The sequence below is a fragment of the Pseudopipra pipra genome, chromosome 10 (assembly GCF_036250125.1).
Source record: "Pseudopipra pipra isolate bDixPip1 chromosome 10, bDixPip1.hap1, whole genome shotgun sequence".
NCBI classification, from domain to species: domain Eukaryota; kingdom Metazoa; phylum Chordata; class Aves; order Passeriformes; family Pipridae; genus Pseudopipra; species Pseudopipra pipra.
The window spans coordinates 21,882,180-22,018,652 of NC_087558.1; the positions used below are offsets into that span (position 1 = coordinate 21,882,180).

The 136,473-nt window shown below is 52.6% G+C and overlaps 1 protein-coding gene and 5 long non-coding RNA genes across 9 annotated transcripts; 1 reads left to right on the forward strand and 5 right to left on the reverse strand.

Moving 5' to 3' along the window:
• Nucleotides 1–15,659: 15,659 nt before the first annotated feature.
• On the reverse strand, nt 15,660–28,576 carry LOC135419829 (uncharacterized). Of its 3 annotated transcripts, XR_010433183.1 has the most exons (6): nt 28,383–28,576; nt 20,862–21,040; nt 17,897–18,006; nt 16,539–16,705; nt 16,381–16,436; nt 15,660–15,820 (listed from the first exon to the last, which is right to left on the reverse strand). It is a non-coding gene; the product is annotated as an uncharacterized LOC135419829 (long non-coding RNA). The 3 variants fall into 3 exon arrangements; XR_010433181.1 differs by lacking the exon at nt 15,660–15,820 and having other exon boundaries at nt 16,222–16,436; XR_010433182.1 differs by lacking the exons at nt 15,660–15,820; nt 28,383–28,576 and adding an exon at nt 28,290–28,376 and having other exon boundaries at nt 16,222–16,436.
• A 5,325-nt stretch (nt 28,577–33,901) lies between these two features.
• On the forward strand, nt 33,902–35,589 carry LOC135419820 (uncharacterized). Its single transcript, XR_010433178.1, has 2 exons — nt 33,902–34,194; nt 34,944–35,589. It is a non-coding gene; the product is annotated as an uncharacterized LOC135419820 (long non-coding RNA).
• Nucleotides 34,329–44,009, reverse strand: LOC135419819 (uncharacterized). The gene is made up of 2 exons (XR_010433177.1): nt 43,657–44,009; nt 34,329–34,676 (listed from the first exon to the last, which is right to left on the reverse strand). It is a non-coding gene; the product is annotated as an uncharacterized LOC135419819 (long non-coding RNA).
• Nucleotides 44,010–44,115: 106 nt separating this feature from the next.
• Nucleotides 44,116–112,353, reverse strand: EPHB1 (EPH receptor B1). Its single transcript, XM_064666653.1, has 16 exons — nt 112,137–112,353; nt 87,971–88,035; nt 83,422–84,103; nt 64,728–64,883; nt 61,807–62,142; nt 58,653–58,834; nt 56,843–57,005; nt 54,608–54,716; nt 54,334–54,398; nt 50,459–50,581; nt 49,036–49,283; nt 48,530–48,745; nt 46,806–46,955; nt 46,071–46,264; nt 45,367–45,522; nt 44,116–45,066 (listed from the first exon to the last, which is right to left on the reverse strand). Exons 1-16 carry the CDS (start codon nt 112,192–112,194, stop codon nt 44,958–44,960), a joined length of 3,012 nt encoding a protein of 1,003 aa, XP_064522723.1. The 5' UTR covers nt 112,195–112,353; the 3' UTR covers nt 44,116–44,957.
• A 12,350-nt stretch (nt 112,354–124,703) lies between these two features.
• Nucleotides 124,704–127,712, reverse strand: LOC135419830 (uncharacterized). Its single transcript, XR_010433184.1, has 2 exons — nt 126,573–127,712; nt 124,704–125,708 (listed from the first exon to the last, which is right to left on the reverse strand). It is a non-coding gene; the product is annotated as an uncharacterized LOC135419830 (long non-coding RNA).
• A 1,089-nt stretch (nt 127,713–128,801) lies between these two features.
• LOC135419828 (uncharacterized) lies at nt 128,802–133,817 on the reverse strand. 2 transcript variants are annotated; one of them, XR_010433180.1, is made up of 5 exons: nt 133,720–133,817; nt 132,238–132,345; nt 130,331–130,454; nt 129,136–129,504; nt 128,802–129,043 (listed from the first exon to the last, which is right to left on the reverse strand). It is a non-coding gene; the product is annotated as an uncharacterized LOC135419828 (long non-coding RNA). The 2 variants fall into 2 exon arrangements; XR_010433179.1 differs by having other exon boundaries at nt 129,136–129,345; nt 133,720–133,815.
• Between the last annotated feature and the right edge of the window lie 2,656 nt (nt 133,818–136,473).

The window sequence follows — 136,473 nt, forward strand, 5'->3', positions numbered from 1 at the left end:
TGCAGCAGCTGAAGCAGAATCCAGCTCCCAGAAATCCCTGAGGGTTGTTCTCCCAGGCTCCAGCCCTGCATTTGTGTCAGTCACCTGTCAGCTCCACATCTCCAGCTGAAAACTGGGAAGCTCTGGTATGGTCGACCTTTTTTGAGCTGGGGAAGTCCTGTGACAGGCATGGGAATATAAAGGAGCCAGAAAAAAAGGGGTCCCAGGCATCTTTTGCCCCAAAAGGAGGCCAAGGGAGCTGGGCTTAGGGGCTCCTAACAGCAGCTTTCCAGTACCTGCGTGGGGGTTACAGAGGAGCTGGAGCCAGGGATTTACCAGGAAGAGGGAGATGGGAGACAAGAGGCATCAACTGAAACAACCAGATATAAACAACTGGATATAACAATAACCCCCACAAGGATGGTCACACGTGGTTGCCCAGAGAGGCTGTGCAGCCTCCCATCCTTGGAGGTTTTCCAATCCTGCTCTGACCCCAAAACTAACCCTGATACAAGGTGTTGGACAAAAGACTTCTTCTGAGTCCCTTTCCACCTGAGTTATTCCAGCCCACGACCCTGGGAAACCTGCTCAAGCACTGATCAAGCTGACAGGAACAATGGTTACACAGAGTGGCAACAGAGTTGGGGGGATATAACATCATACCGTGGCTGAAGTTTGTTTCTAGAATTGCCTGTTTATACCAAGATTTGGGGGAAAATAATAATATCCATTTTTGGTCCAAACTGGACCAGAACCAACACTTGAAGAAAAGCTGAGGAACAAACATCTGCATTTCAGCAAACTCAGCTACAAAGGCTCATCATTTCAGACCTAGGGAAAATCAATTTCTAGGTCTCATGATTACAAAGAAAACCTCAAGAGCTTGAAGAGTTCAACCAGAACCAGAAGGCAAATAAAAAGAAATCACAATTCATTATTCATCAAAATCTTCTCCAATCTGTTTTAAGACCATGTCAGGATATTTTAGCACTGCAGGTATCAATAGCGGCAGAAAAACCTGCAAATGTGACTCTGAAATTTGCTTTTTTTTTTTTTTTCCCCTGCCAGTAAAAATCTCGTTGCTTGAACGTTCCTGGAAAGGTACCAGGGAAAGGTTGGGAATATCGCCCAAGCAAATTCGCTTAAGAATTCAAACAAACACATCAGGACACAATTTTGCTTTTGTCACCCAGCTCGGAGGGAAAGCTGAGCAGTTTGGGAGAGGGCAGGAAAAGAACAAATGCTTCATTAAACCTGTTTTCAGGCAGAGGAACAACAGACAACCTATTACTGGAACCAGCCTCCGCTGCTCTTTAGTCAACCAAGAGCCTTTGAACGCAACACTGGGTTGGACAGCAGCTCTTCATATTCCCATTATTTATTCTGGGACTCAGAGGGATGCAGCCAGGACAACCCATCCTTCTGAGCTGTGTACCAGTGTGGGAGAGGGAGGGATTTCACATTCTCACTCCACAAACTCCCACTCACTGCCAAGAGCGGCAAATGACACACGAGCACAACAGGCAGGCAGACAAAGAGAATAAAGCAGGCGTTCTGAGACAGCACGAATGCCTTTGCTCATCTCCAGGACACTCTACTCATCCAACAAAAGAGAAAAAGGGGACCAGGGGGTGGCCCTGAAGGGGATTTTTTTGAGTTTGTGCTGTTTTTTAAGCTTCAGACCAGCTGTGTCAAACATTCACAGGACTGGGTAAGGGGAGACACGATGGTTGGGGTTTTCACTCATGATGGTTGGGGTTTTCAAGTTCCTTCCTTGCTTTGAGGGGAATAAAGCACCAGCAACTTTCCTCCAAGAAGCACAGAGTTTTTCTAGGCTGGGCTGTCCAGCAGCTTTCCTACAGAAAATTGGGTTGTCAGCCAGGCATGGAACAGCACCACGTCTCCAGCAAGCACCCAGACCTTCAGCTGAGGGCTCCTCCCCTCCTGGGAGATGTGAAAACAATTCCTACCAGCCCATCTCTAGGTCTCATAAAGTTAAAATAATTGGGCTCTACAGCTCTGGAATGAGATTTTTCCAGCTCTCCATCCCTGGGAATGCTATTCTTTGTGAGGTGCCTTGGAGAAGGTGTGCTCTGCTCAGAGGGGCTGCAATTGCTCCTGGATGTCCTCTAATCCCTGGCTCCAGCTCTGACTCAGCCTCTTTACAGAACAGTCCATAATGGACTGGCTCACTCTGGCTACATGCTTTATATCTCTTTAGCTCCATGAGCAGATGGAGTCGAGGGACAGCAGGATTTATATTTCTTGCTCGAGTTGCAGCTTGGCTGGGTGGAAATAAAAAACGGGAAATGATGAGGAAACGGCACCATAACAGCATTTACCTCACGGGCTTTGGAGCCTCTGCATTCTACCTGGGTAGGGTTTGCAGTGTCAGCATTAATCCCAGGCCTTCCTCCCCAGCTGAAGAGGAGGAGGCCCAAGGGATGGTTCTCCTCCCCAGCCCCTGTGATGGATGGAAGGGAGCGTCCAGAAGCGCGGTGAAATATTCCACTGGCCAGGTCTGTGCATCAGGGCTGATTTAGATAATCCAGCCCAGACCATTTCCTTCAGGCCACATAAAGGAAAACCAGGAAATGCTTCTGACCTCTGAGGGCTCTAAAGGGAGAGAAAAGGAGGTAGAGGTATGAAAGCAAGCAGGGGGATTGACAGGGGCTCAGGAAAGAGCAGCACAATAGGCTCTGAAACTCCTTCCCTTTCTCCGCGTTTCATACAGTTGAAGGGGAGAAGGGAAAACCAGGAGAGGGAGGGAATTACGACGAACGTGAAAGCTTCCAGATTAATTAATTACCCCTTTTTAGTTCGTGAAAAAGGAGGCTAGAAATATCCACGTCTGCTCCTCTTGGAAGGCAACCCTGGCGCTTGCTCCGAACGTCCCCCCCCCCCCCCGCCCCGCTCGCGCGCGGGGATAATTAATCCATCACGGGATGGATCAGCCCGCGCCGCCGCGAAACAGAGGGATCCATTTCTCCTGCACCGTTCCCCTCCTCCCCAAAGAGACATCTGAAACGTATCATGTAATAAATGTTTCTTGGATGGAAGGGGAGGTATTGTTCTCTTGCTGTGGAAACAATCCCGGCCGTGGGGCCAGCCAGGAGGGAGCGGGGCCGGATGCTTCACTCGGCGGCTCTTACGGTGTCCTGTATGACAGGGCGGCCTCCAAAGGACACATGATGTTCCCTCTGAACAGCAGCGCTCAGGAGGGCAGGGTGAGCCGGCTTTAGCCAAAGGAGGTGACATCAGGCTGCTCCCCAGGATGCCACAGGTGTCAGAGGTGGGCTTCCCTCTGTGAAGGATCCACGGCACTACCTGGCAGGCAACAGGACACCTCTGGGGCCAGGGAGGTGGCCCAGAGTCCATCACAGTGCACCCAATTAGATATTAGAAAAAGGTTCTTCCCCAGAGGGTGGTTGGGCACTGCCCAGGCTCCCCAGGGCAGTGGGCACAGCCCCAAGGCTGCCAGAGCTCCAGGAGGGTTTGAATGATCCTCTGAGGTACAGGGGGTGACTCTGGGGGATGGGCCTGTGCAGGGTCAGAAGTTGGACTCCATGATCCTTGTGAGTCCCTTTCAACTGAGAATATCCTGTGATTCTGTGTGATCTCTGACCGAACCCCCATCCATCCCTCTCTGTCACACCCTGCCAGGGCGTGGCTGAGGTTGGAGGCAGCCACTCTGCACAACTCCAGACAAAGATCAGCCCTTCTACAGGCACCTCTCCTTCCATTTGACACTTGTCCCTGGTCCAAAGCATCTAGAAACAAGCAGCCCTGGACTCTCAGCTTCCCATTACCATAGAATGGACCATCCTCCAGCCAGTATCCTGATTCTTTTCGTTCCTGCTCGCTCTCCAAGGTGCGATGTTTCACCCTCACACACCTTTTTCACCCCTCCACTGCCACACACTCCGAAGGGCAGGAGCTCTCTTTTGCTGTGTCCACAGCACAAAGCCTGCTTCATCAGGGTGTGGATTTTCCCACCCTGTCTAATTAAAAAAGCCCTCATGCCGTGCTCTCCACGCCCCTATGGAAGGTTTCCTGAGGAGAACAGGACAGGCCATCCTTTACCTACTCGAGCCCCTTTGCTCTGCGGTGGTTGGGCACCCTCAAAGCATGGAAACTGCATGAGATCAGAGCTCCCCAGCACTGAGCTCACCCCTGATCCCAGCATCCCATTTGCATCCGTTTATCAGGAACATTGCTGCTTTCTGCTGACATCCAAATATTCTTGGCGTGAAGGAGCTGCTGACATTTATTCCTGAATTGCCACATTGCAGGAGCTTTGGCTAAGACTCGAGTTACATAGGAAGAGAGAAGGGACTTGTTACTTGGTGAAGATAAGTCTTCTACAGTCTATCAGTCTAGATTAGATTTGGGTCACTTCCTCTATTCATTTCCCTAGATGATTATTTTTAAGGCTCTTTCAAAGAAACACTTGAGCTCAGTACAATGTTCTTGATTGCAACCAGAACTGGCTGAAAAATGCTGAACTAATTGAAAGAAATTTTCTTTTTCATTCTTTCCTCAAAACATTTCCAGGGTTTTTGGTCAGTACTTGGAACTGGGAAAAATCCCCCTGGGCTCCACTGTACAGCAGTTTTTTCCACAGCATCAGCAGCATTTCAAAATCCTGCTAGTTGATCTCACGGCTGCAAAGTGACTTCTCTGTCTATCAAAGACAGAGGGATGTCATGACACTTCTATGTTTTCATCACAACACCCCTCACAGTGACATCCAGGTCGTGGAGAAATGTTCCCCCTGTTTCTCCACCAGCACGTGCTCCGAGCACATCCCAAAGCTCTCTAAGAGCTGTTGCCATCATTAATCCTCTCCCCCACATGGGGAAGCTGAGGCACAGAGTGGCAGCAGCTCCCACAGCATAGAATCACAGAATCATTAAGGTCGGAAAAGACCTCCAAGATCATCAAGTCCAACTTTCAGGCAAATACCATCATGCCCACTAAAACATATCTCCCAGTGCCACATCCAAAAAAGTGACTTTTTGAACACCTTCAGGGATGGTGACTCCACCACTTCCCTGGGCCTGACCACTCTTTCAGTGAAGACCCTTTCCCTAATATCCAAGCTGAACCTCCCCTGGAGGCAGAAATCTGCCACCTCCAAAGTCTCTCCACACACTAAACCATGACAGGGTGTCCCACCACACACAAACCTCCACATGCCCCTTCGAGCAGGTGCCAGCAGCCAGCCCCCAGCCCAAACTGCAGAGCCTGCTGGGGCCATCTGTCCCTCCAGCCCATGGCCTCCCCTTGATGCTCCCACTGGCTGATTCCTCCTCGCCAGCATCCTTCTCCATGGCTCCCAGGAAGATGGCAAATTCCATCTCAAACAAGAAGGAAACCAAACAACACTCCCCCCCACGACGCCCGGGTTCTCTGGCAGAGGGGAGAGGTTTCTGCATTGCTCATTTTCCACCGAGTTAACACAAGCTAAACAGTCTCTTTTCTTCCCCGTGCATTTCTTTTCCAGGCAGCTCCCCCTCCCCTTCCTTTCTTTTTCCATTTCAGCTACCTCAAGCAGAAGGCCCTCCGAGGCACAAGTGACTTCAAAGACACCAGGTCCAATGTGCAGCAAGTGATAAAAACCTACACAGCATGTGTTGGGCAAATTAATATCCCCTCCAGAGCCACCAGCTCCTCGGCCCCAGCAGCACCATAATGAGATGTTGTACCGAAGGGGAGGGGGAGCTCAGTGCAAAAGGGGTGATGTATTTAATGTATGCAAATTGACTCGCATGCAAATTGCCACTAAGTTAAAAATAACGCATTGCACTAGGAGTCCGTCTCTTAAAGCATTTGTTTATTCATTAGGGTAATCTCTGCTATCAGTCGCCTCGTTTCCCTCCACATGAAGTGCTCAGTTTCAGGGAAGTTCGTGTTTTGCAAGTCTGGGGGACGAATGTGATTTCCTGCTGATCTCAGCCTGCACTGCAATCACTTATTTCTTCCTTCTCCTTCCTTTCTGCTCACGGGCTACAGGGATTAAAGTCACCTTTCCTCGAAGGGGAGATGCTCAAAGTGATGAACTTCAAGGACAAAAGCTGTCAGTGCCACCCAGAGCAGCTCCTGATAGCCACAGCCTTACCCAGGGCTGGACCAGAGCATCTGCCCAGGCTGGACTTGGCTCAGGTTGACCAAGCTGGATGGAAGGCACAACACCAGTCTCACAGCTTCTCTTCTCTCTGGTGACCAGTGACTCCAGGGAATGGCCTGAAGTTGTGTCAGAGGAGGTTTAGGCTTGAGATTAGAAAAAGGTTCTTCCCTCAGAGGGTGGTTGGCACTGAACAGGCTCCCCAGGGCAGTGGGCACAGCCCCAAGGCTGCCAGAGCTCAGGAAGTGTTTGGACACAACAAGTGTTGGGGTGTCTGTGCAGGGCCAGGAGATGGACTGGAAGATCCCTGTGAGTCCCTTCCAGCTCAGGATATTCTGTGATTCTATGAAAGAACAGTGTAAATGCCTCCTCCTGACACCTCAGCACAATGAATGAATATTAGAGTCCTACCAGTGACATTAAGCACTGGGATAGCTGCTGACAGAGCCAGGGCATCCAACTGATCCTGGCTGATGGATCTCATGGCAAATCCAGTGCTGAACCCACCCAGTATTACAAAGGAGCAGCAGGGGTTTGAACAGTGCAGGTGGTGAGAGCAGTAAGGATGGTGGGTTCCCGTTTCAAGGTGCACTGCACTGGTTGAGTCCTTCTGCCTGGAGAGGGGGACATTCAGAGACCAAATGCATTTGCTTCATCCCGAGTTTTAATACTGAGACTCGGTTTGCTGCAGGTTTGGGAAGGGTCTCAAGTGGAATTTACTCTCGCTGGAGTATTTTAACACTTTGCAGTCTTTAGACATGCAATGCCTTGGGAGATGGAGGTGGGGTTTATACCCTCTGGACTGAAGCACAGGGGGAGCCTTGATGTCCTGGTTTCAGCTGGGATGCAGTTAATTTTCTTCCTAGTAGTTGATACATTTCCCAAGCTGCAAAGTTCTTGATGGTGCAGAAGAGGACCAGTAACTAGGCAGAAGCTCCAGCCACCCTCAAGCAAAAGAATAATACAGACAAAACTCTGATTTAGCTGTATCAAATTGTCAGGGTCAGAGCTGCTGCAGTCAGACCATCTCCAGGTCCCCGAGGAGCATGTTCTGCACTTCTGTTTTTGATCATTTCTTATTACTCAGCCTAAGACTGACAAAGTCACAGTGTTGGCACAACCCTCCAGCACCTGCCAATAATCAGGAAGTTTCTTTGCGAGTTAACTCTGCCCCTCTTGGGGAATCTTGTTCTTCTGTCCTGTGCATGGTGAGAGCTGTAAAAATCATACTGAGACTAAAAGGAGTCTAAGGACAGCAATCAGCCTTACTTATTTTCTTTCACCTCGAATTCTAAATCAACATACAAGCACAGACTCACACCTCCAAGAACTGGGATTGCTGTTCTGGGCAGAGAGGGAGGCTGTACTGAGGTGCTGGAGCAGTAGGGCCGGGCTCCCCTCTCCAAGCACTGCCTGCTGAGAGCAGGCTGCTCCTCCTCTGCCTCACCAAGGCATAGACCTGAGCAGGGACAGTGATGGAAATCCCTCCTCGTAGCAGCAAGGGTGGATTTAAAGTGATTGGCTTAAACTGCATTAACCTCAGTGTGGACACAGTCACTCCAGATTCAAGTGGCCATTGCTCAGTTTAAAAGGAGCCACTTCAATGTGACCTAATTCGCCACCTGAGTAAATAAACCAAACCAAATAAAGGTTAATGACTGTGAAGAAGTGCCTCCCCAGAGCAGAGTGATCCACTTGGGGCTTACCTATCAACACAGATTAACAGCAGACACCATCCCTCATCCCTCTGCTTGGAGCTCCAGCTGGGAAAAGCCCACTGAGTCCTGGGTGGGAGCAAGACAGAGTCAGGGAGTGAGCCTTAATTCAGGCAGGAGCAAAGATCACAAGTCAGATCAGCAGGAACACGTACCCCCACTACATGTCTTACCTATGTTCTTGCCTCAGCCAAGAAGTTTAAGTGTGCCAAGAGATGGGAGTGGGGCAGGATGGAGAGAAGATGTTCTGAAGCCTCTCCCCACACTCAGTGACGTGACAGAGCACCACTGGTGGGAGGCTCTTCAACCCTCATACAGATGGGATGGTACAACAACAAACTCAGCTGGGATGTGGGTGATGGTAAATCAGCATCAAAGCACGGGGCCACCAGGCAGCAAAACTGGGTTAAACAGATTCATGGACTTGAGGTAAACTCAAACAGCAGATACTACAAGGAGAAAGAAAGAGAGATACCTTCTAATCCCCTCTTCCTAGATGCTGGACACAACTGCAATGGATGGCAAGAGGGGCCAGACCCACAGGGCACCTGCTGCTGCTGCTGATGGAGGCAGGGAGATGGGTTAGATGACCCACTGATCTGTCCCAGCCAGGCATTTCTACCCCAACATAGTCCAGCTTGCAGGCTGCTCCTCCCCACACCACTCCATCTCCAAGCCTCCTGGCCCCCAGGAGCACATCCCCACTGCTGTGGCAGGCAGGAGTCTCTCTCCTGCCTGTCCAGAAGAGGATGGAGCATGGTATTTATGCAGCAGCAGCTGCTCTTTCAGCTTTCCCTGAGCTCAGCCAAGTCAGATGTTTCTTCCAGGCACCCCTCGTGCAATCCCCCTCTCCTTCCCTCCCGGTTTGTCATTTCCAGTGACATGCCCCGCCGGTGACCGAGAGCTGGTGGCTGTCCCTTTCTGTCACCAGGGGTCGAGGTGAGTGATCCTGCCAGGTGGTGCCTTTTCCAGAGGATGAACAGCGACTGAGCCTGAATCCCAATGAGCTGCCACCCCACTGCAAGGCTTCAGTGATGTTTTCCCGGTGTCAATCACATGTAAATAGATCATCCTGCCCAGCCTGAAGTGCGTGGGCCACTTCTCTTTCTCGTTCCTGACACCCCAGCAGTTGCTGGCGAGAAAATAATTGCTCTCTACAGTTCCCTAAAAGGGGGGTGTAGCCAGGTGGGGGTTGGTTTCTTCTCTCATGCAACGAGCAACAGGACAAGAGGAAATGGCCTCGTGTTATGCCAGAGGAGGATTAGATTGGATATTAGGAAAAATTGCTTCTCAGAAAGGGTTGTCAAGCACTGGCACAGGCTGCCCAGGGCAGTGGTGGAGTCACCATCCCTGGGAGGATTTAAAAGAGGTGTGGACGTGGGTGGCACTTGGGGACATGGGTTAGTGGTGGCCTTGGCAGTGCTGAAGAAATGGTTGGACTCAATGACCTTAGATGGCTTTTCCAATCTAAATTATTCCATGATTCTATAACGAGCCCGTTTGGATGGTATGTGATGCTACACCTGCTCCCCTCACTGCATGCTCGGGTTGGAGGCCCATTCCTGAGTGTGGGAGCTTCTCCAGGAGCTCCAAAGCCCAGCCTAATCCCATCACAGAGCTCAGCTAATCCCAAATGACATGTAATGCAGTTTGCTCTCTGGTACAGCAGACTAATTTGTTTAGCCCACAACTCCCAGCAAGAGCTGCTTCTGACCTGCTGCGTGAAGACCACTTGGAGTTGCTAAGCAATTTGTTTCCCCATGAACTCAGCATCCTCCATCAGCCAAGTCCTGCTCCGATTCCTTGACCCAACACTCACCTAACCAGTGCTTCCAGCCCAAGGACAGGCCAACTCTTAGATGAATATTCTGTTTTTCCCATTCTCTAGTGCCAGTGATTGCAGGAGGGGCTGCAATCTTGAGACTTAAAGCTTAGAGTTTGTCTGCTGGTGACTTTGAGCTCATCTCAAATTAGGGAGCAGGATCAGCAATTCCTGCTTTCTCTGCGAGGTCTGTTCCCTGCTAGCATCACTGAGCAGCCTGGATACGCTCCCCACCACACGGCACGAACTGGAATGCTTCCTAATTAACTGCACGGGAGAAGATAAAAATTCCCCGCTCTCCCCAGCCCCGCAGAAGTCAAGAGAGGCGAGGAAAGCCGCTGCCACCTGGGCAGGGGAGATGGAGCAGCCACGGTGGAACAGGCACCCCCCAGCACGGCAATTCCAGCTTGATCACCCAGGGCTCGTTAGGTGGCCACTCCGCGAGGTGGAACACGCCCACAGGACCCCACAGCGGGGCCGGCAAACGAGAGGCGTCACAGCTCGAGGCGCAGGGACGAGCTCTGTGAAGCTCTAATTGCTCGATGCGGGGCGGCAGCAGGGCTGTCAAACAGCTGGCAGAGCAAACCCCGTCACCTCCAGGCCTGCTGTTACCTGACCCGGGCGCTTCAACCGCGGCATCCTTTTCCAGATCCATTAATTCCTGCCAAACACAGCAACTCTGAGGAAGCGAGGCAGCTTGTGAATGCTCATCACATCCCGCAGCCCAAAGCCTTGAGCTGAAGCTCTCCACCGGCCCCAAGCCCAATTCTCAGCTGCTGGATTCAGAGGGGGGCTTATTTTTGAAATGCTCTGCTGCTGCCCGTGACCTTTGGCTCGGGATCAGGAAGGTCACGGCTGCAGGAGGCGCCGGGCTGTCACTGCTCCTCGCCGGAGCCGTTTCATCACGGCTGCTCTGGCTGCAGGAGCCGTGGCTGGGTTCAGCTCCCAGCCTCCCCTCCTGCTGCCCGGGCAGGGCACGTCCCGCCAGGACGGGGAAATCAAGGTACCGCAGCAGCAGTGAATTATTGCTCACAAAAAGCGAGCGGCGCCCCGAAGATGTGGGGTGAGGTGACCTCCACGAGTACCTGCGCACGCGCTTCCTCTGAGGGTTTGGTGTCTGAGCACCAAGGCTGCACAGTAAACCAGAGATTAATGCAGAGCTGAACAGAGTAGGCCAGAATACAAAGCAGAACAAAAGCCTTGCCTTGCCTTCAGTTCCTTGCCCATATTTTTGTTTTATTTATTTCATTTACTTCAGGAAAAACTTCCCGTGCCCAACTCCCAGCTTACAACCCTGACTTTGCAAAACTCAGGCGTGCAATAGTAGCCTCCTTCCTTTGCAGGAAGCAAAGCTCCTGGAGAGCCAAGTCCCCAGCAGATTTTCCAGGCAGCCAACACACCCTGGAAGCCTCATGCCACTTCCAGAGGGTCTGGCCAGGCAGAGCCACCCAGGAAATCTACCCCTCAATGCCAGTCATCAGCATCCAGGGAGCCACACCAAGGTTTAGAGAGCCCCTGATCATTCAGCAAAAGCCATTAACTACTCCCAGGGAAGGTGTCCTGGGATCGCTGTTCCAGCCGCCTTCGAAAGACAGCCTGCAAAGCAGAGCCAGGAGCCAGTGGGAGAGCAGAGCCAAGAGGTGGGGCTTCCCATCACGTGTTAGCAGGTCATTCAGAGAATCACAGAGTCATTAAGGTTGGAAAAGCTCTCTAAGATCATTAACTCCAACCATTATCCCAACACTGCCAAGCCCACCACTGAACCATGTCCCCATGTGCCACATCTCCAAGTTCTCTGCCCTTGGCACCACACGCTCCGTGCCTTGCTCTGCTTCTAAAACACACCAAAGGCCAGTCAAAAGGAGTTGTCGTAGAATTTTTCCTTTAGGAAAAACATTTTCAAGGTCTCCTCCTTGCATCCACACAGCACAGAACCACAGAATTGTTTAGGTTGGAAAAGCCCTCTAAGGTCGAGTTCAGCCATTCCCCCAGCACTGCCAAGGCCACTCATGTCCCCGGGTGCCACATCCACGTGGCTGTTAAATCCCTCCAGGGATGAGGACTCCACCACTGCTCTAGTTAACCTGTGCTAGTGCTTGACAACCCTTTCAGTGAAGAAATATTCCCTAATATCCAACATAAACATGACTCTAAGGCAGGCTTTGGGATGACAGTGGTCTGCCACACAGGTTGAGTGCTAATAATCCACTGAGAGGAGCACAGAAACACAAACACACTTGTATCTGTTTTCCAAACTACAACGAAGGGCAGGAGGTGCTCTCATGGATTGGGAAGGCAGAGGAGCTTGCATGCCAATACCATGGCTGGGCCTGACCTATTGACATTTCTGCAGGCTCCCCATTCCTGTGTGGGGCTGTCGCTTTAAATTTGAATTGCCTGGTTTTTTCTCTCACAACAGCCTGATATTTTTTGCTCGTGAAGAATAAATATTTACAAACCTTAACTCTCGCCAACAAAGGCATTCTGTTCCAGAATTTTCTTGGGCTTTTGTTCTGTTTTTAAACAGTTTTAGAAATCGTTGCCCAACACTTTAATTTCTGTTATTAAAACAAGCAAGTCAGTAAAAAGATACATGAAGGAGGGGAAGGACCACAGCGGCTCACAGTTCACATCCAAAGGTTTTCAGCAACGCGTTGAAAAACGGCTGAGAGCATCTGCAGGGGATAATAGCACAGGAACTCCACACAAGGACAGGTCACCAAGCTGTAGGAAATGTGTTTTCTTGGTAAACTAATAAGGGCTCAACAACTTCATGCAATGTGAGCTTGTAAACAGATTAAAAAAACCTAAAGGATTCAAGACAAAGCCTCGATGCGGCAGCACTTCTCCTCCAGCCAGAGGAGCCGACTCCACGTTCCTCCAACATCTCAAGAGCCGTAAACAAAAGCAGAGCCCAGGAAAGCAGTGACCAGCTCACCATTTATCAATCCCCAGGCCTGCCATCTTTGAGTACTTGACAGCCCACACACGTCCAGCAGCGTGGCCAAGCACAGCACACTTCACGGGGACGCAGAGGAGGGTTCATGCCCTGTGTGGGGGCAGCGAGCAAAGGTCAGGGGAGACATCTGGCTAAACAAGAGCTTCCAGCACCAACCCAAAGCCAGCCACACTTCCCGTGCCCAGTGGAGTATAAAGGGAGTTGTATTTCACATTTCTACCCTGTGCTGGCAAGAACAGTGTGTCCAGCTTTTGTACTCACACCTACAAAAAAAATATTGTCAGAAACAGCGAGTTCAGACAATGGCTACGATAATAATTTTGGGTGTGAAAAAACAGCTCTGAGGTGAGAACCTTAAGGAGTTCACTCAGCTTAGTTTCCCAAGAAGAAAGTTAAAAAAGCAACTTGACTCTGGTCCATGCATTCCTGCCCAAAACAATGGTTAATATTAGTGGCTCTTTAATCTTGCTCACTGCAATCCAACCGCCGGAGGCTGGAGCTGCAACGTCCAAATCCAGACCTTAGGTGAAAATTGTTGCCATATGGGTGTGTGAGACTCAGATGTCTTTCCAGAAGAGATGTTCCCACTCAGTTGTCCACACAACCGAAATTCAGGGGGTCTGTCCTCCTGCCCACATTATGCTGAAGCCAAAGCAGCTCTTCCTGATTTCCCTCACCCATCCCAGCTCCAGAGGTGATGGTGGAGACCAGCTCAGACCCTACGTGGGTTGCAGGGCGAGGAGGTCTCCCAGACCACACAGCTGTAGAAATCTCTGCTTTCTGGATGTTTGTCGTAGGAAAACCAGCAGACAAGTAAGGACAAGGCCATGGGTGAGCTGCTGTGGGACAGCAAAGGGACCCCCAGAACATAAGGAGAACTCCAGCACATTCCCATTACAGTCACTGCCAGAAGGGAGCAGCCAGAATGGGCAGCCAGGCAGCTCCTGTGGACAGAGAGATGGAGAGAGCAGGCTGGGAGCGATGAGATAAATACTGGAGAGAGATGATGCATTGCATACCCCTCACACAATATAGAGCTGCTTCACTCTATTAGGTGGATGGATGGCAGGGAATTTAAGAAGAGAAATAGATTTTTTACTAAGCTAATTAGCTAAAAAGGCTTGTCTGGAAACACGGGCCCCATTGTGTCTGAAGTCTGCTGACACACAGCTCAGAGCAGCATTTTTCTTCCCTGCTATTACTCTGCCTCTCAGAGCATCTCTCACCAGCAGAGAAGAGGGATTGGGATCCCTGCACCAAACCACAGCACCCAAGACACCCACCAAGATGCCCAAGGGACACAGAAAATACAAGTGTGTATGTGTTTATACATGTAGAGATGCACACACTTGCAGGCACCTCCATATGTACACAAACATACATCACTCATTAATACATTCTATACATGAAAATATCGGTATACTAAAAAAACAATAAAATCCACGGAAGAGCAAAGTTTGCCGTTAAAACCAGCCCCACATTAGCCTGCCCTGTAATTTAAAAGCAAACTGGGGGCACTTGACAAAACAAAAGGGCTGTAGATTTAAGAGAAATAAAATAAAAATACGACTTGACCCAGCGCAGTCACTTCTGGAATCCACTACCCCAGGAAGTCATGGAGACACACACCAGTGGAACAGACATTTTAAAGGACTGGATAATTTTATGAGCATTAATAACATTTGCAGCTATGCAAGCTAATAAAATGTTACAAGGGTAATCAAACTTCATGCTTCAATGTGTAAGTTGATCACCTGTGAGCGCTGGGAAGGAATTTCCTCTCTGGTGCTGTTGTGCTGAGCAAGTAGCCAGCTGTGCCACAGGGGTGCATTTTTATAAAAAAAAAAAGCCAAAAAAAAAAACCTTAAAATATTAAAACAAACCAAAAAAATCAGTGTCACTGCTGCTGCCTCTGATTTGGTTTTCTCCTTCTGCAAGAGCTGGCACCCACCAGAGAGACACTGAATATCAGTGGGAGCTTTGATGTCAACTTCCTAAAGTTTCCTGGTGCCGTTTTGGGACAACATATCTGCCACACTCCAGAAATAATATCACTTTACTCTTGGAGGGTTGTTCCTATGAGCTGGCAGCAGGAATATACCAACCTTAACCTGTTGTTCCAGGACCACAGATCCCACATTTACGCTTTACTGCTTCCACACCAGACAAGTTGTGTTGGCCAACGAAGCACAGGTTCTTCCATTAACTCAGAGCCCCAACACAGAACAGCTCCAGGTATTCCCAGGAAAACCTGGCAGCTTTTGAGCTCTCTACCACTCCAGAACTACCCAGTGTGTTATTTATAACATCCAAGCAGCAACCTTGGTATTCCCAGTGTTTTCCCCCTCGGAAGTTAATGCCCTCACAATTAATGAGCTGACAGAAAATGCTGCAATCTGCTGCCACAGGCTTGGGGGAAAAAACGACAGACTTTGCTCCTGTGCCTCCCCTTCTGTTCGAGGGAATCCAGACACAGTTCAGCCAGCTGGGGAAGAGGCTGAAGGGAGGATGGGACACAGCAGAAGTGTCAAAATAAACTTTCTACTTAGAAATAACCAGCACGGGGGGTTACAGATAGAAGTCCAAAGGGCTGAAGAGGGTGACTGCGTGCTCAAACAAGAGATCTGCTCCAGGAGAATTCCCTCTCCAAAGCAAAAAGAGAAAATAGAGATTTTATATAATGTATATGGGTAAAACATGTGCTCTGGGCTTTCCACCAGCTCGCTGTGGTCAGCACACTGCAGGGTCTGCTGTGCTCTCCTGGGAGGTACAGGCCTTGGGAACACAGGATTACAGCCCACTGCTGTACCCTCCTCCATCCACCCATCCCTCCATCGTGGTTAAAAACCATGTGTATCACCATGGTAACCAAATACCAACCTGAATCCTTCACTAAATCTGAGCAGCCACCGCTCAGGTCTGGCTTCGCTGCTCATGTTCCACCTGCCCTTGGGAGCACCCTTTCCTAGGTCCAGGAGCCAGGAGTTGGAAGAGGCAAGACACACTTCCCCAGGACAGGAGGAGAAAGTCTCTTATTAGAATTAAGAGGTACATTACTTATCACCTGGGGTTTCTTTATTCCCAAAGTCCTCATTTGAGCAGAAGGTACATTCCAAGGAGGACCATGAGGATCCATCAACCAGCCTGGCCATGCATGAGTTTGGGACCATATTTCTTCTCCTTCCTCTCTGTCCTTAGAGGACTGCAGTTCAATATTCCTTTGAAGAGGGGAGGCAAAGGACATGAGGATTACAAGTGTCAGCCACCCTTTCATCCCCTAACAATCATCCTCACTGTGACAGTGTCCTCCAGGCTACAGAACCCATATTTTTCTGAACACACAGCACCAAGAATTACACTCACTGCCCTCCAAAGACCTTTCCAAATGACACCCCCTCCTCAGCCACGGCAGCATTTGGCCTGGAACAAGATATGCCCCGAGAAAGCCATAACTTCCCCCATCAGGAAAGCATTTTAAATCACAATTAGAAGAGCACCATCATCAGAGCCCAGAGCTGACAGCACGTGTGATGTCACACACGTGAACCCCAGCAGGCTGACAGCAGCCTTGGGCCCTGATAGACTGTCAAATTACAGGCAATAAAGTATGACATCATGATGACATCATGGAAGGAGAAATTTAATTCCCAGCTCAGAGGCTATCAGTTACTGCTTTACTCTAAAACCCGTCGTTATCCGCGTGAGCAATGAGCAGAATCAATCATCTCCACGGCTCTTTATGGCCACCATAAATTTGGAACACTTATGTCTCAGCCACCTTCCCGGGTAGATTGGAGCCCATCTGTCGGTTCCTGCGATGCTCCCTCAACATCCCTGCAAAACCCACGAGCACATTTCAGGCACAGTCGAGGGAAATAAAAGACATTCCCGGCCGGGATGAGCTCACACACATTTGGCTTCGGAGCGTTCAGGTACCTGTCAGCCCTGCACGTGGCTTCCCTCAGCCCCAGGCTGACACAGATGGATTGACCACGGACAAACCCTCCGACACCTGCATCACCTCCAAAAGCCGTTTCAAACTCCATTGTGACGAGCACTTCAAGAGGTGCTTCGAGATCGCAGGCGGCCCGTCTCGCCCCCTTCTGCCAAGGCATTTAAAAATAGATGGTAATAAAGTATTAATTTCACATATATAGCAAGCATGTGGCCCAGCAGGTTACAGCAGAGATGAACGTGCTCTCCAGCGAAATTGAAACAGGTGGAATATTTGGGGGATTTTTTATGAGTAGATGATACTAATCTGCCTACTCTAACAAACAGGATCATACACACAATTAACTCAGTCTTCATAACACCTCCAGCAGTGATAAGAGATGAATTTTTCATAAGATTCTTGATATAGAAGAGGTGTCCTTTGTCTTTGCCTCCTTTTATTGTTTTTTATTTTACCCATTCCTGAAAAAAACAAAGCAGTGCCAAGACCTGAAAGTTATCTCCTGGAGCATCAAGTATATTGGAGACCTCCTGACTGTGATGAGCCAGGAAACTTCTCCACTGCAATGAACTCTTATTTCTAATTTCCTGACCTCCAGAGCATTAGATTAGGTCAGTCTGATCTTTATCAGCTACCTTGGAAACACAAAAATATCCTCTGTTTGCTCCCACCCCAGACACAATTCCCCACAGGGATTGAAACAGCAGGACTGACCCATTTCCACCCATTGCAGCTGTATTTGTTGTATCTTACAGATCCCGTGCAAAAAACTCATCACACAGAAAAGTGACCTCCCCGTGTTATCAGTGTGATTGCCAGGGACCTTCGAGATATCCTTGACTCAATCCCAGAATCCCTGCCCAGGATGCTTAATGGTGGTGCCTTTAAGGGAGTTCAGTGACAGACATCAAACACGGGATGGAGTTTTGACACATTTGTAACTGTTTGTTGACGTTCGGAATGACCTTGTTGACGTGTAATCCCCGGGGAGAAGAAAAAAAAGTCCCACTGACAGTTGGGCACAAAATATTCGACTTCTGCCAAGGATAACCTCGGTGTCAGTATCAGCTGGATCATAACCCAGTGTGGAGTTCACTTCATTTTCCAGATATTTCGTGAGATAGTCTTTACACTATCTCAAGTCATTACTTCTGCAGAAAGATCAAGGATAACAAGTTTGGAGATGAAAGAACTTTGCAAGTCACCTTCTCTTTTCTGACAGGCAGTGAATAACCCAAAGAACAAGGCCACCTCATTTGAGAAGGGCTGTGGGACAAGTCACTTTTGGCTCTTGGTGACTTCAGGGAGGGCAAAAAACTGCTAAAATGTAATAACCCACCTCAGTTCTTAGGTCTTGCAGTCACAAAAAAATCACTGTCTCATTTCAGCTCTGCACCTCTGATTACTTGGAGGCTTCCTGGAAGTGTGACTTCACACTAATATCCAGCACTGGGAATGATTTTAAAAGGCCGCTGAGTTTCCCTTAACCCAATTTCCACGGTCCTCATCAGTTACACACGATTAACAGCTAATTATAGGCAGGCTCTGAGACAGCAGCCTGCATGCAACACTCACCACACTCAACGCGGCTGACACACCACATAACTCCACAGCCACCAACCGGGAGAGAGAGAAAAATGGGCAAAGGATTCACTAAATAACCTCAAACCCGCTGTATAAATGTAGCTCAGAGTTAAACATTCAGAGCGTATGCGACCGTAGCACTGGCAATTACTGGATTTGTTACTGCCTCAACCATCATGACAGGCATTGAAATAAATCTCATTTATATGACATACAGTCATCTAGAAAGGCATTTTTTTTTTTTTTTTAGAAATTCTTTTAAGATGTCAATGCACTACACATGGCTCCGTTTTGAGACCTCTCCAGACTGGAGATCAGACAAGATATACAAGCCTTTCAGCCTGCCAAGTTTCATACTTGTTAAGAGTGAGCCTGAATTCTGAGCGTTTTCTATACAGTGCCTCCATGAATGTGATTAAGGAAGGCCTCTTGCCATCAAATGTTGCTGCAGGGATTCAAACCCCCCTCTCACATCAGCCCAGAGGGCTGGGCTCAGCACTGCTGGGCTCCAGACATGCATTTTGTATTTGTCTCTGTAGCTCGGGCCCAGGATGTTTCTCTGGAGCCTGGAGCACAGCCCAGATGTTTCTCCTGGCTCCTCAGGCATCCCCACCCACCTCTGGTACCCTCCACCCCCCTCCTCTCAGTAAGTCACACAGTTACACCAAGCTGGAAGACGGGGGGGCTGAGGAATCTCTTAGTTGTTCTGGTCCAGGGATGCCAAGGATTGAGCAAGAGGTTACTGATGTCAAAAACTGTGTCAGGGGGGTTTATGTTGGATCTCAGGAGAAAGTTCTTCCCCCAGAGGGTGGTTGGGCACTGACCAGGCTCCCCAGGGCAGTGGGCACAGCCCCAAGGCTGCCAGAGCTCCAGGAGGGTTTGGACAATGCTCTGAGGGACAGGGTGGGATTGTTGGGGTGCCTGTGCAGGGCCAAGAGTTGGACTGGATGATCTTTGTGGGTCCTTTTCAACTCAAGAGATTCTGTAATCCTATGAAACCCAAGAGCACCTCCCTGAAGAGGTCCCGTCTCCAAGCTCAGGGTGGTTGCACTCCTGAGAAACAAAGTCCTGAGGCAGTGGCTTCACCACATCGCTCTGTCCTTAAACACTTTGGAAAGGGACATTATGGCAGATGCCGTGACTGGGACTCACCACATGTACCCACCGAGCAGCAAAGAAAACCACTTGTTACGTTCCTCCATTTGTGCATCACACCACCACAAATTACAGCTCAATTAGTCTCTCCTGGAATCCATCACACATCTCCCTAAGAACATCGTCACAGCTACTGCGCTATCCAAGCAAGTCGAGGCAGTAAGCAGAAAGGGCTAATTGGGGAAGGGGGGAGACACTGTTTCCTGGTGTTAAAAATAACTGCCACTTCCAGGAAATAATGGTATAAATAGAAAATGAAACCATTCCTCCTCCAAAAATATTTCATAATTATGTGTCATAAAAATAATTAGGTTATGGTGAATTAGTACAAATGTTTACAACAAAATTGCCATGCAAAACATTATGGGTAATAACATGCTAATTGCTGTAGAAGCAAAAGCTGATTATGTTTCAGCAATATTAAAAGTTGCCAACTCGGCGCTACTATCCAAGCTTCAGTATCTCCCAGCAGCATTTAGGGACACAGGGAAAACTGGTGAGGAGGGAAGGAGGTGGCAGGTAGGCAGCCTGTGCACTGCACTGTCCTTGCTGAGTGGCAATTCCTAGAAAGCTCATGCCAGGTAATCCTCATGGAGAACATACAGGGGGTGAGGCACCACAGAGTCAAAGAATGTGCTGAGCTGGAAGGTCCCACAAGGACCATCCAGTCCAACCCTCAGCCCTGCACAGGAACATCCCCCAGAGTCACCCCCTGTGCCCCAGAGGATCATCCAAACCCTCCTGGAGCTCTGGCAGCCTTGGGGCTGTGCCCACTGCCCTGGGGAGCCTGGGCAGTGCCCAACCACCCTCTGGGGGAAGAACCTTTGCCTGAGATCCAACCTACTCCCTGGGTATCTTAGTGAACACAGAACAACAGCAGCACCCAGGGCAGGTTGCAGCACAGTCACCTCTCCATCTGCTGCCAGGCCCTGGCCCAGGCTGGGGCTGCCCAAGCTGATCAGGAGTAGCTGATTTGGCTCCCATCAGGAGCGGTGCTGCCGCTCCTGCGGATGTCAGCTGTGATCCTGCTCCCCCCAGACATCACCTGAGCATCTGCTCTGCCCAAAGGCAGCCAGCCTGCAAGACTCCATCCATAAGCCTGGGCAGGATGGTGCTGAGGTGGAGCTGACATGGCTTGCTCATTCTGAGGTCCCTGCAGGGTGGATTGCTCTGTCTCTGCACCCCCTTCTCCAGCACAGCCCTCTCCTCTGAGTACCTGCTCGCTGCCTGGCACATCCCAAACCCTGTTGATTCAGGTGCAGAACACGTTCCTCTGGCTCCAGCCAAGAGCTGCCACACCACCTGCCCCAGAGGGACCAGACCCCTGCCACAGGGATGGTTTTAGCCCCTGGCTGATCCCAGGGCAACACTCTCTCCGCTCTGCCCACTCCAGGTCCTGTGCCTGGCAGGGCCTGCAGGTCTCCAAGGCGTGAGCTCCATGTGCCAGTGGGCAGTGACCAGATCTGCAGCAGCAGCAGCCTCTGCTTGAGGAGGTCTCTTTGACTGCATGGATGTCCTCCTGGGAGCTGAGCTGTCTGCAGACACATCTCCAACCCACTGCTCACCTCACTCATATGCCTGATGCTTTATGGGTTGAATCCTCTTGATCCAAGATGTCTCAGAAGAATTGGGGTCTAAGTATTTCTAGAGCACAGGCAGAGATCTTTCACACATCCAAATATGTCTGTTGGGTTCCTTGTTTGCTTGTCCCCAGCTGTAGCCAAGCACTGTCTCACAGGGAGCACTGGGTAGAGTTAGAGGTGAGAGTTTAAAGTGGATTTCCTCAAAGTTAGCAAATCCCTGCAGTGTGTCCTCATTCAGAACCGAAGTGACATTAATTCCAACATCATTTCCAACACAAATGATGTTGACCAGATTGCATTTGAAGGGGGGCATTCACAGAGAACTTTAACACAGTTTAACTAATCTTTCTGAGTAAATTTGGCCTGAACCCTCTAAGTGCCCCCTATTCCAGTTTCTCCTGAAGGGGTTGTGCCAAGTTTTACCTTTGAAAATTTGATGATCATCATTGTCCCTTTTTTATAGGGTTGGAAACCAGTGTCTTTCCAAAAGGCAGAAACTCTTCATCACCCACCACAGATAAACCAGTGCCTGAAGCCAAGGCAGTTCTCATCAGAGGAGGGATGACCTGGGTGAACGGTCCCAAGGGCAGGCAAAGCCCATCGCTCATGGAAGGTGTCCCTGCCCACAGCATGAGGGTTGGAACTGGATGATCCTCAAGGTCCTCTTCCATCCAAACCATTCTGTGATTCTCTAAGGGAGCTGTGGACTTTTGACACCTGCCCCAATCCCTCCTATCTGCAGCTCCAGCGATGCCCTTCTCCCAGTGCCGCTGATGCTATTCCTGAGTTTGCAAATTCTGGCCGAAAGCAGCCATGGAAGTGATGTTTTTTATTATGTTTCTTTTTTTCCCACAAAGCATCGTTTCAGATGTTAATTCCGAGGCTGGCTAATGAGAGGCTGTGCTGTGAATAGGCTCCACAAGCGGCTCGGGGCCGGGCTCGCCCTCCCGCTCAGCTCCGCCGCGTTAAAAGCCGCGCTCGGCGGTGCCGGAGCCCGACCCTCCGCTGTGCCCCGCTCATTATGCGCCGAGTCACACCGGGCAGCTCCCGGCAGAACGCGGGCACGGAGGTAAACTGGTGTTTGGAAACAAAGGAGGGCTCTCTCCATCCTAATTAGCGGCAGGTTGCAGAGTGCAGCGGCGGAAGGCGAAGGTCACTTCCCACAAGGCTCTGCTCAGGATGCCAAAACACCCACTTAATTCAAGCGGCTCAGCAGGCAGAGTCAGACCAGAGCAATTACAGTCCCTGGATTTCCCCACGGAAGGTTTTAACAATGCAACTCCTAGGAAAAAAAGATGACTGCAGGAGCTCTTTATTGTGCCACCTTGGAGCAGGAGGAAGCTCAGCCCACCGCGCCACCGACTCCGGGAACGGCACGGCTGTCCCTTTGTGCCTCTGCACTGGGAGCCCAGCTTGGAGGGTTGGCTTTTTCTCTTTAGTTTTTTTATCTTGAGAAATGAATAAGAGCAAATTTTAACATTTAAAAAAACAAAGACCAAAAAGACTCACAAACATGAAGACCCTTTGTAGTGGGTTGAGTTCCCTCCGAGTACTCCAGGTTTTCTTGCAGATGCTGCCACTGAGAATTAACCTTTAAAGGAACCATCTAAGCATGAACCCTGGGAGCCTTCTTGGGAGAAGCAGCTCCTCCGCTGGGACACTCCTTGCCTGGCTCAGCCCAAGGAGTCAGCTGTTCTTTTAAATGATTCACTGCACCTCAGCCACCTCACACAGACAGCTCTTCCAAAAGGTCAAAGTGCCGTTTTTACCCTCAGCTGATATTTCCTCCTTGCACACCCTCCAGGTGATGTGCATCCACATCTGTCCTCCTACACACACCTCTCAGCTCCCTCGTGCAGCAGCTCTCCCTTCAAAGCATCTGCACAGCCCTTGGCACCTTCTGCCGATGGCAGGAGCATTTCCCAGGGGGGCCGTGTATGAACCCAGCTCCCTTCATGCCTTCCAAAGGCTCCAGAACAAGGAATTCATGGTAATTTTCAGTGGGAAAGGAAGACTGAGATTTTTTAAAGTTATTTATTTTTAGCCTGATAAACAAGAGATGCAGACACCATCTGGATCCCTCCTCAAAGGCTTCAGATACAACATGCTGTCCAGATCCCTCTTCCCTGTTCCAGCTCACAGCAAGTGCTCACCAGCACGTACTAGACAGGATCCACCCCAGTCTGTCCTTGGATGGAATGGCTCCAGCCAGCAGCTCTGCAGGAGGCAGGGCAGCCATAAGCTTAGTGCAGCTTTCTTTAAATCATTTGTGAAATACATTTCAGAGGACAACCTGCAGCCCTTTCCCTCCAACACGCTCCGTGCTGTTCAACAACCATCACCCGCCACTGCAGACTCCCTGCCTTCCACACCTGAGTCACAGCTGCCTCGTGCTCCAGAAACCCACCCTCCACGTTAGACCATCAACCCCAAAAGCATCCTTTAGAGCTGCAATTCGCCCTTCTTTCCACTCCCAGCTACAGTAACAGTAACTAATACTCAGCGCTGGCATCACGGAGGTTTCCAACTGTTTCCAAGCAGCCCATAAAATCACCGGCAGTGCTTGATGGGGCTCCAGTGTTTGTGCATTGCAGCCATGCCCGCTGCTCCCAGCAAAAAGAGCATGTTTGCCTGGCACAGAGCTGGGGATGGACCAAGGGACATGTCATGTGGGTCTCCGCAGCTCTGTGCCGCTCTTGTTCGGTCACAGGCTGCAAAGCCATCATCTATCCTGGCACATCTCTTGGCAACAGATTGACTTTGCAGATCTGGGTGGCTGGAGCTGAAAAGTGGTTTTCTGTTTGCTCGGGAGACGTTTGCCAGGTCCCTTCTGAGAGTGCAGAGATGGTTTTAAGTGCAGGCCTGCCAGGAATAATGATGCTCGATGGGGAAAGGGAGGTTTTCCACCAGGGATGGACGGCTCTCCACCAAGCTGGTAATTCCATCACTCATGTTAAAACCCTGAAGGATCCTGCTTGTCCTCTGGCTGCACTCCCAGTCACCCCTGGCCACAGCACTGGCCACTGCTCCCACAGTGGATCCCGTGGAGATGTCAGCTGTTTTTTTCTGGTGCTCAGGTTGTCTCTATAAACACTTAAAGTGATAAAACCCCTGGCCAGGTGAATCAGAGGACATCGGTACCACCACCCCCTTCCCCCAGCACACAGGGAGAACACACCTTTACCTCCAGGCCTCCATCAGTCCAGGTGAGAGTTAGTTATGGTCAATCAGCCAACACTCACAACAACCAAAACTGCAGCCAGGGCACCCGTGTGCTCGGCTCTTTGTCTCTTCTCCCCATTAAAAGCAAACTCATAAAATCACTAAATACCTCACAACCAGCAACTCACAAAGTTGGCCCCCTCCAGCCTTCTTTCCCCGACACTCATTGTCTGCAGAGCCAGAATGAAGAGCTGTCTCCCTCTCCTCTCCTCCTCCTCCACATCTCCAGATCCTCTGCTCCGATGAAGTTTTAGCTGCTCCTTTTTCCAGGCAACACTGGAATTTTCTTCCTCCATTTTCTTCCCAGCCCCACTTGTTGCTGGGAGATCATTCGAGACAAGAAGCTGCTCTGCTCACCAAAGCTCCTCCAAGCATTTGACAGGGCACCTGCTGAGCACAACAGCCAGTCCCAACACCACTCATCCTGTTGTTATTAAGTGGGAGATCTCTCACACCTCCCAGGCATAAGAAGAGGGTAAAAATACAGCAGTGTAGCCTAGTTCCCTCCCTTCCTACCAGAGCCAGGGAAGGTCCCTGGTCAGCTTCTTCCAGGGACAGAGGGTGCTGGCAGGAGATGAGTACCAGTGAGGAGCACTGAGTGCTGGAGCATCCCCGCACCGAGCCAACCCCACAGCTTCCAGGGATGCTCTTCCACTGCTGCTCCACAGGTGCTGGAAACCACCTGGGACTTCAACCTGCTCTCCCAATGGAAAACATTCTGCCTACAGTCTCCAAACCCACAGGTGGGAGGAGATCTCCATCCTCAGTGCTCTGCTGCCCACCACAACCCTGCACCCTGACGGACCCTCAGAAACGCCCCTTCTCCTCCGCCCACTCCCCCTCTGAAGCAATTAAACCCTGGCTGCCAGGGCTGGGCAAGATAAATGGTGTTTATTGGGATGGCTTTCCTGCATGCCAAACATAAAACAAAATGCCAATCGATACAGCTGCCTCACCTGATGGGTTTATTTCCCTCACCCTCCCGCCCCTGCTTTTAATTCCGCTGTGTGCCGGAGCCCTCAGTGGGCCCTGTGCCGTGGTGATAAACCAACAGATCCTCATTAACCCCCAGCCCGTGGGCAGCAGCAAGAATTCGCCTTTTCTCTCCCTTTCCCTTTGCCCCTTTTTTATTTTTTTTTTTTTTTTAACAAAACTCTCCCTCTATCAATATTTGATGAGGGTAATTTCAAAGACTTGTTTAGTATGATCTCCACATAAGGAGTCCTTCGGAGTGTTTATCACGTTCGAGGTATAATTACATTCAAATCCTGAGACACAGTTGCCAGGGTTACAGCTGCTGGTGGTTCCTCCAGCTTTTGTGTGTCTGGGGTTTCTCACCGCCCCCCGTGCACACACACACACCCCACGCTCTGCTCCTTTTGTGGCTGGGGTAGGACAGGAGGGTGATGGGCAGGTCATGGACCAGCAGTGGCCAGGGCAGGGCACACCAGCATCTCCCAGCCTGAAGAAGTCAGCATCACCATGCAGGGGGTACCAAGTGTGGGATTTTGGGGTCAGGGATGGGGTAGAGGGAGAGCTGAGCAGGGAGTTGAACATTGCTGACAAAAATATTACAGTAAAATCCTCCACCAGGGACAGCACCCAGGGAATGGCTGGAGCTGTGCCAGGGCAGGCTCAGGTTGGATCTCAGGGAAAGGTTCTTCCCCCAGAGGGTGGTTGGGCACTGCCCAGGCTCCCCAGGGCAGTGGGCACAGCCCCAAGGCTGCCAGAGCTCCAGGAGGGTTTGGACAACGCTCTGAGGGACAGGGTGGGATTGTTGGGGTGTCTGTGCAATGCCAGAAGTTGGACTGGATGATCCTGTTGGTCCCTTAGAGCTCAGGATATTCCCTGATTCCATGAACCTCAATGGCTGTAGAAGCTCCATGGAAGGAGAGGCAGCAACACTTTCCTTCATGCCTTGAATCCCCAAGTGAAATATAAAGAGTGAAGGCACAAATAGCCAGGGATAGAGGGTTGCAGAATCCCAGGGGAGAGGTCCAATGATGCCAGCACTGCTGCCATGCCAGCCTGGGAACTCCAGCCCTCTCAGCCTTCCCACCACAAGGGCAAGGGTGACCACACAGTCCTGCCACAAGCTCCTCTGCTCTAATCAGGAGAAGCTTCCTGAAAGACACTTGATGCCCAAGAACACCAGCTCTGCATGTGCCAAGGCATTCTTGGGAACATTCCTGGCAGTAATCTGGCTTAAAGCACATATATATGTGTATATATATATATATATGTATGTATATATATACACATATATATATATGTATGATGGGGGCTATCTGCTGGAGACCTGGTCCCGCGTTACTGATCTAGCAGAGAGGGGAAAGGGCTGTTAACTCAAGCTCCTTAACCAAAGCCCAGCTGCAGTAGGGCTGTGTGTGAGAGGCCAGCTGATCACCAGAGCTGGGAACATCCCTAGCTTCACTCAGCTGCTGGTGTGGACCTATTGGGATGCCTTTAAGACCCTGCTAACCTGGAAGAAAATAAAACCTGAGCATTTCCACCGCAACACAACATCCCACCCCTGCTGCACCAGCTACTTGAAGATCTCTGGGTCACAGGCAGTGCTTGAGGAGGAGTTAATAACAACCCTCAGGGAAGGGGCAGCCCAAGGAAAAGCCCTTCCCTGCTCCTGCCCGAGCTCTGTGGCTGAACAAAGCCTGCCCAGCTGGATTTATCTCCCTTTCCCAGCCTCCAGACAGGCAGAGACTCAGCTCATACCTTGGATTTCCTGGACAGTGTCAGTAAATGCTGTTGTATCCCAGGCAGAGAGGAGCTGGGATTGAATTGCCTTTGTTCTAGTTCCAGTTTTAAATAATATGAACCTTGGTACAATAGGCAGCGTTATCACTAATCCTCACAGCTGAGCCTGAAATAAGCTTACAAACCATGCAGCAGGCACTGTGGGAAGAACAATTATTCTGACAAAGGATGGAGAGGGGAGGAAACAACCATGAGCTCCTTGGATTAGATGGAGGGTGAACACAATTGTTGTCAATTCACCGTAAATAAATAATAAATAACATTAGAAAACCCACCAAACACGAAACGAACAAACCCAAAAAACAACTGCAGCATGAGGGCCTGGTAAAATATTTACAATTATTTCAAATAACAGAAAAAAGGTACCCACTATAGCAAATAGGTTGTAAAACAAATTCAGATGGAAGCTATTGTTTACCCCTAAATCAGCTCTAATGCACTGGCAAATGTGATTATCTGCATTCTGAGGGAGCAGCAGCATCTGCATTCATTACAGGTGTGCTCAGTGAAGGCTCTCTTGGCCACAGGTTCATTTGTAATTATTAAAATGCATCTTGTTAGCCTTGCAGCAAGTCCCAAATTTCTGGGCTCCAGCACACGCAGTATTTGCTTTAATTTATTATGTGTGCTTTATGTATTATTTTACTGTGTCAATGCCACGGTGCAAATGAGAAACCCCAACTCAGAGACACCAAATGGAACAGAGCTGAGCACTTGGTGTCACCCGTGCACTCACAGCTGGCACGTTCTCAGTTCCACGGGGAAAGATTTCCCATCAAGGACAAACAACCAGAAAGCTGGCAGCCACCCTGGCTGCTCCCACTGCCAGGGCTGGGAAAGGCACCAGCTCAGTACCTGGGTGCACACCAAGGGGAAAAGCAGTAATACAGGAATGGAGGAAACTCGTCATCTCCCTAAGGACACACGGCGGTCACTGCTGGGCCACCCTGTTATCCAAAATAACAGCAAATAACAGGGAACTGACAGAAAAGCAGGAAGGGAGAGAAGCCACAAGATAGTTTGCAGCATGAGATGGGAGAGATCATAGAATGGTTTGGGTTAGAGGGACCTTAAAGCCCATCCAGTCCCACCCCTTCCACTAGCCCAGGTTGCTCCAAGCCCCGTCCAACCTGGCCTTGGACACTTCCAGGGATCCAGGGGCAGCCACAGTTTCTCTGGGCAACCTGTGCCAGGGCCTCCCCACCCTCACAGGGAACAGTTTCTTCCCAATATCCAATCTAACCCTACCCTCTGTCAGTTTGAAGCCTTTCCCTCTTCTCCACTTCCAAACCCCTCTCCTCAGGGCTGCTCTCCATCCCTTCTCCACCCAGCCTGTATTTGTGCCTGGGGTTGCCCTGACCCAGGCACAGGACCTTGAACTTGGCCTTGTCAAACTTCATGCCTCATCTCACTTACCCAAGAGGAAAGCAAGGGCAAATCCACACAAGAAATCCTGGAGCAGCTCTGCCTCAGCTGGAGCCAGGAGCTTTTAAGGGGAAGAGCCCTCACCTGGACACAGCTGCAAGGGATGCTTGGCTCTGATGGTTAAAGGGACCAGCAGAGATACCAGAGTCACTGGGATCCAAACACCACCCAAAATGCCTGTACCACCCCTAAAGCAGGGGAGCAGGTGCAAATCTGATCCTGAGTATTTCTGACTATCAGGGAGGGAGGATGAAGTCGTCGGGATGAAGGCCCAGAGCGGTGTAAAGAGCCCTGCTTTGTGACCTCACCTCCCAGCGCAGTGGTACCAGGGATGCTGTTATCAGAGGAAGGAAACGGGATTGAGGTGACCACGGAGCATGTCTGAGCATTCAAATTACAAGCAGGGCTTGTAAGGGACAGGATCTGACATTTAATGCCTCTGTTTGCAAAGTGCTTGACATTCACGATAACAGGAATGGCACAGACAGGCAGCGAGGGCTGTTGGCTTCCTGGGAAAGCAAGAGCACCATGAAAACAGCCTGGTTTTCCCTCTTCTCTAGCTGGGAAGATCCTTGGGAGAAGCAAACACAGACAGCCAAGTGTCTTACATGAGCACCTGCAGCATCCCTGGGACAGGCTGCCTGCAGACTCCTGGAAAAGTCACCTGATCCCCCCCATGCTTTAGCTTTCCACCCCAGAAGATGGATCATCTGTTCTTGCAGGTTCTGCAGGAGATGTACCACATGTGTGGAGCACAGAGCCCAAAGGAGCCAGGGTTTGATCTTATCTGGGACTCTGAGGAGTCATTATAAGAAAAATAAAGTTCAACACTCGTTCTTCTCTTGGAAAGCCGCAGACTGGATGGAAATAACTTATTTCAAAAGGCGCCTCAGCTGACAGCAGTCCAGGAATGGAAGTGGAAGAAAGGAAATTAGTGTGTCAGCTAATGCTTGGAAGTCTTGGAACCAGTTTTAATGCAGGACTCAGCCTGGAGCAACGTAGTTGCTGCCACTGGTGTGGGGACCTGGGTCCCCAGCAAGAGGAGCCAAGTCCCACGAGCTGCCCAGTTTGTCTGGATGGGGCTTGGAGCAACCTGGTGTAGTGGAAAGAGGGGTGGAACAAGATGAGCCTTAAGGTCCCTTCCAGCCCAAAGTCCCTCCTGTTGCCACAATTCCCTTCCCACTGGACAACCCTCAATCCCACACTGGCCTTCAGAGGTTCTCCTGGCGTGGCTGGAGTGATCTGCAAGAGCAGACCAGTCTCGGGGGGTCCCCCAATGATCCCAGGCTTTACAGGGCAGGTCCTGGCAAAGCTGGGCTCAGGAAGGCTGATGACAAGGCATAAGAGTATTGCCACCACATGTGAACAGGCACTTAATTCCACCATGTGTTGATGTATTGTCCAGCAGGGAGAGAGGACTGGTGTGGTGAGAGGGGAGGGAGCAGAGCCCGAGGTCCCCGGAGCACAGTGCAGCTCCCTGCTCCCTCACCCAGCCAGCCAGCCCTGCCTTCTCCTAATTACATTAAAATAACATTCTCCCACCTCATTTTTTCTTATTAGAAATGAACAGATTTAAAGCATTTCCCCTCAAATTATGGTTCACCTGAGTAGATAATTAAAAGACTATAAAGGAGATACACTTTTATGTGTAATTACGCCCACTCCTGCCGCTGTATCGGGGCTTCAAAAATATTTGCAAAACAACTCAAAACTTTTATTTTGTCAGCGCAGTAATTGCTGCTTGTCAGGGCTATCGGTGCCTGTGTCTGCTCTAACGAGAGCAGCGTCTCACAGGCAGCTCTGCTGACACGGGGAGGGTGTGGAGCGACAAAGCACCACAGGGAAACTGCTGGCACAACATCCCTGTGAGCCACGGAGCCGGCAGCGAGCTCACCCGGGGCACAGGATCCTCTAGGAATGGCCTTGGAAAGGAGGAGGATGTTTGTTTGCATTTTATGGGGAGATGTCAGGAATGTCTGCAGCAGCAAATGGGAAAGGGGAACAGGCAAGGATGGGATGCTCCTGCACTCTGGAAGTTTCCGAGGTGCCCACAGGAATCCCAGGGATGCGTTTACAGCTACGGAGATATGTGACTTTCCTGTTGGGAACAGCAGGCCCCGGACAAACAATCCAGCAGGCTTCTCACTGACTCAGAACCATGGGATTACAGAATGTCCTGAGTTGGAAGGGACCCACAAGGATCATCCAAACTCCTGGCCCTGCACAGACACACCAATAATCCCACCCTGTCACTGAAAGCATTGTCCAAACACTCCTGGAGCTCTGCAAGCCTTGGAGCTGTGACCATTCCCTTGGGAGCCTGTTTAGTGTCCAACCACCCTCTGGGGGAAGAACCTTTTCCTGATGTCCAACCTAAACCTCCCCTGAGTTGTCCTGGGGGAAAATCCCACCCACCCCAGTGGGTGAAGCTGCTGAGGTGGTTTGGTTACACTGGAGCTGTTTTAAGAACCACCTTCCAGCACCATCTCCAGCTGGACACAAATCTGGGGACCTGGTTGGCGTGCAAAGCTGCACCCTCTTCCTCAGCACTGAGGCAGATGGGCTTCTCAGAGCACCCACACCACAGACCTGAGGAGGAGTCACCACCCACGACATTGGATCCACGTGTTCACCGAGCCAAGAGACCAAACGGATACTAAATCCAGGAGGGAAGGTGGGTTCCCCGGGGGGATGGAGCTGCTGGGATGAAGGATGAGTGGAGACTCCCAGCTCTGGAGTGGACATCATCCACCCTCCTTGCTGGGACACCTGGCGCTGTCTGATGCTCACAGCCACTGCTGGGTGCTCAACACAGCCAGTGTGTGGAAAAGCAGCATTCCCAGCCTCCCAGGGGGCCAGCAGGCTTTGAGGTTCCCAAATCCACACTCAAGCTTACTGTGTAATAAAACAGTACCCCATCTCCTCATAACAGCTCGGGGAAATAAATTCATCAGTGTCTGTAAGGAACTAAGAGGTCTCCCTGAGCCTTCTCTTCTCCAGGTGAACACTCCAAGCTTTCCCAGCATGGCTCCAGAGCAGAGGGGCTCCAGCCCTTGGAGCCTCTCTGTGGCCTCCTCTGGATTCACTCCAACAGCTCCATGTCCTTCCTGTGCTGGGGACCCCAGAACTGGAGGCAGCTCTGCAGGTGGGGTCTCACCTGAGCAGGGCAGAGGGGCAGAATCCCCCCCTCAGCACTGGCGGTGGCTTTGGGGCAGTGAGGGGGGGCAGCTGTGCAGGTTTAATCAAGGCAGTGCCTGAAATGCAGCTAAAAGCAAACTGTGTGGAGTAAATCCTGCCCTGTCCTGACCCCCCTGGGGTGCAGGGAGGTGCAGGCTATGCATGAGTGTGTGACCAGATAAACAGAACTGAGACATCTGGCTGGCAACAGGAGGTGACTTTCTCGTGAGCATCCCCAAAAACCTCTCCCACACGGCCTGGAGATTTCAACACTGCAGCAGCCTCAGCCCTGCTCCATCCGAGCCCTCCTGGCTCCAGCACCGCTGCAGCCTGCCTGGCTTGTCCTCCAGGAAATCCCGGCCCTTTGGATAGGCGATGAGGCATCTCCAATAATTCCAGCAGCTGCTGCCAGTTAATGTGGGCTGGCACGAAACTTTATCATCAGACCATATTGCTCCAATTACAATTTAGCCAATAGTCCTCTTGGGCTCATCTTTTATTTGTCTTTCACTGCTGAGTGTGGGAGGGAGGGGAGGGGAGGTGGGAGAGGACAGGGATGTGTGTGTCTCCAACCTCCCCTCCTTCACTGCCCCCAGGTCTCTGTGCAGCCAGTACATTCCCAGCTGCTTTCTTCCCCTGGGAAGGGCTGTCCTCAGGCCTGTGGCATGGGGTGGGAACATCATCAAGGGAACGAGAGTGTCTCCCACCAGGCTCCACGTGTGAATCCTCCAGGGCACACTGCACCCATGGAGCATCGTGTCTCCCAGGGAGCCCTCCTCCTCCTGTCCCATATCAAGCCCAGTCCCAGTTCAATTTTCTCCTTGCAGTGGGGCAAATAAGGATTTACTCCACCACAGTGCTGGAGTTAGTCCGGCATCATGCTGGTGTGCCGGAGCACCGGGTACATCCAGATTTCTGGGAGCTGCTGAGGGGTAATTGGAGCCAACACGCTGCTTCCATTTTTCAAACCTGAGAGCCATGAAGGAAAGATTTTTTATCCTGAGGGTTGGTCTCCGTTCTGGCTGTGACAGCCACCTGTGTCTATATTCAAAGCTCAGGGAAAGTTTTTTTGGATGCTGTGTGGCCTCAGTAAATGACATCTCGTTCCAGCTGGGATGCAAGTGAAGCTGGTGACTGGTTGGCTCGTGGGGGGAATAAAACACAGGGGCCAGAGGCTGCAGCTGTATAAACCAATGTCAGGGAGGTGAGGGTCCAACAGGGACTGGCCAGACACATCCAGGCTCTGCTGAGGGGCTCCAGACCCTCCTTCAGAGCCCCGTTAACCATCAAACTGTCAGCAGGGCTCCTCCAGACCCCGTTAAAAGGCTATTCCCAAGCAAGTTACTTGGGGAATGTTAAGCACTGGCTGTAAATGTCTTTTGGTTACTTAATGGGAAAACCTCGGAGCGACCTGTGTAAAGGATATACCCTCTCAGGGCCCCAAATCCCAGAGGATTCAAGAAACATGAACACTCATTTAAACCACACCAGTAGCCCATTAAATCAAGTATCTACTCAATTAAGGACACACAAACAACTTCGCTCTGCCCTCCATCAGCTGCTGCCTATTTGCATCTTGTGTGTCCAAAGTCCTGCCAGGAGGCTGGATTTTATGGCAGAGATGATCTGCTTTCATTTGTCGGGATGGGCTTGGCAAAAACCACCCAAAACACCCAAAAAACCAGTCCTCCCCCTGTGTACAAGTGTGAGGCAAACTTCACTGTGGTGTGCGAGCCCAGGGCGGTGGAGTCCTACCCCAGGGACCTGGAGCCACCAGCACGTGGAACTCAGTCAAAAAACCCTATAAACAAAAAAAAAAAATCCCAGCTATAATGACCCTGGAGAAGCAGCAAGGACCTGAAGATGGTAACACCCCAGGTCAACACCAGCACTGATGGGAGATTTACAGGATGCCAGGGACCGTGGGGATGTGCCAGCTCCACCTCCAGCTGAACCAGCACTCGCCTCCCTCCCCACCAGATCACCCCAAAGCCATGGGGCGTGGGAAGCCTGTATCCCACACCTCCAAAGCTCTTCCAGTAGCAGCTCCTTTTTCAGAATCCCAAATATGTCAGTGGTGGCTGCATATTTCCAAATCTGTCCATTTACAAAACTTCCAGCCCCTGTTTTAGCCCTCGTTGCCGGCTGGAGGATGTTCCCAGTGCCAGCAGGATCAGCTGCCCTCAGGGACTGAGGATAGAATGGATCACAGAATCATAGAATATCCTGAGTTGGAAGTTACCCACAAGGATCATGAAGTCCAACTCCTGGCCCTGCACAGGACATCCCAACAATCCCACCCTGTGTCTGAGAGAGCTGGATGGGTTGTGTGATCCCAGCAGGATACAATGCCCAAGAGCAGCCGGTGAAAAAGGAAGAATTCATTTTCCTGCCACGATGTACAGTAATCCTTAGGGAAAGCAGGTTCAAGATGAGCATCAGCCTTTCGTGGACAGGCTCCAGCAGGACTCGGGAAGCGAGGAGCCGCCGTGCTCAGCCAGCATGGGCGGTGCTTTCATCCCAGCCAGCGCTTCCAGCGCGGCCTCCCCGAGCGATCGCACACGAGGGCTTTGAAATGCGCTCCTCGGGAAAACCTGTGCCAAGAAAACTCCTTCTCCTGGCTCTTTTGCAGCAAGCAACCTCCGATAGGGATCGCCGAGAATAAAGTCACTTCATTTACAAACCGGGGAGCCGGATCTGATAGACATCAACATTCGAGGTAAGTCAAGGAGTGATGGAGCGCTGCCAGCTCCCCAAATGAATATTCATGGCAAATATTCCCCCAGCTCCGAGCTGAGGAGAAGCCGTCAGCGGAAAGGCTGCCCCTGGGAAGGAGAAGGAGAGGGACCAGGCTTCTTTCATCATTTTTATTGAGTGCAATTTTCTCTTTAGTACAATATTCTCTGAAAGTTACTGTTACAAACTCCGACAATTTCAACACAATCAACAAATTGGGGAAGGAAGGGGGGGGGGCGGGGGGGAGGCGGGCTGGGAGGTGGGGAGGGAGGGCAAAAAAAATTCCAAGGGTTGAAATCTTTTACAGACATCTCACTGGTTATGTACAGGACAGGGAAGGGGGGGACGGGGGCCCGGGGCGCTGCGGGGACCTCCCGGAGCATCGTCTGGTGGGTGGTGGGGGAGCGGTCCCTGGGGACCCCCTCCTGGCGCTGCTGCCCCGCTGCAATGCTGGACTCGATGCCCCTGCAAGGCAAGAGGGAAAGGAGAAAAGGGTGAGAATAAGCACACCCAGTGCTCAAGACTCGGTACCTCCTTCACCACCGAGCCCCCACCCCGTCCCACAGCCGGCAGGGACTGCGCCCAGCGAAACCCAAAGGCTTCTTGCAGCAGATACAGCCTCTCAAAAAAAAAAAAAAAAATGGGGGGGGAAAAAAACACTAAAAGCAGGGATTAATTAATATGCTGTCAGAAAAATGATGATTTCACTGAAAGCTCTCTATTTCTCCTCAGGGGGGAAAGGAAAGGAACGGAGGAGACGGATTTCTTTGTGAAGCCGAGATGCTTCAGGGAGCGGAGGCTGAGATGCAATTTTGGGGGCGGGAGAGTTTCCATGTGCCCCAGCAGCCAAGTTGCCTTTTCCCCACCTCCCACTGCAAGATGAGCACCCCGGGGTCGAACACAGGAGCAAATCACAAAGCACCATGAGTCATTTTCCAATGTAACAAAAAATCCCCATCTTCTCCACTCCTGGGGGGAAGCCAGAATGTCTCGGAACCAGAGGAGCAGCCCCAGGGGCACCTTCTCCTCACCCTGCAACCAAGAAGTGCCGCCCAGCAGCAAAATTCCATTATTTAGCCACTTTGGAGAGGCAAAGACACTTTTAATATACAATTGCACCCTGGAAACATAAAGGCAGCACATTAAATAACAAAGCAATTGACTGCTGGGTCCCTTTGCTGGGCCACCGAAAGCTGGGGCTCACTGGCTAATTATTGCTGGGGTCCCTGTGCCTCTCCAAACATACCGATGCTTTCAGAAACCCACTCCAGCTGTGCCTGACATTTCACTCCTATTAAAATTCATCGTTCTCCTGAATGGAAATAATTTTTTTCTTCAGCAAACCCAGGTAGTAATGAAAGTTTTATTTAGTAATGTAGTGCTTGGTGGAAAAAGGGGCAGAGAAAAGAGAAGAGAAATTGAGATTATCTTTAGAAAAAAGGACTTTCAGCTGGGGGAAAAGATATTGCTGAGTGGTATTTCTTAGGCACAAGGGTCCATTTTTGGTGCCGTGCTTGGAGGTTTGGTGTCACAGCTCCCCTTAATGTAACTGGGAACAGAACAGCAAAACAGCTGGAAAAAAGCAGTAACAGAAATCATAGAATCATAGAATCGATTGGGTTGGAAAAGACCTCCGAGATCATCGAGTCCAACCCTTGGTCCAAATCCAGTCCATTTCCTAGATCATGGCACTCAGTGCCACGTCCAATCTGCGTTTAAAAATCTCCAGGGATGGTGAATCCACCACCTATAATATAATATAATTAATATAATTAATGTAATGATGCTGAGCCGGGCGGGTCCTGGGGATGGGTATAAACCGAGGTGGGTGCCCAAGTCCGGGTGGTGACAGGATTTGTATCGGCTGCGGGTTCGGCCACATTAAAGCTGGTGATGAGCGATGGTTGGAGCCCCGGGCACTGCTCCCGGCTCCACCTCCACCTTCCCCCACGGCCTTTTCCCAGCTCCTTCAGCCGCCGCCGCCCGACCCGCCCGGCAGCAGTGGGGACGGGGAAGGGTTTGGGGGTTTATTTTCCCTGGGGAACCCGCACCCTGCCGGGGGTGGCGGCTGCCGGCTCAGCTCTCCCGCACCAGCTGCAGCCCTGCCCTTCGTCCTGGCAAAAACGGTCCGGGGGCAGCTACAGAGGATTTGGGCCGATTCCAAAGGATGGATCCCAAAGGACAGGGATCCTCCACGAACAGCTGGAGGAGGATGGGGAGGGGACAGCACAGCACATCCCCCAGGTACTGAATCACCCCCTCATCACACCTCCTCCTCCTCCTCCCTGAGCTCCAGCGTGGGAACCCCTGCGAGGCGGCGTGGAGGGCTTTGATCTCAGCCTGGAAGTGTTGGCGTGACACAAACAGCAATAAAAGGGCCACGTTTGTGGGAGGAGAAGGCATTCCATGGGGAAAGGCGTTCCGTGGGGGAAGGCGTTCCATGGGGGAAGGTGTTCCATGGGAGAGGATGTTCCATGGGGGAAGGCGTTATCGGCCCCCAGCGTGGCCACAGGGCAGTGAGCAGCATGGTTGGGATGCGGGCAGTGGTTGGGATGTGAGCTGGGATGCGGGCAGTGGTTGGGATGCAGGCAGTGGTTGGGATGAGGGCAGTGGTTGGGATGAGGGCAGTGATTGGGACGCGGGCAGTGTTTGGGATCCAGGCAGTGGTTGGGATGCAGTCAGTGGTTGGGATGAGGGCACTGGTTGGGATATGGGCAGTGGTTGGGCAGTGGTTGGGATGCGGGCAGTGGTTGGGATGAGGGCAGTGGTTGGGATGTGGGCAGTGTTTGGGATGCAGGCAGTGGTTGGGATGTGGGCAGTGTTTGGGATGCAGGCAGTGTTTGGGATGCGGGCAGTGGTTGGGATGTGGGCAGTGGTTGGGATGTGGGCTGGGATGTGGGCAGTGGTTGGGATGCAGGCAGGTGCCAGCCTCAGGGTGCTCTCCCTATCCAACCCCCCTGTAAAGGGGAGTCACATCTCACTGCCCTTTCCCTCCCTCCCAGAGCCCCCTCCTCATCTGGGCACCACTGGGTTTGTGACATGGCACTGCCACCCAGGCACTAACCCCAGACAAAACACCGGACCTGAGTCCCTGCCCAAGGCAGCCTCTGGCCGTGGACACCTTCCCAAATATTTAAGCTGGGGAATGTGAGGTTACACCCAAAGTACAGGGGGGAGAAAACCAAACCAACCAATGTGAGCATGTTCCACACCCCTCTGTCCATGGAAGCCCTCTCAAGGCTCGAGGCTCTCTCAGCTCCTCAGACAACGCTTGGCACAGGCTGTTCCTCCCACCCTCAGTCCCACTCGGTGTTAATTAGCATTGATAATTGCACTGATGGGGACCATAATTTTCCAGCCCTCTCTCCCCTACCCTCACACAAGGGTTCAACCGCCTAATGAGACCCCTGGGGATAATCAAAGAGAGGAGCAGGTTCCCCCCACCGTGACAGCAGCTCCTGCACCACGTGTGGGGATGGGAGAGCAGAGAAGGGAAAGGCACAGCCCAAGCTGTGGATGGGGGAAGCTGCTGAGCCTTGTTTACTTGGGGGCACGGAGAAAAGTTCACTCCAATTAATTTTTTTAAGTGGATAGGCGTTAATCCCCCTACACTTATCTAGAATTAACACAGCGCTAAGTAGATTTTTGCCTAATCCACTTCCACATCCGCCCCAAAAGGGCACTGGCTGTTTTGGGAGGGAGCAGAGTTCAACTAATCCACTTAAAACACACGCTTGGTTTGTTCAGATTAACCTCCTCCAGCATTTCCCTCCAGAGACGGGCCAGGAGACCTCAACACCATCCCACCTGTGCCACTGGCAGGGCCACCCCATCCATGGTCACGTCACCTACAATGTCCATGTGCTGGGGTCTGCTGGGACCCCAAAACCAGCCACTACAGCAGAGCCACACAGCAGGGTGGGACAGCCAGGGGCTTCACAGCCTTTTAAATTCCAGTGACCAGAGGAAGCAGAGCAGAAACAGTGGAGATACTTGGACACAGACAGACAGGGAGGGAGAGAGGGGCAGCTCAGGCTGGAGGGATAATCACAGTGCTGCTCCATGGAGGACAGCCAGCCAAAATAGAAGGCTCCGGAACACCAACCCAAGTGCCAGCAGCCCTGACAACCCTGAGAGGCCCAGGTGAAGGGCACCATGGTCACCACAGGCAGGTGCACTCCCCTCTCCAGCACTCATCTGCTGCTCTGAGGTGAAGCAAGAGACCAGATTTAATGCCATGGATGCTCATGGTTCCCATCTCACACCTCTTCAGGCTACATAAAGCAGAGGAGACCCTCTCCTGACTGGAAAGCTCCTCTTTCCACACCAAGCCCTGGTATGGGAACACAGCCCATCAGGGTCCAGTGATGGACAGGAGCCAGCAGATCTCCCGTGAGACACAGACACAAAACCAAACCCCGAGGACATCAAAAATGGGAGAGCACAAACTGACACACCTCCCAGAGATGGGGCTTGGAGGAGGTTGAGCTCAGCTGGGAAAGACACAGCCATTCCTACATGGCAGAAGGGTTGGACCAGATGATCCCAAAGGACCTTTCCAACCCACAAAAAAGATTAAAGATATAAGCTGGAACAGGAACAGTGTGGAGAAACCACTGATGGGGTGAAACCATTCACCGTGGGAATCCATTGGTGTGGACTTTGCCTCTCCTCCATCACTGCTCAAAAAGTTTCTGGCTCTTCCAAAATTGCAAGAAGACTCACTGGAAATGGCCAGCCCAAGCTGCAATTAGACCAGCACCCACCCTGGCAGGATCCTTCATGGAAGAGGCACAGGAGCAGATAATGATACGAGTGTTAAATCCCCCTTGCAGCTCCTTGTGCAGGGGGCACTTTATGGGAGCAGGGGACATGCAGCACCTGGCTGAGTGCCAGAGCTGGATGTGAGCCCTGGCCCCCACCACCCGCTTTTCCATTGGCAGTTCAAGGAGGAAGAGTGGCCTTGGAGGTACAGAACGTTTTGGGGTCTGTAAATCCATTCCTCGTCTCAGAAGCTGATTGATCCTTTTTCTTTTTAAAGTCAGATTCGATGTTTAAGAGTAACGATTTCCAAGTGAACACAGAGTGGCTCGAATATATTGGCAGTTTTTATGGATCAGAGACAAAAGCCTTAGTTCAGATCCTAAAGAACAGAAACGTGTCTGTCCCCATCACAGAACAACAGCAAGGGTTGGTGGCAGAGAAAAAACCCTTCATAGGTGATGCCCAATGATTTATCCCAGGCCATGAGCCAGCTGGGATGCTCCCCTGGCTCCCACAGAGATGTCCTCAGGATGCAGGCAGATTCATTGATGAGATCTCTGCAAACCAACCCCAAACCAACCCTTCCCTCCCTCTGAATCAAACACCCTGGAGAAGCGGAAAGCAGAAGAGGAGATCCCATGGGGCTCGGGATGGCAGGTGGGGAGCTCCTGGAGCAGAGATGGGGGAGAAGGGAAGGGGGACAGAGGGACAGAGAGAAGGACAGCCCTGATTCCTCCTTGGGAAAGGAGCATTAGAGGCACCACAAGCTGACAGGCTCAGAAATAATGGTCTGAGATCGCTCTTATTTAAAAACCGGCCGCCTGCTGTTTTCATCGCAGCCCCACTCTGACTTGCAGCAACATTTAAAATTAAATATACATAAGTGCTTTCAAAGAACTGTTAATTTGAAGGTCATTAAATGGCATAAAATGCATTCCTTTTTTTTTTATAGAAAGAGGCACATAATAACACCATGAATACACACTCCACTTCCCCGTTCAAACGCTCGCTCCTGCCTTGGATGTGCGAGAGCCTTGGGTCCACCTTTGCTGGCAGCAGCACAACATCTCCTTTTAATTACTGCTGTTGAGAAAGCTGCTGCCTCCTCCACCACACCCAAGGATGGGGCTGTACAAAAGACATGAAAAAGCCCCAGGGACAACCACACAGCTGAATTGCCAACGGGGATTTTTTGAGGGATGACGGGAGCAACAGTGGGGCTGGTGGAGGGAAGAGGCAACGTGAAACCAGTTGGCAACACTCACTCCAGACATGAGCATCTTGCCCACTGATTACCACACAAGACTTTAGGCCAAGCTCAGAGCAGGGTTTTGGTAGCAAAAAGTCTCGGTTTTTTGATTTAACGCTCCATGCAAAAAAGACAAAGCCAACCCAGACACACAAAAAAAAAAAATAAAAAAAAATAAAAAAGACACAAAAGGGTCGAGGTTTTTACAGTTGCCATAGAAATGGAGAGAAGGAGCTGACAACTGCAAAGTGTCTCAGTGAAAGGACGGGATCGGGGGCGAGGGTGAGGTGGGCTCACCCAGGCAAGGAGCTGCATCCGTGTGTTGCTGCTCAGAGCTGGGATACAGCCACGGGAGTGAGGCACCAAAGCTCCACCTACGAGCAGTTGTGGGGGGGCCAGAATCCACCCTGGAGTGCCCAGCAGTGGGCACCTCCCAGCACTAGCACGTGGCAGCTGAACCCACCAGGACCCTGTGGGATGGATGGAGCCCAGCCCGGATGACAGGCCTGTGGAGTTGGTCCTCTTTGATCCCAAAATGCCTTTTTCTTCCTTCTAAGCCAAAACTTTGCAGAGGAAAAAATAATTTTTGAGTCACCCCTTCTCCTTTGGGATCAACAAAAAGGAAGTCCAACACCAACCAGCATGGATCAGATGTGAAATGGGAGTGTTCATTTTTAGGCCAGGGAAGAGGCTCTTGCCCAGGGAGGAGCTATAGGGCACCATCAAAGAGGTGCCACCTTGGCATCTGATGAAGGAAAAGGAGGAGCAGTCCAAACACTACCCTGCTGTCATGGCCAGGCAGGGATAACACTGTCACTCCCAGGCGGAAAGGCTTCACAGTTTGGAAAACTGATTGTACTTGGAAGAAAGGTCTCTGAAGAAACAAAATGGTACATCAGAAGTCATCTGATGTTTTTATGTTACTTTTTTTCAATAAAGAGCAAAAATCAAACATGGCTGCTTTGCATTTTTCCCCTTGTTTTTCATTAACAGCCTGACGGCCTTTGGTGAAATCTTCCATTTTGGATGAAAAGGCTCTTATAGAAAGGCAGGAGAGCAGATGGCCCATGGTGACCCTCCCTCAAGTGTTCTCTTGACAGCAACTCCCTTGGCCCACGATGCCTCATTTCTGCAGGGATTTGTTTGAGCCACCTGCATCCTCCCTGCTCAGCCCTAGGCACCATCCATCTGCTGCTGGGCTCTCCTGTGACCCTGGAGGGGACATCTCCAGGCCCCCCGGCTAGGTGGACCTGGTATAAGGCCAAGATGCCACCTCTGTAGGAACAACCCATTAGGAGAGGTGGGATATGGGAATCATCTGCTACAACACAGCCCAGGAGCCATCAGACAGCTGGGAGAGAGACCACCAGTCCTGGCAATGCCCAGGGGCACCTCTGTGGCCATGTGTCAGGGGTGCTTGGCAGCATGGGCGGGCCAAGGAGCACCATCCACCCTGGGAAATCAAACCAGGATGTAAAGCAGGACTCGGTATCTCCAAAAGCATCCAAGCACCTGGACAGCCTGTTTATCCACTCACGAGTACCCAGTCTGCTGGGTGGGATGGGCAGGAGTGAACACTTCATATTTCATATTCAAGATGAAATGGCCTCAAGATGCCCCAGGGGAGGTTCAGGCTCGACAACAGGAAGAATTTCTTCACTGAAGGAGTGGTTAAATAATAGAAGGGGCTGCCCAGTGAGGTGGTGGAGTCCCCATCCTTGGAGGTGTTTAAGGAAAGATTGGACATTGCACTCAGTGCTCTGGTCGGGCTGACAAGGCAGGGATCGGTCAAAAGTTGATCAATCTATTCTAAACCTAATGATTCTGTATTAAAGGTTTTATATTAAGAAAGAGTTAGAAAGGGTGAAAAAGGGGCAGTGGTGTCACAGAGAGGACCCTGAGCAGGGCAGCAGGACCCGCTGCCTCACAGGTGCTTGCGCAGCCGGGCAACACCACAGGGGAGTCATAAAGGTGGAGTATTGATATTTAGCCTGTGCGGCTGTCATTCGTTCCTTTAAATGCCTTTAGCTTCCTTCTAATAAAAGAGAAATCATAAAAAAACCCACAAAGGACCCTTCACCACCAGTGAATATCAATGTGGCGCGGCGGCGCATTAGCATGCACGGCACCCGCTCCATCTGCATGTTGTATTCCGTGTGACAACATCCTGGAATACAGATTTGGGCCACGAGCGTCCCGAGAGGTATTAGGGATCGTCTATCAGACAGGACGAGGAACAGTCCCTGCTGTTGTAAACAAGGGGTGTTTTTCTCTGCCTCTTTCTCTGGGGGGAGTTCAATGATTTGAAACAAGCTCACTCCTGCCTCTCGTTAGTTCCTGTTCTTCGGCGGAGCGCGGGTCATCTTCCTTGGGCGATGAAAGAAATAGTCCCGGAGGTAAAGAGCACCCCACCCCCAGGTGATGAATCATCAGCACGAGCCAATGAACGTGCTCCTCACAAACCATCATGAACCAAGCACATGCTCCCCACAGGATACATGGGGGTCCCCCCAGCCACAGCAAACCCCAACGGCCCCAGCACAGGGGGCAGTGATCCCACCCAGGACACGTGGACAGGGATGGCAGCAGCCAGAGAGAGGAAGGACTCGTCCTTTTGTGTTCGGCAGCAGCAAGAAATCTGGTGAGGCCAGATGTCGGGAATACGACGGGGCAGATGGGCATGGAGCAATGCCATGGCGTGGATGGACATGGGGCAGCCCCATGGCAAGGACAGACATGGGGAAAACCCACAGCACAGGTGGATGTGAGTCATCCTCATGGCACTGAGGGACACAGGGCATCGCTACGGCACGGAGAGGTGTGGGCATGGTCGTGACACAGACATAAAGCATTCCCCGTGACACAGGAGGAAGTGGAACATCCCTGAGATATGACCCTGCAGGTCATCCCCACAGTGCGAGCAGTGGGGATGGATGAGCGATGAGGACAGAGGCTGACTGAGGAGGACAGAGGGTCTCCACACACCACACTGCCAAATCCCTTCCGGGATCCACAGCCCTGGAGGCAGGGCCAGGCAGCCACCCCACACCACCAGTCCCTCGCCACACCACTGGCTGCTGGCACAGCGCCGGCACAGCGTGGTGATGGATCATTACAACTCGCACACAACCCTCTAAGTAAAAGCCTTATTAAGAGCTCATTTGTTTTATAAACTCCCGGCGCGATCCGCGGAGGGAAGTCAGATTGCCCAGTCTTACAATATTCTGGGTAAACACTGACACGCGCCTGGTGATTTCAACCGGATCAATTTGCAAAGGAGACCAATGGAGGAACAAAAAAAAAAAATAAAAAAAGAATAAAAATCAAATTTAACACACTGGGAAACATCCACCGTGAGAGGCTGCAAGGAAGCAAGAGCAGAAAAATACAGAGATGGACAGACAGAGAGGCACACAAGACAAACGGACCTACCTCCGAAGCCATGAAACCTAAGTCCATAAATCAATATCAAAATCCTTAGGTCTGCAAGATGGGGGAAAAAAGTCCTCCATAGCCATCTTCGCCGAGGCTCTGGAGGCCCGAGCAGTCCATTTCCCAGAGCATCTCTTCTCCTTCTCCAGCAGCCACCAAGCCAGTCACAGCCACGCGGCGGCTCCTCCGGTCCCATCCCCACCGCGCGGGCCCTTGGCGTCCTCCTCCCCGCTTCCAGGATGCTGAGCACTTCCTTTGTTGCCGGGTGCTTCCCGGCTGCCTCCCGCCCCCGGGGGCTGTGGGTACAACCCCTGGCCCCCCGGGCTAGGGCCCGGCCGGCCGCTGGCCGCAGGGTCAGCAGTGACCGCCGGCGACGGACGAGCAGTGAGTCCACGGTAGGTCGACAACATACACGGGCGCACGAGCGCGCACACACACACACGGGAACACCTCTTTCCGTTTTCCAGGATGGAGATTCCTTTTTTTTTTTTTTAATCCTTTTTTTTGTTGTTTTTTTTTTTCCTTTTTGCAAAAAAAATGCAAGCGAAAGAGAAAAAAAAAAAAAAAAACACAACAAAAAATGAACAAAAGAAAAAAACCAAAACCCAAGGTTTTCTATTGAAGGTACATCTCTTCTTCAATATGAAGACATTAACTGGATTGAGTCGGATCCCCCATGCAGTGGTCAGCGAAGTCCTTTGGTAGTTGCCGGAGTGGCACCCGGGTAGGATGTCAGGGAGCTGCGGAGACGTCTGAGGACACTTCCACCCAGTTCATGAGCAGAGAGGGGAGCGGGGCAAGACAGGAGGGCTGGGGCAGGGAGGGAGGACGAAAAAAGAAAAAGGAAGCTGGTTTCTCCGGACAGGACGCTCCATCTCATGCCTCTCCCTTCCCCAACAGCCCCTTCCTCCTTCTCAGTTTCAACCACTGCTCACTGGTGGTGGGATTGGAGTCTGGTCTCTAGGGTTTGGGTTTGCTTCCCCAACGCACATTGGTTTGTCTTCATCATTTTTTATGGTTTTTTTTGTTTTGCTTTGCTTTTTAAATATATGATTTGTACATATTTATATGTATTTATACGCTGTTCCCCATGACATTGCTAAGTGTGCTTCTGTTGGTGAGGAACGGAAGTCACCAGTTAGAGACGAGTCCCAGGAACATCCTTCGTCTGCGGTCGCAGTCCCCAGGCAGCGGCGGCTCCTCCCCAAACACTGCCCCATTGGCACCTGCCAGTTCCTCCCCTCCCACCTCTGCCCCTCCTCTGCGTGCCCTCCCCGCCCCTCCCCGTCAAACAAGGGACGTCATGCCATCGAGGTCGGAGACTGGCTCATCTGTACTCGCATGGACTGGACGCTGTTCAGGATCTTCTTCTGGTGCCCAGCCAAAGTCACCCCTATTCTCAGGAGGTCTCTGGAAGACAGACAGACAGGCAGAGGAAGATCAGTGGGCAGCTGAGGGTAGTGTTTTGCTGTCCCTAAATGAGGAGAGGGATGCAAGCTCAGCTGGAACAGCCAAAGAGCCCAAACGCAGCCCTGTGAGCAGGGACACACCCACACATTGACTCCCAGATGGTGAATGTGGCCACCTCCAACTCAGGGTGGTCCTGCCCAGTGTGAGGGGCGCTCACACCCACCCTTTGCCTTGAACTGACCTTCCCACCTCTCCCAACCCCCAGACAGGCAGCATCCAGCTTTCAGACACCCAACTCACTCGGATGTCATCTGGGCAACCAGCTGCAGGGAGGTGAAGCCAGCAGTCAGGAAGCTGTCCCGGTACTGGCTCATCTTCACAGCACTCAGCCAGTCGTCTACTGAGGTAAAGGCAGTGAAGTCGGGAATGGAGCGGTCGAGGAGGGGCTGAGAAGGCCTGAAACAGGAACACACCGCTGGGGACAAGCCTGGCTGGCACTGAGGGGCTGCCATCCCTGAGCCCAGCCAGAACACGCGTGTGCCCCTCAATCCACCCCAGACACCCTTGTGCTCCCCCAAGGAAGGCATGTCCTGTGGGAATACCACTGTGCCAAGCAGCTTTGCAATCCCACATGTTGCAATCCAGCCACAGGAGCCACAGGGACGGAGGCGCCAGCAGAGGAGCCGCCGCGCCCGCACGGTCACACACCATAAAGGATCAATAGCAAAGAATTATTGCTATTGCTTGGCTCAAAACTACATGTTCTTTGTCTGACTGTCAGGCAGAGCAAAGATAGAAACCCTCACTCCCGCCAAACCGACTGATGAATTCCCATCCTTCCCTCTGGGGCCGAGGGGAGCCTTTTGCCGTGGCTCGGGATGCCGGCATGGAGCACTCGGGATGCCGGCATGGAGCACTCGGGATGCCGGCACGGAGCACTCGGGATGCCGGCACGGAGCACTCGGGATGCCGGCACGGAGCACTCCCACGCGCCGGGCACTCACACAGCGGTGATGGTAGCCACAGTTTTGAGGCTTGCCGGGTTGCGGATCATTTTGTCGAGGGTGTTGACGATCTCGGTGAAGCGCGGGCGGGTGTTGCGGTCCTTCTGCCAGCAATCCAGCATGAGCTGGTGCAGGGCGGCGGGGCAGTCCATGGGCGGGGGCAGCCGGTAATCCTGCTCGATGGCGTTGATCACCTGCAGGCAGTGGGGACAGAGCGGTACGTGAGGGGCAGGGGCTCGGGGGGGCTGGCGGAGGGGCAAGCAGCGCTCGTCGGCCGCGTGTGCGGGCACGGGTGCCACAGGCAGCCGGGAAGGCCGGCCCAGCTGATCAGCAGCAAAGGGAGCGGGAGGAGACGCTCCCGGCTCCGGCGCTCCCCGAGGTTAATCTCCGCTCTGATGCTCCGCGCGCCGCAGTTCCTCCCAGCGGAGAGCTGCCACTCATTATCTCGGCGGATCGCGCCGGAGTGCAGCAGTCGCACTTCCAAAGCTCCTTCCCTGCTCGTAAGCCCTCTGAACATTTTCAAAGGCCCTGCAGCTTGCTGAAGTCCAATTACCAGCCCACTGGCTTTTCTTCCCAATTTCCCTCCTTGCATCCTCTCACTCGCCAGCCTGTTTCATCTCCAAACCGAGTGCTCCTGAGGCTCCAGGAAGGAGAGAGCCGTTCAGGCAGGGCTTTCTTTAGGGAACGAGCCACCCACATGCCCCCAGAGCAGGCTGGATGACCACCAGTGCTTACATCTTGGTTGGACATGTCCCAGTAGGGCCTCTCCCCAAACGACATCACCTCCCACATGACGATGCCGTAGCTCCAGACGTCGCTGGCCGAGGTGAACTTGCGGTAGGCGATGGCCTCCGGCGCCGTCCACCTGACAGGGATCTTACCCCCCTAGGGGAAAAAGGGAGAGCAGCTGAGAAATAGCTCCCTTGGCAGAGAAGCCTGGATACCCACCAGCCAGGGTTTGTTTGCTTCTCCTAAAAGCTCAGAATCAGGCTCAGCATCTCAAGCCACCCCACCAAGACAGGGCCAGTCCCGGGGCCAGAGGCCATGCTGAGGGGGCAGGGATGTAAGGAGGGGCAGCACACAGAGGGATTGCTCCCTGGGCAAGCTCTGCTGAAATAACCACAAAAAGAGCCCAGGGATAAGGAAAACCACAGACACGGACGGAATTTACCGGGGGCAGAACTGCATTGTAAATTGTTCAGCACAATTGTTTTCTGTAGCCTTTCCAAGGAAGCGTCAGCTGCTCTTGAGGGATGAATGGCAAAAAATTTGATTTGAATAACTACAAATGAAGAAATTAACTGCTAGGTTGTTTTTCCTGCCTTTTCCCCGGAGCGAAAAGCCTGCTGTGGGAGGCAGAGTGATGCAATCGCAGGCACAGCATCACTTCCCAGCTGCCAGGGAGATCTATTATGGCCTAAATTAAATAAAAACACAGATGAGATAATCTCTTTTTATCTCTGAAGGTGGGGGAAAGACTAATTCATGCCTCATCTCGGCAGCTACTGCCGGGGTCTTTGAAGGAAAAATAAAAGCTGGGTGTCTGCTCAAAGGCTGCTGCCTGCAGAGGGGCTGGGCAGGGTGTGGGGCAGGTCTGGGGGGGTGGAAACATCCCATGAGCAGGGGAGGGAGAACGAAGGGCTGCAACTGGTGAGCTGCTGAGTCAGCCTTAAAGGCATGTCCATGGCTTTCTCATTTTGACAGCTGGACCAGCCCTGGTGCCTGGGCACAGCTTGGCAGCCCAAGGAACTCCTTTGGCAGGAGTCAGTGCAGCCTCGTGCCGGCACCACTGCATGCTCTCCTAATTAATCCTAACTCATCCCCTTCCCCTCTGGTCATCCTGAACACCCAGGGGCTCAGGGCTTACTGGCAGGATGATGGCCATGGTAGGGAGCTGGGGGTCCCCCGGGGCAGTGGGAGCAGGGGAGAGAGGAGCTGCTGTTACCTATGAATGAGTGAATTAAGGAGGAAAAGGGTGGCTGGGGAACAGCAGAGCTCCCATTAGGCTTGTGTCTTTAATTAATGCATGGAAAAAGTTTCCAGCAGGGAAAAGCAGTCCAGACCTGGAGTGCTGGGGGAAGGGGAGTTAAAACGCCATCGCTGTGCCGTCAGGAGTTGCTGTGATCTCCCTGCCTTTCCTTCCCATCTCTCCAGGGACCCCTCTGTGCACCTTTCCTCCACGGAGAAAAGGGAAGAGGCTTATTGGGAAACTGTGGAGGGCAGGAAGATGCCTGGGGAGGAGGGAGGTAGAAAACTCATGAACAGGAGTAAGAGAAAGGAGGGAAAAGAGGATGACTTGTGGGAACCACCATGACCGTACATGATGAGAACACTCATGAGATGCTCCCACCCATGCCAGGGTGTACATCCAGCACCCTTGTCCCAGGTCCAGCTGGCAGCGGGTGCAGGGCAGGCACGGGGAACGCTGGGCAGGGTAAAACCTCACGAGAGGTACCTACCAAGGAGCTGGTGTAGGTGGGGTCAGACGTGTCGTCCTGCAAGTAGCGCGAGAGGCCGAAGTCGGACACTTTGCACACCAGGTTGCTGTTGACCAGGATGTTCCTGGCAGCCAGATCCCGGTGCACGTAATTCATCTCCGCGAGGTACTTCATCCCAGCAGCGATCCCTCTGAGCATTCCCACCAGCTGGATCACTGTGAACTGCCCGTCGTTTTGCTGCGGCCACAAAGAGCAGGCGTTGGGGTGAGTGCACAGAGCCCACTGTGGGACAGGGCGCTCACCCCAACCTCAGGGGGACGCTGCACCTCCCCAGAGGACCATCCAGCTGCCCTGCCTGATTAAAGCAGAGGTAACCAGCACCAGAACACACATTTTTGGGGTGCATGGCACACTGCAACCAGCTCCCGACCCAAGCAAACAGGCTGGGATTTACAAACAGGACACCAACATCTCATTCCCGAATCCCACAACCGAACAACAGTCCCCACAGCCCCGGCTCGTCCTACCCGCAGGAAGGAGTCCAAGGCGCCGTTCTCCATGAACTCGGTGATGATCATGACCGGCCGGCTCTTGGTCACCACGCCCTCCAGGCGGATGATGTTGGGGTGGTCGAACTGCCCCATGATGCTGGCCTCGCTCAGGAAGTCCCGCCGCTGCTTCTCCGAGTAACCGGCTTTCAGCGTTTTGATGGCCACGTAGATCTCCCGCTTGCCCGGCAACTTCAGGCGGCCCTTGTACACTTCTCCAAACTCCCCTGCAGGTGCAAGACAATCACAGAATCACTCAGGTTGGAAAAGACCTCCAAGGTCATCAAGTCCAACCGTTGAGCAGTCACCGCCTTGTCAACCAGATCAGAGCATCAAGTGCCTCAAGACCATCTGCTACCACCTCCTCCTCCTCCTCCACGTAAAACATTGCAAAGAGCACTAGTATCTTGGGCTGTTTGGTCTCCAGACCAACCAGATGAGAAATGGCAGCCAGTTCACACTTCAACAACACTCTCCTCTACAAATCTGCTCATTTGTCCTCTCTAGAAGGGGCAACGTCTGCTGCTGGGGACGTGTTTAGGCTTGCAACCTTCTCCGAGGTGACAGAGCCCAACACCAACACAAGCAAAGGCTGGGGCTGTTCTTGCAGACCCCCACAAGAAGGATTTGCAGAGCAAGAGCTTCAACATTTAAGGATGACCTCAAATATCAGCTGTCAGCACTGATAATCTCAGCTGCCTTTTTGCACATCACTTATCTTGGGATGGAAAATAATTGGTCTGTTTACATGTCTGCTCTCTGATTTAAAATATGAAGAAAGCGTCCTCTCCTTTCCAGCAGGAGAGCTTTTCCTTCAGCAAGGCACAATTTGCGTGTGGAGGGATTACATCTAAGCCAGGTTTGCAGCTACTTTGCCTTTATGAGCAGCAAAGGGCAGGTGATACATCACTGAACTTGATCACGACCAAACTAAGTCATTGCTTCTTCACAGCTTCCCCCCAACAGCTTCTCACTTTCTCTCCTAAGAGTATGACATAGTTATTTAAAAATGGCAATAGAAACAGCACAGATGACACACACATACGTGCACGTGTGTGTATATATACATATGTATGGGAATATGGCACAGACTACAGTGAGATCTGGCTTTTCTTGTTATCTCATGGAAAAGCCAAGTGGGAAATCCCAAGAGGCCCCATGGTCAGCCAGTGAATACATTCCTGGAGCCTTTCCCACCTTAGAGGCACTTTGACAGCATAAGCCAACCTCCTGTCCACCCTCACCTCTCACAAATCCAGAAATGTCTCAAGGCTTCCTTGACTGCTTCCCGGTGAAGGACCACGTGTGCTTCCCCAGAAAATTGCTCCAGGCGCGTGTTTGGCCACACAGGAGTGGCAGACAGGGCAGGGAGGGATGGGCAGCAGGAGATGGTGAGACCCACCTGCTCCAATGACTTCTTCTATCTTCACAAAGGACACATCGATCTCCTTGGCGAACTCCCGGACTGCCTCGTTGGGGTCCTCGTAGGTGAAGGGGTCGATGTAGATCTTCATCCCTGGAGACCCTTGGTGCAGGAAAGATGGGAACAACAGCAAAAGGAAGAGAATTATAAAAATACAGAATTAATAGAATGGTTTGGGCTGAAAGGCCTTAAAGTTCATCCAGTTCCACCCTCTGACATGGGCAGGGACACCTTCCACCAGTTTGCTTCAAGCCCCCTCCAACCTGGCTTTGAACAGTCCCAGGGATGGAGCATCCACAAGTCATCCATCAAGCAGCCTGGGAAACAAAGAGCAGTTGTGCCTTGGCCAAGAAATGGAGTTTGGTCCCCCCACTGCACCCAGCTCTCCCCTGCAAATCTCCTTTCTTCCTCTGCCCTCCACTCCTCCACTGTTGTCCTTCCTCCTCCTCCTCCTCCCTGGCAATGGGAGCAGTTACAGACCTGAACTACAACGTGCTGGCTTTACGGTGAAGGCTTTATGAGGCTCCACACGTTAGTGAAGAAATATTTATTTATCCAAAAAGGCCTCTGATAGCTTTGTGGCGGCTACTAAATTGACAGAGTGCAGCAATTATAACCAACAACCTGGATGGATCCATAAAAATCCGGCTTGGCCGGGCACAGTGACACGTGTGTGGTCCCTTGCACGGGGGCAACACGGAGCAGGGGATGCTGCAAGTGGGCTCTTGCCCTTTTTCAGTGGTGGAAAAAAATCAAAACAGACCCCCACGTTCCCCAGATTGGGTTTGCAGACATTGTGTTTGAATGCCCAGGGGCTTGTGGAGCTGCCAGGGGGCACGGCTGCAGGGCAGAGTGAGGTCACAGCCACCCCCAGTGTTGTACCACGGGGACCCAGAATGGGCTGTGGTCCTCCCAGGGGAAGTTCAGCTTCCTGTGCTATTTCTCGTCCAAAAAAAGGGGCCAGGGATGGCGGAGAAGCCCCTCAGGGTCATCTCTGGAGGACACCAGGAGGGACATCACTGCCTGGTCCTCCTCCCCAAGGCACCTCGTCCTTACAGTGATTTGATTACTCTGTCCAGGGCATTACCAAGGACCATGATCCTGTCACACTGGTGCTTCCCAGAGTCCTTCTAGAGCCGACACACAGATGGATGCATGGACCACAGCATCACCTCTGCGCCAGGAATCCAAATCAGCTCCCCTGGCTGCAAAGTAATTCAGGAGGAGCCACAAAACCCTTGCAGTGGGCACTGCTGGTGCCAAACAGCCACCGAGGGACAGCTGCTTGTGGGGCATCAAGGACCAGGAAGGAACCAGGTAGGAGCACCCTCACCCCCAAAAGAGGCGCTTGGGGCAAAAGCTCTGCACCTCGGAGGTGGGGAAGGCTGCAATGAAGCCATCTGTGCATCTCCCAGTTCATAAATCCCTTTACAGCTCTGTCTCATACACTTTAACTGCCCCATAAATTTTTTTACAAGAGCAGCTGATGCTCCAGCCAGGATTACAAAGGGATTTACAGGATCGTAACGGAGACTGACTCGCTGATCAACGTGTTGAAAAAATAGAGGAGAAAACAATGCCAAAGTTTCCTGCTCACTGTCACTGGTTTTCAAACACCCTCTGATTTGCCCCAGGGTCTGCCCATGCACTCAGTAAACACCAGGGTCAGCTCCCCCCTCATCCTCATCCCACCCAAATGAGTGGGATTAGGGCAGCTAAACCCACTCCTCAACTCTGCAAACCTCAGCCACCCTAACCCTAATCATCGCTGGCAGAAGCTGAGTGAAATTCCGGGTACTGAAGCACACCACCAAAAGCACCAAAAAGGGCTTCGTGCTCTTAACATCATCCCAATACTCCTAAAAACTGGATTAGGCCATTTATCACTGCTGCAGACTATGGCAGATTTTTTATCACTCTTCAAAAGTTGTCCCTGAATCCAGTGTCCAATTCCTTCTCGCATCGTTTTTCCTTGGGAATAATTATCTTGGGGACAGAAAAAAACCTCCCCTGCTGAATCCCTAGTGCTTCAGCAGGGTGCTTTCCCTGTTTTCCCAATCTCAAAGCTCCCAGTGAAGCAGTGGCAGGGATAAACCATGAAAAATCACAGCCTGAGAGACCCCATGTCACCCCAAAACCCAGCCGGGGCAGTCCTTGGCAGCGGCAGCGATCCCGGGGGGGGCTGCCGGAGGGATGGCAGAGCTGTGCTGGGAGGCTGTAATTGCTGTGCCAGTTAACACAGAGTGATTTGTTCCAGAGGATGCTCTCGTTACTCCATTAGTTGCTCACCACAAATTTTCCACCTGTTTTCCTCGAGCATCTGCACTAACGGAGCACCCGGAGGCTCACTAACCTTGACAGGAGTCCGGGAGCGCCGGCACCCCCGGATTTCACACACCAATCCTCACATCCACCAGGTTTAAAAAACAAAGACAGGCATGTACTTCATTGCTTCCCTACCTAGCTTGAGTATCCCGGGATTTGGGGTCCTTGGAGCAAGCCAGAGACACACATGGGGTGGGGAATGCTTCAAAACCGGGGGAAAATGGGAAAAATCAGTCCACCTGCAGCCTGACACGGGTTCAGCCATCAGGCATCAAATAAATCTTGCCCTGCTCCCTGCAGTGCAGAAACGTGGAGGAAACGGGGAGAAAAAGCACAGGTCTGTTGTATTTCAGGATCACCCGGTGATGTTGGGAAAACAGTTTATTGTTTGCCGGGAGGTTTAGGCCCCCCACAGTGCTGCCATCACGTTGGGAAGGTTTGGGATGAAACTGAGAAGGTCAAACGACATCCAGTGTGCTTTTCTGACTTGGCTGGGCTCTCCTGCTGCCTGCAACCCCTTTCCAGCCCTCTCAGCCCTCTTGAATTTTTCTGCCAGGCTGGTCACTCCGTCTCCATCCCTCTCCTCTGCTCATCCATTCTGCTCCCTGCCTTCCCCAGCCATCCTTCATCCATCCCTGCATCCCATATCTCTTTTCCCCAGGCAGGTGCCCAGGACCCAGAGATGGTTCTTCCCACAAGGCAGCCAACTGCACCTGAGAGGCATCTCTAGGAGAGTGTAAATCGGATTTACATCCCACAGGGATGGGGCATGGAGCCTGTGGGCACCAGGTGGCAAATCCCCCCCCCCAAAAAAGCTGCTGCTTTGCTGCTTTATTGTCATTTCCAGTGCTGGCTGCTGGAGGGGCACCTGACAGACATTCCACACAAATACACCTTGGATTTATTGTGGTGCACAGCTCCACCAACCACAGAGGTCTCTCAGGAAAAGCTCAGGCTCTCCCAATTATTTGCCAAGGGGATCAGCAGCCCAAAGCCAGTTAAACCTTCCCAGTCACTGTCTGCACATCCTTCCTGGAGCAGGGTACAGGGCAAACATCAGCCACGTGGACAGGACAGCAGCAGTGCCAGCCATCAGCCCACACTCCCCAGCAATGCTCCCAAAATCCATATAGCCCAGCACTGATTGTGGCAGAGGCAGAGCCTGTGGCAGGAGATGAGAAGCTCCTCTTCTCTCTGAACACCACTTCTCTCCCTTCCTTTCTCCTTTGTGAGCCTTCACAGCATCCTCTCCCCAGCCCTTGTTCCCTACATGCCCCCTACCCCTTGCATCCCCCAAAACCCCTCATCATCCCCCAAATCCCTCCTGGCACGCTTCTTTTCCCACCTACAGTGCTGCACCATTGCAAACCACCCCGACAGCCTGACACACATTTGTGGTCATCTCTACTCCCTCCCCATGGTCCTCTCCACCTGCCCAAGGGCTTCCAGCCCTTTGAAGGCAGAGGAGTGGGGCAGATGCCGGGTGCAGATTAGGGATCACCCTCCCATTCCCTCTTTGCCCCACTCACCTCGGCCTGTGCTGTAGTGCTGCAGTTTATCACTGTACACAGCTTCCTTGCTGTAGGCTCGCTTCCTGGGAGAGGAGAGGGAGAAAACAGACAGGCTTCAGGGACCAGCAGCTGCTGGTGGCCACAACCCGCTTCCCCGCCAGCAACACTCCAGGAGCAGTGGCATCTCGGTGCTTTCTGCAGCTACAGGGGTCCCCCATCCCTCCTCTCCTACCCCAAATCTACACCTTACCACCTCCACCTTGCAGGGACACAGCATCCCACAGGGACCCACCTGCTGCAGACGATGGAAATGGCCACCAGTGAGACGATGAAGACCACCCCGGCCGCCGCGGACCCCGCGATCAGCGGCAGCTGCTCCCTCAGCTCCGACTTGTAGTCGTCTGCAAGGGGAAAGGGATGGGGTGAATTCTCCCTCAGGGTAAGAACAGCCTCTGGGAAAGGATCTTGTAATGCCCCCCTCTGATTCCATGGGTGCTGTTCCCATGGGAGGGTGATGGGACAGGGAGGATCCAGGCGGGAGCATCAGTTGAGCCGGTGCTGCATTGCACAGGGACGGACTGTCACACTCAGCTCACACAGCTTGGGGTTGAAAATATGGAGGAGAAGGTCCTGGGAATAAAGTCAAACCGATGTGCGTGGGTCCAGTTTCCTGGAGAGACGAGGTTCACAAGGTGGTTTGTCTGTGCTCTGGCATTTCTCTTTCCTCAATAAATTTATTTATTGAACAACGTGGTCTAGTGGACAGGGGGTTGGAACTGCATGATCTTTAAGGTCCCTCTAACCCCAACCATTCTGAGATTCTATGATTTAAACCTGTTGGTCACTTTGACCAATTTTAACGCAGGGTATCACAGACACAAAATTCCTACTTGTTGTAGGAAAGGAGGAAGAGAAAAGATCCCATTAATAATCAAACCAGCCAGAGAGTCCACCATGCAACAGATGACCTTGAGAGTGAGGCCCAGGAGAACCTGGGCACCTTTACTGCAGGTGTGCTTGTGGGTTTTAACATCTCCACAGATTGCATGTGACAACTTCTTTTGCAGAGCCATGGCAACCACAGCACCCCTTCCCCACTGAGCATCTCTCCAACCCCCTGTGTCCCCTTGGAACCCTCTGTGACCCCTCAGCCACCTGCTGTGTCCTTCAGCAGCAGGCTGGGGTGAAAGCCAAGGTGGCACAGGGAGGACTGGACACGCCTGGAGGAACTCCAAGAAAACCACTTGCACCCTCCTGTATCCCCTGCCCTGTCAGCAGTGTGGATGCCCTCAACAGGCAGTATCCAGCAGATCCCACATTCCTGGGGACTTCTGTAGCATTCCAGAGACACTCCCTTCCCCAACCACCCCCAGTGAGGTCTGCCAGGCTGTGCCAGCCACCACACACAAGGGTTAAAATAAAATTCATCTGAAAGAAAGCATTTAGCCCCCTTTTATCTGTATTTTTCTACTCTGCAGTTAATTACTGCCAACTAGATTTATCTCTTGCATGCTGCTTAAATCCTGGGAAATTCTCATCTAACAATCAATTATTATTTAATAATCTACACTACCCTTTCTTATTAAATTTCAATTAATTGCTTATTTGAGGCAGGATTTTTCTTCTTGCTTCTCTAATCCTGAATATTCAAGGCATTGGAGGGGGGTTTATTACCATTTCCTTCCCTTTGGTTGCCCTACGTGGTTTTCCTCTTCCCACTCCAGCTGGCACTCAACGTGAATGTGAGTATGGGGTGACCCAGTTTTAGGACAGGAAAAAAGTTTTAGGAAAGAAGAAAAGCTTTAGGAAAGACAGGCAGCGAGTCTGGGAGCCATGGATGTCACCTGAGCAGAGCAGGAGTCACACCAGCAGCAGCAGGGAAGGGGCTCTCTCTCTCTTCAGGGGTAAGAGGACCACAAAAGGAGCCTTGTTTCGCTCACCAGCCTCTGGATTAGTCCTGAAGCTGGGATTACTGGAAAACCCTCCCATGAGTTAGTAGTCTATAAAGGAATCAAGTGTTTGTGAGTGCAGGGAAGGGCTGGGGCCAGAAAAAAGGCAGCATGACTTTGGCAAGGAGGCCAGAAGAAACCATGAAGGTCATGAGCTGAGGGTCCCACCTTGGGGTGGGAAATCACCTTTCAGTCATGGGTCTGACCCTTCCAGCTTTGCCCTGATGGCTCAAACGTGGCTCTGAGCATCCCAGAGTCCTTCCTCCAAGGCTCTACAACCCTCCTCCCACCCCATCCCACCGTGCCAGGCTCAGAGCCCGTGGCAGGGGGTTCTGTCACCGCAGCTGGAGGTGGCAAAGGCAGAAGTGCAGCCGAACAGCGGGGGAAACGCGGAGCCAGGAGATTCCGGGCGGATCACTCCTCCAGCTGGCGGCTAACGAGACACCGCTGTGAATCACCTGGCTCCCGCCACGCTGCCCGCTGGGACAGAGCTGCGTGGAGACAAGTTCCTCTGATCCAATTAGAGCGTGAAGCCGCGGCTGGAAAGACAACCACCCACCCCTCCCACGCTCGCTCACCGTCCGTCAGGGTCTGGAAGCACATCTTCCCGCTGTACTTGCCGTAGCCGGCCACGGTGCGGGCCCGCACCTGCACCACATACACCATGCCGGGCCGCAGCCCCTCGATCCGCGCCGTGTTGGTCTGGCTCCGGGCCATGGAGGAGTTGTACTCGTTGTGGTCCTGCAGGCACGGCGGGGAGGGACGGTCAGAGGTGGAGGGACGAGGGACAGCAGGGCCCACCCGCCCCCCATGATAGCAGGGATGAGGTTTAGCTGCTCGGGGATAAAGTAGAGGCCCTGCTTCTGCCTCAGGAGCGTCCCTGACACGGAGGATCCCACAGGAAAGGCTGAGAGAACTGGGACTGTTCAGCCTGGAGAAGATTTTGAGGTGAGCTAATTGGAGCCTTCCAGTACCTGAAGATGGAGAGGGACTATTTACACTGCCAGAGGGCAGGGTTAGGTGGGATATTGGGAAGAAATCCTTCCCTGGGAGGGTGGGGAGGCCCTGGCACAGGTTGCCCACAGAAGCTGTGGCTGCCCCATCCCTGGAAGTGTCCAAGGCCAGGTTGGACAGAGTTTGGAGCAACCTGGGCTAGTAGAAGGTGTCCCTGCCCGTGGCAGGGAGGCTGGAATGAGATGATCTTTATTGTCCCTTCCAACCCAGGGCATTCTATGATTCTATGAAACAGGACCCACAAGCTCTGCCTGGCCTCCAAGGAGCTGGGGATGTCCCTGCAGCACAGGCCTCCCAGGCAGCCTCCCTGGTCCCACCACAGCATGGAGCATGGAGCAGCAGGGAGAAACAATAAGAACATCCAGATCAAAAATACTCATGAGCCACAAATTCCTCCTCTTCAAACCACTGATGTCCCTGTGCCTTTCAGAAACATCACACAGCTATGGAAACCTGACAGGGGGTTGGAACTAGATGATCTTTAAGGTCCCTTCCAACCTAAATGATTCTGCGATTCCATAAAACACCATAATGTGCCCTACAAGGGTTTGTTCAAGCAGGTTCAAGGGCAACCTGTCTCTGCTGAGAGCCCCAGCCCTGCAGTCCCTGCTGTGCTGCCTAAACCTTGTGCTAAATCTTGGTGGAAACCTCCTGTGTCTCCAATCTCATTTTTTGCCACATTCCCTGGTGATTTGCTGGTAAGAGGCCACTGGTGAGATCATCTAATTATTCACATTTAGAGGAATTCATTAGAGCTGGCAAGACACAGGAGGGATGGAACAGCTTGGGCACAGCACGGTTCAGCGCAGGGGTCGGGAGCGTGTCCCCTGCGGGGAAGGACAGCTGCCAGGGAAAGGACTGGACGCAGTGACCCAGGACAGGGACAACCCAGCAACCTTCACCAGCTCTCACTGGCCTCCTCCCCTCCTCCAGACACTGTCCCCTCGCTCCAGGTCCCTGTTCATCCTAACAGATACCGGAGCCAAGGCAGGCACAGGCACTGATGTGCTGGACAAAATACTGCCCCGGGGGAGCAATGGTGCAGGTTGGATGGGGCTCTGAGCAACCTGGTCTAGTGAGAGGTGTCCCTGCCCATGGCAGGGGGGTTGGAACCAGAGGAGCTTTAGGGTCCTTTCCAAGCCATTCTGTGAGTCTGTGAATTAGCATTCGTAGCCACATCTCTCCCCTCCCCCTGGCTGCACATCGCTCCCACCTTCCGGAGGCAGCCCAGGTGACCTGGTGCCTGTCCCGCCGCCTTCCCAGCAGAGCCTGACTCAGAGCCCATCGATGTTCCCCCTCTCCCAGAAGGCTCAGGCCCTGAGCAGCCCCAGTGCCCCCAGCCCCCCTCCATGGCAGGGTTTCCCCCGAGCTCACCGGTGCCGGCCTGGCGCCCACGGAGCTGCCGACGTCGGGCGTGCAGATGCGGCTCAGCTTCTCGTAGTAGCGGATCTCGTAGTCCAGGATGATCCCGTTGGGCTGCTCGGGCTGGGGCCAGGACAGCGTGATGCTCCTCATCGTGGCACTCACCTGGTGCATGATGGGGACGGTGGAGGGTGCTGCCGAGGAAGAGGGGAGAGAGGGAAAGTTAATGGAGAGGGGTAGGGAAGACAGCCCTGGGAAGAGGGAAAATCCCCTGGGCACACAGAGCATCCCAAGTCTCCCACGCCTGCGATTGTCAGACTCGTGGGACAAGCTCACTCATTAGCAGTGGGAAGAGAGGCATCTCAGCAGCTTACATGGAAGCAGAGCAGTGAGCTGGCGAGGGAATTCTGGTATTTAAACCAACTATTCTTTTTAATTAGGGGTTTAGAAATCCTTGGTGTTCCTTCTCCCTGGGACTGCTCGCTCCAAGGATGTCTCCCACGGTGGGACAGAGACAGCAAAGCTCTCCCCAGTGGGAACAAACCAAGGCTTGGTGACAGCCTCCAGCTCTGCTTGACATCTCTTGGTGTAACAGCCTCTCTGGGGATCCAACACCCAGCATCCAGGGAGCCTGTGCCACAGCTGCCACCCCACGTGCTGTCAGGAATGGGATGTAGGAGCAAAAATCTGCCAGCCTCAGGACAATGATGGGAAACCAGGGGAAACCCCAGCAAGGAGCCTGTAGAACAGCTTTGGCTCCAGAGGAGCTGCTGGATCTGCTCTTAGGAGCTCTCGGGGGATGCTCATTCTCATTACTCAAACATGCTTCCCCACAGAGTTCTATTTCCAAAGCCCAAACACTTGCAAAACAGTCTCAAGCCATCTCTCATCTCCTCAGGCCATGGCACAAGGGTGCTCAGAAGGCAGCACCTCCATCCCTGCAGCCCCCTGGGCAGCACAGCACAGGGGTCCCAGGCATCCTGTCACAGCATCCCTGGAGAAAGCAGAACGTTTGGCACTGGCATCGGGTCCAACCCCTTTCCCTCCCTGCCACACGTTTCTAATCAGTCCCACCAGCTATGCCACACACCACACCACTCTGCAAAGCAGCCCATAATATTTCAGTTCATGCACCAGACCAGAGCTCAGCGAGCCCCTTCTCCAAAACAGCTGCCAGGCACTTCCTCCCCACTGCCACTGCTCCCTGCCCTGCTCCCTGCACCCACCAGAGTGATCCCAGGGCTGCTCAGTGCCTGCTGGGGAGCCAAGCATCCCTGGAGTTGTGCATTCCCAGAGCCAACCATCCCTGGAGCTGTGCATTCCCAGAGCCAAGCATCCCTGGAGCTGTGCATTCCCAGAGCCAACCATCCCTGGAGCTGTGCATTCCCAGAGCCAAGAATCCCCAGAGCTGTGCAGCCCCGGAGTCAAGAATCCCTGGAGCTGTGCAGCCCTGGAGTCATGCATTTCTGGAGCTGAGCACCCCCGGCAGCAGAACACTGTCCTTCCACCATTAAGGACACTGAGACACTAAATTAGTCAGGAACCACTTTTCCAAAGGCTTTTTGCCCTGCAAATTATACTTAAAAGGACCAGAGCCGGTCAGTACAGCCCTGATCCTGCACTTAATCCTACCAAAAGCTTCCCAGAGAGGTATTCAAGTCTCTCCACACCCAAAGGGGCACTGGCATGTCCTGTTCACACAGTCAGCTCCCTATCCAGCCCTCCCTGCCCTCCTCCTCCTCGCCATGCCGAGTGCAGGAAAGGAAAATGCTTCCCCTGTGTGGATCCAGGGAAGAGCTGAGCCTGGCACGACCAGCTTGGGGCACAGGATCATGCCATGGAGGGAATCCAAGGGTGGCAGGAACCTTGTTCCTTGTGGCCCCAATGGGAGATGTTGATAGTTTAGCACCATCTTTGTTTACCTGGCATATTTAATCCTATATTATTTTTTTTAATCTCTCCACATCCTCTCTGGGGAGATGCTCGTGGGTTGAAATTAAACAAACTGATGTTTTGTTAATTCCCGTTAGCATGGATCAGGCTGGGAAAATGGCTGGAAAAATCCACAGCAAAGCCAAAGGGATTTTAGAGGGAGAGCACTGCCCATGACAGTGCTGCTACCTTTCCATCAGGTTACCCCATGGCCCAGCATTTCCACATGAACATTCAGCCTTTGCAAGACAAACAGGGAGCACTGGGGTATGGACAGATAGATGAGGGTGACCTGGCTCTTCCCAGCTCCCCAGGGCAGAAGAGCTAAGAAACACCCCAAAATCCCACCCCATAAAAAAGGCCCGAAAAGAGGAAGCAGGTTTGATTGGTCGTGGTTCAGCAGATGGCAATGCCAGCCAGGCACGAGTGTAGATTTGTATTCCCTGGAGGCAGGAGACTGAAATATTTACACCAGGTTTCCCCATCATGTTCTCCCAAGGGAGCAGGATGGTGAAGGCTCCCGGCATTACACGCTCGGCATAAAGCAGGAATTATCATCCCCTTTCTCTGCCCAGAGCAGATGGGTTTCCACCTCCTCCATTCCCTGTGCTACTCAGGTGCAGCCTGGGACCAGTTCCCCCCTCACCATCTGCACACCCATCCCACTGGCATCCCGGTTTGGCCCAGAGCCAGTTGTCCAGTTCCTGATTCCTGAGTGGGAAGAGGGAGGCAAAGGGGCAGAGGAGACTGGAAAAGGGGACAAACGTTAAATAATGGGAGAGGGATGTGCCAGAGGAGACAGAACCTGAACTCAGCCCTGGAATGCTGCTCTCTGTGCTCTCTGTGCTTTAATACAGCCAGGCTGCATTTCAGGACTGGATTCATCCCATCTCCCTGCTCCCACCTGGGGAAAAGTGGGAAATGGCAATGCCATTTTATCCCCAAGAGATCTAGAGTGGGATAAAAAGCACGTATTGGATATCCCTCCCACAAGGCAGCTCTCCCTCTGCCCAGGGCACAGGCAACCCCTCCACCTCCCCATCCCTCTTCCCCCCTCTTTTCCTGGCCTTTCTCCCCACCCAGGGCTGGGGGCAGTTTTACCGCAGCCATCACACCCCGCTCACACCCCGGGGGCTTTTCCTTTGGGACCGGGAGCTTCATTTCACACGGAGCCTGCACCTGGCAGGGGGTACAGCCAAACCCCCCCCGGGCACAGCATCCCCCCGGGACTCACCAGCCTGGTTGGTGGTGATGTTGACAGAGACGTGCTGCTGCGGGAACGGGCTCTTGTTGGAAACCCCGTTGACAGCCTGGATCTCGAAGGTGTAGGGCGTGTGCGCCCACAGGTTGCTGATGAAGACGCGGGTGTCAGTCAGCCCCAGCTGCCTGGGCACGAAGTCCACGTTGTCGTCGCAGCGGGAGCAGGCGCGTCGGTCCGAGCGGCACTTCTTGCAGACGATGTTGTAGGTGACGTCGTCCCGCCCGCCCGTCTCCCGCGGCGGGTGCCACTCCAGGATGATGGACGTCTCGTTGACGATGGAGATGACGTTGCGGGGGCCGGATGGGACACCTGTGGGAAAGGAGAGGGACTGAGACGGCTCCTTGCCCAAAATGGGATGCTCAGTCCTCCCGTGCGGGCTCCAGCACGGAGAAGGACACCCCATGGCTCCGACTGCTCCACCATCCATCACCTCCTCCCTTAGGAGGGATTTGGTGTCCATGGCTTTGCTCGATTCAGGGTCAGACTCTCCCCATTGGCAACACCAATCACCTGCACTACTGGCCACAGAAAGGGCTTTCCCAGATGGAGATGAGGACTCTCACACCACAAACCCACTTAATATCCAAGAAAACCCCACACAGAGCACACGCAGATCCACCTGCGAAGATGGACCCATTTTAATCCCACCGGGAGATGCTGAGATAGATCCAGCACTTTTGTGGAGAAGCACCTCAAACAGATTATCCCAGCGAGAGAAACACCCCTTAGCCAACACTGCTGAGAACCGGAGGAGCAGCAGGAGAGGAGAGAGTCGAAAATGGAAAGTGGTTATTAAGGGTTCGATATCTCTAGTTGGGAGCCCTGGAATTTAACAGCATGGAGGAGCACTGGCACCGCTCGATGGTGTGCTCCCATGTTGGACAAGAGAAGAAAATTGCATTGATCCAACCTGCCGGGAGCCACCACAAATGCTTCGGAGGACGGGAATTGAACACAGCTCCGATTGCAAGCACTGCCGGATCGGGGCTGGGTCCAGAGGGAGAGATTCAGGAGGAATCCAGGCAGGAGAGCATCATCGAGGCACAAACATACGTCTGCACGGGTCCGGGGAAGGATTTGGGGTCAGCCAGGATGGCTCCGCAGCCAAAACCACAAAATCCGGCTGCTGGGTTTTATTAAATAAGGAAAGCAATGAATTCCTTGTGCTGGCTGGGCTCGGGGCTGCACTTCCCAGGAAGAAATAGGACTTTGCCATGAAACAGGGAGCAATAAAAATGATGGAGGACTTGACCTGCGAGGAAAGGTTAAGAGAGCGAAGCACGCTCTGTCCTGGGGAAACCCATCCCAGAGGAGCCTCCACATGTGTGTGCCAGGGAACATCATTGCTGGCTGTGGATAAATCACAGCTAGTGGCCAGGGATGGGTTGGGAAGAGGTGGCTTCAACAGCAAGGGGGTGATGTGGATGGTGGGATGGAGAGATCATCCTGCGTGGAGGCACTTTGGGAGCCTCTCTGCCATGGATAATGCAGATGGAAGATTTTGTCAAAAATGACAAAAAAAATAGAGAAATGACAGCCCTAAAAAGAAACTAGTAGAATTCCATTCTTTTTATTTCTTTTCCTCTTTGGGAGTAAATGTGTCTGTCATGGAGCAGTCACCAGTGCAGCATCCTCGCAGGAAAGGGCTTTCATGGATTCAAAGCACCAAAGATGTTCCATTGTGGGGCTCCCCCATCATGGAGATGTCAAAGGAGGGTGATAGAGGATATGGCAGGAGCAGGAAGAAAGACCTTGATTCCCCAGGGAAATGAGTGGAGGACTCACAAAGGCTCAATAAGATCAGTTAGTTAGGCCAAAAAATCTGCAACCTGTCTCAGGAACCTTAATCCAAACCCTCTCTTCATACCTTAAGCAGATAACACCTTTTCAAGAAAAAAGGGAAAAACCATCTTTCTTCCCTGTCCTCCCCAAATTCTTCCCCCTTTACTTGCAGCCCCTTGTGCAGGGGCTTGGGGCAGGAACCACCCTCACAGGCATCACCCTTGGGAGGGCTCCAGTCCAGGGCAGCACCTGCAACTCCACGATGTGAGTTACTCCTCTGACACAGAGAAACTTTGTGGGTGAACAGCTGGCACCTCAAATTAGAACATCGTAACATTAAGCATCGAGAGAGGAAATAAAAATCAGCAAAGAGCCTTTTTTTCCTGGATTCCTATAGCGCAGCACTGCTGTAAATCAGTTATGTAACGAGGCAGAATAAAGATCTATAGATTATCTGCAGTTGTGCAACCTGCTGACTGTCTGACAGCTCAGGTGATCCAGCAGAACACACAAATCCTTTTTTCATTTCCCACATGCCCTTCAGGCACTCCCAGCACCGAGGGTCCAGAGCATCCTTGTGCTAAAGCTCCCTGATGGGCTGATTCAAGGGCCTGGAGTGTATCTGGGGGCAGTTGAGGCCAAGACTCATGTTCTCAGTGGGCTGAAGAGCACAGCAGCTCTTTCCTCTCTCCTGGGCTCTTTTCCCACTGAAAGAGAGCCTTGAGGACACTGCTGCCATGCCAGGCAGCTCGGGCAGAGAGCCGAGCAGCGATGCATCGCTGAATACCAATGCCCAAGGCACCCTTTCCCCCTATTAAAAAATACTCCATCTGCAAGGCCATGAACAAGACAGGCAGAGCAGATAACTTTAAATTCTAATTTATCCTTGGGACTATCTCCCTGCCATCACCAGCGCTGCCAGGGTGATGTATAAATCCCAGCAGCTGCCAGCGAGGCGGGATGCGGGGCCGTCCCATCGCTCAGCGCTGGGTGCCCGGCGCCCACTCAGCCGCTCTCCCGCTCCCAGGACGGGGGGAGAGAATAAGACAAAGGGCTCCTGGATTGAGAGTTTATCCCTGCAGCCCTCCCTCCAGCCCTGATCTGGTACTCACTGGTGCAGGCAGCTGCTGGAGGGTCGAAGTCCGCCCGGTAGTAGCCGTTGCGGCACGCGCAGACCGGGGAGGCCTCGGCGGTGGAGCGGCTGTTGGGGGGGCACGGAACGCAGACCCCCGCGCCCTGGCTGGCCTTGAACGTCCCCGCGGGGCAGGCTGGAAGAGAGAGGAGAGAGGTTGGGTGCTGAACCATTCCGGGATGGAGGGGAAAGCAGGCCCTGCCCTTGGAATGGGCTGGGAAGATGGAAGAGGAGAGAAGAGGAGAGGAAGAGGAGAGAAGAGGAAGAGAAAGAGAAGAGAAGAGAAAAGAGAAGAGAAAAGAGAAGAGAAAAGAGAAGAGAAAAGAGAAGAGAAGAGAAGAGAGAAGAGAAGAGAGAAGAGAAGAGAGAAGAGAAAAGAGAAGAGAAAAGAGAAGAGAAAAGAGAAGAGAAAAGAGAGAAGAGAGAAGAGAGAAGAGAGAAGAGAGAAGAGAGAAGAGAGAAGAGAGAAGAGAGAAGAGAGAAGAGAGAAGAGAGAAGAGAGAAGAGAGAAGAGAGAAGAGAGAAGAGAGAAGAGAGAAGAGAAGAGAAGAGAAGAGAAGAGAAGAGAAGAGAAGAGAAGAGAAGAGAAGAGAAGAGAAGAGAAGAGAAGAGAAGAGAAGAGAAGAGACGAGACACAGAAAAGCTTCACACCAGTATCAGAACTAAATGGGGTAACACCTTCCTACAGAGCTAGGATGGCCAGGATTTTCCATGCTGTCCATGAAAAATCCATGTCTGGAGCCACCAGACAAACACTGAAATGCCATGGCAATATTTAGCCAGGTAGAGTGAGGGGGCTGCAGCCTCTCTTTTGCTCCCCACTGCTTGCACCTGGGCAGGGGGGCAGTGGGGGATGCAGAACCCTCTTCCCTGGCAGCATCCATGAAGGCATGGGCGCACAGGGGCAGAACAGTGTTCCCCAAGGACCTTTGTATTCAGAAGGACCCTTTCTTCTACCCCAGCAGCATGGCTCAGGTCTTGCATCTCTTTTTCCATGCAAAATTTGAACATTTAATTAAAAAGTTGATGTGACGCCCACGAGTGCCTTACGGGTCCATCCCGTCAATCCCCCACAGCCCAGGGCTGGAGCTGATAACCCTCCCAGCCTCTGAGTTCATTCAAGCAGGAAATGGCAACTAATTCACAAAGGAGAAGATGCTCCAGTTACAGTGAGGGTTTAATCAGCAACGAGGGGAGGTTTCATTAATCACCCATCTCGCTGCTCTGTGGTTCGAGGGCGAGGAGGCAGCGACAGAAATGGGGTCCCTCATCTCTGCCCCACCCCACTGCTCCTCACCAACAAGGCATTGACGGATGGATGCTCATCCATCCCTGACATCTAACAAAATTCAAAGGCTGCAGAAGAGAATGCCTGTATTTTGGCACATGTATCCAAGGAATCAGACTGCCACCCAGGTCCACCACCCGCCCAGGGGAGACCGTTCCTGGTGTGAGGCTGTGCCCCCACGATGCTTTCACCCCCAAGGCACAGCTCTGAAGAGAAACACCCACCCCCCGTGCCTCATAAACACGGCGATGATTGAGATAATGGAAAGTGCCTCTTAGCCCCTGTCTGCTGCATCAGGATATGAGGCATCTCCTAGCAGCCATGAAGAGGAAATTAATAGGAGCAAGCAGGAGTAACCACTTTGATGCAATTTCCTTGGGAGATAGTGGACCATCTAATCTTTATTGGAGCCCTTTAACCTGTCATTCAAAACTCATGAGGCCTCCTGCTCACACAGCCTTTCCAGATATTAATAGATGATAAAAAGGAATAAATCAAAACAATATTTTACAATTTCATTATTCAGGAGATTCCCCCCACCCCCAGCCTAAGGCACACAACTGGCTGCAATGAACTGTTTCTTTCCAACAGCAATAAGAGCTGAGTGGGGACGTGGCATCCCAGAGGGACCAGCCACCATCTCCCACAGCCCTTCTTCTTCCCCACCACAGGGAGACTGAGGAGTCCTCCAGATCCTAACACAGCCATCCCACACGTATGGCATCTTAGGGACACAGGGCCATAACCCACCACCTCCTGTAGGCAGACAGTGAGACCCGTGGAGTCACCACTCCGGGCAGGACACAGGAGGGCTTGAGGGGGACCTTCAGGATGCCAGAGCGGAAGGCAGCGGGATGCAGACCCCTCCCCGATCCACAAACACAGCCCTATGTCCCACAACAGCACAAGGAAGCACAAAGAGACACCAGACACACGTGCCAGGAGACACAACCACATGTGGACACCGAGGCTTTGAGGTGGATCTCCAGTTCTTCACCTCTCCCTTCCCACCAGCAGTGACCCACCATGTCCCAGTGGCCTTGTGCTCCCCCCAGGATGCCTGAGCATCTGTGAGATGTGCAACGGGGACTTGTGGGCTCTGGAGCTGGAATATGTGTCAGAAACATGCCTGAAATGTGCCAGGAGCAGGACAGGGAGGGTGGCAGTACCAGGGAACAGCCACCTGTATTTTAATGGGAGAGGATGGGAATGGGAGGGAGGAAGATGAGAGGGTCACAGCGCTGTGAACACACCTCAGTGTTAAGCTTAGGGGCATGTTGGTGGGTTGGTTGAAGAGGTTCGTTAGTATTTAATTACAATTAATTCAAGTGATGCTTTGTCAAAACACCTGAACATAGTACCCTGCAACCCAGTGTCCGCTGGTTTCTGTTATCACTTCACTTATCCACAAATTCCTGTAATCTGCAGGCACGTGGCTCTTAATTGCTATTATTACCAATTAGCTTTTCTCTTCTGTAATTACACCATGCTTGCCTAAAGCCTCCCACAGTTTGGGGAGAGGCTGATGCCTTCTCCATCCTCCCAGTGCTGCACAGGCTGCAGCCCTCCACTCTTGCTGCTGCCCTTGTCTCCCCTCTTTCGAGGGGAGTTGAACCATGAACCTCAGACCAAAAATGAAGCACAAACCCCCAAGGCCCTGCAAGGCCATGGTGGGATCCATAACCCTTCGGATCCATAACCCTCACAGTCCAGTGCAGGGCTCGGATGGAGGGCTTGAGCCCAGGAGGGAGCAATAAATCACCCCACTAATGGCCAGAGAAATGTTTGTCCTCATTTAAGGGCTGCTCCAAGATTTTCCCAGAGCTGGCAGGGTCTGTATCCACAACAGTGCCTCAGACAAGCACGGGATGAGGCTCTGCCTCAGCTTTCCCTGCGGGAAGGGGCTCCTTCTGCGGGTGCCCAGGCTACGGCACAACCTGCATCTCTTCAGCTCTGAGGAGAATTAATTGATTGTTGATTATGTGGGCTGGATAAGATTAATGATGTGCTTAACTATCCATTTCCTCGCATTCAAGCACCAGGGGTGTGTTTGGAAATGCTGAGGCACGCGCTGCTCAGCAGGCCTGGATGCCTGGCCCTTAAACCCCCCCCCACAACCCAAAGCTGCCCATGGATCCATCACCCTGCCAGCACACCGAGGATGCTGTGCATCCCGGGCAGGAGTTTGCCAGCAGGACCCCTTTTCCAGGGCTGACATGTTTGGGGGTGGAAGGGAGCATCATTCTGGGGCTGCTGAAACTCAGGCTTCTTGCAGCGAGATGTCATCGCTGGCAGTTTGGGGGGGGGGGGGAATAGGTGCAAGTTGCCCTCATGTCCGTGGGGTGATTGTAAGGATCTGGCTACAGGGCTGGACACAGCTGGGGGCTCCCAGCAAGAGCTGAACCTCCCTTATCCCCCCTCACAGGCTCGAAGTTGGGATGTGGACATGTCTCACACAAGGCAAACACCCAGTGAAGGCACCACAGACCCGTGTCCCCACCACCGCCTCGCTCCACGCTCCAGCTCTCACAGGCAGGATGGATTATCGAAGCAGTTGTGGCACTGCAAGGCTTTTCACTGCTTAAAACTCTCCTGTATCCTGCACACTTATATTCCAGGTGCCAGGAGTCCTAGAAAGAGCGGGAGATAAGTTGGATCTCTCTGCTCATCCAACCCTGCTCCTGCCCGAGGCAAGCCACCGTCACAGCCTCTGTGGAAAGGGTGCAAGCGTGGGGGTATCCAAGCATTTCATTCCTCAAACTAAATCCTCCCAGTTAGCACCTGGAACTTGCACTTTTTAATTACTCTCTCAGGGAAGCTTTAGTCAAAAGAGACAAAAAAAGAAAAAAGGAAGAAAGGAAGGAGATATCTCCTCTACATTAACTTGCTCTAAAGCTCCCTGGGGATGCAGAGTGGCATTTTTCCTTCTTGAGTTTTAAAAGAGGAACTTCTGCAAAGAATTACAGATTCAGCAGCGATTCAGGAGCTCACCTCCTGCCCCCACCCTCGCTGGCACCCCACCATTCTCCCTTCACTCACAGCAAACCGAGTCGGCGACACCTCATCATTCCCATGCCCTGAGTGTCCCTCCTGGGGCAGAGCTGACCCCATTTGCCAAGTATTCCCAAATTCACACTTGTTTTGGGTTCCCTTTTGGGTCCAGTGCCTTTCCAGGGCAAACCCAGTGTGTTTAAGCACACCTGTGGCACTCTGGCACAGCAGGTGATGAAAGGCTGGGTTAGAAGCAGCAGCACTGCACGAGGTGGTGCCCTCAAGCAAAACTGTGGAGAGAACTGCAAAGGCCCTAAAGAGCCTGGATAATCCAGCCTTGCTCCAAAAGCATACCCAGCACCTCTGGGAGATGGGCAGCAAGTTTGGAGGACACCACAGGCCAGAAAAAAGGAGGAACTGCAGCTCATTGCTTTTACAGCCTGCTGGAAAAAGATTCAAGGGCCCCCTTCCTGCAAACAATACTTCATCATCAAGAAAAAAAACCTGGTTCCCAACTTAACACTTTCTGCAGGAGGCTTACCATTTTTTGATGAAACCCCCCAAAAAAAAAACTCTTAGGGCATTTTGCAGACACCAGTGAAACAAAATCTATCTTTAAATACAGTAAAAAAATAAGGAAAAAAACATCAATTTTTTAGCCTTTAAATTGATTAGTCCCACTGAGGAGTGTTTTAAAAAGCTCTCCTTGCCATCGCCCTGCCACCAGCCAGGGCAGCCTCCCCGAGCCTTTCAGCTGAGAGACACCATCCAGGCAAATCAACACCCACACGAAATTGTGTGCTACAGAAAAATGGCATTTAGAGGATGCTGTGATTACAAGGGCAGGCACTTGGGCAGCCGGCACGGCTCTCCAGAGCTCCCGGCACGGCTTTCCAGGGCTCCCGGCACGGCTTTCCGGGCAGTGCCGGGAGGGGGGGACTGGTGACACCTCGGGCTGCAACACAATCGTTGTGTTTGAGTTTCAATCCCTTTGATATTATGATGACAGCGGGATGCGGCTGCAGCTTGGGGGGAAAACCAGCAGAATCAGGCAGGTTGTCATCCACAAGCGGAGGGGGGGGGGCTGGGGAGGGGGGCTCTTATCTCCCTACTTTCAAAGGGCCACGAGGGCACTGCCTTCCCACCCCACTTTCATCTCCCTCGTTATCCTCCCTGCAAACATCCAAGCAGGGAACGGGAGCCTGTTGCCAGAGGTTTAATTGCATCCCTACATGATGCTCTTCTGTCATCCCTTCCCTCCTGCGTCTCTGCTGGGGAGAGGCTTGGAGGGTTGTTTTGTGAGGTTTTCCCCACACACACTTCTACTTTTTAATGATCCAATTCCCTTTTATATCAAGCCAAGTGCTTTTCCGGAGTGTCTCAGCCCCGGCACGGCCGTGGCGAGCTCAGCAGGCAGCCGGCAGTGCCGGGGGTGCTGCCGTGCCACCCTCCAGGAGAATCCACAAATTAATCCAGAGAGGTTTCTATATCGGGAGTGACGCCGCGCTCCAGTGAGGAGGGGTGGGAGGGTACCTGCATCCAGCCTTCCTGACCACACCAAGAAAGGAGAACAGGATCAGACCCGGCCCTGAAACACCCCATCAGCCACCAAATCCCAACATCCAGTTCTTGTAGGGCAAGGAGAGCGACGCATATGGAGAAACGGGTAAGTCCAAGCATTCCCAGCCTAAAGTATCCTCACACTCCCAGTGAGATCAGCACATGTTCCTAAGCCAAGCCAGAAACCACAGCACCTTGGGGACAGGACACCCCAGCAGAGCCTTGTCCCAGGGAGGGATAAAGCCTCATTTTGGTGCAAACTTCACCATCTTTGCAGCCAAACACAAATTTTGCATCACCCAGAGATGCTCCTGCCTCGGGGCCGTCTGAATTACAAACAGCACCTGCCCCGTTGAGTTCCCTTCTTTCAGCACTGGGTAGGCAGGAACTCATGAGATAAACATGAGCTTCCCAGCATCTGGGCTGGAATCCTGCAGGCACTGGGCTCCATCTCCCCCCCCGCTGCACCGAGGAATGCGTGACGCAGCCCGTTAATTAAACCAGCCCTCCACCTCTGGAGGAATGGGCTTAGGTCTGCCTTGGGACACATGTAAATTAAAGCCAGAGGCTTCTGAGCCGGCCTGCCATGGTTTATTCATGGAGGAAAGGAAAATTCAGTGTGGTGTTACCCCTTCTCAGGGTTTTTCCCCCCCCCCCCCCCCCTTTTTCTTCTCATGGATGAGAAATGAATTGAAGCGGGGCAGGATTTCAAAGATGCTTGCAGGGTAAGGAGCTGTGCGAGGCAGATTAGAGGCAACAGGGTTGGGTGCATCCCTATTCACCTCTCCCAAAAAATCCCATCCCTCATCAACCAGTGGAGCGAGGTGCTCACACAGACAGAAGTGCTCACAGACCAAGCCCCCTGGGCTTCACTAGAAGCAAAACACAGCTGATGCTCACCCAGAAGCAGTGCTTTCCCTCCAGGATGGCAGCCTTGGGAAAACTGAGGGTCTCTGGATGCAGAAGAGCTTCAAAACCAACTGTTTAGGTGGAATCATGGCCCTAAACAAGGAGTTAAAGCCTAAAACAAGCCAAGGAAGCAGCCAGTTTGGGCTCCCACATGCCCTGCTGCTCACTGCCTGCAGCTTCCCAGCAGGTCCAAGCTCACCCACTTAATCACCACTCTGGGCTTCACTTTCTCTATTTTTCATGGTTGGGGGGATTTTGAAGGTCTAAAGAAAAAGTCTGTCCCTGATCCATGTGTTGGGTGCAAAGGGAAGAGCAGGCACACCCTGGGCAGGCGGTGCCGTGGGGCTGCCAGCTCAGCACAGAGCAGGGAACTCGCTTTGCTCTCCAGAACAGCCAGTGGGGGGAAAACCTCGACGCTTCCCAAGGTGGCTTTTGCAAATCACTGTTCTCCCACTCGGGTTTTGCTCTGCTTTAGTTTCCACTTGGCTCCAGGCTGAGGCTGCCCAGTCCCACACCCACCAAAAGCTTCCCTTCTTTTCCATAAACCATCAAATAGAGATGCCCAACCTTCTGCTCCAGCACTTTGCACGTGGAATCAGTGGTGGGACATGGCTGGTGGGCACATGGCACAGCTTATGGAGAGTCCCCAGCCCATTTCCACTTCTCCATGGTGTTTTCTCACAGAGGGAGGTGTTGCAGGGAAGGATGAGGCCGGCACTGCCTCTCCGAGCACCCACTGCCAGTCATCAAACTAAATAATTTGATCAAACTCCAGACAATTCCCACACATATGCAGGGAGGTTTACAGCAGACATGTGGCCATGGCAGTAATAGGCACAGGCTGCTCCTCATCCTCCTAACTCTGCCCAAGCTCATTATTCTGAGTCAACAAATGAAAAAGGGGGATGAAGTTCTCAGCAATGATTTCAGGCTATTTAACCTCCTTATATTCTTCTTTAAAAACAGATCTAGTGGCTGCAGCCTGCCACAGGCTCTTCCTTCTGCCAGCCCTGCAAGCAGGAGCTTCCAGGGCCTTAAAGGGGCTCCAAGAGAGCTGGAGAAGGACTTTGGACAAGGGCCTGGACAGACAGGACAAGGAGCAATGTCTTCCCACTGACAGAGGGCAGAGTTAGATGGGATATTGGGAAGAAATTCTTCTCTGCGAGGGTGATGAGACACCCAATGAGTTTGGAGCAAACAGCTGGGGGATTCAGATTCAGGCCAGGAACTGTCCCAAAAACACAACCCCAGAGATGCTCTACCCTCACCCCAGGCATTGGGCTCCATGGAGTGAGAGATTTCCCCCCCCCCGAACTGCAGCAACGTGAGACTCCAGAGCCGATGGACACGGACTGGAAGCCACGTGGAAGAGCCAATACTTCCATGTTCCACTAAACCCAGCACATCATGTTCACTCCTCAACGCCGACGTGAGCTATCGAGCCACTTAATGAGCAGGGAAACAAGCCGGCACGGAAACTCATGGAGGAGCTCGGAGAGCAGCTCTTCCCCAGGCACAGAGGTGCAGGCAGGGGCTGTGCTTGGAATGCCCCTGAAAACGATGCACCTTTCCTTAGCAACCAGGGATTTTGGGAACCACTCTGTAATTCCAGGCCCTCTTCTGACTGGGAAATGGGGCAGCACTGGGCTCCCCCAAGCACAGCCCCCTCCTGGCTGGGAAGCAAACATCTCCTGTTCCTAACAGGAACTAATTAAGGACCTTCTCCTCCTTCGCCAGCTCACGTCACACAGTGTCCCCTCGATCTAGACAACATCAAGTGCTCATTAATTACATCTGAAGTGGTTCCTCGTTAGTGCTGACGCCGCAAAGGATGAGTCACCCCAGGATGGGGCTGGGGGAGAGCTTCAGCCGCAGGGCCAGGCTGGTGCTGCCGGGGCGGGGATGCCAGTGTGGGCAGGGACACATGGACACATGGACACACAGCTCCCTTGTGTCCGTGCCATGGCACTGGATGCCCCGTCACGGAGCAGGACCCCTCCATCCTGGTGGAGATGAGCCTTGGGGAGCTGCAGTTTGGCTCACTGCTTAAGGACCACGCCCAAGGCATGGGAGGATGGATTTGCCACGGGAGGATGTCCCAACCAAGGCACAACTGCTCTGCCACATTCCTCATCCACCCCAAGAGTCCCAGGCATGGAATTAATTAGAAAAGTAATTAAGAAAGTTTCCCTATGAATATTTATAACAAAAGGAGCCATAATTACTATTCCTGAGAGGAAAGTTGCCTTCCTACCCAGCCACAGAGAGGACACACAGCACCAACCAGAGGGGTGACCTTTGAAAATCCCATCCAGCCAAACCATTTCATGACTCCATAATTCCTGCACCAGCTCACCCTCATGCTGCAGCAAGGAGCCAGGGCAGGAAGCCCCCAGGCAGGGAAGGGACCTTCTACAAGTGGTGTGAACACTCTGGCATTGCCCATGTTGGTGCCACCACCAGGGACAGGAGAGATGTCCAAAGCTGCAGGGTGGGACAAAACCCACTAGCCCCACCTCTGAGCCCAGACAGCTTCTCCCAGCTGGAATTTCCACCCATGTCCCATGCCAGTGATAGCAACAGGAGGGCAAAAAAAAAATAGTCTCCTCCATCCTCAACATCTGCTCCACATAAGTCAAAGCCACCTGAGATTGCAGGGATTTACTGTATGTAGGCAGCTCTGGAAGCTTTTCTTAGCTGCGAAACGTAATTTGCACCTTGGGCTCTCTAAGAATAAGTTGTCTTCAATAATAACACAGAATTAAGAGCTCAGGAGCAGATCTGACATGGAGCAGGAGATCTGTGATAACTCCAGGTCTCACCCTGTCACCCTCATCCCAGCACTGCCATCCCTGCTCGCCTGCTGTGCTGGAACAAGTGCCTGTGGTGGAACCCAGAGATTCAGGTTTAGCCAGAAAACAACAGACCCTGGAAATGCCCAGACAGCCCAAGAACCTTTTTGCTGTGCCCAGGACCATTTCCAATTCCCCATTTTGCACCAGAGCAAAACCCACAAGGATCAAAGTAATCCCTGCTCCTGAGGAGGGTGATCAGATCCCTCTGCACCACAGAGGGGACACGTGTGCCAGTGTGCATCAACCCATCCCAAAGCTATGTCCAGGGCAAGTCTGCCTGGATCTTATTTTAATAAAAAACAAAGATGATATCATGTCTCACCTCACAGGTAAGTTACCCTCTGCGCTGCAGAGCAGCCAAAGCTGAGGGAAATTCAATTCGTAATTCCCTGGGTACATAATTTCACAGGATTCCCTTGCATTTAAGGAGAAGTTTTAGGCAGCAAACTCCAGAAACCAGACCTGAGGCTGAACTCCCCTGGTGTGGCACACACTGTGGCCCAGGCTTCTCAGCTCTCCCCCAAAACAGCAAGGAGGTGGCAAAGTTCTGCCTGCACCAAGCAGAGCTTCATCCCAGAGAGGCCTTGGGGATGGAAGAGATGGGACAGGACAAGGACAGCATTATCCCAGGAATCACTCCCTGCTCAGGGGGATGCTGGTGCCCGGAGCCCAGCGATGCTTGTGCAGGATGCAGCCACACCAAGAGCACCGAGGCGACCAGCTCCTACCCCAGCCCACACCTCTCCTTCCTAAAATCCATTCTCACTTAGGAAATACGATACAAGCAGGTGAGTCCCGAGCTGAACACGAAAACCAAGTGATGCAGTTCCCCTCTCATGCCATCAATTATATTTTCTCAGCTAGGAGAGGCTCCCCGAGGAGCCCAGGGAGGGGGAACAGCAATTCCCCCCTGTGGTGGGCGCAGAACTTAATCTGAGGTGCCCACAACAGAATTTTCCCTGCGGTTTGATGCTCCCACATCCCAGGCTGGATCATTTCTTGGCCGTGACTCTGCTGAAGATGGATGGGTTTTCCCATGGCTCCCCCAAAGCCCCGCTCGAGTGCGCGAGCGACGCTGTGATTTAATCGCCCCGCTCCTGCTCTCCAGCACCCTCTGAGATCCCAGGCACCAGGCGTGACAAATGACCACTCCTGACACACTGGGAGCTGACACCCCCGGCACCTCTCCATTTGTCACCGCACGACGGGCTTTGGAGAGCGGAGAAAATTAAAACCTCAGTATCTGCACTGATTGCTTTTCTCTCGTCCTAGTGGGCTCCATCCTTCCCCTGCAGTGTCCCAGTCGGCACATCCAACCCACACAAACCTCCTCCCACAGCCAGGGGAAAGCAGGGCACCTCACTGCACCTGGTCCATGGCTTTTACACCACTTCCAGTTACACAACGGGTCTCTCAATCATTAAAACATCAGCAGCAAAGGTCTGTTTCCCCAAGCACGGGTTTTAGGAGACCTGCAAAGCCCAATCCCAGCCCAACTCAGCTTCCAAATGATTCCTTGCACGTGGGAGTGTCGATGAATTACAACATGGCTTGGGGGGGAAAAAAATCCATTTTATTACCAGTACTGAATCACAGAATCATTTAGGTTGAAAAAGCCCTCTAAGATCACTGACTCCAAGCATTAACCCAGCACTGCCAGGCCCACCACTAAACTGTTCCCAACTGCCACATCTACACATCTTTTGAACACTTCCAGGGGTGGTGATTCCACCACTAACCTGGGCAGCCTGTGCCAGGGCTCAACAGCCCTTTTGGTGAAGAAATTTTCCTAATACCCAATCTAAACCCATCCTGGTGCTACATGAGGCTGCTTCCCTCTGTCCTGTCACTTGTTACCTAGGAGAAGAGACCAATTCCCCCTTGCTACAACCTTCTTTCAGGGAGTTGCAGAGAGTGAGAAGGTCCCCTCTGAGCCTCTTTTCCTCCAGGCTGAGCCCCCTCAGCTCCCTCAGCCGCTCCTGGTGCTCCGGCCCCTTCCCCAGCCAGGGCCAAAAGCCTCCTTTTTTATTTTTTAAATTATTATTACCCTCCTGCTGGGTGAGACACCAGCTCCCAAGGAGCTTGCTGTGGGCTGTAGGGAGCAGCACAGCCCCGAACATGGGTGAAACTCTCACCCCTTGGCAAGCGAACGGCAGCAAAACGGCGCCGGCCGGAGCCGTTCCCAAAGGAGCTCTCTTGTGACTTTAAGAAAAAAAAAAACAAAAAACAACAAAACCCAAAAAGGAACAAGTTATAGAAAGGCTTTCAAAGTCCCTGGCTGAGTCACTGGGTTTGCCAGGTGCTGGCTGTTTGCAAACAAGGGTGAAACAATGCAGGTGCCGGACATGGGCCGGATCCGGCGCTTCCTTGCGGCTCTCCCATTGTCCAGGAGAACAATCCCTGCTCCGGCCAGAGAGCAAAGGGCCTTCGACATGATGGCAGCAGGGTGAGAGTCAGGTCTCTGGGCTGGGGAAGTGGATGAGGTTGGGAAAGATGGCTGGGTTTCACATCCCCAGCGCCGCAGGGATGCTCATGGATCCGTGCCCATGGCAGCCCCTGCAAGTGCACATAGAGCTCTGCATCCCAATATCCCCCAAAAAATGAAATTCCTCAAGCACTTCAGTTACCACAGAAAGTTTCCTAAATGGATCATTAACAAGCCAAGGGTTTGGAAGCAGATTTATAAACAGGCTCATGAAAAGACCCTTTGCGGGGGGAATCAAGGGGGGATTTTTCTTCCTTTAAAGTGGGAATTGATACAACCCTCAGAGGTATCATGATGGGGAGGGGAATATATAAACCACCCATGGAACAATTTAAGGAGGGAAAAAAATGATGAGCAGGAAAATAAAGTTCAACATTGCAGCTCATGGGCCATTCCCTAATCCCTCCGAGGTTGCTGCAGCGACTGTCTGGCTCAGGAAGCCCAACCTTGCAATGTTCACCTGGCCCCCACTCCTGCCTTCCCCGGGGTATTTTCCAGGTTTCTCCTTCATTTCCCCTTTGGAGGGCTCTGGATCACAGGGATGATTTGGGGACAGAGCCAGGGAGTGGTAGCTGTGGTGCCTGAGCCTCCTCTTTTGCAGCAGCCAGGACATGTGGACCTTCCCCATCCCTGCTCTGAGGGATGGAAAAGGGCCTGAACCCACCAGAGGCTCATTTTGCCTAATAATATCTAATTAAGACTTTCATTAAAACCCATCACACCCATTAGAAAAAACGTTAACAAGGTTTTTGTGGACATTTTCCTTGCAAAATTATTAGGGAGGTTAATGGATGCCTTCATTAAGGCATAATTTAAGAAAAATCACACTTTTTCCTTTCTCTCTCTCTCCTGGTTTTTTTTTTTTTGGTGATTCCAATGTGCCTCCTCCACAGCGTGGCCGTGGTAAAACTGGGCTGCCTGTTCCACCCAGTGGTGGAAGCAGGGAGATCGCTGCCAGGGAAAGGCAAAGCCCCTGCAACAAAGGGGAGCATCCCTCCATCCCTCCAGCACCACTGCCAGGATTTGGGAAGGGCTGGGAGAGCTGCCACTTCCCAGCACACTCCAAGCAGGGGGAGAGGTTTGGGCTGACGCAGGGATGGGAGAGGGGCAGGAAACTTGATATTGTGCCAAAAAAAGAAAACAAAAGGGGAAAAAAAAGGGAGGAAAAGGCTCATTTTGAGCGGTGGAAGCTTGTGGCTCAGCTAAACCTGGAATAAAAAACACCCTGGATAAGAGGAAAGCTTGAAATCCCACTTCTAGACCCACAGAGAAACATTTTCCCTGGAAAACCACCTAAAGCACTGTGAGCATCAGCTGCAGAGACTCCCCTGCACCAGTTGCCAGGTAGAGACCCCGATATGTGTCCACGGGAGCAGGTCGGGATGGAAAGTCTTTGAAACAAACTGGCTGACCTCGTACTGGCCCCCTGGAAAGAGCTTGAGGAACTCTGATGGGTTTTAAACCCAATTATTTCATTTTTATCCGTAGGTTCCCCAGCCCCTGTAGCACCCGCCCTACTCTGTGACACTGCCGGCCCCATCCCGAGCCCTGCTAAGCCAAATCCAAGGGCAGGTGGAGGGAGAGAGGGGCAGGGCAAGTACTTTCTTTTTACCTCTTTGGTTTTCTCCTCCTGTTTCAGAGGAGAAAATGTGCAAAGAGAGATCATTCGTGGGCCAGGGAAGCTGGAGTGAGATGCTGAAGTGGTGGAGAAGCAAGGGGAAGTAGGCTCAGCACAGAGGCTGGAAAGGAGATGATTCTCAAACACATGAAACCAGCAGCACGGAGAAAAAATTAAAAGTAAGCCACACTAAAAAGCAAAAAAAAAAAGGGCCTTTCTGCAGCCCCTGCAATGCCTGGCCTGCTCACTCTGCCCCAGCCATCAGGAGCTGCAGAACCCTGGGATGGGATGGATACACCCCAAGGCACAGGGGAGCAGGCACCTGTGTCCCCATGACATCCCTGCCATTCACTCATGGGACAAAACCAACATCACCTTCACCACCTGAGAAAAACCTCTCCTAGGTGCCCCAAAATGGTACAGGGGCACCAGGCTGGACCACAGAGCAGGGAAAAGGCAGGCAAGGGCACAGCCAGAGATCAGAAAGACCCAGTTCTCAGCACAAGCAACAATTTGACTGTGAAAATTTGACATTTCCCTTGTTTTAAGTTGTTTCCCTGGTTAGTAAATTGTTCTACTGCTAATTACAAAACATTCGTAATTAGTATTTTAAAAAAATCACTTTATAAATTCTATTGTTTCCAGTCTTCTGTGATGGAAAAGTAGAAGAAATCAATAATTATCACTAAGGCTGCTCAAAAGGAGAGGAGGACAATGGGGGACCAGTGTGAGGCTACTCACTCCTTGACATTCAACTGGTGGGATGCTTTCCCCACTACTGCCCCTTCCCAAATCCAGCCCTCCACACACAAGGCAGGAGGGAAGGACAAACGGAGAAAAAACAGAAACCAAAGGGATGAAGGAGACCAGAACAAATTCACACAGAGGTTTGGCAAAAGCTGGGCACAGCCCTGCACGTCGGTCGGCACATGGAAAAGGCGGGGGGGGAACCTGGATCCAGATGGGGTAGGGAATCATCTGCCTCGTGGAAAGCCAGGGATTCCTGGGAGCAAGGATGCTCAAGGAGCAGCCTTTGCACCATGGGCATCGTAGCCCAGCTTTGTGCTTCTTTTGTGGGGGTTTGTTTAATTTTGCCCCCCTGCTGGCTCAGATTCCCAGCTGCTGGGAGCAAGCAGGTCGGCTGATTACCCCGAGCAGCGGCACCTTGGAGGCTCCTGAACATGCTATGACAGGAATCTGCCAGGAGGGGAAAATCGAAAGCAAGACAGGGCTGGGAAGCAGCAGGACTGCTCTCACACCCCTTCTCCCCGGACTTATAAATACCACATCAAAATTCGGCACAAAGCTGGTTTAGACCCAGACTTTTTCCTGCTCCGTGCACCTGAGTTAGTGCCTGGTACTGGGAAGGGCAGAGAAAGCCAGTGTGATTCCAGCAGACAAAAATACCCCCCTCCTCAAAGTCAAAAGGGATGAAAGCTGAGAGACTCCCGACTGCCAACATTCTAGTCAGGGGTTACCTCGCTATCATTAGGTTTCAGAGCCAAACACCAGCAGAGAGAGGATTTAATTACCTTCCTCGAGGAGAACAAGTGAAACCCACCCAGCATGCTCATCTCAAGGTTTCCCCTGCCTCCCAGTGATCCCTGCTCCCGCTTTTCCTCCCACCTCCTCCCCAGCTGGATGATGCATTGCCCCCTGACCACGCAAGGAAGCCATAAAGCAAGGCTGAGGGACGGGGCAGAGCAAGACAAATGGATTTAATATCAGCCCGACCGGAGCGTGGGCTATTGCACCAAATGAATTATTCATTTTGGATTCGACAGCAGTCTCCATTTCCCATTGACCCACCGCTCACACGGGCACGAGGTGCCCAAGAGGATGGGGCAGGCAGTCCACTGGGTTCTGGGGTACAGCTGAGAGCTGTGCCAGGAGGTCTGTGCCAAACCCCACCCAGCCTGGGACGGGAACAAATAACGGGGCAGATTAAGACAACCCCCTTCCCTCCCACCCCCTTCTTGGCGTGGTGGTGGAAACGGCCCCCATCCCTCTGACCCTAAAACATGAGGATAATCTCCCGTGGCTCCAATTCCCCCCAGTGAGGACGGCGTTGTGCCGGTGCCTCCCGCGAGCAGGTAAGTGCCGATAAAAGCCGGCGTTAATGACTCCCCGAGCGGCCCCGAGCTCTGCTGTCAGCACGAACCCGCTCCGATCTAATGGCCCCATGACAAGCACAGCCTCTGTCCCAGGGGGGAGAGGGAGAAAAGGGAGCTGGGGGGAGCTAAACAATTCAACCCCGTTTTTTTCCCCACCACGGAGGAATTAAGCCCATTTTCTCAGCCCTCTAATATTGTGGGATTTTCTTTATCGTTTTATTTTTCCTTGGTGACAATTCCCACCGGCTTGTTAAGCGGATAATCTCGGGCTGATGAAGGCCTGGAGCAGATGTCAGGAGCATGTGCTTCCCAGGAGCTCCCAGGGTGTCATCCTGGCAGCATCCCTGCGAGGAGAACCAGGCAGGGAACCCTTCAGAGAACACAAAGTCAAACAGAAAACCAAGGAATTATTCCTAAACTTTGCAATGTGCCACTTCCTGCCCATCGACCTCTGGGAAGGGGAGAGGTGGGCTCAGGTCTTCCCTGGCCATCTCCAAGGTCCAGGGGGATACAAGGAGGAGCTTGATGGCCAACAAGCTACCAAGGAGCCAGAGTCCAATCCAAGGTCAGATTTTTACTCAAATGCAATTATAATTTTCCAACAGCCCTAATGAAAGCCCTGGATCAAGCTTTTAGGAGAGGTTCTAGTGAAGTTCCAGGGGCTGGTGTGTGTATTGGATTTGGGTTCCTCACCACCATGGAGCAGGATCACCAAATGTGCAGGTCCCACGTGCAATCCCAGCCTTTTCTCTGTCCTCCTGACATGGGAACTGGGAAATACTCTCACAGAACTGGGAAAGGGGAGTTATTGGAGATCACCTCTGCCAACAGCATTGTACCAGCACCTATGGGATCATCAAAACAGCATGGTCCTGTCGTCACAGATGCGATTGGTGCCATTTAACCACCTGCTTGCTCTGCACCCACAGCATACCTCAATGCTGCCAGTCAATCCATAAAGGGTATTTGTACGCCCTTAGAGCTGCCAGGATCCCTAATTTTCCCCTCAAGGAGCCCAAATGCAAAGCATGCTCCCCATGCAAAGACAACATGCTCACCAGGAGCTCAGCAGTTTCTGCTTTGGCATCAGCACTCGGGAGCAGTGGGAGCACAGCTGGAGACAGGCACTGCAGCACAGAAACCCCAGCAAATCCCCAGCTTGCCAGGGTCTGCTCAGTGTAGCTTTGATGGCATGAACACATCACAACCCTTGTGGGATTTGCACAAGGAAAGGAAACAAAAAAAGCCACGGAGATGGTCTAACACCCACCCTCAGCAGGTTTGCTGCCATGCCTCTCGTGTGTCCTGCTGTCCTTCATCCTCCACCCTGCCCCAAACTACAGGGATTGAGTAGGTGCATCACACTCTTCCCAGGGGTTAGAAGCACTCATGACCCCAGCTTCCTCCACCACCCCAAATGGGGGCAGATGGAAAGGCCAACACCACCAAAACCCGCCGCGGTTTTACGTTCTCACTGTTTCCCTACATTTCTGGCAAAATGACATTATTTCCCAATTCCAGTGTTTAGCTAAAACTAGTACTTGTTTTCCTATGATAAGAAAATGTCATTTTGCCATAAAACCATGTGCGTTTTCTGTTTGTTGATTCAACAGCAGAGGAACATCTCGCCAGAAACGCTCCCGTTCACAGAGCCCTCCCTCTGACGGAGAGCTTCAGCTCCTCATGGGAATACACCATTTCCCAGCGGGAACAAAACCACCTCCAGGGTCAAACACAAAACCCAAAGGAATCCACCAGCAGTGCTGCTCCAGCAAGGATTCTGGTGGTTCGCCAGTTGTCAGAGCCCTGGCCCTGGAAGGCACCGCTATCCCCACCTTAGCCAGGTGGGAATGAGGTTTCTCATGGTGAAAACCTACACAAGTTCTCAGGTTTAAAGCAAACCAACAAACGAGTTTCTCCACAGCTTGAATCCCAGCTTTGCCATTTTCACATATCCAGAGTTACAGATGAAGAAGAAACACGGTGGTGGCCACCCCAAGGAGCATCACAGCCAAGCCTGGTGCTACACACGTTGCCACCACCTGCACTAAAAGAGGTCCAAGTCAAACCTCTTTCCACTACAAACCCAAAACCAGCCCTAGAGCACTTTGACCTTCTCCTTCTCTCCAACGCTTCCTTGTCCTGGTGGTGCTGACCTTCTAGAAGCTACTTGGGACTGATGAAACACAGTCAGCATCTCATGCAAAAATCCTTCTCATCTCTCCTTCCAACACCTTAATTTGGGAGAGGAGAAGGAAAGGGCGGCCAATAGAAAAAAAAAATAATCCTCCAGTGGTATTTGGGAAATATTCATCAGTGAAAGGAGATGAAAAGCAGGCAGCACTATTTTCATATTTATAACCCCGCGCTGCAGGACTCCAGCAGGCAGCAGCACACCGGCAGCGTGGCTGGGGGAACCCGGCAAACCAGCAAACAAAGTCCCAATTAATGGCCAGGCTCAGAGCAGCTCCACCGCCGTCAGGCCCGGCAGCAGCTGCCCGGCTCCCGCGGCTGTGCCGGGGAAATAACGAGGCAGATGAAAGCGGCTCAGCCGGCGAGCGCCGCACTTTGAAGGCACCGGATCCCGGAGGCGGCTTCCAGCGGGAGGGCGGCGGAAGTGGCACCGGCACCCGCGGCCTCGCCGAGACTGGCCACTGACCAGAGCACTCCAAGAAGCCACAGGTTGGCCACTGCTCCCAAATCCCTGCCTGGTCCCTGCAGTAAAACCACTTCAGGGCAGGGAAATGGCGCAGAGCCAGTTTCACAACAGATATTGCTCCAAACAGCTTGTTTAGGGACAAATATTTTGTCTTAAAACCAACAAAAGCCCCCTGCTACCCAAAGCCAACCTTACCTTTGCAAGCCACGTTGTTCTCCGGCTCATAGCCAGCCTTGCAGGTGCAGCGGCCGATGGGGACCATCCACTCCCCGTCGCCGTTGCAGTACAGCTTGATGGGCACGTCCACCTCTTCGGCGTTGGGGATGCAGGTGCCCCGGGCGGTCACCAGGGACGTGCTCTCCGCTCCTGTCATCGTCTCCGGGAAGATGGCGAAGTTCTGCACCACGCTGGGGCACTTCTTGAAGAAGACCCTGACAGACAGCAGAGACATACAAGCCCCGTAGTCCTGGAAGGCCAGGTAAAAGCCATTGCGGGTCAGGGGCCCGAAACTTCTCACTTCTGTGTTCACCTTCATCAACCTGCCCCCAAAGTCCACCTGGGAGAAGCTCTCGTCAGCAGCGATGGTGTCCACTTTGAGGTAGGGTGCCTCTGTCCAGAAGGTGGACTTCTTGGTGGCAATGACAGAGTCTGTCTCGTAGTAGTAGAGGTTGAAGGTCTCCTTGCAGGAGCCGGGGACGTTGGGGAGGCTGCTGCAGTCCCGCACAGTGAAGCGCATCTCGGTGTAGATGCGGTGAGCGCCGCGCCGGTTGATGAACGTGGTGAGGAGCCAGTTGTTCTGGTTGGGCTCGAAGACGTTGCACACCTGGTACGTACGGATGGTGTTGAGGTTTTCGTCGTAGCCACTGACTTCTTCCCACTGCGGGATGGAGAAGGGAGAAGTGGTGAGAAGGAGGAAGAGGGACCTGCAGCGGCCTGTGAGCCGCGGAGGTGCCGCTGACCCTGCATTCGGCAGTGGAATGACAATCCCAAAGCTCCAAAGGGGACTAGGAATGTGATTATGGACACACAATGTGGTGCACATGCAGAAACACCACCAAGGCCAGCACCAGAAGAAATCCTCACCCTCTTGCCCCTGCATGTGTCTCCTCACCGCTCCCAACCGATACTGAAACATCTTTTCCACGAGGGCAAAACTGCCTCAGCTGCTCTGAGAAGTAAACACGGGAAGAGATGGTCCAGGCACCTGGAGGTGGGAGGGAAGGCACTACACAAGGGTACAGCTTCATTAAAGCCCAAGCCAGCACATGGACTGGAGAGCCTGACCCCAAGCTCCCGGCACAACGGGATCATTTCCCCCGGCAAAGAAAACTAACTAAATAAAACATTACTGCCGTGGAGAGAGGGAATATAGATTTGCAATTCGATTTATAGAAGGGCATTAATATAATCCAGGCTACAATTTCAATTAAGGGACAGCGGCAAACTGTGAATAGTCTATGATGGCATTAGAGTCCTACAGACAGATTTACAACCTCATAATCCATTCATTTTAACTAATCCATGTTTACAGTCTCCTCATAACAGCATTATTCATATGGCAATCTTTAGCAGCGCGCTCAGCATCAGGGATAATTTCCAGGAGCGATGTTAGAGCAGCACTCACGCCTGTGTTTACATGGGGGCATGGTGGGTGATGCCAACCTGCCCCATCACACGGAGTCTTGACGAGCTGATGCACCACAACTGACCCTGAAACCTCACAGATTTTGCCCTCTTCCCTTTTCCATTAAACAACCACATTTCTCGACTCCTCCCCAAGCTTCCCCCCCTTGTAAACCACAGCCCTGATGTAACAAAACGCAGGTTTTAGTTGTGTTTTCAAAGCAGGGTCCTCTACGTGCTGCCAACAAGTGCGGCAGAACATTCACTCCCGGGTCCACCTATTTGGCTCCACTAAGCTTAAACCAAGATCACAGCTCAAAGTTGCACACTGCTGTTAAGCCATGGTTACCACACCAGCAATAAAGCCTCCTGCATCCAGCTGAGTGCTCTTCCTTCTCACCCCATGCTGTGAAAGCGCTGCAAAACCCCCTCTCCCCCCTGAACAAGGCGTGTGGATTCAATGCCCCTTCATTAACAGACACCTTTTCACAGCAGAAGCGGTGCAGTCCTCCTCAGCCGAGGGGGTTGGCATTGTTTCCCGTTCCCACCCAGGCTTCCCATTGCAGCCCCACATCCAATTAACGCCAGAAAACGAGCTCTCTTCCAGAGCTAACACCGTTCCCATGGCTCTGCTGTCCTTGCCGTGGGAATCCTCCTTTTCATCCTCAAAACCCTCAGAGCCTCAAAACTCGGAGCCAAAACCTGCCAGCGGACCCTGCTGCACTTCAGGGTTTCCTGCATTTAGGAAGGACATGAAATGCCCCTTGGAAAACCCTCACGAGGGTTTAGGGCTGCCTTGGGCATCCCCTGGGTCGAGCCCTCCTGCAACCTGGCACAGAGAACAGCAGATCCCCGTGGCTGGAAAGACCCACAGTGCCAGCAGCTGCTGCCACCAATGCTCTAACAGCGACAAATGCATCATTTTGATGAGATGCTACTAAATAATTCACAGGGAGCTGGGGATTAAGTCAATGTTGTTCTCTGTCTCCACTAAGATTTAAAGCACGTCCGTCAGGGAGAGCAGAAGAGCCCACATCCTGCCAGAGCCCCTGTAGCCTGGCTGGCATCGTGCCCTGGCATAAACAGCAACATTCCCCAAGCCCCAAGAGGGCAAATCTGTGAGCTGGGGTGAACTGTGAGCTGGGAGCTCAGCACACACCAAGGGGAGATGCCACCACCCAAAAGGACACAAAGCCTGTACAGAGCCCATGCCAATGGCAACCACAGGGTCAGGAAAGCTGGCCCAACAAATCCCTGTGCCTCCAGCCCCAAGAGAACTGAGAGGAGCCTGGGAGAAGGGGTTGATGCCCCAGCAGCAGCCAGGAGCCCCTCTCCCTGTCAGGAATAGTGTGGCAACAGGACCAGGGCAGTCATTGTCCCCCTGTGCTGGCCACTGGTGAGGCCCCACCTGGAATCCCAGGATCAGTTCTAGGCTCCTCACTACAAGAAGGACATCGAGGGGCTGGAGTGTGTCCAGGGAGGGAACAGAGCTGGGGAAGGGGCTGGAGCACCAGGAGCAGCTGAGGGAGCTGGGGGGGCTCAGCCTGGAGAAAAGGAGGCTCAGGGGGGACCTTTTGGCTCTGCAACTCCCTGATAGGAGGGGGGAGCTGGGGGGGTTGGGCCCTGCTCCCAGGGAACGAGGGACAGGACAAAAGGAAACAGCCTCAAGTTGTGTCAGAGGATGTTTAGGTTGGATACTAGGGAAAATTCCTTCCCAGAAAGGGTTGTCCAGCCCTGGCACAGCTGCCCAGGGCAGTGGTGGAGTCCCCATCCCTAAAGAGATTTAAAATCCATCTGGATGTGGCACCTGGGGACATGGCCTTGGCAGTGCTGGGGGAATGGTTGGACTTGATGGTTAGAAGGCTTTTCCAACCTGAAGGATTCTGTGACTGTATGACTTTAAATAAAGGACTTGGCATTTTAAATACTTTGGGGAAGACCTAATACACACTCTTGTGACAGAGAAGCCTCACCAGGAACTCCCAAAGGAGCGAGAGTTGGATGGCTGCAGGGATGCACTGAGGGATGGAGGGATGCACATGGTGGGATGAAGGGATGGGGGCTGGGGAGGGGGCTTCACTCTGCTGCTCTGCAGAGGGTGAGACCACCATGCCTTATAACACAAGCTCCCTGCCTGCCTTGCATGGGCTTTCAGCAACAGCAGCTGCAGGCAGCTATTTATATCCCATCTCCATCACCTGCACGTGCCCCTCCTGCATTTTTCCAGCAATTTATCCAGGCTCAGATTATTTCCAAAGCAATGCAGTAGCAAAGCCCCTCATTTCAAGGGGCTCTGACATGCCTGGAGTGGATTTTGTGCCCACTGCATGTGTGGTTCAGCTTTGGTGATGGTGTGCAACCTCATTTCTTTTGAAGACCTAGCCAAGCCAGTCACACCCTAACAAAGAAGCAGCCTGGCATCCTTTCCACTCCAGTGCCACATCCTGGAGTCCCCAGGGATGGACCCTGCTGCTGCTCCAGCCTGCCTGTCCCACCGTGGTGACCATCCATCAGCTCACATCCTCTACCTCCGCTGCTCCTCTCCCCTCAGCTCCATCTCTCACTTTTTCTGCCAGCAGAATGTGAGTCAGGTTATTTTATGCTCCCATTTCTCAAAGGCTGATACTATATAAAAAAGATGTTTTAAGTGCCTCAGGGTGTTTTGTTCCTCATTACTTCATAAAAGTGACATTAATAGCCAAGGAAGAGCACTGCCGAGTGCAATTACGGATGATGTTCCAGGTATGAAAGCTGTTTGGAGCCTGCTAATGTTTCCTAATTACAAGCCTTTTGGCACAGGGAGAGGGAAGGCACGAGCAGGGGGCGGAGGGCAGCGATGGGGCCGGACCCTTCACCGGGAAGGAGGACAGGAAGGGAAGGAGAGAGCACGGAGATGGAAGAAAGTTCCACCTTCACCGAGCCCCCGGGATCGGTTCAGGGAAAGGACGCTCAGCCCGGATCAGCCACGCAGCTCAGGACAGCGACAGGCCACCCCACACCAACCTGGTGTGTGTCACTGAGCTCCCACTGCAGCTTCCCCAGCTTCCCACCACAAATAGCAGGGTTAAAAGCATGAATCCCACCAGACTATGTAAGGATCAGCTGGATGAGTGGCACTTACCCCCGAGGGTGGGTTGGCAGTCCAGCCCAGCTCGGCCGTCGCCGTCCGCGTATCCATCAAAGTTTCTGAGGAAACAGAAGAAACAGAAAGTTATTCCCAAAGTTTTTGGTTACATTAGGAGCACAGAGCAGCAGAAAAACCTTCAGTTGCTTTCCCACAGCGAGCACAACATTGGAGCGCTCAGGAATCAAACAGCAGCAGCCCTAACACATCTAATGGACATGGGACAGCTTCGCTCCAGAGCAAACAGTCCCAGCCTGAACCCAGCCCACACTGCCAGCTCTGACCCTTCCACACCCAGGAAAGGAAAATACCATTACCAACTAAAAAAAAAAAAAACCTAAAAATGAAAGGATGCTGTATTTCATGGAGTCATATCATTTCCTACTTTTAGTCTTCAAAAAAACTAAAAACCAACAGAACAAAACAAGAATAATAGTGAGAGCAACACCATCTAGAAACAGATGGGGAAAACCCTCCAGGTTTTATTTATTTGTTTGCAGCAAGCAGACATGCAGATTAATTTCCTCGACTCCCGTGTCCCCACCAAATGGGAGGAGGAGAAGTGCCGCTGGCACAGCCGAGCATCCCCCACCCCTCCCCTTCCCTCTGTGCTCCCAGGTACTCACGGCAGCTTCGCAGCGCCAGGAAAACGGGTGTGACCAGAGAAATAAAGGTCAGGAAATAAAAATCAGCCCAGGAATCTGACCTGCCGCCGGGCTGCTGCTTTTAATCTCTCCGCGCCTGCTCCAGCAATCACAAGCGGGAAACAAGACTCCCATTAATCTTCCGACCCCTCCCTTTGCCGGCTGCTCCGGGATGGGAAGCCGGAGAAGCGTGACCGGGAACTCCCCGCCCTGCCACGAGTGATAAACGCTCCCTCTCCCAAAATCCCCACCGGAGCTGCCGACCTGGCCTGGCTCCCGGGGGTGAGCACGGGCACCGGTGCAGAGAGAGCAAGGCAGCCCCTCCAGAGATGGAGAGAGAAGGGTGTGGAAGCTGGCAAAGCTTCTTGCAACCCTAACCAGCCCCGGGATACTGTCGTGGCACTGCTAGGGGGGTTCAAAACACACAGCCCTCCTTCTTTCCATGGTGCCAGGCTGTTCCTGCCCACAGTGCCCTCAGACAGGAGACATTTCACTCCTGCTCCCTACGGGAAACAGAAAAGCTTGGTGGCCTTCACGCTATCACAGGTCACTTTATACAGTTTCAGTCCCTTTCCATTTGGTAAAAGGCAGCTAAAAATGAGGTATCCCAGCTGCAACTCCTCCCCAGCCCCGAATCATGGAATCACAGAATGGTCTGGGTGGGAAGGGAACTTAAAGCTCATCTCATTTCAACCACAGGCAGGGACACCTTCCACTAGCCCAGGTTGTTCCAAGCCCTGTCCAACCTGGCCTTGGACACTTCCAGGGATGGGGCAGCCACAGCTTCTCTGGGCAGCCTGTGCCAGGGCCTCACCACCCTCACAGGGAAGAGTTTCTTCCCAATATCCCATCTAACCTGCCCTCTGGCAGTGAAAAGCCATTCCCCCTTGTCCTGTCATTCCAGGCCCTGGTGCTCCAGACCTCCTGCAAGTTTCTAATCCCATCACCTCCAAGCCTTCATTCTCTTCCAAACAGCCCAGCCTCTAATTAAACAGCCCCTAATTAAACAGCCATTAATCCTTGCTACAGCCCTTCAAGTGAGCAGGCAGATATGTCCAAGCCTAAATGGACATGGAGGTGGAAGCGACTGGCCCTGCAAACATCTCCCAGTGCCCCCTGCCTGTTGGCTACATCGGGAGGATGCTCTGAGAGCCCCTAAAACTCTTGGGTGTTCTCCCCCACAGGAAACAGGGTGTCCTGTTGTTGTGCCACACAGGGGAAACTGAGGCAGCAGAGAACAGGGTGACACAGGGAGCGTGGCCAGGCTGGGACCGGGGCTGGCTCATCCACCCTGTGATAAATAAGGACACGCTCCCTTACAGGAAGGGCACTTCTCCCAAGGGTTTATTCAGAAAGGGTTTTCACTCCATCATCTCCCTTCCTGTTCCATGCACTTACAGCTTCCTTCCCCGGGGTTTGACAGAGGAATGCACTTTTGATAAAGAACAGCCGCCTGTGGGACGGTAGCACGCGAGGACCAGCTCTGCTCCGAGGTGACATTCACCAGGACCCCTCCCAAAATCTCACCCCATCCCTCCTCTTGTGTGCCTCCCCAAAGGCTCCACATTTTGCAAGGAAAGCAGGAAGGCACAGCAGCAATGCCGAAGCAGGAGACTTCAAAATAACTAAAGAAATAGAGAAATAAATTAACAATAATTGAATAAATGGAAAATAACTGTGGAGAAGCTTTCACTTTGGATGCTTCTGGAGTCCTAAGGGGACTCTGGGGCCTGTTGCACAACAGGTAACAAATCCAGTTCTGGTGGCCAACACTTGCCCTTCCACAGCTCCATGTTTCCAAAGCAATTTGCACAGCAAAGGAAAAAGAGGGCTGACAGCCTGACCCTCTAAAGACCATCTCCTGCTCAGGTCCTGCCCTATCTCCCAACGACACTGCCACAGACAAGAAGATCCACAGCCTGGCAAAATGGTTGGTTTGGGGTTTTTTTGTTAGATAAAATAAAATGGTTAAATCGCCCTCTCCAGCTCAAATTCCTGCTGAGCTCACCCAACCCTGTGACTGCAGAGGTACTGGCACCAGAAGGACTCAGCTCAGCAACTTCCCACTGACCTCTCCTATTTCCTCTTGGAGGAAACCTTCATTTTCTGGGATGTAAAAGTGACACCATGACCTCAGTGGGACATTTATGGACAGGCTTCTCAGGGCTAAGGCTGCTGAGCATCCTCCTTCAGCAGGGGAGGGTTTGCAGATCCCAAGTCCTCACAGAGAAATGGGGGACAAAACAGGAACGCCAGCACTCACATCTGCAAAATACCCCTACAGGTGTGGGGACACAGGGATCCAACCCCCCCAACCATCCACCACTTGGGAGCAGGCAAAGGAGGGGCAGGCAGGGAAATCTTTTGCTCTGCCTGCTAACGAGAGGATTAGTGCAGATCAGTGGCTGAGCACCCTTAATGAGTGGAGAAGCCACATGGACACCTTGCATCTCTCCTCCCACCTGCCTCGTCCTTCCATGAGGACCAGTCCTCATTATTTGGCACTGGACATTAATTAAATCCCCACAGTGCAGGGGTACATCATCTCCCCGTGCCCCAGCATCATTAACCACGCCAGGTGATCCACATGCTGCCTGCCCACCTGGATCAGCCAGTCCCACCAGGCAGGCTCCGTGCCCAAGTCACTGCCATCCCCTCACCTGCTCAAGGCTCTCCAGCAACTCCTTCCACGCCTGCCCACCCGCACGTGGGCACAGCAGGTGCCATGGGGATGCTCTGCAAGGAGGGAGCTCAAGGCAGAAGTGTGTGGGATCTGTGGCCCCGCTGCCCAGGCTGTAATGGCCAAAGCCCTCATTAGGGAGAAGAGGAGCTCTGCTACCGAGAGCTGAGCTCTCTTAGAGTGAAGAATCTTCAGCTGTATACAGTAGATTTTCTTTAATGGACACATTACTTTAAACTAAGCCTTCGCCATCTGTTCCAGTCCCTAATTATCAATACAAAAACAAACGTCTACTCACAATTACACTCGTAACAAGTAAAGATGCCAGCAATTAGAATGCACCAGCATCCCCCCGCCGAGCAGCACATCCATCTGGGATGGCACTCCTGTGATCCAGGCAGGGAGAACTCGCTGCTGTCCCAGGCTCCCCACACCCTCCCGGCAAACTTGCCCACAGCCAGTGCCCGCGGCGGGATGAGCCACGTCTCAGAGGAGCGAAGGATGGGCTGGCATCATTCCAGTAGCCGGGAAAAAACAAGTTATTTGGGCGAGAGTAGCCTTCATCTCGCACCAGCTGGTCTTGCCAACCACCCTTCCCAGCAGGATCGAAGCCTCTTCCAGAAAAAGCTTTCTGGACTATCCAAAATGAAGCAGAACTTATTTCCCGAAATCCCCAGCCTGAAACCCACATTTCAGACCTCCCCAGAGCGGGTCGTGCTGTGAGTAGGTGTGACTTCTCCCTGGCAGGGAGCGGGATCTGGTTATGGGCACACACACAGAGACAAGAAGGCCAGACCAAACCAACCCAACTTGATCACGTTTTGACACTGTCAGTTGAAAGAAGGAGATATAACAACAAATTTTCTGCTCAGAGAGGCCACAAAGAAACTTCTACAAGTGCATCGCTCCTCAATAACTGCCTCAGGGACATGGTCCCTCTCCCAAAGCAAGGAACAGTAGCTCCCTCGCTCCTGCAAGGAGATAATGGCAGGAAGCAGCCTAAGGCACTTCAAAGCAAATGCTTGGGCATCTGCAGAGAGACACAGGCATGTCTAAGACAACCAAGAGGAAAAAGATAGAAATTAAGCAAAATAAGGAGAGAGGAGGCTTGATAACAACAGATGGGTAGAGGGAGATTTGGAAAGGATGCCAGCTGCTGGAAATAAGCCCCCTGAGATGCGTGGGGAGCAGAGAGGTGCATGCCCATAGCTGAGCCTTCAGAGATGGGAGGGCAGCCGTGGAGTGAGGGGCAGGGGCTCAGGTCTGAGGTCCAGAGGATGCTCCACAGGTGAGATCTTTGGAGACTCATCCTGATGTCCCTCAGCAAGTGTCAGTGGGGTCAGCACACGGTCCAGCCCCAGAGCACAGCCCCTGGGCAGCCCCAGCTCCACAGCACGACTTTCGGGAGGGGAACAATAGCAGGACTTCTTTTCCATAGGGAAAGCACCATATTTTCCCCTCCATTTCATGCCCGTACATGCCAGGCTTCCTTCCTACCCCCTCCTTCTCTCCCAAGAGCTTCAGCAAAATCAGCCCAAGGCAAACGCACAGCTTGGGAAGCTTCTGTCCAAGTTTGGTGACATTACCAGAGAAAGGGAATGATAGGGAAACAGAGCCAAGACGCTTTATTCCAAAGCCTAGTGCTAAATAACTTTAACTGCCATGATATCATGAGCTCTGCCTTTCCGTGGCTGTCAGGACTTCAAGCCCAGCCCAGGCTGCATCATGGCTTCCATCACCATTCCATCACACCTCTCAATGCCAGGGGAAGGAAAGTCCCACAGGTACCACGGGAATAATTTCTATTTAATTCTCACTGTTACCCACTGATGAAATTATCCTCTACTCTGTTCTGGTGAGATCCCGCCTGGAGCACTGCATCCAGCTCTGGGGTCCCCAGCACAGGAAGGACCTGTTGGAGCAAGTCCAAGGGAGGCCATGGAGATGATTAGAGGGATGGACCACCTCTGCTATGAGGAAAGGGTAAGAGAATTGGGATTGTTCAGCACCTAAAGAGGCTCCAAGAGAGCTGGAGAGAAACTGTGGACAAGGGTCTGGAGTGACAGGACAAGCAGGAATGGCTTCAAACTGAAAAAGTGCATATTCAGACTGGATATTAAGAAGTTCTTCCCTGTGAGGCTGGTGAGAACCTGGCACAGGTTGCCCAGAGAAGCTGTGGCTGCCCCATCCCTGGAAGTGTCCAAGGCCAGGTTGGACGGGACTTGGAGCAACCTGGGACAGTGGAAGGTGTCCCTGCCCATGGCACGGGGTGGAGCGAGATGAGCTTTAAGTTCCCTTCCAACCCAAACCATTCTGTGGTTCTACGGAAAGGTTCGAGCACACACCAGGAGGTTCCCTGAGTAATTCCAGGTTATGACCACACTTCTGACTGTAACATCCCACGGACACCGTCCCTGTTTGCCTGTGCAAGTTTTTCTTATTATATTCTGAAATTCAGACTAAGCTGGGAAAAAAAGCAGGAACAGAAAATCTACGTGGCTCTGTTGGAGGGATCAAGCTGCTAGGCACACAACCCACCCAAAACGTCTCTTCTACCAGAGGACTGCCCATTTGATTCTTGCTCGGAATTGTGAGGGAGCGGCATCTCCCACATGGTTTAATTACAGCACTGGAGAGGTGGGCAAGGCACGAGCAGGACCAGCCTCAGCCCTTACTGCTGCTCTTCACAGTTCCCTGAGAGCACCAGCTTCTGAAAGAGCCTCTTCCAGCACCTACACGTTTTCAATCAAAAATATTACAGCAACAACTAATTACGTCCCATCATTCCCAGGGCTCTCTGCCTTTAATGGTGCATTTTGCTGCTACGGAACGACGGCGGAACGGCTCTGGAAGTGCATAACGAGCTCTCCCCATCAATCTCCCGCGGGTTCGTTATGAAGGATTACCCGACAAGTAACAAACCCAGGAGGGCAGGGAGAGGATGCACTAAACAACAACAAGTCAACACGAAATATCATCTTCCTGTATTTTTGAGGGTCTGTGGGAACCTCCTGGGGGGAGAGGAGCAGCAAAGACACCTCAGCCGTTGCCAGCACGAGGAGATCTGCGGTGGCCAAAAAAAAAACCCCTCGCTTTGGGCTGGAAAGGGAAAGAATTTATATGCACGAGCCGAGGAGGAGCGTGCTGTGTCAATTTGTGACGGGATGCATTAAGCTGCGGCTGCACAGCACAGTCCGGGATCTCCTCTGGGATCTCCCGTCAGTGGCATGGATTTCAGTGTGCAGTGAAGATGCATCGCAGCGGGGCAGGCGATAACTTAATGAAGCTCAGATTTGGGGGTGTTTGCTCAGCAGCTACACAACAACTTTATCAATAAAGCGCTGCCCGCTGCGACTGCGGGATGAGACGCTCTAATTACACGCGGCAAACCCTTACCCACATCAGGATACACCAAATTTTAATATGCTGGTTGATGTGCCCGAAAGTGCCAAATAAAACACCTTCTTCCATTTTTGCAAGCGAAAAACCCCAAAACAAAACCCCAGCCTAGAAAGTTCAGGAGGTGATGCAAAGTTTGGAGCTTAAGGACCAAGCCCTGCCTAAAACGCTCACTCCACCTTCAGGCCCAGCCCCAGCATCTCCCCTTGGTTTTCACGCTCCAAAGGGAATTGACCCAACGCGGGTACGTGGTGTTGGACAAGCTCAGCCGAAGCCATACAATCCATTTATCATAATCCTACCGAGGAGAGAGAGACAGTAAATCAAAGAGACAACCCGCCTGTGAATAAATTACTGGGGGGAGGGAGACGAGGAGAGGGATAGAGAGGAAAAGAGAAAGAACTGGAGAGGGAGAGATAAGAGAAAGGGAAGGAAATGACAGAGAATTGCCCAAAAACGCACTCATCACTGGAAAAAAAACAAACAAAGGGGACCAAATCAAATGGAAAGATAAGAGAGGGAAGATAGAGCTTTCAATACCTTTTGTTTTCCAAATTGCAAACCTATTTTTGAAGATTTGAGAACAAGTTTTCAAACATAAGGAGCTCATTTGCTCACGACAGTCAGCTGCTGATATCATACTTTTTATAATTGCACACAGGCCACGGATTCCCAAAATCCACACATAGCATACGCACAGATCACAGTCATACATCATCATTTACAGCTTGGCAACTCAAAGCCAAGCAGCACCAAGGGCTGAGAGTGCACTTTAATGAACGCTCTGGCCCGCCAGGACAGACCCAGCCACCCCAGGAGCACAGCTCCTCCACCACACCACTGCCAGGGGAGGGATCCGGGCTGGGAAGATGACACGGTTGTCTTTCAGGAGAATATTTTCCAGAACAATGTCACTATGCATTTAAATCCTCATCTTTGCTTTCTCAAGGCTGGGTAGCCAGCAAACATCTCTGAATGCCGCAGCCTGCCCCGAAAATCACCATATGTCAAGCTTGGCAGTTACTCATTTCATCCTCCACAAGATGTGGAAGAGGAACTCAGCCAAGCAGGGGTGGGCAGAGGCTTTCCCAGAAACCTTAACCTCCAAAAAGCTTTCAAGGCTGCCCAGGAGAAGTAGCAGCTTCCAACTCAAGATCCAGCTAAGGGGTGTGAGAAGGTCTGGCTTGAATGGAGGGTGGGGAAGAGCAATCATTTGCTCTTCAGCATCCACCTTATCACCACCCAGGAGCACATGGCAAAGCAGACGAAGGCTGAAGGTCGGGTGCCTGAGGTCCCTCTGTGCCTTGTTGTGCCGTTGGGTGGCTTTGGCACAAACTGGGCACAGCAGCATCACATCATGGACTCCTTGGGTGGAGACCAGCTGGCTTGGACAACCACCTCACCAGCCAAGAGAGTCAGGAGGATCCAGAATCCCAAACCTTCACATATCCCAGAGGAGCACAGAGTCTCAAGGATAAACCAAACGTTATTGGGTAGCAATGTCAACAACTGACTATTTTCCACAACTACTTTTCTGTAGCTCACTTCTTGGTCAACCACCCACGTACCCGCACTGGCTGCACGTGGTGTGCTCCAGCCAGGCTCAATGGAAGTGAGCTTTCCCAAGAGAAGGACATCCTGCCAGGAGCTCTTCTCTTGGGAAACTTGATCGTCATCATACTGCCAGAAAGCAAGGAATTCCAAAAAGAAGTGAAAAAAATAATAAACAAGGGCAGTGTTCGAGATTTCACACACAAGGGCCATTGAAGCCTAACAAGTTCCATGGAGTGGGTTCCTTATCAGCTGGGATTCCCTTGGAAATTATTGCCTCTAAATACAGAATTAGTCGCCTGAGCGGACAGAGCAGCCCTAAACATCAATAGCATCTGCAATTACATGTGTTAGGATGAATCAGGAGGACACACAGTCTCCCTGCCTGGATACACAGGACACTGGCCCGTGGGATTGCAGGGGATCTCCCCAGCACTGCGCTCACACGTGTCTCACAGGAGCTCTCCTTCCCTTGCAGGAGTTATTTTGCCTTCCTCCAGGGTGGCACCGCCTATGAGGAAAACTCTAAAAATCAAAACATTTATCCTGCATTTCCCTACACACCAGCACTTCTTGAGAGATTCAGGATGAGTCACTGTCTTGGACCATGTCCCCCAGAAAAGCTTCGCGCTCGCCGCGATAACACGCGTCTCGTAGAGCCCTAAATCTGAAATGCCAGCCGAGCTGTCAGAGAGCCCTCACGCCCAGAGATGCACCTGGCATCGTCCAGCTCCTATTTACTAGATCTTATTTTAAAATGTCAAAGGGATTCTGCTAAGCCACAAACATGACAGACTGCTCAGACACCGAGCAAGCACTGCCGGGGCATCCCTTCCCCCAGGCACCACTGCTCCCAGTGTGAGCACCTGGTGGTTCCCCCAGACACCAAAATCTGGGGGAAAAGCCTCACTTTTCACCCCAGTACAGAACAGCTTCAGCCAGATTGATCCTGCATTTTTAAAGGCGGCATCTGAGAGGTAACTCAAAAGCTTCCAGGGAGGCCGGCTGAAAATTTCATGAGTAAGTAAGAACTAAAAAATAGCATTTCTGGCCCAAGGATGCACCCTAAAGATCGCTGTGCAACTGGCATCCCAGGGGGAGAGGAGGGAAAGCAGCGGGGCGAGAGCGGAATCGCGCAGGGATGCTCCGGCTGCCGCTGGAGGTGACGAGCGCACCCGCAGCTGCCGGAGCACAGCCGAGGGAAGGAGGTGGAAATATTGAGCCTCAAAAGAGGGAAACTGCAAAAGCTCGTCGGCAAGCGGCCCCTGCACCACTCCCCCAGCCCGGCGCCGGCTGCTGTGCCGAGCAGCGTCTCCCTGGTTTTTTGCACCATATGGAGTCAGCTCGCGAGTGCAAACGAGGCAAAGGGAAATAAATCTGTGCCACCGCGGCGCCGCACGGGGCTGCCGGCACCGCGTCGGGACACGGATGGGATGGGGGGAGGCTCCGCCTGCATCCCCTGGGGACGCCTTGGCAAAGAGCCCCGTCACCTGCCCAGTCCTCCCCCCCATCCGGCTGCACACGTGGGGAAGGGGATGTGGCAAAGCCAACAGGTCCGTTGGAAAGGGCAGAGCACTCCATGAGCAGACTCCGATGGGTTTTTTGCTCTGGCCTCACATCTAAATGCCCCTTCCTAAAATGCCCTGGAGATACATCCTGGGCTCTCTCAGCTTTGCCTTTTTTTTTCTTTTCCACTTTTGGATTTGGACAAGGCAGCCAGTGGCTGGGATCTATAACTATCCTGCATCCTACCCAAAAAACTTTCCCATCAGACTGAGTCATCTTTAGGTACATTCACACCCACATCTGGTCTGGTGAGTAAACAACAACATGTGTTTGCCAAGATTTCCAAACAGCCACTCACACAGGGTGCCAGTGGGGCTGTGTTAAATCCTTGTCCAAATTCACCAACAGCTATCAGTGACTGCAATCACCCCCTTGGAAGACACTCTTCCTCAAGAGGTGTCCAGGACCCCTCACGGTAAGCTCTTGGTGCATGATCCAAACTGCTGCCTCCCACAGCTCCTGCCAGCATGGAGGCAGAACCAGGGATCCCCCCACACCAGGACCCTCTTCTGTGAGAAAGGAGGAAGCACGAGCATTGCTCTAAGTCAACCTCAAATCATAAGATTTTGCTCAGGGCCACTCTTAGGCCAAGCTTTTCCTACAAGCTGCAGTGCCTGGCTGAGCTGCTGCACTGCCACAGCTCCCACAGGCGCTGGGAGGTGAGGAAGAGGAGGAAGAGGAGGATGCTGGCAGAAGGTGCTGCTGGCAGAAAGCCTGCCTGGCACAGCCCTGCCTCCAGCCCCAGTGCCTGCGCGGGTGCAAGCTGGGAAAAGGCTCCAGCACGAGCAGAGCCATCTGCGTGCTGGGAGCTGTGCCAAGGTGGGCTCAGGGATTACTCCCCCCCTCCTCGCCAGGACAGTCTCCTTCCCAAGTGCTGCCTCACCACCCAGGTGACAGCTCACCAAAATCCTTCAGCACAGCTTGCAGGGAGGCAAGCACGGAGAAGGCCACCAGAACCACCCTGGTCACTGGCCAGAGCCTGGGAAGTGCCTACAATCCACCGTGGGATAGGGATGGTCTCGGCATGACCGGCACGGCTCCATTTCATGCAACGCCAGCTCTGCTCGTTTTTAAAGCGGTGCTGGTTGATGATAAAGTTCCCCTGGAGCTCATCTCCATACCCACCTCTTCTCCTGATGACTCTGACCCATCCTCCCTGATTGTGGTTTCCTTGCTGAAATAAATCACTTTAAGTGCACATTGTGCTCTGGGTCTCATTACTGTTCATCATCTTCTGCGCAACGGAGCTGTCACAGCCTCACAAACCCTGTCACCAGGGTGACACGGGAGCCACTTGGGAGGGCAGGAAGGTGGGGAGAAGGAGCCTGCCCTTGACAAGGTACCAGGAGCTCCCCCATCCCTCTCCTCCACAGCTTTTGGACGTTGAGCTCACGCCTTCAGCCCCACGCGCCCCTCATGGCACAAAAGCTCAGCAGAACAAAAGCAAGAAGGTGCAACACACGTGCAAGATGGGATTGGTGCACCAAGGACCCAGAAGGATGCCAGGAGGGATGGCAGATGCACCTTGATGGCCAAGAGGGTCTTCCTTCAGTGAGGTATGTCCCCACAAGGGAAACCTCCCCCAGAAGAGGCAGAAGAAACTCACTCTCTTCCACAAATTTAGAGCAGAAACACCTAAAGGAGGGAAGGAGGAAGAGCCAGGCACAGGGGCAGCAAAACAGACTTCAATCCTTCTCCAGGTGGATCCTAGGCAGTGCCACATTGAACTCATCACAGATGGGTGCTTCCAACTCCACGAGGTTACTCCAGATTAACCCAGAAGAGAAGATCACAGTCACACTGCACACAGTAAATCAAAAACTCTTCTGTGCCAAAACCCCGCAAGGGCCTATCAGGCAACAGCAATGCAAAGGCATCATTTGTCTGTCACATCACTTTTGAAAGGCAAACCCTCAGAGAGAGAGAAAGGGAGCGATTAAGGCTGCCACTGATCTTGGAGTGTCCACAGAGACGGGTCTGTTGGGTTTTTATCAAGCAGGGAGTGTAAGTACCATCGGCTTCCAGATGGCCAGAGGCCCCATGAGGGGCTGGGACCTGCCTGGAACGAAAGGCCAACCCAGGCAGCAAGGAGGGAGGTGCTCATTCATAGCCATGTGGCCAACACCCACACCCCTGCACATCAGCACGGCTCCCTGGGAAAAGAAGCTGCTTCCCAGCATCATGTTTGGGAGGGTGCCAAGGTTTGAGTTTCCCACCAAGCACACAACACCTCCATAGACCCTTGAGCATGGCTGTAGAGAAGACACACTGCTGTCACACCTTCCACAAGGCCAACATTCACATTTGTCTCAAACTCTCCATCTCACCGCCACAGGAAAACACCCCTCACTGCCCTGGAGACCACGGCAGGAGAAGACCCCCAGAAATGTAAGTAGGACAAAAACAAAGGAGATGCAGGAGAAGATCTCCAGAGACACAGGAGGAGAGGACCCCTGGAGGTGCACACGCACCAGGACATCCATCACTGCCAAGAAGGACTCCCCAGGCGGTCCCACAGGCTTTGCTCAGCTCTCCCAGCCCTCCCATCCCACCCCACCATCCCAAGCTGGCTGCTGCAGCCCGGAGACCCCCCGTCCCCCCCTCCTCGCCCAGGGCACTCGCACACATGTTCGCACACGCACGGAGCAGGAGGGGAAAAGCCGCGCCGCAGAAATAACACAGGCACACAAACAAAAGAGCACAAGCCATTAATCTGGGTGAACCAGAGGAAATGAAATCATTATGTCTGCAGCTACAACATCCCGAGGAACAAATTTCCTGCCTGGATAATAAATGGATTCTTTTGTTTCACGTTGGCCCCAGCCATGTGACTCTCTTGGCCTATTCCTCATCCAAAACATCTTGCTGTATAAATACCCAGACGGGTTCGAATTTCAGCTGCTAAAAATATGTTTTAATTATAATAATATATAATAATAATAACAAGAAAAAAAAACCTCTCTGGATCTACAGGCTCCCCTCGCCTCTTAAACAACCTCTGAAGGCTTTCCAGCAGGCAGGCAAGCAAACAAAAAGTCCCAAAGTTGCCAAAAGCAGCTGAACAGCACAAATAGAGCCTTTGAAAGAACGAGTGAGGCACCTGAAAGCAGCCCCAGGTGAATGTTTGCAATAAATAACCCCTGCCAGACAGAGAAATGATAGGGTCATGAGTATTTTAAGAAGAACCTCCTAAGTATCTCCCAGCAGCAGGATGGGGACCGAAGCCCCACAACACACTGATGACACCTCCAAAGTGAGGGCTGGGCAGGATTACTTCTGAGCCAGGTTTTCTTCTGGTGGCTTTCTGATGGCTCGCTGGGGCTTGGGATTTATCCCTTAGATGGATGGGGAATGCAATATCTGGCCTCCTCCAGCTTGGCAAGATGCTTGTCAGCTGTAGGTGTCTCAGGGGACGCAGACCCCTAGGAGAGCTGCGTGAGTTACCGGCTTCAACCACTCCTCCAGTCTGCAACTCCATCAGATCACTTGGTTAAAACCATTTTTGCATCTACCTACAGCTTTTGCTTCTGCTTTCAGCTTCCCTTTGCTCGCCTTCCCAGCTTTACCAACACATCGCAAGCGCTGCAACGAGTCTCAAAACAAGACGCGGTTTTGAAGCCAAATACCAAAGTGCCTCGGTGCAAAAAGTCTAAATTATCTGGATGTTAAAGAGAGACCTCCACGAACAGAAACAAGCTCAAAAATCCTTCCAAGCCAACGGGCAGCCAGAGGCAGAAGACACAACCAAGCCCACCGTGCTCAACCACAGCTCTTACTCAGGGTTGGGCTTGTTCTCCATCACCTCGAACATCCCAGCACCCCAAGGCACAACCTCTTTCTCCAGCTTCACACACAGAGGAAAGCAGAGGAAACCCTCCATGGTGCATCACACCAGCAAAGCCTTAATTTCATTTTCCTCTGTGGGTCATCTTTAATTTCAATTATATTTTGGATGCTGGGGAAAGTGTCTAAGCACAGCTGCTGCCTCATTTCAGTCACTTATCGCTGCTGTTTCTTCAAGGAAGGGGAGGGGATAAAAATTAAAAAAAAAAAAAAAGTCCTTGGAAACTAAATATTTACACACCCACGTAGGCTAATCCCAGAAGATCCAAGGGTGGGAAGCCTATTTAAAAAAACATCCCTAATTATTTTCCCATTTTAAAGGGAATAATCTGGCCATTAGCTCTAAAGCTTTACTTAAGTAATCACTTATTTTTCGAGAGGAATAATCTGTTGGTGTGTGCACAGACAGGACAGGGGGCTGAAAAACCATTTTTATACTCTTCCCTTGCTACAGCTGCTGACAGTTGAGTGGCACAGAGGGGCTGGAGGCATGGGGGGCACTCAGGGGTCATCACATGCCACTCTTGGGAAGCCACCCCTGGGATGGGGACAAAGCCAGCTCAGGCAGTGACACCTCACTGGTCCCTGGACTGCACCACAAGGAAACCTCCTTTTTGGGAAAAAGGTGGGCTCTCAAGGAAATATGAGAAGGAAAAATTGGAACAGAGCACCAAACACCTCGAAAGGCCATCGGTCACCTCACAACAATGCCCTGGCAAGTGCCCATATCCCTCCCAGCAGTGCCAGGAGTGGGAAAGCACAGCAAGCTGCTACTGAAATACACTGGTTTATCAGCAGCATCTTCCAGTCCCTTTTTGCTGAGGTATTAACAAAACAATCCTCTTATCAGACAATGAAGCACTTTCTGCTGGAAAAAAATCTCAATGATCTGGATATGGGGATGTATGGAAGGACTTCCAAAGCCCCTCCTGTCATGGCAAAGCAAACAGCAGCAATTTGCTAATTGGCAACAGGCACTGTGCTGCTCAAGGAAATGGCCAGAGTCCTTAGGATAGGGAAAGTCTGATGATAAGACACGCACGGCGGATCATTTAGAGAGATAAAACCACGCTCGCTCTGCCGCAGCCAACTATTAAAAGTGGAGAATGTTATTTCAGGTAATAAAGAGCAAGACCTGAGGACCAGCCTGGGAATTCAAATTTACAGCTTGTATCAAATTCATCTGCTGTAAAACTTCACCTAGTTTATAAGTTTCTCACCAACTTCATAAAACATGTTTTATTATTATTGTTTTCTGACTCTCCTGCCTTAATAAAATTCCTCTCCCAGCCTGTGTGGGTGTTGCATTATAAACATTTGCACTTTGATTCATTCAAGACTGCGGAAAGCTTTCAAGGTAACCTATTAGGAATACTTTAAATGGTTCAAAGACATCCCAGTTTCCCCTGAACACCGCAAAGCTTTAAAGAACAAAATAAAAACGTGCCTTGCCGCAGAGCCACCTCCAAAAATCTGCTGGGCCCGTGACTCAGGAGATGACATTTGGGAACAACCAAAGCACACACCAGACCCATGGGGTCCAGAGTGGGAAAACACAGGAGTTATAGAGGCACAGGGTAAGGTGGGTGCCCACCCATCGCTCCTCAAGCCCCATCAGCAGGGAGCCCTGGGGATGCTGCGAGTGGGTCCCACTGGTGGGAGACAGATGGACCATCTTCCAGGATGCTGCTGAGTGTATTCCACTGGTGGGAGGCATCCCCATCTTCAGGGATGCTACTGAGTGGGTCCCAATGGTGGGAGGCAACTGGACCATCTTCCCCCAAGTTAGGGACGGTGCAAAAGCAGGGATTTCCCCGTTCCCATGAGCCCTGGCAGCAGAGCCCAGGGCTGGCACACAAAGGCAGTGCTGGAGGGGGCTCAAAGCAGAGCCCTTCTCAAAGCAGCCCCTCTTCTCCAGCCTCATCCAGAGCACCTGGAAGTTAACAGTGTCTTTCCACAGCCTTGGTCAGGCTCCGGAGCCGGGCTGTGAGCGCAGGAGCTCCCGTGAGCGCCCAGCGGTGCAGCCACTGCGGGAATAACCCACACATGGCACATGGAGTGAGAGTAAAGCTGATCTTTAAATACTGAACACAATTAGGTCGTGACCTTACAGCACCCACCAGTCAGCACCCACCTGCTCTCCTCCACAAGGTTGGCTGCGGCATCCCTGGGTCAGGGGCAGCACTGCCAGCTGATGGACAGAGCTCAGGAGGGCTTGACCCAACCTGGGGCCAAAGAAAAAGGCATTGATGCCTTTAATTCCTGCACAGCTGGTGCTTTTTTTCATTTCACTGAGCAAGATAGAGGCTACCTGGCACAACGACACGGCTCGAGATGCCACACATCACTCCCCAGGAGACGTGGCACGGAGCTGATCCTCCTCTACTTTATGACACCAGAAATTACCCCTTTACAGCTCCATCTCTGGTCCAAATGACATCACTTGATGTGATCTCACAGTGCCTCTGTTGAGACCCTGATGTGTTCAAACCACCTAGACCCTCACCAGCAATTTCCTCTCAAGGGGCAAAGCATAGGCAGCAAAGGCCACGCATCTCCAAGAGACTTGCATGGAGCTTCTGGAGAGCTCCAGCCAAACCCCATGGGCTGAGAAGCAGCTCCATGTGCCTTGGGTTTGCCTGCAGCCAGATCATGCCCATAATTTCCTTTATTAAATTAAAGATCACTGTCTTAAAAATAACCACAGCAGAAGCGCAGGGATGGAGTTACCACTGCTACAGACCACAGGCAAACACACCCATGGAGCAACCTCACCAGCTCCACGGGTACATCACAGGAGGCAAAGGTGCTGGACTAGCCAAAAACATTGTAAGAAGTACTTCTGACAGTACAATTCTGACAATTCTGTTATTTCCAAACACGTTTGTTTCAAATGAAAAGCAGAGCCAGCGCCTAATGGAGCACTCCGAGAGCACCCCGCTCCTGTTCTGGCCCTACGTGTTCATCTCCTTCCTTGGGCATTTGGAAATAGGAAGCTACAGGTGTTGGGTGAAAAACTAAAGTGCCCAGCCACCACTAAGGTCAGCCCCAGCCTGTGCCCAGTACAACAGGCTGTCTCCCTGCCAGCTCCCCCCATCCTGAGGGCAGTGGGACCGGAGCAGACCCACACAGCCAGCCCCGATCTCCTCCTGCCTCTGGAGGATGGTGTTTCCTTTTCAGCTCTTCTGCCAAGTTCCTGGTTTGCCCGGGGAAGACGTAATTCACACCCCTTTGCCTCTTCTGCGGTGATTTAATGTCTTTTGAGCAAAAAGCAATTATCCTCCCATCAACAGGACCCCAGCGAGGACAATAATGAGGCGGCTCCAACCCTGCGGCTACGGAAGCGGCTGAAGCGAGAGCGGAGGCCTCGAGTAATCAAAGGCCCGTCCCTGGCCTCTGATTGCTAAAAAAGAAATGAAAAACCTCCATAAAACTTCAAACGTTGCCGTTCCCTGCTCCATCCCTCCACCCGTGGTGTGGGTTTTAGCACCAGGAGACAGGGGACCAACACCAGCTCTGGGTCCACCCCGGCTTTGTCACCCGACTGTGTTTTGGGTGTCACTTGCTGGCTCACCCACAGCACCCCACAAGGAGAGGACACAGGGGATTGACCCCGTGCTCAAAGCAGACACTGTTTTCCCAGGTTTTGGGGCTGAAGGAGAAGCAGCCTCCACCTGAAATCAAGCCCAGGAGGCAACAAGCAGGTGACCTGCCCTGCCCCAGGACGTGCAAAAAAAGATGTCCCCATGCTCTGCCCTGCAAACGTAAAGAAAATAGAGAAAGGGTGGGAAAGATGTGGATGTGCAACAGGTCTTGGGGTTTGCAGGACTGGAGAGGGTAGACAGCAAAACCAGGAGAGGAGAGTACCCAGTGGGCTGAGCTGCCCTTCCCCTCAAAAATGTAATATACAGCCAGGCAAAGACACCAAAACCCAGCCATGCACAGAGCAGTCCAAGGAAAAGGCTGGTTGGGTTTGAGTAATCCAAAGCTTGGTGCTCAGTTGCTGCTGGGATGTGGCACAAAGGGTACTGGTGATTGTAGAGGCAGGCAGGATGTGAGAAGGACTTTTGGGGAGAAAATATCATGAAACAATCCTCTGAAGTCACGATGAAGACCCCACCAAGGATGGGACAAAATGGCCTAAAAGTGAGGATTTCCACAGCCTGTCACCTATTCCCAGTTACCACTTTTACTCATTGCATAACAAATTAAAGCTTAATCAGCTCCAACCACCAGTAACCCCGACTGGATGCCTCTACAGATAATAAACATTTTATTCACTACACAAACGAGCACATACCTGAGGCTCCACCAATCTCTAATTACTTGGCGTGGCTATTTCCAAATTACAAATAAATAAATAAATAAAATCCTAGAATCACAGAATGGTTTGGGTCAGTCGGAACCTTAAAGATCATCTCGCTCCAACCCCCTGCTATGGGCAGGGACACCTTCCACTAGATCTTAATAACAACCTAAATAACCTTACTACTGTTAAAAAAAAACCAAAAACAAACAAGATTAACTTAATACTGTATTTTTTTTTCTCCCCCCATCTGGAAAGATCTTGAAAGGACTCCACCTGCTTATTAAGGGGAATGACTGAGAAAACAAGCAAATTAACACTCAATTAACTAAAACCAATCCTAACTCTCTTGTTTTCCAAGCAACCACCTGCCATCACCTTCCACTGGTCCCATAAGTGGATGGCACAGAGATGCCAGCCATGGGGATGCTCTGGGGCTCCTCTCCTCCCAAATCAAGAGCATCCCTGGTTTAGCCTGGAAGAAGCAAGGCTGAAGGACAGTCATCCTCCCCATCCAAGGCCTGGCACAAGCCCCTTCCCCTTTGAACTATTGCCTCTGTGATTTTTCACCACAGGGCTCCCAGCAAGGACTTATTAAAGCCAGACCAAAGCACGTCTCTCTTTAATAGTAATTAGGTCACCCTGGGTTGTGGGTTTAGCAGGCAAAACTATAATTATTTAGAAACATCAAGTTTAAATGCCGAAGAGTCTTAATGGAGCTCAGCTAATTAACCAATTTCAACTAAGTAACTGATTAGCTTAAAAAGAAAAAAAAAAGATAAATCAATGATCATAGACAAAAACATTTTCTTTTAACAGGTTGTTTTCTTGCAGTAATTCTCAATTGCACAAATGGAGCCCAACAACCCCCGCTAACCAAATATTATCGTAATTAAATATTCAACAGAAAGCCTCTTCAATTATTCAAAAGACTGATAACACTTGATTATAATTGGGGTGGTGGGAGAGGTTTGCAGGAGCAGGGATTGCGCACACCATCCAGCTCCGGTCGCTGACGCAAACCCACACGGGCAGACGGGTCGTGGCATCGGCACAGGGTGCTGGCTCCGGCCACCTCTCCCATCCCTGAAACCACACCAGGGGCAGGCGGATGCTTTCCAGCCCAGACGTGAGAAAACAGACCAGATGGTCCACGGGCTTTCTGGATTTCTGTTATTAGACCGAAAATTTAGGGGGCTAATGGCCAGTTTCCAGGTTTGACACCATTTTCCGATGGCAGCGCCGTTCCCCCAGCGGAGGAGCGGGAGGAAAAGCAGACCCCGGTGCATCGTTATAATTCACTAAGCGGCATTACCATAGGAAATTACAAATTAGCTTTTCAGCAGAGGATACGGACGTACTTAGATTAGCCATGGAGAAACTACAGAACCTTCCAGCCCATTCATCAAAGCTCCAACTTCCAGGGAAATGAAACAATAATAAATATTGAGCAGGGAAAGTTAATCTCCGCTGAACACGCTTTAATAATTCAAAAGTTGTGAGAAATAAATAAATAAATAGATAAATAAAGCGCAGATCCTTTCGCTCCTACAAACACGCATCCCCTGTTTTTCTCACCATTTCTCGTGATGTGACTTGGTGGAAAATGGATGGTGACCGAAATAAAACAACTTCAAAAATTCAGCTGCGGCTGGAAGTGACTCAGGGAAGGGAAGGAGGGAGCCCATCCACTTTTGCCACTTATCTGGGAAGCTGTAGAGCTGATTTGGGCAAGAGTTTGCTCTCATTGTCCCTAAGGAAAGGGCTGTGTTGGCTGTACCTGCTGCCTGCAGCAGCTCCATGCCCATTCCCTTCCCTGCACGCTTCCAAGCAGCCTCTCACGCCACTCCTTCTTGCAAAGACTGTGGTTTTACCTCTAAAAGCTGCACAGTGGAACAACCAGCTCTGTGTCCACCCAGGGTCCCAGCTCTCTCCTGACATTACTCTGCCATTGCTCCACCCCTTTCCACACCTTTCTGCTCCCACGCTAATCTGAGGGGGGATGCCACAGGCTCAGCCAGCAGAAGCGCCATTCACAGGTCACGATGTCCTCTGGATTCACATCCATTTGCCTTCCCCACCACCCACCACCACTTCACAAGGTGCTCTCAGTCACCAGGGGACCCGAATTCCCATCCCCGGGTTATCTGCACCCCTTCTATCACACCAGCGACCTCTGTAAGTGACACGCACTCCAAATTCCTACCATTCCAGCCGAGGAGATGCCTTCCCAAACTGCCACCCACCCAACATCCAAGCCTAACATTTGCCTCACCCAAGCACTGACTGCGTGCAATGCCTGAGAGCTCGAATGTTTGCAGCAGGAGAACAAGGTCAAACTGAAATGCGCTTTCAAATCCTAATGAATATTTGGCAAAAACATTCCCTTTTTCCCTTTCCCAACCCCAGCTATTTACTCAGCCTTGCTGTGCTGTTAAATGAACTCCTTATTCCCACCATGTCTGCTCAGAGGCACTGGAGCACCACAGGATCCTTTGGACAGCATCACAGAGTCTGGGGCTCGCTTGCATCAGCCTCATCCCTCAGCATTCCCGCTGCACCAGGACCAGGGTTTCCAGGACTTTGCTGATCTGATTGGCACTGAGTTACCCATTGTCCAAGGTACTATTTCCCCCTTTTCACTAAATCTGAGCACTTCTTTAGCTTGCAGAACCCATCTCTGCTAGAAACATGTATTCAGCACCGTGTACGGATCCAGAGCCAGATGAACACATTTGGGCTCCTTCATCATCAAACATCCGTATTTTCTTCTGATTTTTTAGGCCAGTGGAAGGTTTATACTCTGGCCTGTTGTGTCAGGAGCTGCACCCAGGATGGGTGAGAGGCCACCTTGCAAACCCCCTGGCAGTTCATGTCACAGTAGTTAGGGCCACCAAACAAATGCAGCAACCCAACATCCAAAAGACCAGGAAAATAAATATATTTATCACAGACTCTCACCTTATCCACGAGTGGAAACACCAGCAATTAGTCAAGAAAAGGCAACCCAGGCACCTGCGTTCTCAAGCCCCTTTTCCATGACTTGACAAAATGCTGTCCCTTCAGGCTGACAAGATCTGGGCTCACTCATCACACCGAGAATAAGGGTTTTCCCCTTAGGGCTTTCTTTTCCTTCCCCAGGCAGCTTGTGCAAAAAAAAAACCCAAAAAAACCAAACCAAAAGTAAAGGGATGGCTGGATAGTAGCGCTTGTAAATTCCCACGCAGGACACTAGCACTTGCAAATTCCCTCTTGGAGACTTATTTCTAGCTTCTCCCTGGGAACGGCTGTGCTGCGGGCGGAGCAGCTGGGCCAAAGGTGGGAGCCCACATGGTGCTGGTGACGGTGGGAAGGGCAGGGCGGCCGCCGCTCTCAGCCTGCTCGGCACAGGCACAGGCTCCGCTCCGGCGCCGGGCGGAAGCGCAGGAAGCCCAAAGGATGCCCTGCAACAGATGCGCACATCCCGAGCCAAGGCGGGAGGAGAGGGGCGCCCGGGGCGGGCAGCACGCGAGGAGCAGGATCCAGGGACGTCGCTCTCCAACCAAACCCCATCCCTGGTCCTCTCCCAGGCTTGCGGTTCCCAAGCGAGTGGATAAGCACGGGAAAGCAAAGCTAAGCCGGATCCGCCAGCCCCCAGCAGGGCTTTCCAGCTCCCTCCTGCGCTTTGCTTATCGTGATGCTGCAAGCGCGGAGAGGAAAACGTGGATTTTAAAAGAGCAGACGCGAGGCAGGGACGCAGAGATGAGCGGGGAGGCAGGTGAAATAGTGAAGGAGCTGCACCAAAATGGTCATCAGCCCCACCTGGCACCTCCAACCCCGAGTTAAAACGTACATCGTCAGCCCATTACCACCCTCTCTATATGCTAAATGGGATTATATTTGGTTCAGCTAACACGAGAGAGAGCACGCGAGCGGCTCCTGAGTGATTGCAGGGTGTGGGAGAGACGGAGTATTTGGCGCTGCCATCTCCTCGCGTCCTTCTTCCTCTTTCCAAGCCACAAAAAAATTTTAAAATTAATACAAACATCCAGGTGTCCGGCAGAAAAGGATCAGCTAAGCCACTGGATTCGGTAAAAAAATCAAGGAACCGTAAAAAAAGTCAGACGAGCGACTGTACTACCTCCAGGTTCGCGTGCCGCAGGCAATGAGTTAGCAAGGTTTTATGGAGGATAACGGGAGCGGGTTGTAGGCAGCCCCGGCCCTGACCCCGGCTGCATCCTCCTCCCCTCCAGCCGGGTCCAGACCCCCAGACGTCTCCCCCCCACCCCATCCCAGAAAAAAAGACTTTTTGTCTCGCTGGCTGATTTGGGATGCAGGGAGCCATCCCTCGCTCAGCTGCTCCTGCAGCCCCGGGCAGAGCCGGGCGCCCGCCGTGGGTTTGTCTCGCTGTCAGAGAGGGCTGCCAGCAAATCCAGTCTTGCGGATGCTCCAGGGGGAAAGCAAGACCCCAGGGCAGGTCAGGCCCTAGGACATGCTTTAGCTCCATTAGAGAAACCCACTTTTCAACCTAGCAAATTCAACGTCTGCTCCAAGAGATTCAATGACTTAAATAAACCTCACAAAAAGGCATTTTCTTTATGTGACCACGCCAGAAGGATCTCGCCTTGACTCCAAATCAGATGCGATTGCTCTGCCTCAGAAATCCCCCGTCCAAAATTTTCCCTGAAATCTGAGATCTCTCCTAGGATACTACTTTACTATCCAAGCAACTTCCTCATCAGAGTAGAAATACCACCGCTCCTCAACAGGTTCGGTGCCGGGCAGGGACGCTGGCTCTGCCAGTGCTCCCGGGGGTGGCTCGGGACAAGCTGGGGAACACCCCGGGTGACACCCAGGAGTGCCCTCGGACCGGGAAGAGAGCCGAGGTGTCCCAGCCAGCCGCGATTCCAGCAGTGCCTCAAGCAGCTGACGCTGCAAACGCCGGCGAGCCGAGCGCTGCGAACAGGTCCTGCCTCTTCACGTGCGGCTTCGCCGCCGAGCGAACACTCCCGTTTGCACCTCCGCCTCGAGGCATTCCTACGGAGATGCGAAGAGGCGAGGAAGCCCGAGGAATACGAAAAGCCAACACCTGCGTCAGCCAAAAGCCCGTGGAAAAGGGATGCTGCAGCAAGAGGGCCTGCCCGCCCCGATCCGACACAGCTGTGCTTGTGAGCGGAGGGCACAAACCCCACTGAGACCATCGCGGCAGCATTCCAGCTCCTGAACCAGCTCCTCGCTGAGCCGGAGTCTCCGGCCACCTCCGACAGCTTCCAGCTGAGCCACAACCACGCTCACATTATAAATCCCCCCGAGGAGGGTCCAGCCCCATATCGGCCAGCAGCGGTTTGAGACTCCGCGCACCATCTCCCTGCAACCACACACTTCTCGCTGCCCACCAGCGAGGGGCTGCACCACGTCCCCTGCCACAGCCACCGCTCAAGCGCTGGGCAAGCCCTGCCGCGAGCCCGTGCCGTACCAGGAAAAAAAGGTGGCAGTAACAAAATAGAGAGAAAAAAAAATAAAATAAGCGATACTTGTCCTACCAGGCCTACCGCTCGGAGCCTGGGTCTCAGCTGTGAGCCTTCCCGGAGCCCAGTGAATCCCACGACCAGGCGGGAGACAGTGAAAAGACCGCAGCCCACCGGCACGGGGACGGGCACGCACCTGCCCTGTATCTCCACGGACGGGCAAGCATCCCCCGGCTCAGTTCATCCCAGGGAACGAAGCTCACCTGCCCACGGCTCCCGGTGCATCCATCCTCCGTCAGCGCTGGGAGGAGGAAGGTTTGCCAGAGGCAGCTCCGAGCACCGCCACGGCCCCCGCAGCGTCCCCGGGGACCCGAGGGGACCCAGAGGAGACCCCGCAGGCGGCCCCACCGCGGCCCCGGGGACCAGAGTGGGGACCTAGAGCGGTCCCTGGGGCGGCCCCACCGCAGCCCCGGGCAGGGCTCCGTCGCGGAGGGGACCCGAGCCGGAGCAGCCGGATCCGGGCGGGTTCCCCCCGCCATCCCCGGCCCCTTGCCGGGGGCACCCTCTGGCACGGGCTGCCAGCACCGCGGGATGGCACCGGCGGCGGGGCCCCGGGGCCAGGATGCAGCTCCGCGCCGGTGCCGCACGGCGGGGGGAGCTGCCCCCCGGCTGCTCCCACCGCGGCTCCGCATCCCGCCCGCTCCCGGCGGTCCCGTTCGCCGCTCACCTTCCACGGCGGCCGCGGCGGCGGCCAGGCAGAGCAGCACCACCAGATCCGCAGCCATCGCCTCCTCGGGCCCCGCAGGCGTCAGCCGCTACCGGCGGGCGGCCGTGAGCGGGCATGGGGGTACGTCCGCGGGCCGGGTCGGGCCGGGGCAGGGCGGGCCGGGGCCGGGACGGGCCGGAGGCGCAGCCGGTGCCGCTCCCCGCCCGCCCGGGTCACATCGCAGCCGCGAGTGGCGCGCGCGGCCACGCCGCCGCCGGCCCCCGCCGCGCCCGGCCCCGCCCCCGGCGCCGCCCCGCCAATCCCCGCGCCGCCCGGCACCGCCCCCGGCACCGCCCCGCCAATCCCCGCGCCGCGCCCCGCCCCGGGCACGCCCCCGCCAGCCACGCGCGCCCGTGCGAAGGGAGACGGCGCCCCCTGGCGGGCCTGCGGCACCCTCCCCTCCATGTTTCCCTTCAGCGGGACCCGCGACGGGCCGGCCCCGGCGGGGACAGCGCCGGGACACGGGAGGGGACCGGGCACAGCAGGGGACGGGACCCGGCGAGGGGCCGGCGAGCTCAGACTGCCGCAATCCCGCTCTCCTCTCTCACCGCCAAAGGCAGCCTGGAGCGAACCGGCAGCCCCACGGGGATGTGCCCCGTCTGACCCCGCACCGCTCCCCTCGGGTTCGGGCAAAGCGTCCCCTCAGCCCCCGCCTTCTCCTGGGCATTGCTCCGGGGTGAGAGGGGCACCGGGGCGCGGGGGAGCAGCTGCCTGGCCCGGGGGACACCAGGGCGCTCAGCATCCCTCAGCAGCACCCCGGGCACTGCCCCCCGGGGCCGCGTCCTGGTGCCCACACACGGCCAGGAGCGATCTACGTCCACAGCCTCCGAAAGGAACCATCCAGAAGGACGCTCGCCCTGTCCCTCTCATCCCACCCTGGTCACCCTTCGCAGGGCTCAGCATCCCCCGCTCCGCACCCAGACAGCACAGCCGACCCCATCCCTCCCTCCACACGGATCCGCGCATCCCAGCACACGCGGGAGAGGAAAAATAGCATCCCAGCACACGCGGGAGAGGACAAACAGCGCGGGCAGGGCTCACTGCGGTCACGGCCGCCCACCTGACACCACGGTGGGACCAGAAACCCCGCGGAGGCACCGAGCGCTGGAAAACCACCGGCTTTTCAGGGAAAGAGTGCGCAAAAAACAGCAGTGCCATGGGAATAAGAGTTTTCCTTCTGCGGTTGTGCAAAATATATTTCAAGAAGCTCCCATTCAGCTGAGCAAATAACAGAAAAAAATTGCCAAGAACCTTCTGGCTAAGTTTTAAGGAAATTTGCTTTCATCTTGACAACCCTTCTCCATTTCCTTCCCATGAATATCTCAGCAATCCAGTTTACTCACTCAGAGGATCACAGAAAGAAAACTGTGAAGTAAATGTCAGTATTATTTGCATCTTTATCCAGTCTGCCATAAAAGCAACACCATGTTATTTATCTGATCTAGCACAACTCAGTAACAGCTCGAGTATAGAATATTCATGATGTGCAAAGCAAAAAAATGTTAATCGTTTGAGAATACAAGAGATGAAGAGCTGAGCCTGTGAGTTATACAGAGAACTGCCTCAGTTTGGGTCTTTTTTTTTCCTCCCAAATAATTGTTATCAACTGAAAAACTCGCATTCAGAAACTAACGTTTGACCAAAAAAAGCCTGACAATTTCTGTGTGGGGAAAAAAAGAATAAAACATCAATATTCTTCTGATTTCTTTTCAGCTGGCCAAAGAGTTGGCTGCGCTGGGTGAAAGCCAGCTGTGTTTGTTCAAAACGCTTTCTGTTCCGTCAGCCCTGCTCCGAGTCTCCCAACAGCAAAGGCTCCGCTTCTCGTGGAGGACACGGCTCCAAAAAAGCCGTGTTGCCATCTGGAGGGTAGGCACGGGAGGTGGCAGCACCGTGCCCCAGGGCCGCTCCTCCTTGCTCGCCTGATGGGATTGTGGTGACCAGCTGCCCCAGAGACTATGCCCACCAGTGTCCTCTTGGAGGACACACCAAGGACATTAAAGCCTAGTGGGGTTTTTGGCACCGTTTTCCTTCGTTTCCCTCTCAGAGCCAGGAGGCTTCTCCTACAGTGCCCCACCCATCACCAGGCAGCCACTGGTGAGCTCCCATCTCTTCCTTTCCCCCAGGACCCCCCATCCCAGAGCTGCCATCGGCCCCACGGAGCAGAAGCCCCCGGAGCCCAGGCAGGGGCAGCACCGCAGCGCTCAGCAAACACCCCGGGGAAGGCAAAACCACTCTGTGGGCCACCAGCAACCTCCAGTTCTGCCCACCAGGCACCTGTGCAGGAAGGACACGGGGCAAAGGCCTGCTCAGAGCATGAAGAGCCTCCGGGAAGGCTCTGGGCAGTCGCGTGCCCGGCCGGTCCCTCTGCGCTCGCAGCCGGCAGCGCGTCGAGATGGCGGCAGCCTGCTGCCAGAATTAGCTCTGTCTTAATTAACAGCTTTGCCTTTGTTCTCAGATGCTGCTTCAGGCGATGCCAAACCCTTTGTGGAGGATGAAGATCTGGGATCCCAGTGAAAGGAAGCATCAAGAGTTACAATACACCGTGACACAGATCTCATCAAAAATCCCTTGTAACTGCTTTTGAGACCAAGGGGGTCACAGCCTGGGCCGGTCCCTGACTGTCCCCACCACACTGGCTGTGATGGGACCAGCTGAAGCTCTAAGATGAATCCCACCAGGCTGCCCTTGTGAGCAACCATGCAGCAAGGGGGCCTCTGGAGGGGTCACCCCAAATCCTCTGAGCTGTGAAGTGGCCAAGCCCAAGCCCTCAGAGCCTGACACATCCTGTGACATCACCCGGAGGGTGCACCAGAACTACCAGCCAGCTCAGACCAGGGGCTCACTGGGACGGTACCCTTGGTGGCAGGAGGATCCTGGCAAGCCACTCACTAACATGGGAGTGGCTCAGAGCAGGAGAAAGGTCAAACAAGCCTCCCCTGCATCAGCCCCGTGGAGCAGCAGAGCTGGCAGAGGACATGGGAGCCTCCCCAGGCCAGAACAAGAACAGAACTAAAGCAGCCGTGACGCTCCCGGTTTATTTTCCAAGCCGAGGCCAGGCCTGCGGGGAGGGCAGGAAGCTTTGCACACAGCACAGGAGCAGCGCTCCCGCATCCCTAATCCTGCCAAGGCAGCGCAGGCTGCTCCCAGCCTGTGCATTAATTGCAGAGAAAAAGCCTGCACCTACAGCATCCTCCCAGGAGTCAAAGCCTGAGGAGCTGGTAAATCCTCTCCCCCATGAGAAAAGCAGATTCCTTCAGTTTTCCAGCCCTCCAGACTTGTCCAGCGTGCGTCACAACACGCGAGCCAGATGAGACAGGGAACATGGGTGGCAATGGTGAGGAGCATCCAACCCCTGCAGCATCGCCTGCGGAGCTGAACCCCCTCCTGTGAGCCCACATAAATGTAATATGATGTAATATCGTTAATTAGCGGCATTAAACGTTCGGTGTATTCAGGGCACAACTCAGCCACTTGGCACAGTGCAGCCCAAACTGCTTACTGTACTCCCAGGGGAAATAACCTCAGGGAGACTTCTGGGCTCAAACCATCAGGAAGCAAACGGGAGAGAGGGAGGGAGAGAAGTTATTGTCCTCTTCAGGCATTCACAGAAAATTCAGGTGTCTTATCAGAGCAGAAGAAGCTGTAGGAAGGACGACTCCTTTGTCATGTGAACAATTTGAGGACTAAATTGAAGCGAGACGTGAAGAAAAAGTAGGTGAGATGAAGGTTAATTTGGCAACCAGAGTGAGAACAGAGGGAGCTGGGGTATGGAAGAGTCTATTAATTCCCTGGGCAAGAGACGCAGCCAGAGCCGGGACGTGGAGTAACTCCCCGCACAGTACTGAAAGATAAATTGCAGGTTCTTCTGCTGGAATATTCTGTTTATTAAGTTCCGAAATAGGAGACAGTCAAGTGCCAAGTGCCTTGAGCCTCTCGGTGCCTGAGAACATATTAATCACTGAGGGGAGCCGTGTTAAGGCAGCTCTGGTGGGACTCCAGGCCCCACATAACATAATGGACACGCCGTGTCCCCCACTCCACACTGCCATGGAGGCAGGGAAGGAGGCAGGGAAGGCCCCTACTCCTCTAGCAATAGACAGCAGAGACAGGTAAAGATCAGCAAGTTCCTCTCAGGAACAAAAAAATCCACTTTGTTTCATAGATGCTGCAATTTCTGCCACCTGGTTTTTCCTCTTAATTGGGCTTTCCAGGGTGGTTGTGAGTCCCAGCAGACACGCCTGCCACGGGACAACACAAGCACAGATCAGGAGTGCCACTTGCTCCTCGTTTTTCCTTTTTTCCCAGCCTCTCCAGGTGGAAGGATCTCTTTGTTCCCTTTGAAGGCAGAGGATTAACAAAGGCAAATGCGAAAGAGAAAAACAAAACTGCTTTGTCTGAGGATGGATGACATCTTTTTATCTGTTTCTAATCTGGCTTCAACTTTCATTTCTTTAGGAAGGAAAAAAAAATTCCAAAGATTAAATTTTATGCCAAGGCAAGCTATAATAAGTGACAGAAACACTCCATCTCCATGTCCCTGCTAGCTCTGTGAAGTCAGAACATTCACAGGGAAGAAAGCAAAATATAGACAGACAAACACTTTCAATGGAGATTTAAAATAAAAACTCTCTTCATGTTCCGAATGCAAAAGCCACAGAAAAATATGTCGCTTCTCCAAGGAAATTTCATTATCCTGAAGCAAAATGCAATTTATCTTTGGAAGCTTTAAAAAGGAAAAAAAAAAAAAAAAAAAAGCAGGGAGGGGAACCTGCCACAAGAGTTTCACTTTGTCACAACGTTTGGCTTGTTGCAATCCGAGCTGTGTCCCCATGTCTGGAAGCACAGAAGAGCTGGCAAGTTTTTAACATGCAAGTCCATCCAAAGAAGCAGGGACAAGGGAGAATGGTCCAGCCCACCTCATATGTGCTGCTCCTGGGTCCCACTCAGACACTTTTCTGCTGAAATCACCCACTAAAGAGCAAAAAGCTGTCTGGGATCGGCTGCTCGCCTCATGCACAGGAAGCTTCCCATTTTTTCCTCCTTTATCGTGATGAATTCCCGATTGTCACCGTGATCAATGGTCCCATGAACACTATCATAAGGGTAATATGATTGTTCCCCCTGTTCCTATCACTCACAGGGTAATTACATGGATGATTGCACTCAAGGGCATGTGTCCTGCACCCCACACACGGTGCCTGGTACCACTGCCATCCCCAGGGCAACAACCCCAGCTTTTTCCAGGTAAAGGGAGCAAAACCAGGAATATTCAAAGCCACAAACCCACTAGACACTCACACAAGCCAGTGAATGCCTCTGCAGGCACTGCAGCCTCCCTGCTGTGTTCACCATGGACCTCACAGACGGAGGGGTGTGAAGGCCAGAAGGAGCTGCTGCAGCCCTGTAACCTCCCTGCACACACACTAAACCTCACCCAGCGAGTTCTGCCTTGAGCATTTCACTGCTCCCAAGAGAAACCTGCATCCCAGCAAAGCCTTTACCAAGCTACCCCTTTGATATCCCAGATATCAAACTGCCCCAGCAGCACCCGTGGGCCTCTTCAAACAGGGATGACGGGCACCACAGGGGCAGTTGGCAACATCCAGGTGGCCCTTCCCAAAGTCCCTCCCAAGGGACCAGTTGCCAAGACCACGAGATGCCATGTCCTGGCTCCCACCATCCTCAAGCAGCCACAGTCTCATGGTCATACAAGGAGCAGCTGAGGGACCTGGGGGGGGGGATCAGCCTGGGGAAAAGGAGGCTCAGGGTGGACCTTCTCATTCTCTCCAACTCCCTGACAGGAGGGGGGAGCCAGAGGGGGGGGCAGGCTCTGCTCCCAGGGAACAAGGGACAGGACAAGAGGAAATGGCTTCAAGCTGTGCCAGGGGAGGGGCAGGTTGGACACCAGGAGGAATTTCTTCATGGAAGGGGTTGTTAAGCAGTGGAACTGCCCAGGGAGGTGGCGGAGTCACTGTCCCTGTAGGTGTTTAAGGAAAGACTGGGCATGGCTCTCAGTGCTCTGGAATGGGCGACAAGGTGGGGATTAGGCATAGGTTGGACTCAAATTAACTTGGAGGTCTTTTTCAACCTAAATGATTCTGGGATGACCCTGCTAATGACCTGCACATCCCTGGCTCCACTGCATACCACCAACAGGGAGGGGAGGAAGACTGTGCCTGGTTACTCTGCCAGGCAGGAGAGGACAGCTACCTTCCAGGGATGTGACAACTGCCCCATCCTCAGCTCCCACCCCTCCACACCACGGCTCAGGATGCCCAGGCACTTCACTCAGCCACACACAAGTGCAGTTCTTCAGGCAAAGCTGCTGGAAGAGGGATGAAGGGAGTCTTTGCCAGGCTTGATTGACAGGAGACGTCAAGAACCCTGTGAGAGGGGATTTGAGGGAGTTTTGCATTTCAAACAGGGCAGGCCGGCAGAGGTTTACCCGGAGCGAAGAGGGAAGCGCGAGGCTGCCGTTTCATCGGTTAACATCTGGCAGCTGCAAAGCTCAGAGATAATTCTGCCTCCGTCCTCCAGAGAGTTCAGATCTGGGAGGGATGCCAGAGACGTGGCAACTGGGAGGGGATGAAATTCCTTCACAGAATCCAAAACAGGCAGTGAAATATCATGATATTCTTCCTCCCTTTAAATAAGTGACTCTGATGCTGATTGAGCCTGTGGAAACGTGGGTTTTTTTCGTCTAAGTGGAAGGGGGAGGAGAGCAGAGAGGGCAATACAGGTGGGGGAAGACAGATGGACAACAGCTTTTTTTTTTACTGAAACCAGAGCTTTTGGATCAAAACCTGCAAAGGCTTTTGATCAGGGTCTGCAAAGAAAGCTTTTAACTGTTACCTGCAGTTTCATTTTTAAAAATCCAGTAGGGACACAAAATTATTTCCATTTACAAATACCAGGTTACAGAAAATGAATAGAAAAATCTGGATTTGGATTAAAAAAAGAAGAAGCTAAGAGAGATCTTTCAGGCAAAACTCTAGACTTGTGCAGGGGTAATTCTGAAAATTAACTGGCAGGTGCTATAACAGCTTGTGCAAAAACATCATTTGCAACTAGACTATTTCAGTGTGGGCAGAACAATGCCCACCTGAGCAGCATTCCATGCCCCTCCACCTCTCTGCCAGCTTTGCACTTTGGGGTGACCGCAGCCAGCCAGGGACAGTGACAGTCCCCACCAGGAAGGTAAATACAGCAGCAAGGGGCTTTTCAGTTACAGAGGAAACTGTCCTAACAAAGCCTGAACACATATGCTGCCTCTTTGCAGGCATCACTCCTGTACATGCCACCAGGTTCATCCCAGGCCCCTTTCCAGGTTGCACATCCCTGGCTCAAGGGCATGAACTCTGGGAAGAGGCAGCACTTGAGGAGGGTCTCGAGCTCCACACCTGAGCCTGGGTCACTGGGACAGTCTGTCCCCACTCCTACACTCTCAGCCTACCTAGAGGTCCCCAAGCCTGAGCAGCTGCCAGATCCAGCCATGGATCTGGGCGGATCCCTCCCACTGGAGAAAGGGCTCCTTGCTGGTACCAATTAGACGAGACGTTTTGGGGAGCCCCCGAGCGAGGAGAGCTGCTCAGGGCTTCACCCAGGCCAGCCGCCTCCTGTCCCAGTCACCCACCAGCAAGGACCAGCGTCAGCCTGGGGCCGGACGCGCCCTTGTGCTGCTGCCCGGGCTGGGGACCTGCAGCCCGAGTGCCCGGAGGCCACTCGGGTGGCCGAGGTTTTCTCCCACCAGCCTCTGGAGGTCAGCAGCCGGCAGCACTGGGGCCCTGCACCGGCAGCTGCCGCCGGAGAGCGGAACTAAAACCCGACCCAGGAAAGGGACGGAACGCGGGGAAGGACCAGGCGGCCTGAGCGCAAGGTGCTCCTTGCACACCACAGGCTACCCCAAATATTTGCAGGGGCCTGCACATCCTCCCTGCACTGCTCTCCTTCCCTGCAGGCACGCGGGAGGGCAGGACCTTCCTCATTAATAGGAAATGATTAATTTCCAAAGCCTGCTTTGCCCATTTAACATCTCCGGGTCTCGTGCCAATTTGTCCACGAGCAAGCCCCGTTCTGGGAACGGGAATGAATCCACTTTTCACTTTGCCAGCCTCCAATGTCATTTGCTCATTTCGTATCTGAAGGACGCACAGCAAAGCCTTTTACAGCTAAATCATTACTGATTTTACAGAAGCTAGGAGTAGCTGGTAGTGCAAAAAAAACCTCTCAGTAAATTTATTACACAGAATCTGACATCGTCCTGCATACATCGCCGTGTTCCTGGGAAATAACAAAGATTTCCAGTAAATGAGAGATGCCAGCAAGAACTTAGATAAGTGAACTGGAGGGTTACCTGGTACGGAGGGAAGCAGGGCAGAGCCCACATCCAGACTCCCTGTGCAGAGCAGGAAATGGAATCCTTACCTTCACCTGCTCCGGAAAGGCAAATACCAAAGGAGAAACACGGGAGAAATCCTCCTGCTCTCCCCGGCCACACGGGGCAGCAGCTGTGCCAGGACAAGGCAGACGTCTCCTCCCAGGGACTTGTTTCCTTGGACATCAGCAGGAAAGCCACAGGCCAGCATCTCTCAGAGGCACAGCACTGCTATGTGCCAGAAGCTAAACATCAACCAAAAAGGTGGAGTTTCCCTCCAAAAGGAGCTGTAGCAGGGCATCTTCTGCTTGGGCTACAGCCCGCTCTCGGCTGGCTGGAGACAAGCTTCCCTGTCCACTGGCAAAGAGCTCTCATCACTGGTTTCCATCCAGCTTTCTAGGAAAACAGAAGCCCAACTTCTGGGTGAGGATCATTAATCTCATTATTTTTAGCTGACATTTCTAGGTGTGTTCTCAAAGCTCCAGGCTCACAGCAGAAGCACAGACGAGGACGGATCCATCGTGCACTGGTACAGGATCACTCCCAAAAGTGTGGGTGGAAGCAGATGACAGGTAACAAGTCTGGAATTGTGGCAATCAAAGAGGAGGAATGGAGGACATATGGCAGAGGACAGCCAACTGCTTTCTGCTGTCCCATCAGGAGCAGGGCATAGCACCCCAAGAGCTCTCCAGCAGCTCAGCCATGTCCCTCAGGCTCGAGAAGGTAAGGCACAGATGCTCAGCTTGAGCCACCACTCCAGGGGAAGGAAGGAATGGCCCCTGCTTTGCCAGAGAGGACAGTAAGCACCACCCCAGCTAATCATAACCTCCTGCAGTGCATCTGGGCCCTTATTTATCCTGCAACCACATCTCAGCTGAAACTCATTTTTTCCTAACAGGGCTCCTCTGCAGCTGGAGAGCTCCACTGGGGTGCCCCAAGAGGCAGTGGGCATCACTTCTCTGCATGACCTACCTCCAGCTCTTCCTCACCTGGTGACAGCTCCCACAGGCTGCCAGCTGTGGAGTTGTCCCTGGGCTATCCAAGCTGAGGAAGATCCTTCAAAAGCAGGAGGAAGGGAAACTGTGGCTGTCCCATCCCTGGAGGTGTTCAAGGCCAGGTTGGACAGGGCTTGGAGCAACCTGGCCCAGTGAAAGGTGTCCCTGCCCATGGCAGGGGGGGCTGAGATGTTGTTTAAGGTCTCTCCCAATCCAAACCACTTTGTAATGCTCTAATTAGGCTGGGTTGATCAATCATGACACAATCCCAACCCAAAGTGCTCCACACTGTGACTGTGGCCAGGCTCCACTAGCACCTTCACTGCTCCCATCCATCAGCATCTCCTTCATACCCAGAAACTTCCCCTCTCCCACACTATTGCTCCCACTTTCCCTCCAGGAGCTTCAAGCATCTCCTGGCGACATCAGGCAACACCCCCTTCCCTTCCCTGCCCTTTCATTTCTTTCATCAAAGTTTCTTTTCATCTCCCACCTCCTTGCTCTGGGCTGTTTTGTTCACCTCCTGGCAGCCCACAGAGCTGAGCTGCTGTGCTGGGAAGGGCTCTGCACCCAGCGTGGAGGTGGGAGCCCACACCAATGTGGAGCCCTCCGAGGGGGGAGCAAACCCTGGCATTGGAGCAGCTCAAAGCCCCCCTGAGCCTCACGAGCTCCCCACAAACAGAGCTCCAACAGAGTTCCGTGGGATGAGGCGCCCGTCTGTGTCTGTCACATACGGAGAACATGGCAGACATACAGGGAAGGGTGTTTGAGCACAGGCTCCAAACACGGCGTTTATTCTGTGGGAGTCTCCACGCCCACAAGCACGCTCAGGTCATGCCAGCACAGAGAGCAGTGATCCTGAATGCTGAAGGAAGGAACGGGGAGGGAGATCCCCCAGGGCACGCGGGCAGACACAGCCGGAGGCACAAAGGTTATCTGCAGATTACAGGTGCGATGCTCCCACCGTCGGGGTGCGGAGACGGTACAACACGAGAGCAAGACCTGGAGGGGGGAGAAGAGATAAGCTTGAGCAAAGCGACGCTTTTGAGCCTCTTTGGCAACAGCAAAATCATCCCTTCATTTTAGATTAGCTGATTTTCGTGTGTGTTGTGTTTTTTCAAAGGTCAGCGCATCCATGCAGGTTTGTGTGTTTGAAGAAGAATACTGACCCCTTTTGAGGCTCTTCAGTGTTACACTGAGCTCATTCCCTTCATCTCTCTCAAAATAATTTGGAATAATCTTGCAGAGCGTGCCCAAGCCCTGTTAAAGGGATAAAAAAGGGTTTGCCTCAGTTTGCCCATGTGGCTGGTGGCCAGAGGCTGCATCACACAGGCCAGACTGAACAGGGGGTACTGGGAGGAAAACACACTTTTCCCCCCTTTGCACTGAATGTCATAATTTTGCCAGAACTCAAGCCCCCGCAGTTGGTTATAAATCATCCATCAATCATGATTTAAAAAGAAAAACCCTTTTGCTTTCCCTCACCACCAATGAGCCAGGCCAGAGCACGAGGCCAATGCTGCTGCCTCGAGACCAGGCAGCACCTCAGGGTTGACACACTCCACCCCTAACTGTACATACAATTTTACATCATCCATAAATGTACTCATAAAATAATCTATTTGTTTCTTTTCTAAAATAAAACTATCAACAAGCTGAGAACCACAGCACAACAGACAACCTCAGCTGTGAGCCGCTGATTTTTCTATGATACATTATATCCGATATGCCGATGCAATGACTGGAACGTACCAATTTGGGTAATTGGTGAAGGCCTCAAAGTGTGTGTGCGCTGCTGATCTGCCCTAAAATGTGTATTTACCGTGCGGGTTGTTTGCATTCCTGATGATCTGCGACGCCGAGGAGTTAATCAGGCAATCAGCTCTGCGCCTCCTCGGCTCTGGTGTGGGGGAAGCCGCCCAGACTGTAATTTTAAAGCTGCCAAACGCCATTAAACTGTTAAACGGAGCAGGGGGAGGATTCTGCCGACACCAGACACCGTGGCAGGTACTCCCTTGAGCCGGGAGGACACCCGGACACCGCGGGGAAACACACTGTGACGAGCAACTCCGGGATCCAGCGCTGACCAACCCTCCCAACGGCACTGCGCTAATTCTTTGAGACTGGTTTCAACTTAAGCCTGAGCACTGGCTCAACTCTTCCCACTGGATGTTAGCATTCCCATTCCTCCACCTAAAATCCACTTGAGTAATCAACTGCAAAGTTAATGACGGGGGCCTCAAATCAGCAAAGTACTTGAGCACAGGCTGAAGTCCCATTGAAAGAAATTAGACCTAAACAGAAGCTTTGCTCCAAAGAGAGGAGGCTTTGTGTAAAACGCAGCAAGAAGGTGGTTCAAAGCAAATATAATAGCCTATGGAAGTAAACCGTTCCCACTTGAGTGGCTTCCAAGCATCCTGCTCAGCACTCACAAGGACCTGTTGGAAGCATGGGAAACCTAGAGCCTTAGACCTGGCTTCATTTTGTTGCCAGCCAAGTCTGAGCTCAGGTTCAGAGGACAGACCTGGGACTTGCAGGCAGGTCCCCAGGTCCTGAACGCACAAGAGCATCTCCTGGGGTGCCCTGAGGTGGCAGTCGGATGAAGGGCACAGCATCCACTGTCCCACCAGGCAGGAACAGCACAAACCAGTCTGTCCGAACTCCGCACTGGGATCCCCAGCGAGCCGCGGGCAGGCTCTGCCCAGCACCGCTCCCTGCAATGAGATCCAGCAGGGAGGGCAGGGTTACAGCCCGGGGACCCCGAAACGAGCCCCCTCCTCGCCAGCAGCACTCCCCCCTGGCTCTTCCAAGGACAGGACTGAGTCTGCACATTCCCGCGGCCCCGCTCCCGCCCCGCCGACCCCCCTCGCGCCAGCGGGTTCGCAGAAACCCAGCGTCCCACCCCCCCTGCCACCTCCCGGTCACGCTCCGGAGTGACGGGAAGAGCAAGGATCGAGTTTCCCTGTGCACCGGAGAACAGGAATAACGTTTGGTCCTGCCAAGGACAACACCTCACTCTGGCAGGTTGCACAGGTAACCACCTGGCACAGTTGAAGTCGAGCTGTAAGGTGCCTTAAATGTGCGATTTTACAGCCCCAAGCGGTGTTAATGTGTATGTATAGATATGCATATACATCAATAACCAACCTGATCCAAGGAGACAGTTTCCCTGGAAGTTTTCCAGCATCTGGATATCTTTATTACGGTGAAATACTTAGGTCAGAGCCCTAACTTGCATAAACTGGCACAGCTCTGCTGAAATCAATACCCCCACTCCAGCTCCTGCTATTTGATGAGGTGGCCCAAGATCTCTACATTGGTTTTACTGTCTTCCTTCATCATTTGCCCAGTTCTCATCTCAGGGCCTCTTGTATTTTTTCGGCTGATTTTATTTCTGTTTGTGGAGTCCTGGGCAAGGGCTGTGAGCACAGAGAAACCACAACAGAGAAATCCAGTCGTGCTCACCATCTCAGGGAGGGTTTGTTTTAGTCTCCCAGCACTAGGAGATTACTTCTTGGTTCTCTGGAAATCCCCAGGTCCAACACTTCCCCTTAATCCCTCTTGGTGTCCAGCCCAAGGGTCAAGCACAGGAGCAGCCTGAGACACAGTGAACCACGAGGCACTCATGCTCTCCCACGTTACCCAGGGTGCAGAGACACCCGAAAAAAACAGGAAAAATCCTTTTGTTACAACAACCTCTTGCAGAAAGTCAAGAGCAAAGTCAGAGACATCTTTCACAGAGGCAACTGCAGCGGGAGGGTAAGAGAGAAGGCCACGCTCGGCCTCCGCAGGGGGACCAAAGCAGTTTACGTGCTAATCCCTGTGTGAGCAACCAGAGCTGGCACCAGCCGGAGCCAGTTGTCTGACTCCAGCTCTTGGCAGGGAGGGACGGATGAACAAAAATATGTAGCGCAGGCACTGGCTGCCCGAAGCCACGGGTTGTTGGCTGTCAGCAAACGGACCCAGACGGAAAAATAAATACAGAGAACATCTCGAATTTGGAGAGCAATTCCTGCACAGCTGCAGAGCTCAGCAAGACCCCTGCCCAGGCTTTTCAGTGCCCACAGCACTTTGATGGTGCGGCCAAGGGCAGGGAGAAAGCTGCCATCCCTCCCCCAGCTCACGTGTCCATGCAATGCTTCCAAGCTCAGGGATTTGTTTTTTCTGGGGAAAAAAACCCAAAACAACATAATCCTGAAGCCACAGAAGAGGAAGAATGAGGGCAAAGAAGGGATTTTGGCAGGAGGGTGATGGAGGATGATGCTGGGAAGGGGTTACATTCTAGGGAAGGTAGCCCGATGCTCCCATGGGATGGACAGTGCTGTCCTCGTTGACAGCCTGGATCCAAGCGTCCATCCACACGGATGCTTTTGGAAGCACCACCTGTACATGTGCAACATCCCAACACTCCGTAACGCTGTGACAGGGCTGGCATGGGCTGGGAGGGAGGACGGGATGTGTCTAGATCTAAATAAGGCCACAGAGGTAAGGGCAGAATCATTTTAAACAGTTAAAGTTTCATTTTAATGGATACCACGAGAGGGAAGACATTCCCTGTGGCAAAGGGCAAAGCATGTACTTTCTTTTTCCGAGGCAGGTTTTGCAGTCAGCCTCCTTGGGGAAACAAAGCACGTTTTCATCCATCCCCACTCCCTACCCCACAATTTTAGAACCTGTTGGCTCGTTTTAGCCAGGTCAGAGTAGGGGGGATGTCTGAGGGAATTTCTGCTCCTACACTTTGTGGGTTACTCCCCACTTCCACAGTTTTTGGAGAATCGTGGCACTACTTGCTCAAAAACATAGAATATCACTTCAGAAAAAAAAATAACAACAACAAAAACATAAAAACAAAAAAAAAAAACCCCACCACAAAAACAGCCAAGTCCTGACTCGTGTTTCCAACTCTGCCATTAAGCTTGATCAGCTTGAACAGCACAGATCTACAAGTACTTTGCAAGGGTTTACCCCACCTTCCCCTAAAAAAAATTCATTAGAATTAGCATTACTGAGACTGGGTCACACACCTACCTGCTGGAAAACCTTGAGGCAGAAGGTGGTGGTGCCTTGGTGCACCAGATGCCTCGTCCAGCCCCAGCTTTGTGAGCCTGTGCTTTGCATCGGGGTGCACTCAGTGCCACTTCAGCAGATTGGCTCAAGGACGATGGATTAAACAAGGCTGAGCAGATCAGCCACTGGAAATAACAGCTCTGGTGAGCCTCACATCCCTCTGTCCTGCCAAAGTGATTGTGAGCTGGGCCATTTTTTCACATGGTCACTAAAAGAAATGTAATATATCACCTTTTACACCGTGACTTGACCCTAGACCTTCCCAAATGTTTGCTGGCAAATTGTGCCACTGGGTGCATCTGCTCCAAAACCATCAGCGAGAACTTTCCTCTTTCCAAAAAGACTTAGTTCAGAGGATAGAAGGGTTTTCTAACTCTTCCTGAGGCTGGTGGGAGTTTGGTCTCACCCACAGACTCCAGCATCCTGCATTACTGGAGTGAGGAAGGTGTGTGTGCCTAAGGGGAGCAATGCCAGGTGGAACCCCACATATCACTAAGCAGAATCACAACAGTGTTTGCTTCACAATTTGGTTTTTCCTGGTCTGTTCTGAATCTCAGTTGGGTTTGGGGCTGGAGGGGCAGCAGCTTGGTCCAGCTCCTGTTGCAGTCCCACCGGCTCTTCCCTGGCAGGGAAGAATTAATAATTAAACACAAGCCAGGTGAGGAGTAGTGGGGCTAGAAAGCAACTGCAATATTTCCCTTTTAAAAGGCAGGAGGGCAGGAGCTAGAAGCTAAGTGGCAATTCATCTCCCTTCTGCACAACAGCATTTCCAGGTAAATCATTAGGGATGAGCCAGACACTGCCATTTACGTTTCCCATAGTTGATGGCAGGGTCCAACATCTCCAGGGTTGGGGGAAACAGCACAGAAAAAAGCTGAGAGTGCAGACCACCCACCAGCAGTATGGTCAGGAGTGGAAGGGACCTTCTGCAGAAAGCTGGATGGAGCCACTACCTCCCCACAGCACGTCTTGGGAGCCTTCAGCTAAAACCAGCTCTGAGCCCCCGAGCTCCGTCCACTGTGACAGTGGATTTGCTGCAGCCCGAGTGAGGCAGCCCTGGGCTGGCCACCTGCAAGCTGGGCTGGCCACCTCCAAGCTGGGCTGGCCACCTGCAAGCTGGGCTGGCCCTGGAAGCCCTCAGAACCACAGAGCCCTCACAGCATTACTGAACCTGGTGGCTCAGCCCATCACCTTGACTTCAGGCACCGGCCCAGCATGAGGGTGGGTGATGGTCCCCAACCATTCACTGTGAGGCACAGGCTGCTCTTACCTCACCAAGTGTCCAAAATTCCACCAGGAACCACCACATTCTGAAGCCGATGGCTCCGAGCCGAGCGCTGCCCTTTATCGGCCCGGCCCCTCTGCGGTGTGTGCGCACAAAGACAGGCAATGTCATCTTCCCGCCGCTCCCTTAACTGCTTATCGATCCCAAAGAGCCCCGGAATGGATTTCTCCGGCTAGCTATCATCCTCCACAGCCCGGGAGATCCCCCCTGTATTAGAGAGCAGACATCTCAGTCAGAGCTTTATTTACTGTGAAGGAGCAATTAAGCCGTCCCGGTTCGATTTATGGCCGGCACAGATAACCCCGCTCCACACGAGCCAAGGCCACTTTAACTTTCACACACTCACCTCTTGCCAGGTGCAAAAAAACCAGCTTAATTGGTGCATTTTTTATATCTATAGCCCAAATTCAAACCTCATCTGTGATCAGTGCAGTACAAGCCAGGAAATTATTCCCTAGAAATGCGTTTAATAGGTTTTCACTGTGCTCACTGCAGTCACGGAACCAGAGCTCAACTCATCCGGCTTTATTTTCTGAAAGCTGCATCCTGAAGGTGATATTTGGGATGCTGGGGATTTAAATGTCCAGCTCCATGCTCGGGACAGTGTGGCAAAGCCACCAGGCTATAACGTACAGCAAGTAACACCCACAGTGCTGCTCCACTTGGAAAAGAAAGACACTGTCACGAGGGCAGGGACACGACGGCTGGTGATGAGGGGACCCAGCTGAACACCAAGCCAGCCTTGGTGGAGGGGCTGGAAGCCAGGACACCCCTCCCAGCCCCTCCCCAGCAGGCTCCAGGGTGCAGCATCCCAGCACACAAAGCCTCTTGCTGGTCCGAGCCTGAGCTGCTACTCCAGCAGTTTGCCATAGATAATGTTCATGTTTTGCGGAATATCAGCAAGATTGATTCAGGTCTGCACTTTATTAATTTTTCCAACTACCAGCAGTGAATGAATCCAGTTGGAGACTGACTTAACTTCTCAGTAATGCCCAGATTTTCCACACTATCAAATTCATTTCTCACTACTCACAGTGGGGTTTGGGTGGCAGGTGAAGCGTCTCGATGCTGCTGTGCTGCTCCTTCCAGACGTCCCAGCTGCTGAGAGCCCACCAGGAATACACCCAGTGTCCTTCTGGGTGAGAGTCTGTGGGATTTGAAGAAAATCTCTTTTTAACTAACTCTATGTCTTAGCAGGACAGAGCATTAAGACTGGGGAGAGGGGCAAGTGCTACTTACAGACTCGCTGAGCTGCTACATGGCACCGGTTTTAAACTTGTAGAAGTGGTTACTTTCATTTTCAGAGCTGGGTTTAGACCAGTAGCAGGCTTCATTTCACATTTTCTCAACTGAGCTCTTCTGCATTTGACCCAGCAGAACGTGCTGATGTGCCCAGTGTCCGGGGATGTAACCTGCCCTCAGCTGCAGCCCTGCCCACACCACCTGGAGCTGTGGAACCAGGAGCCCCTGCTGAGGAACCATTGTACCCAGCCAGCTCTCCCCTCCTGATGATTAGCTGGACACCCAACAGTCTCTGTTCTCGGCCTCATTTGCCCCTGGCATTGATGGTCTTCCCTGGCTGATGTCCTGAGATCACTTCTGATGGCCCTACAAGAAGGATGCCAGGAGCCACTCAGCTCCTCACCCACTGCCCAGCAGCCGGCACTAATCAGAGTCACCCTGCAACCCAGGGTGAGTGGGAAATGTCTCAGGATGCTGCTTTTTCTTAAGCAGACACTTAGAAAGCTTCTGAAAACTACATAAATAAATAAAAATATTGACAATGATAGCCTGGCTATTTTTAAGCTGATCCTTGCACACCAGCCCTGCTAAACTGATGTTACCTCCCAACTCTGGGGCCTGATTACAGTGCGATTCATTTGGGGTTTAATCTAATCACTGTTCCTGGAGTGTTTTCTAGGGTGTTTGCACAGAGCACTTGGGTGATAAACTGAGAGACCTTTCAAGGCAGTCATAGCCCATGTTGGAAAACACCTCCTCCCGCACAACTGCAGGTGCCACCACCCACCACACCCGCTTTCCAGTCCTGCTTTCTCTTTTGCTTTCACTTCCTGCACCCTTCCAGGCAGCCAGTAAGGAGCAGGGAACTTACCCCAGCTCGTTTCCTTATTGCCTCTCTGTGCTCCATGGCACCTGCTTGTGTTGGCATTTCCTGGTGCACTCACACACGGGCATCCCATCAAAACCACCCCCCCAGTGCTCGGTACCACACCTGGCCAGGTAGAGAGTTCTCCTTTATGAGCTCCCGTAAATGGAGCTGTTACTGGAGTTGACAGGTGCAAAGATCAGCCCTGGTGGGACTATAAACTTCACTCACTTCCACCTTTTCCCACAACTTTTCCCATCTACTCCACGGAAAGCGAAGCTGTGGCCGGTCTGACAGAGCCCCAGAAGGTCTTGCTCACATCCTCACCTGCATGGGAAACATCCGAAGCTTCTGCATCACCTGGGCAAGGAGGTAATCACAATTCCAGCAGGGACTGATGGTGTCTTGGCAGCTGCTGGTTTTTAGAAATCCTGCAGCATCCATCAGCTTCCTGGAGAGGCAAGATGGGAGCACTGGGATGGGAGGTGTGCTGGAGGCTGGGAGCACTGGGACAGCCATCCATGGTACTGCAGACTTATACACTTATCTGCTCTCAGATAATGAAAATAAGAGGGGAAAAAATAAAATTCCCTTCTAGCCCTTTGGACAATGTCTGCATGTTAATTTAGCAACTTCCAGGCAAGATGGTATTTTTGTCCCTGCCTATGGCAGGGGGATTGGAACTGGGTGATCTTTGAGGTCCTTTCCAACACAAACCATTTTATGATTCATTCCGTGATTTATTGTATGATGGCAAATTAATTTAGAACAAAAAAAAAAAACCATTCAGCATCTGAAATAGAGTATTATTTCCTGCAGCATTAATCGGTGGCACTGGTACCACATAATTTGTTACCGGTGGCATATTTCTGTATGGCTTCATTTCCTTAAAAGCACGGGAATTAATTAGGTGTTTGCATTGGGAAGGGACTGGCAGGCACTGAGCATAATGTGGGCAATCACCCGAGAGGCTGCACGGAGGCATTGAGGGTTTGTAAACCGCGGTGTAAATACCACAGCTCTCCTGCCCTGCGGGGATTGAGCTGCTCACGGGCAGATGTGATTCAGCAGCTGAGCACCTGCCCCTCTGGATTTAAGTGCAGAACAAGAATTCACCTCATCTAAGTCATATACAGCCACACTGAATCATCAGGATTTGCTTCTCAGCAACTGAGTGAGTGACTGAGTAGCTTTTCCCAGAAGGAAGTCCATCAGGCAGCACACAGCCCCGGGGTGTAACCAGCCCTGGGGCTGACGTCCGCCAGGTGAATCACAGCCCCTCAGCTGACCCTGCAATTGCAGTTCACCTCCTTATCTTGTAGCCCGAGGAACTCCGTCTGGGAAAATCCCCATCCCTGGTCAGGGCAAGCAGCCCCCGAGAAGAGCTGCCGAGGGGAGAATCTGCTGCTGGGGAGAAGTGTCACCTCCATGCTCAGAGCCAGGATGATGGAGCAGCTGGAGGCACAGCCCACACCCCCTGCTCCATGGCTGGCTGGTGTGTCTGCAGCCATTCCCAGGAAGGGCAGAGATGGGAGAGGGCTTAAGGCCAGCAGGTCGAGGGGGATGATTCTGCCACTCTATTCCACTCTGGTGAGACCTCACCTGCAGAGTTGCCTCCAGCTCTTGGGCTTCCAACATAACAAGGACATGGAGCTGCTGGAGCAAGTCCAGAGGAGGCCGCAGAGGTGCTCCAAAGGCTGGAGCCCCTCTGCTCTGGAGACAGGCTGGGCAAGCTGGGGCTGTTCACCTGGAGAAGGGAAGACCCCAGGGGGACCTTAGAGCTCCTTTCAGTGCCTGAAGGGGCTCCAGAAGAGATGGAGAGGGACTTAGGACAAGGGCCTGGAGAAATAGGACAAGGGGGAATGGCTTCCCACTGCCAGGGGACAGGGTTAGATGGGATATTGGGAAGGAATTCTTCCTTATGAGGGTGGTGAGGTCCAGGCCTCCTCTGACCAAGCATTAAAGTGGATTGCCCTAAGGAAACCTTTCCATGTTTTACAGGAGTTCAGAATTCACTCTAAACTGACCTGTTTTATACACATGCGTTACAGATTTGTATAAATGTGACCTTTTAAGAGCCGTCCTGTGCACTTGTTGAGCGTTACATACAAACCGAGTATGAAATATTTCAACCAACAGCTTCCAGGTGATGTGAGGGTAAAACTCAGGGCTGGGAAAAGGAGAGGAGAGGCAGGCTCAGAACATCAAGTACTAAAGAGAAATGTGCCTCTAACCTCAGCTCTGCAGCAGGTTCATGAGGTTCTTCACCCTCAGATCTCAGTCCTCACTCTTCGAGACTCAGGCAGGAGCTCAGGTGACCTCTTTAAGGTGTGCCGAGACCCCTGAGGACAAAAACGAGAGATGACAGTGGCTTTAGCTGCCAAAATCCTAAAAAACTACATGCTTTGGGGGCTGATCAGAAAACATCAGAAATGTTATAGGAATTAGTAAAAAAAAAAAACATCTCCAGTTTGGTGCTTTCTCATGGGCCTTGTATAAGAGACCTTTCCTACAGATAACTTGGTAACTCCATCATCAAACTTCCACTAAAGCAGGGCAGAAACAGCTCGAGTCTCTGGGTCAGAGCTGGGAACTGTGGCAGTGAATCTCCCACAGCAGCCCTTGCAGTATTAACATTTAAAAAATCACGAGACCTCAAATATCCCGACGCTAAGTCTCATGACCTTTAAGTCAACTAGATTCAGGTTTCTTTTTCTTTGACTCTCGTTATGCTTTTGGGATGGAAATAAAAGACCTTGTTAGGTTTAGGGAACATTGCAGGGAGCTTCCACCAGTCTTTTCTTCCCAAATTTACATTTCTGGTCCCTTAACCTCAGGCAGCATAAGTTCTGATTTATTTTTAAGCAGTTCTTTCAATGTTGACACATTTTGTTTTTAGGGCAATTCTTGAAAGATTTTTAAGCTTGGTGGAAATGAGTCTCCCTGCGAGGGTCACTCTGATCCAAACCAGCATTAAGTTGGCTCTCAAAGAAAATCTCTTTCCAAATAAGGAGTGGCCTCGTGCATTTTACAGGCTACAAGGAGAGCGAGGGCTAAGATTCAAAGACAGAATATTAGAATAATAGAAAATGCCCCAAGCCACGTGCTGTGCCACGTCCTTGGGCACACAATACCCCAGGAGTCCTCATTCAATCCTCTTGCCACATTTCTGCCTTTGATAACATGCTCCACTGAAAAACCAAACCCCAGCTCAGAGAAAGTCGTGCTTTGGGCTGCGTTTGTTTGATTGGCTCAAATCAAAGTATGGAGTCAGGTGTTTGCTGGCAGCTCTTTAGCACTGAGAAAAGCCCTTTCCTGCTTTTCTTCTGCGTTCCCAAGGTGTATATTCTAGATAAAAGTCCCATTTATGACCGGGCCACTCACTGCTGCTCCCAAAAGGAAGAAGACAGGGCCTGCTCCTGCTCTCCCCCCTCCTTCTCACCATCCCAATGTGCCTCATGGCTCCTGGCCCTTGGCTTTGCTACAGGCCAGCAGGGACCCCTGACATCCCCTTTTCTGGACAGCAAACGGGCACAGAAACCCCCCAAATCCTGCTGCCCACATTCAGCAACCCCAAGTTCCCCCTCGGTGCCCTCCAGCCCCTCGGCTGCTCCCCACAGCCCCAAGGCTGGACGGGGCCGCAGGCACAGGGCCGCTGGACCGGCACAGCCTGGGGACACCCAGCCACCTCTGCCGGCGGCTGTGTTTGTACGTACAGATAAATATACACGGGGCAGAGCCGAAAAGACAGAGTCAGCTCCTCGCCGGGGTCCGGCGGCTCCTGTTACCGGCGGCTCCGCGCCCAGCGCACGCACGCTCGTTATAGCAGCCGTCGGGCTGGCACAGAGCGGAGCAGATGGTCAGGGCAGCTTGGCCCGGGGCCACTGTCAGCCCCGGGCTCCTCACCTCAAAGGATGTGCTCACCGAGGCCACCTGGGCCCCCTGCACACCTGCGGGCTGGCCAGGGCACCGGCACCGGGGGAGAGCCGGAGGGGTTGCTGGCGTGGCAGGGGTTAACACTAAACGGTCCCAAAAATCGCGGTGCCCCCGGGCCAGCATCACCAGCTGCTACGGAGGGTCCTGCTCCTGCGTGAGCAAAAGCCTGGGATAGCTGTAGGCAGAATTTGGCAGGTAGAGACACCCTGAGCAATGCTGACTGGCAGAGGGATCACAGCACCGCAGGGAAACCCTCAAAAGCCACAATCACCCAGCAACGACCTGCCCTTGGTGGCCGTCGTTGATGCAGCTCCGGCTGCCCAGAGCTCCCAGGAAGGATCTGCTGCCCCGTTTGCCCCTAGGACAAGGGCACCAGGGACAGAAGGGGCACAGCAGGGCAGCAGGAGGAGCAGGGGAGGGGTGGCAATGGCAGGAGCAGGAAGCAGATCTTGTGCCTGGCCACCACCCCATGGGCTGGGGGCACAGGCAGGGAGCCAGGGCTTGCAGCTGGGCTGCAGGGAGAGGGGCCATGGGCAGGGATTGGCCATGGATATCACCTGGTGTTTTCTGCCCCCCAAATTAGGCATTTTGCACCATCACCAATCAACTGGGGCTTTCTGGCCAAGAGCAATAGCTTCTCCAGGCAACCACAGGAGAGCCCCCGTGGCAGGGGCACAGTGGGGGCTCTGTGGTGCATCAGAACAGGAGCTCCTGCAGCACTAACACAGCTGTGGGCACGTGAGAGCCCAACAGCTCTGCTCCAAACTGTGCTCCGAGGAGCCCCAGGCAGCGAGCACGGCCATAAAGAGCAGAGGCAGCAGCGCTCCAACTTCCTGGCACTCGGGGAATCTTCCTGGATCACGTTACGTTCATGTGTCCTTGGCTCATCTCTGTACAGTTGAAAAACACTGTAAGGGGAGCCAGTTAATTGGGACAGCAGGGCTCAAGGAGCAAAACCCAGGGAACCAGCTCCTGCTTAATTGGAGTCCTGCTGCTGTACCCAAAGCAGCCTGTTTGCACAGCCCTGCTTTCTCAGGTGCTCTCCGGCTGCTGGTCAGGGTCGGCTGCCCACCAAACCTCCGCGTTGCTCCCGGGCTGTTCTGCAACATGGTCCTGAGGAGTGGCCAGTTCCCACTGTTGGTGGGGTGGTTGTGGAGTCCTCATCCCTGGAGGTGTTCAAGAAACAACTGGACGTGTCACTCAGTGATCTGGTCTAGTTGACAAGGCGGTGTTCAGACAAAGGTCAGACTTGAGGTCTTTTCCAATCTAAATGATTCCATGATTCTGTGATTTTGGCACCAAATGAACCAGAAAGAAGGCAGGCATTAAGGGTGATGGCTGGTTGTGACCCCCACACTGGCACGGATGAGGACAGTGGGGTAGTTGCAGTGACACTCAGCATTCACTCTGCTGGTGCTGCATGTCACAACCTGCCCTGCCTTAGCACGAAAGGCTCCCAGCCCTGAGGGGATGTTCCCAGGCACTGCCACGGTACAAATAAATAACAACAATAATACTCAGTGGGGGGGAGCCCTGCCATCTGACCCAGTGCTGATGGAAAGAGCAAAGAGCCTGTGTTTGCCCCCAGCAATGTGAATCCACTGGCATCTGGTCACCGAGCAGGAAGGGCTTTGGAGGGAGCGAGCGGCTGTGGCAGTGGGACCCTGGTGACAGAGCTGTGCTGGCACCAGCACCCACACAGCTCCAGACTTTACTGGTGCAAACCCATCACAGGCAGATGAGCTCCAAACACCAAGTGCACCACACACAGCCCTCACACCTAACACCCAGGAGACCTTCTCTTACCTTTGTTATGGATGATTATTTAAGGAATACTTTTAGAGTGATGGAGATGCTTTGCCTCTTCAGTGTTTTCCCTCTCTGAAAGAGGACCAGTTCTCACTTCCTTGGCTCTGTAGGGGTCGTCACAGGCTTCGGGTCTTTTTTGCTTGAGTAGTCCTAAAGCAGAAAGGGACACAGATCAGGAGGGCAAGACACACCCTTGGCCCAAAGGCATCGGCTCCAAATGCAGCCCTGAGCCACGGGCAGGGAGGAGGCAGACAAAGGGCCACATGGGTCTCCATGGATGTCCCCATAGCACCCTTGAGCTAAACCAGGTGACAGAAGCAAAACACAGATTTGAGGGAGAACTGCTCCCTTCCAGGTGAGCAGCTTGGTCGCTCAAGGCCTGGGAACTGACAGTCCTGTTTTCCTTGCAGGCTCTGCCCGGGCTGTGGAAGCGGAGACGACGATAAAGCCGACGATCTCAGTAAGTCAGTTGTGGGACCAGCACTAGAGTGACACTGGTGTTTAAAAATGCAACCTCAAGTACAGCAAGCTGGGGCTTGTGGAAGACTCTGCCTTACTCCTTCTGCTTTTCCACTTCTGGGGGATCTTGGGAAAAATAAAAGAGCTTCCTCTGATCCTACCAAACAAGAGGGATAAACTCCAAGTGGTGTTGTATCAGGGTGCAATACACAAATTACCACTGCCACCACTCCAGTTCCCCAGTTTTCAGGGAACTAATAAATTTC

Coding starts and splice junctions, on each gene's coding strand:
- EPHB1 (XM_064666653.1), bottom strand. CDS start 112,194: ATGGCTGCGGATCTGGTGGTGCTGCTCTGCCTGGCCGCCGCCGCGGCC. Junction 88,036..112,136: donor CGCCGCGGCCGCCGTGGAAG/GTGAGCGGCGAA, acceptor CTGTTTCCTCAG/AAACTTTGATGGATACGCGG. Junction 45,523..46,070: donor GTGGCTACCATCACCGCTGT/GTGAGTGCCCGG, acceptor TTCCTGTTTCAG/GCCTTCTCAGCCCCTCCTCG.